General features: G+C 34.0%; 1 protein-coding gene across 2 annotated transcripts; it reads left to right on the top strand.

Annotated features, from left to right (window-relative positions):
• Positions 1-2763: 2763 nt before the first annotated feature.
• LOC134856946 (mu-type opioid receptor-like) lies at positions 2764-107340 on the top strand. 2 transcript variants are annotated; one of them, XM_063873240.1, is made up of 7 exons: positions 2764-2826; positions 86777-87113; positions 91515-91602; positions 92308-92495; positions 99040-99289; positions 105801-106026; positions 106691-107340. In XM_063873240.1, exons 2-7 carry the CDS (start codon positions 86940-86942, stop codon positions 107238-107240), a joined length of 1476 nt encoding a protein of 491 aa, XP_063729310.1. In that variant the 5' UTR covers positions 2764-2826; positions 86777-86939; the 3' UTR covers positions 107241-107340. The 2 variants fall into 2 exon arrangements, with proteins under 2 accessions (XP_063729310.1, XP_063729311.1); XM_063873241.1 differs by lacking the exons at positions 2764-2826; positions 86777-87113 and adding an exon at positions 90997-91163.
• Positions 107341-109045: the final 1705 nt, after the last annotated feature.

The following is a 109045-nucleotide window of genomic DNA, read 5'->3' as shown; positions in this document are numbered from 1 at the left end:
TAATGACAAAAATGGATTGTAATCGATTTTATACAAAAAATATAGCAGATACATTAAAAATATAGCAGATAAATCATGAAATTGATGAAGTTTGATACAAAAATGTAGATTAAAAATGAATTGCAATCGATTCTAAATCGATTTAAATGCTTTGTTTTCTCTTTTTTTGGTTTCATTTTCCTACGGATTTTAGAAACAAAAAAATGATTTGAATCAATTTTTATTGATTTTTTTTTGTATAACTTTTTCTTACAGATTTTATTCAGACTAGGTTTTTTAGGCTATCAAAAAATAGAGAAATAGTGGAAAAATGTTGCAGAATTCTTTTTAATTGAGTTTTCGTTTCGATTTTTAGCTTGCTTGAAAATAAGCCATGAGAATAACTAATAAATGTTTTTTTTGCAACATAAATCAATTTTGAAATTTTGAGTTTTTTAGTAATATATTATTTGCTTAACAAAATTGAGACCAGAATATTGATAGTGAAATTGATGTTTGGAAAAATTTTGCATAATTTTACTTCTCATTACCGCGGGAAACCTTATTTTTGCTGCACAATTTGAAAGGGAATCTCTTAACTGCAAAAGTTTTCGGTAAAAAATCTTTAATGACAATCTCTCTCTATCTCTCTCTCTCTCTCTCTCTCTCTTTCGCTCTCTGTAGCTCTGATGGAGACTTTCTTGAGTATTCAAATTTGCTCAAGCTTCAAAACAAAAGGAGGAGTAGGAATTAGTTTAAATAGCATTTGTTGAAATTGTGATTATTTGTACTACACTGCGATGGTCTATTTATGCAAAAAAAAATGATTTTCATTTCTAAAGAGAAATCAATTTTATATTTTCTAATTCAGTTTACATATTTAAATAGGCTATCGTAAAGCAATTTTATTTCAATATTTTTATAATCGATTATAAAATCTTATTTCGCCAAAAATTGTTCACACGATATGAAAAAATAAATTAATTGTATCATATGGGTTTTTGAATTTTTTGCCAACAACAAAATCTTCAAAAATGAGAAGTCTTGCCAAAATATGCCTCATCTGATCACAAAGTTTTATCAGGAAACTGAAGTTTCAAATAGATCCTTTTAAATTAGTTGGAAAATTCCCGTGATAGATGAAAAACAATTTTTCCGATTAAAACATGAAACTGAAGCAATGGGTTGAAACTTTTCGGCTTGAAGAAATTGAAATTGTATATCAAGAAACAGTTCTTATGGAGAAAAAACAAAGAAAAAAAACAAGTTTTAAATTTGAGTTAATTAAAAAAAGTCAGACTGTTTTCTCTTTTTTTTCTGATAAAGAGCAACTTCTACGAAAAGGTTTATATAAGAGCAATTCAGATGCAAGGTCGAAGACAAAATGGGCTAACAAATGGCTTGTAATCGATCATGATTGATTTTTTGTGCAAATCACTTCTACTGGGATAAAAATATCCAATTATAATTATCCTTATTGATTATAATTGTAACGAAAACTAGATGAATTAAAATTTGATTACTAGTGATTAAAATGTATTCTAATTAATTATAATGTAATTCAAAAAAAGAGATTTTAATCAATAATTATTGAATAAAAGCAATTTTTTCTCAATTTTGGACTGTATTAAACTCATAATATAATCAATTATTAACGCTTGAAACTGGATGCGGGTACGCTTTTAGACATTTGATAGAGATGGCCAGATTTGTCTTTAATACTCAAGGGCGGATTTAGGAAATTCTCGTGGGGGGAGGCGGATTTTAAAAAAAATTTCGAAAATATTGTCGACCGTTTTTTTGTTTTGTTCGACAAAATTGATTTTCCGAGCTCTCCCAACGCACTCCAAAGACCCTGCTCTCGCCAAATCTACTGCACGACAGGCAAAATTTTGAAAAAACGGTTGGAAAATAATTTTGATTAAAAAAAACGGTTTTTTTTTCCACGCGCGCTCTCCTTTCAAAATTAGTATATTTTGGCGCCGAAGGGGCTTTTAGAAACAATTTTAGGGTACGACCAGAAATGGATATCTCAAAATAGTTCAAGGGATCTTTTGGGTCGGCAGGGTGTCGAATCCCTTAAGAAAAAACGTCAAACCTCCCCCCCCCCCAAAAAAAAAATCCTCCCCTGTTAGTACTGTTTTTTTGTGAGGACCCAACAACCTTGATTGTACCTCACGGTATAAAATTTTAATTTAAAGTTTGTATGAGATAAATGTTTTATAATTGTGTAAACTTTTTTTTATAGTTTAATTTTTTCTCCCTATAAAATGTCTAATATATCTTTGGCTCAGCTATTTATATCAAATTAGATCAAAAAAAACAAATGATTATCTATGGAACTGAAATTGATACCCGATGATTATAGTTCTGAATCTTCTTGAAAATTATTTCCCATTTACCTGTTATTCACCCTTCAAATCAAAACTTTCTGTTTATTTTCATTGTTAGCTTGCTTACTACTTATTTACCCTAAAAGGGCTAAAATCGACTCATGCGGAGAGTTCGCCATTATCAATAAAGTGATTAATTACTTAAACCTACGTCAGCCTCGAAAACCATTGATGAAAATGCTCTTTGTGCTGTCAGTCAATAACGCTCCGGATTTTGTGGATTGCATTTCTAAACATAAAAACGCGATCGAAGCTCCTGGAGTAAAAATCGAGATCGAAGCTCCTGGAAGAGCCTTTAAAGCTATCTGATTTACAATGACAGCGGACAATTTAGCCCGGGGACATTTGATATGAAAGAGTGATTTGATATCATTCAATTCAACTTCAGACTGCCATGGCAGACAATAAATCAGACACCCATGTAGCTCCTCAGATCACTATCTGTCATTTAGCGGTAAGTGAGATCCATATCTGTTCACTACTTTTCACTCCACTACACAATTATTTCATTTTAATTAAGATATATTGCGCCATGGATCGATCCATGGCTTCCAGCGTAATACACTGTCAAAAAATCAATCGACGCTGAAATGATACATAAACCCATGACGTAATGAGCTTATCTAAATTGGACACCTATGGTGATTGGCATTTGCTGGTCTGAATGCTTTTTTGCGGAGTTGACCATAATAAGCTTTCATGGCTGCTCGTATTATAGTGAAGCCGCGAATCCTTTTTTACGAAGGTATTCTGTTTTTAGATAAAATATATTAAGGGAAATTTAAAAAAGCTTTCAATCCATACGACAGTATAAAGTAAAAATTGATGTTGAGACTAGAAACGCATTTGGTACATATGGTCCGCGCCTCTTCAGAATTTGCAAGCATTTCTTAGTTTGACTAAATCGCCGCCTAATCTTGGCGCTATTAGAAAAACAAGAAACAGCTCCCATTAATTGTTCCTAATTGACAACTACAAAACCACCGATAACTAAGAAAAAACGTTAGTGAACTACTTTTAATTAAGAGTGACTGAGACTCTGTATCCTAATTAGTCAGGTTAGCTTATTTTTCATCAAAAGGTCAAAATTATTTTTATTATGAACAATTGTCACAATCCAAACAAGTTTTACATCCTTTTTCAGCTCTTTTGGTTATATCGCACGACTGACAAATCATGTCATTAAGTAACCTATTTTGGTTTGACTCCAGGGCATCATTATTTTTCAGATGCATCAAAACATGTTATTTAAAAAATTTCAATCATTGGTTTGAACAAAAGGGCATCCCCCATTTTATATTCGCCATTAATTTCTTCAAAATTCAGAACAAAAATAACTGGAACGCTATCAATCAATTTTATGCTTGACAAAACTTTGTGATTATTTGCATGAGATTATCATCAATTTCGGGAGGGGGGAAAAGATGGCCGCAAAGCTTCAATATTTGTTTTTCTAGCCAACATAACGGTATCATAGAGAAAGGAAACTGATTTTAACAAATACTTAATGAAGATGGACTTATTTTTGGGGTGTATCAATTAGCATAAAGCTCGACTAGCATAAAAATTTTAAATTTGAAATTCGTATCGATTAGCAGAAAAATCTAAACACAAATTCATTTATAGTAAAAATTATCGTTACACATAGAAACATATATGTCAATCAGTTTGTCATACAATTTGCGCGTCGATCAGTGTTCGGTTCAAGCCATGCCATTTCAGGTCGGGGTGTGGCTGCATCACAATTTATGTGAGATATGAAATTTATTTGCTCTTTGATTGGTTAGTTCTCAGTTGCTCAAATTTCTAATTCTCAGAATTGCATCCCTCAATTTAAACGGATTATTTTTGTTTGTATTTCTGAGAAATATTGCTATAAAATTTATGCTAGTCGAGCTTTCTGCTAGTCGAGCCGTCACCTCATTTTCATCTTATTGCTGTGTTTTCAAGTTAGTATTTCGTCACTATAGGCTCAAAGAGATGAATCAAATGATAATAGCAAATATGGGTTGCTAATCCACCCACATTCAGGGGCGGATCTAGGATTTTCTCGAGGGGGGGGGCGGATTTTCAAAAAAAATTCGAAAATTTTGACTTTTTTTTTTTGAATTTTTTTAGGTCGACCAAATAGATTTTTTGAGCTCTCCCAAAGCACTAATTTGGCCCTATTTTGGCACTAAGTCAAAAAAGCCGTTTTTGGGCACTTTTTGAAAAATTTTGACAAAAAAATCGCGTTTTTTTGGCGCGCGCTCCCCCTCAAGGTTAGTATATATTGGCGCCGAAGGCGCCTTTAGAAAAATTTTAGGGTCGGTCGGCCAAAAATGGATTTCTGAAAAAGTATCAAAGGGGGGACCCTTTGGGTCGGCAGGGGGTCGAATCCCTGAAGGGAAGGCGTCCGCCCCCCCCCCCTAAATCCGCCCCTGCCCACATTGATCTTTCTTTTTTGACATAAACAAAACAAAAAATATTTTAGAAAAAAACGGATGCTTCGTTGATGGAAGTTAATTTTTTAACTTTTCTTTTATCCTTATTTTGCCATTTTGTAGAGATGGGGAGATGTTCCAAACTGATATTTAAATGAAATAGCAAAAGCATTGTGAAAGCTTAAAAAGGAACATTGTAAAACGACCGAAATAAGCAAGTTTCACAGTGTCGCAGGAAGAACGTAAAAAACAATTCGTATACTGTATATAGGAAGATCGTCTAATTAAGTGAACAGATTCGAAATTAAGAAACATCTTCAGATCGATTCATTGAGAAATCGGTAACCAGGGTAGTAGTATATGTGTGGGGGAGAGTGGGGAGGGGGGGGGGGGGGGGGGGTGGTTGGTGACCCCCATAACCTATCGGATTGCTGTAGAGAATCTTAAAACATGGTAAGGCCGGGCGCCAAAAATTTTTCCTTACCATCTGAAACCTTACCATCTTAATACATAGGAAACCTCTTCCCTATCTTAATACATAGGGAAATCTATTCCCTATCTTAATACATAGGTTAGTGACCGGATGCTCTATTCCCTATCTTAATACATGGGGGTCACCAACCACACCCCCCCCCACTCTCCCTCACACATATACTACTCAGGGTTCATGTGCCAGAAACTCAAGAGTGGTGCGACCCCCTCACCAACCAAAGGGTCTTTTGATATTCTTCTATGATATCCATTTTCGGCCGACCAACCCTAGAATTTTTCTAAAGGCGTCTTTGGCGCCACTATAAAGTAACTTTAAAGGGGAGAACGCAATTTGTTGGTCATAATTTTCCAAAAAGTGCCCAAAAACGGCTTTACTGACCGGTTTTTTTTTTCTGAAAATTTACAAAATATTTTCCAGAAAATCTACAAAATTGGTTCTTTTTTACTTTTCTAGGAGCGCTCGCGGGAAAATCGTTTTGGCCGAACTAAAAAGTTTCCCCGAACTTTTTCATTTTTGTTTAATTGCGACCCCTCCCCTCTAGAAAAAATCATGTCACGTCGAGTTAGCAATATTTAAAATGGTCATCAATGAGTGCAAATCCAGTGCTGTAAATGGATAGGTTTGGCCCCTAAAATGTATGACGCGTGAACTAAAGAGTGAAATGAGTGGCAACAGAAATGGCACCAAAACTATTACAAAAACTGAAATAGACACCAAAAGCTAGAAAAAAAACTAATTACCAACTAATTTTTTTCCCCAAAATAGCAATACAACATCAAGGATAGAAGCTATGCTTTGATTGTTGATTATTGTTCCTACTTTTGAATAAAGTGACGAAATATGGATCTTTTCGGTTTTAACCTCACCCCTAAATAAAAACTGTGAAATTTATTTTTTTTTCCAAACTGGGATCGACATTCTTACAAAACACAAAGTTGATATCTAGAGCCTTCAATAAACTCAGAAAACATCAAAAGACGGCAACTCAGAGCGCATTTGGACTGATGTTTGTGAAAGTTATTTGAAGAAAAAGACAAAAAAACAGGGAAAAGGACCTATTTGAGGCTAAGTTAGATGATTGTGCTTCGTTTAGTCGTGCGCCATATTGATTATTTAATCTAAGCCAGCATTTCTTGGTAATACTGATCCAATTTTACAACAAATGTTGATTTCGACTTTTTATCAATTATGGGGGGCATAACCGAAAAGACCAGGGGTAGATTTAGGGGTGGGGGGGAGGCAACGGACGCTCCTCTCAGGGATTCGAATCCCTGCCGATCCAAAGAGTCCCCCATTTGTACTATTTTGAGATATAAGTTTTTTCGAAATACCTTGAAATATTTGTTCTCGGGTGGTCTTTTTTCTCCCGACAAACTTAACTACCAGATTCTTTAAATAGAATTTTTAACAAGCAATACTTGACGAATTTTTAAAATATCACTCAAAAAAAATTGTTATCCTCAGCTCAATTGTGAAACAAAATTTTCACCTGTGATCATTTTTCGCAAAATTTTGGGGGTTTAACGGTTGAACATTTGGGATAGTTAGGCGATTCAATCTGTATTAGAAATCGTTCCAAAATGGAATGAGGAACGCTTTTTGATCAATTTAAAAATTTGCTGTGTGCAATATGGCGCACAGAAAAAATTGGCAAAAAAAAATTCAATTAATTTGGAGTTCAGACAATTCAGCTATTTTTTTTTCAAAATACTAGAGAAGAAAAAGTCGGAATTGGAGTTACTTCTCAGTGTAAGGTCGCCGCTGGGCGCGCTATTCACGCATGGCAGCTTCGCGGCTATAACCGGCTCTTAATTTCAGTTAGAGTCCTACACACTGTTGGCATGCTCGCAACATATTGGCGCGACTGTGGCGCTCAGTGTTATTGGTTGAATTATCTCTGGCTGAACTCTCTGCATCTTTTGCTGGAATTGTCTGAATTTTGTATCGGCTGAATTGTCTTTGGCAAAAATGTCCGGCCGCGATGCAAAACATTCCGAATATATGAAAAATTTTGGTTTGTGTTTGAAACCGAACGCAAGTGGCAGAGACCTTGGTTTACTCGAAGCACCAAAGGTTGGACGGTCTTGCATTTACAATGCATAAAATACGACCTGAATTGTATTGAAGCTGTCTTTCACAAATGGTATAAAGAAAGTAACAAACATTTAAGTTTTGGCAAAAATTTTCAAAGATGATAACTCTCATAGTTTGAGTTTTTAATTATTCATGGATTGATCTAGGCATACATAAACATGCCATACAAAATAAGGAGGCGTTATTTTAAATTACTCCCTAGAAGTGCAACGCAGTCGGAACATTCAGTGCTTGCCAGTAGCCTAGTTTATGTTCCAATTATATCCTGATCGCCAATTTGATCCGACATAATTAGGCAATTTTCAATAGACGCAGAGTGATCATTGATGAGATAGTTTTTGAAACTAATTTCGGATTGAAAGTGCTATAATGTGATCTCTTTTTAGATCGATTAGTTTGCCAGAAAATTACCTTGCGATCAGCTTCGATTTTTTAGTTTCCAGGTTTCCTCCTATTTTAATTGAATGAGTTTTTCATCTGAAAGGGTTTTTCATTTTGATAATCATAACCATCCTAAAAAATTGCTTCCAGTATAGGTCCACAATAATCGAAAAATTTTTTAAAAGAGATAATCAACTTAAAAGGACCTTGTCTGGGAGATCGTAATTAGATAAAGTAGGTCTCAGAAGTCACTGAAAGTAACATGGATGTTGATGTAGTACGACCGGTATTTTTAAAAATATCGAGTTGAAGAAATTGTTTTGTGACTAATTTCTTTGCTCCTTTTTGATAATTATGTGAATAAAATTTAACAGTCAAAGCTGAGAAATTTTAAAAACGCAATTTTTTTCACATCCGCATTTTTGCAGTTTTGCACATCCGCATGTTTGACATGTAGATATATTTACATCTGAATAATCAAAAGAATTTTTCGGTGTTTTATGTCTGCTAATCATTTCAATTCTGGCTGCAAACTTGTTATAATGGGTGTGTAGGCCTAGAGCGAGAAACAGATAGTGTTCCAGGTCTAGATTGTCTTTGATGTTCTTTTCCCCTTCCCTTGAGACGATCACCGTCTCGTATTTTTTCTGAGAAGAGGAACTACTCGGAAGAGGAACTACTCGGTGTGCAGAAGAAACTAGGATTTAGCATGGTCCTTGTAAGAAGATGTCAGGCTGAAGTTATAGGTTTTGTTTTTCCAGAAATTGAATCAAAGACTACTTGCAAAACTTACTGACATTTTTTTCGAAGTCTCGCTTTTCATTGTTTATTTCATTGATTTCTAAATAAAAACTATTGTTTGAGTGTTAGTTAATTATCAAAAAAGGAAGAACAAAAATTTTAATGTTTGATAAAAATTTTTGCAACAGCAGTTTTGAAGTTTACAATCAAATTTTCGGTTGTGTAAATGTTCTGCCAAATACAATTTCTGCTTGTTGTGCACAATTTAAATTTTCAGCTCATGTATCCCTTTCAAAAAGACACCTATCCACCCACATACAAATGCCCAGCGTCGACCAGACTAATTTTATTGACTATTGATTGTCATTGACTCCCCGCCGTTGATTATATCATGCCATCGCGTCTCTGAGAAGCATGTAATTCCATTAAAATCAATACCGTCACAATTATTCAAATGGTCCAAATGTTTTTTTCTAGTAGCTCGCGTTTATTTCTACTGTGCTTTAACCAGAGATGGAAAAATAAAGAGCTCTTTTGACCTTGAGACACTGTTCTAATGGACTTTGTTGAATTTTTTAAGAACTTGAATAAGTTTTTTCTAAGAAGTAAAAATATTAGCTTTAATTGTTCAAACTACTGAAAATGGGAAGCTGGGTCTTCGGGATTGTTTGAGTTTTTTTTTCTGTTTTCCATAAAAATTTAGGTACCAAAAACAATCATCTGAGTGAGTAATATATCATTTTAAAGACTTTTCAGCCATGGTTTAGCCAGATGAAAATCTTCTAAAAAGTTATCCCAAAATGTGTTAAGAAAACTCGATTTGAATAATTAGTCTAAATCTCATTTTGAGTGAGCAAAAAAAACGAGTAAAGCAAACCTGTAAATTTTATAATAACAAAAGTTCAGTTAAGTAAGAAAAATAATTAGTTTTACACCAGAAAAACTAAATTTGAAGGCTTTAGTTAACGGTTCTAAGGCTTTAGTTAAAGGCTTTAGTCTACCAGTTCTTTTACTCCTCTCATCTCACCAGGTGCAGGAAACTACACAAATGAAAAACATGAAGTTTCTAATGAATGTGGTCGAAGCATTCAGTGCTAATTGCACAACAACAGGCTACCGCTAATGACAAAAATGGATTGTAATCGATTTTATACAAAAAATATAGCAGATACATTAAAAATATAGCAGATAAATCATAAAATTGATGAAGTTTGATACAAAAATGTAGATTAAAAATGAATTGCAATCGATTCTAAATCGATTTAAATGCTTTGTTTTTTCTTTTTTTGGTTTCATGTTCCTACGGATTTTAGAAACAAAAAAATGATTTGAATCAATTTTTATTGATTCTTTTTTGTATAACTTTTTCTTACAGATTTTATTCAGACTAGGTTTTTTAGGCTATCAAAAAATAGAGAAATAGTGGAAAAATGTTGCAGAATTCTTTTTAATTGAGTTTTCGTTTCGATTTTTAGCTTGCTTGAAAATAAGCCATGAGAATAACTAATAAATGTTTTTTTGCAACATAAATCAATTTTGAAATTTTGAGTTTTTTAGTAATATATTATTTGCTTAATATTGATAGACCAGAATATTGATAGTGAAATTGATGTCTGGAAAATTTTGCATAATTTTACTTCTCATTACCGCGGGAAACCTTATTTTTGCTGCACAATTTGAAAGGGAATCTCTTAACTGCAAAAGTTTTCGGTAAAAAATCTTTAATGACAATCTCTCTCTATCTCTCTCTCTCTCTCTTTCGCTCTCTGTAGCTCTGATGGAGACTTTCTTGAGTATTCAAATTTGCTCAAGCTTCGAAACAAAAGGAGGAGTAGGAATTAGTTTAAATAGCATTTGTTGAAATTGTGATTATTTGTACTACACTGCGATGGTCTATTTATGCAAAAAAAAAATGATTTTCATTTCTAAAGAGAAATCAATTTTATATTTTCTAATTCAGTTTACATATTTAAATAGGCTATCGTAAAGCAATTTTATTTCAATATTTTTATAATCGATTATAAAATCTTATTTCGCCAAAAATTGTTCACACGATATGAAAAAATAAATTAATTGTATCATATGGGTTTTTGAATTTTTTGCCAACAACAAAATCTTCAAAAATGAGAAGTCTTGCCAAAATATGTCTCATCTGATCACAAAGTTTTATCAGGAAACTGAAGTTTCAAAGAGATCCTTTTAAATTAGTTGGAAAATTCCCGCGATAGATGAAAAACAATTTTTTTGATTAAAACATGAAACTGAAGCAATGGGTTGAAACTTTTCGGCTTGAAGAAATTGAAATTGCATATCAAGAAACAGTTCTTATGGAGAAAAAACAAAAAAAAAAACAAGTTTTAAATTTGAGTTAATTAAAAAAAGTCAGACTGTTTTCTCTTTTTTTTCTGATAAAGAGCAACCTCTACGAAAAGGTTTATATATGAGCAATTCAGATGCAAGGTCGAAGACAAAATGGGCTAACAAATGGCTTATAATCGATCATGATTGATTTTTTGTGCAAATCACTTCTACTGGGATAAAAATATCCAATTATAATTATCCGTATTGATTATAATTGTAACGAAAAGTAGATGAATTAAAATTTGATTACTAGTGATTAAAATGTATTCTAATTAATTATAATGTAATTCAAAAAAAGAGATTTTAATCAATAATTATTGAATAAAAGCGATTTTTTCTCAATTTTGGACTGTATTAAACTCATAATATAATCAATTATTAACGCTTGAAACTAGATGCGGGTACGCTTTTAGACATTTGATAGAGATGGCCAGATTTGTCTTTAATACTCAAGGGCGGATTTAGGAAATTCTCGTGGGGGGAGGCGGATTTTAAAAAAATTTCGAAAATATTGTCAATCGTTTTTTTGTTTTGTTCGACAAAATTGATTTTCCGAGCTCTCCCAAAGCACTCCAAAGACCCTGCTCTCGCCAAATCTACTGCACGACAGGCAAAATTTTGAAAAAACGGTTGGAAAATAATTTTGATAAAAAAAACGGTTTTTTTTTCCACGCGCGCTCTCCTTTCAAAATTAGTATATTTTGGCGCCGAAGGGGCTTTTAGAAACAATTTTAGGGTCCGACCAGAAATGGATATCTCAAAATAGTTCAAGGGATCTTTTGGGTCGGCAGGGTGTCGAATCCCTTAAGAAAAAACGTCCAACCTCCCCCCCCCCCAAAAAAAAAAAATCCTCCCCTGTTAGTACTGTTTTTTTTGTGAGGACCCAACAACCTTGATTGTACCTCACGGTATAAAATTTTAATTTAAAGTTTGTATGAGATAAATGTTTTATAATTGTGTAAACTTTTTTTTATAGTTTAATTTTTTCTCCCTATAAAATGTCAAATATATCTTTGGCTCAGCTATTTATATCAAATTAGATCAAAAAAAACAAATGATTATCTATGGAACTGAAATTGATACCCGATGATTATAGTTCTGAATCTTCTTGAAAATTATTTCCCATTTACCTGTTATTCACCCTTCAAATCAAAACTTTCTGTTTATTTTCATTGTTAGCTTGCTTACTACTTATTTACCCTAAAAGGGCTAAAATCGACTCATGCGGAGAGTTCGCCATTATCAATAAACTGATTAATTACTTAAACCTACGTCAGCCTCGAAAACCATTGATGAAAATGCTCTTTGTGCTGTCAGTCAATAACGCTCCGGATTTTGTGGATTGCATTTCTAAACATAAAAACGCGATCGAAGCTCCTGGAGTAAAAATCGAGATCGAAGCTCCTGGAAGAGCCTTTAAAGCTATCTGATTTACAATGACAGCGGACAATTTAGCCCGGGGACATTTGATATGAAAGAGTGATTTGATATCATTCAATTCAACTTCAGACTGCCATGGCAGACAATAAATCAGACACCCATGTAGCTCCTCAGATCACTATCTGTCATTTAGGGGTAAGTGAGATCCATATCTGTTCACTACTTTTCACTCCACTACACAATTATTTCATTTTAATTAAGATATATTGCGCCATGGATCGATCCATGGCTTCCAGCGTAATACACTGTCAAAAAATCAATCGACGCTGAAATGATACATAAACCCATGACGTAATGAGCTTATCTAAATTGGACACCTATGGTGATTGGCATTTGCCGGCCTGAATGCTTTTTTGCGGAGTTGACCATAATAAGCTTTTATGGCTGCTCGTATTAGAGTGAAGTCGCGAATGCTTTTTTACGAAGGTATTTTGTTTTTAGATAAAATACATTAAAGGAAATTTAAAGCTTTCAATCCATACGACAGTATAAAGTAAAAATTGATGTTGAGACTAGAAACGCATTTGGTACATATGGTCCGCGCCTCTTCAGAATTTGCAAGCATTTCTTAGTTTGACTAAATCGCCGCCTAATCTTGGCGCTATTAGAAAAACAAGAAACAGCTCCCATTAATTGTTCCGAATTGACAACTACAAAACCACCGATAACTAAGAAAAAACGTTATTGAACTACTTTTAATTAAGAGTGACTGAGACTCTGTATCCTAATTAGTCAGGTTAGCTTATTTTTCATCAAAAGGTCAAAATTATTTTTATTATGAACAATTGTCACAATCCAAACAAGTTTTACATCCTTTTTCAGCTCTTTTGGTTATATCGCATGACTGACAAATCATGTCATTAAGTAACCTATTTTGGTTTGACTCCAGGGCATCATTATTTTTCAGATGCATCAAAACATGTTATTTAAAATATTTCAATCATTGGTTTGAACAAAAGGGCATCCCCGATTTTATATTCGCCATTAATTTCTTCAAAATTCAGAACAAAAATAACTGGAACGCTATCAATCAATTTTATGCTTGACAAAACTTTGTGATTATTTGCATGAGATTATCATCAATTTCGGGAGGGGGGAAACGATGGCCGCAAAGCTTCAATATTTGTTTTTCTAGCCAACATAACGGTATCATAGAGAAAGGAAACTGATTTTAACAAATATCAACTAGCATAAAGCTCGACTAGCATAAAAGTTTTAAATTTGAAATTCGTATCGATTAGCAGAAAAATCTAAACACAAATTCATTTATAGTAAAAATTATCGTTACACATAGAAACATATATGTCAATCAGTTTGTCATACAATTTGCGCGTCGATCAGTGTTCGGTTCAAGCCATGCCATTTCAGGTCGGGGTGTGGCTGCATCACAATTTATGTGAGATATGAAATTTATTTGCTCTTTGATTGGTTAGTTCTCAGTTGCTCAAATTTCTAATTCTCAGAATTGCATCCCTCAATTTAAACGGATTATTTTTGTTTGTATTTCTGAGAAATATTGCTATAAAATTTATGCTAGTCGAGCTTTCTGCTAGTCGAGCCGTCACCTCATTTTCATCTTATTGCTGTGTTTTCAAGTTAGTATTTCGTCACTATAGGCTCAAAGAGAGGAATCAAATGATAATAGCAAATATGGGTTGCTTCCATCCACATTGATCTTTCTTTTTTGACATAAACAATTTGGAACGATTTTCTGGGAACGCGAAGAGTCATGGATCGATCCCTCGAGGGAAAAATTTTTGAGAATTGGGCTGAATAGAAAAAGCCATCCCGAGCATATATTTTCCTTACTTTCTTGAAATGTCGGAACAATATCTCAATTGTAATAGAATAACATAGTACGGATATTTGAAAATAGAGTTGTTTTTTAATGCGAGTTGTTTTTATTGTGAGTTGTCTTTTGTTACGAGTTGTCGTATTACGGAAACCTTAAAAAACTCAGCTGTCGGTTACCGAGTTTGAACTAGCTTCTAGTGGAACAAAAGAAGAAACCTTCAAAAATTTCAAAACAAGAGTATCAAATCTTACATTTATTAACGCATCGTTTGGAGAAGTTTTTGTTCGTCAATTTTATTGCGTATTATGTCTTGATTTCTCGACTCGCCGCCTTGATTACTCGATAAGAACACAGGATATTTTGCGAGGATTGTTTTTTTCAAATTTTTCAAAACTAGCTTTCGATGCATCATAACTTTTTTGAAATCGTAGGAGTTGAAATATGTATTTCTGAATTTTTCGGGGTATCAATATTTTTTGAACGGTATTTAAAAGTCAAACTTTCTGTCATTTTTTTAAGAAGTTATATAATAAGAATACCTTACATTGGCTTTCAAAGGCACCCTACCCCGAGGATGATAAAACCACGAATTTGTGATTTTTCATGTTCTTCTAGGTCAAAAATAATTGCCCACAAAGCCAGTTTAAGTTTTTCAGTTAATTCAGAAGTGCGATATAACTTTATCATCCTTTCTGCTAGCAATAAAACATTGAAAAGACACGCATTATGACCCTTTTTGCATCCAAATGACGTATTGTGATATTATTACCATGTTTTGTTCGAACCCCTAGCACTTACTACAGCAGCACGCCTAGCACTACCTACTACTGGTCTTAGTCGCAGTAGCCTTCTAATCATGAGGAGGTGGAAGACAATAGTAAAGCTCCTACTGTGATTGAAGCTCACACAGAACTTTAAAGCTATATAACGCCCCCCTTCAGGGATTCTACCCCCTCACCAACCAAGGGCGACTAAAGGCGACTTTAGCGCCACTATATACTTATTGTGAAAGGGAGCGCGCGCCGAAAAAACTAAACTTTTCGGTCGAAATTTTCCAAAAGTGGCAAAAAACGGCTTTCCAAAATTTACCAGTGGCAAAGAATCTTTGGTCAAAATAGGGTCTTATAGTGTTCTGCAGGTGCTTGGAAAATCAATTTGTTCGACCTAAAAAACAGGTCGACAAAATTTTCGAAAAAATTTTGAAAATCCGCCCCCCTCCCTCGAGAAAATCCTAGATCCGCCCCTGATCATAACTGCTCATATCACGCTGCAAAACCCTGAAAAATCTAACCTCCTTGTAAGGTATCTCAGATTAGGTGCATCTTTGGAAGAGAAGTTTATACATGTGGGCTTATGCTAAATTTTCTGAGTTTAGGTGAAAACTTATGAAGACAAAACTTGCTTAAATATTTAGCAGAATTGATATTGTGTAATTTATTTTGCGAAATTCGGGCCCGAAATTTTACCCCAAAAATGGGTCATTTTGGCTTTTCTTAGTTATTCAAAAATTACGCCGAAAATTCCCAGTCCATCACAGACACAATTATATCAAAGTGATTCCTCTACGTAGCCCAACAATCTTTAAGAAGGGTATACTCTCCAAAATATTGTATAAGTAAAAACGACCTCTATAGGCAAAAGAGGTCGTTTTTACTATATAAAAATACCAACTTTTTATTTAAAAACAATTTTTAAACAATTTGCAATTTTTTTGGAGATTATACCCTTCTTAAAGTTTGTTGGGCTACATAAGGGGCTCACTTTGATATAATTTTGTCTGTGATGGACTGGGAATTTTCGGCGTAATTTTTGAATAACTAAGAAAAGCCAAAATGACCCATTTTTGGGGTAAAATTTCGGGCCCAAATTTCGCAAAATAATTTCACCGTATTAATTCTGCTAAAATTTTAAGCAAGTTTTGTCTTCATAAGTTTTCACCTAAACTCAACCCAATTTGAGAAAAACGGGTTTTAAATTTCAAGTTTACCGCGTTTTGTCCGGTTAATTTAAATCAGCACTGTAGTCAAGTACAGAGTAATAAATTTTCACCAACTAATATAATTTTTATCAGAAACCAATCGGTAAAAAACAACAAGACTGCTTAGGTTTACTTCTTTTTCATCCTCCACTCGCTATGTAAAGTACAAAGAAAGGATTATAGGTGTCTTGTTTTTTAAAAGGACTAAATTCGAAGAAATTGCAAATAGTTTTTTTTGGTGTAGTTTTCTTAATCAGTCGTTTATTCGACTTGTTGAATAAGCGTTTTTAACGGATTTCGTTTTTTTTTACTTGTTGAATAGGCTTGCGCTACGCATTAATGGCAAAAATTGATTGTTTCAAAATGACCAAATTACAAGCCCTCATAATTTTAGTTGAAATCAATCGCAGGTAAATTTGTAGCTGAAGTTTTAGTTCAAGGCATATATATCTTTTGTATGTTGCTAGTAAATTAGCTTTAAAAGTTTGACAGTTGAATTTTTCTGGAGAAAACACCATCCTGGATATTTTGTCATTTTTTTTCCAAAAATTGAAAGACTAACTTCATAGGCGGAATGGGACTAACAAAAATCTCTCCATAGGAGATAACAAAATAAGAAAACTTAATGTGAACGACTCTCAGAACGATCTTTGATTTTTCAGCATGATCAAGTTTCGCTATACCAATCGGAAAAATCCATTCTTCTTATGCCAAATTTTTCCAAAATTTTCTAGCAACTAGAGGTCATACTCTTTACTTTTATAGTTATCTAAATTTCCCAATAGCGTTTTGATTTTGAGTCAAGATACACTCATGTAATTTTTCGAATTTTTGAAGAAGGGACGAAATTTTTTGTGCTCTGGATGATCACTTCTCCAGAATATTTTGACTTATATTTATTTTAATTTTTCTTTAAAAGTATCAGTTTGGTCATTAAGGAAACTTCGATTTGCAGAAAATTTTTTGTTATCTAACGCTTAGCCTTATCCGGATCCCAATGTAGTCTAAAATGATAAGCAAACCAGGTTACCCAAGTTTTGAGTTACTAGAAGCTGATTTTATCATTTTGTACACAACACGATGAAAAAAGTCATTTTTTCACCGCAAAAGTAACTTAAGTAACTCTTTCAGTTATTAGTTGAGTAAATCTCTAAAAATTTGTCTGAAGGATTAAAATTTGAAAAAGAAATGTCTCTTTGAGTTATATGAAGTTTGATTTTCTCAATTAAAATTTGAACTGTCGTTGTAATATTGTTTTTGAAAAAAGTATTTTAAGCCATTTTTTTGAACTTTACGCTTGGAATTTTTTTCTCATAAAAAATTTGCATTTTTTTTGTACTGACCACGCTACCAAAAATGACTAAAAGTGACTGGAAAGAGATATAGCGGAAAGTGGGATTTTTAAAATTGATTTCAGGTACTTCAAATTATAAACTCGTACGAGTTAAGTGCGGTTTCATATTAAAGATTTATAGGATGAAATTGAATTTTCAAAAAACCAAAAAAAATGCTCAAAAAAATTTGATCGTTTTTTTTACCAAACTAAATTTCAATCTTGAACATTCGGAAAAAATGCCCAACTATTTTCTTGTGTAATTACCTTTTTTAAAATGATTATCTAAATGAACTCCTTCCACCTCAGGGAAAGCTTGTAGGAGGTCAAATATGGAATGCTCGGTCGTGATTCGAATTCTAAAAACAATCATAACAAAATATCTCAATGTTGAGAAAAAACTTTTGTTTTTCAGGCTAAATTAGATAAAAATCGATCGGAGTTTTATTGAAGACTGACCTCCTACAAACTTTAATACAATTTCAACGTCATATTAGTTTTTAATTATAACTTATTTGTGCATAAGTCAATCATTCTTCATTTTGTTGGAAATTTTTGGCCGTAACAGGGAATTTGGAAAAAACAGATAGAAAAAAGATTTTTTTCTTAATAAAAGTTTTCTTAATTTTTCTTTTCAATCAGTGTGGTTGTCTTTTGCACAACAGCCGGCTGTTTATGTCATCGATAGAAAAATTCATTTCTGAAAAGCTTTTTCCTAATGGGCTAAAAGATTAAAGATTTGAAACAAAACTTTTGTTATACATGTATACATATGCTAGCCATCAGACTCGAGAAAAACACTTCACCATGACGGTTGCACACGTGAAATCAAATAAAAATTGTACTTGGCACCTTCAACCAACTGTAAAAGAAAGATTTTTTTTACCGGGAAGAAATCGAAGTATCTCAATGTAATCAACACTTGTTATGCTATTCTTGTTGTTATGCTGTCTACATTCTTTATGCGTCTGCTGATTGACTTATTGTTTTCAGGGAATTAGATGATGCTTTCGTGCATTGAGTACACTTCGCCGAACTTTGAATCGATATTACTTTCCAGTTGAGAGCAAGGTTGTTACGCAAAGATAAGCAAATGAGCAGTTGGTTCAATTTCTTATTGATTTCTCCGAACTCTTCTTTCCGACCATAATTTTTGTTGTTCCGACTTTCGAAGAAAGTGACGAAATATTTGTGCTCGGGTGCTTTTTTTTTCTCCATATCAATTTCGACTTTTTAACAAGCAGTTGAGATTTTTTATATCAACCAAAAGGATGTGTTGCACAAATTTAAAAAGATATTTAACCTGTAATCGTTTTTAATAAATTTATGGGAGGGGGATTAAAGATAATTAAAGCGCGATATATTTCGTGCTGTTGACGCGTAAAGTAGAGTTTTACTCCGTTTTGTTTTATGCGAAATGAATAACTTCGCACCCTATATAGCGTGCGCGATGTGTGTGTGTGTGGGGGGAGGAGTGCTATATAATAACCATACGTCGCGACATGCATGATACCATAGTACCCATACGTTGCAAGCTTCCATGGTGACATATAAATTATCAACAGCCCTAGTAAAAGTATCAATATTGTCTAATTTGAAGTCCCCCATACTTTAAAAAATGTGGAATCATACGTCGCGTCATGCATGGAAAATGTGTTATTTTAACATAAAAATACGTCGGCAATTTTTCATGGCTTCCATTTTGGTCAACCCGGGATGGCTTTTAAAAACAACAAAATAACACACTCCATAGACGGCAAAGGGCAGTCAGAGAATTCAAGGCGTCGCCCTGATACGAGCAGCTTTTTCCTTTTTCTAACTAAGAAGCTTGAGCCAAAATATCACATTTTGTAATGTTTTCAGACATTTTCAAGAAGTTTGAACCTGATAACGTAACCTATGAAAGTGATCAAAGATATCAAAGGCTATGAAAAGTATCAAAAACCAGTTAGTTGTTTTTAATTTTCAAGACAATCTAGACCATAATAGAGCTCATGTCCTCCATCATCTAAGGTGAAGGCAACCTTTATTAAAGCACATGCTCGTAAGGACAAAAAAGCAGGTCTTGGAATTGGATGGAATTTCTGTCTTGTTTTGCACTGAACTCATTGAGATTTTTCAGACGGTTATTCAGAGAGTAGAAGTTTGACATAAGATCAAAACACAGCCTAGTGCAAATATTTAGTTGTTTTTTTTCTTCGGAACGACAATTGGAACGACAATTCAATTAAATGCAACTTTTAAAAACTGGAAAAACAAATCAAACAAACACAGCTTTACTTAAGTAATTTCCGGGGCCGAGATCCGCGACTCATGTCCGCACTTTGAAAGTCCTGTAGCGTCAAAAACAAGACTCATGACCAGATTCATGGCCAGTTTTAAGCATCGTGATGGTCAGATTTAAGTCGCGAAGTCTGGGCATAAAGTTGGGTTTAAATCCTGGTTAAAAAGTCAAAAAATTATGAAAATCAAAAAACACAGACACGAACATCTACTCAAATCGCGTTTTTGCCGCAAAAAGCTGATGTATCAAATTAAGGCCGCAACGTAAGTCGAGAACGTCCAATTTTAGATTCACAAAAGTTTGATTATGGAGTCGCGAAATTTCCGAAAAAAGTTGCAGCAATGTAGTGTCGGAGCTACTTTAAAAATTTGGACAGAATTTTATACATGATCTGACACAAAAATCCGAGAAAGCTACTAAACATTTTTTTTGTCAAAAAGATATTTTCCTTGTTTCTGAAAAAAAATTCTGCAAAACAGCTTTTTATTCAATTAAATTGTTAAAGCAGAATAACCTTAAAAAGCTAAGCTAAAATAAATCAAGGTAAGAAGAATACATAATAAAAATGTATTAAAGTTGTCCGATAAAACATGAACAATGAATAGCTACAGGTTCACTCAGAAGGAGCGTACTCAGTCATTGTCAGACAGTACCAGACAATTATCTAAACTAAAAATAAATGAACAATCATAACACCTCCCGCACTTCTGAAAGTTTTGAATCACAAGTTATAAATCAAATAAATATACATATCTGTTCCTCAGGTGACTGGGCAAAAGGGAAAAATTAAAATCACAATAATATAGTTGGGTGTAGTAAGCAACAAAAATTAGAAATTAGAAATTGTAATTGGAAATAAAAGTTGGAAATTTAGAATGAATTGAAATAATCTAATTAAAATAGAGCATGATTAAGTGAATTAGAGTAATTTCCATGTATGTTGTAAACTCAGATGGTTCAAGATATAAAATTATTACAAATTAGCAGATTAAAAAGTTTGAAAAAATTTCTTTTGGTTCGGATTGATCCGAGGAGTTGGATCGAGGAAAAATTCCGAGGTTAAGAATGACTGAAATAACCTTGATACACAAAATAATGAAATTAAATCTAGCATTCAGAAGTTTAAAAGTTTGAAGTAAAATTTTTGCGCAAAAATTTTCAACTGAGCCATCAACCTCATTTTTGTTGATTAACTCGTCAACTTGGGTCAAGAGCTGGCTTTCACTGATGGCTTCAATGACAAACTCATTTACACCGTCTTGTCTTGGCTCAAACGCTATAAAGAGTTCTTTCAATTCCGAAATTGAGCGCATCAATGTATTGATTGTTAGACCCGAAGAATTGTTTGTGTTTTCAATCTAGACTGCGGTTTCTGGAACAATGGCATACTATTATGTACTTTAAATCGAGGAATCCTATATGGTTTTGATTGTATCTGCCACTAGGATTTTTTGCTGAAGTTTTGGTACGTTTGAAAGCTTTCTGTTTTGCTTGAGTTCAAGAAGATCTGATTACAGATGGTTTTTGGAGGTCCGATTTTCTACGTGGAGGAGTAGTTATAAAATAGGCACCAGGATTATCACTATCCAGTTTGCATACCGGGAAGCTACAATTATCACAACTCAGTTGTCTCTGGTCAAATCGATCGTACTCGGCAGTGCATTATCCTGAATAGCATCCGGCGGAGTTGTAACCACTTTAAATCCTCGTCTAAAATCGGTGTCTGAAATCTTAGAGGTCACTGGTCCAGAATATGGGACTGAAGCTGGTACCATTGAGACTAGACAGTAAGAAATTGGATGTTGTTGCCCGGGCACCTAGTCGTCACCTATTTATATTAAGTCTAGAATAAAATCAGGATCAGAAAATCTATCCAAATTAGCAATTTCATTTTTTTGATTTTTGTATAATTCCAGATTTGAGATCAAGCGCTCTCTACTAACGTCGCTACATGCGAAACCGCTTATTGTCTCTTCCCAATCCTTCAATTACGACGGATTGAATGGTGAGTAGAAGAATTCGTATTCTTTTAAATAACCTGTTGGAGAAGTCTGTGTAATTCGTTTAAGTTGAAATCTAGACCTCACTTTGGTAATTTCCTTCTTCTTGGATTGGGTCGATTTCCTCACTAATCTAGAGGCATCCGAACCTGATGCAGATGTTGAAGTGTTCATAGCTTTTTCCGTTTGCGCTCTAGGTCACATTCTTCTCCTCTGAAGTGGATAGGCACCTGCTGCGACACTTCTGACAAAACACGGAGAAGTAATATTTACCTTGAAATTCATTGCTTTTTCTCCGTCGGAACTCCAGATGGCGATGTGATACTTTCTTAAAATTTTTCCGTTCAAAGTTGTATTGGTGAACTATGAAGTTGTAACTATTTTGTCTCAACAAATTTCTCATTTTTTTCATCCAATTTTTCTGGGAATGTACTTCAATCGATAGTCGGTCAGGTCATGGTGTTTAGGCGAGTCTTTTCTCAGCTGACAAAATGAAAGTATCTGACTCAATTCCTTTCTCTGAAGGGTTTTTATTCTCATTCTCAATTAGTGAGTCTAAGCATCCGTCCTCCACTCAAACGTCTATCGTCCGCTGCCCGATCATTCGCTCTGCTGTCTGATTTTTTATTTGCCCAAAAAAAGGTTTTGGGTTTTTATCAACAAGGTTTTTCGCGAAAAATATTCAATTTTTGGTTGTTAGTGTTTGATTTTGGGAGAGCAATTGGTTTTTCATTGTATCCTGCGTCTAGTTTTCCAAATAGTTTTTAATAACGCGTCTTTTAACGAGGGATTTGAATTCCTGGAAGATAATTTGAGCAGCTTTTTTCAACTGTGCGAACTAGTTTTCCGATCAAAGTATTGGAACGATGGTTCCCAACTGAAAGAGAATGATGTTATTGGGATTGGAGTTGCAGAATATTGTAAAATTTTGGCCAGGAAAGCTTGAAGCGTGATTCATTTTGGTGTTCTTGGAATGCCGTGTAGTTGAAAGCATTTTTGGAGAAAATGAATAATGGGTTTCGCCGAGGTGCTGGATCTGTTTTTCGCTGGAAGAAAATTTGAAAATCTGTATGTACAGAGAAGAATGTAATTTTGGGTGTCCCAATTAATATCCAACGGGCCGGCAAAATCTAAATAAGTTTTCATTTGAACTGTTTTTTGAATTCGGGAAGGCTTTTAATATGTAGAAAGAATTAGGGGTTATAAAAATTTAGGGATTTTAAAGCAATTTTTCGTTATGTTATCAAAACAAGCGGTTAATATGGGGTGAACACACATATTCTCATAAAATTTTACTCCGAACTGGCCAGGTTGTGTTTCGTGTGACAGTTTCATCACTGCTCCTCTAACTGCAAATAGAGCTCCAAGTTTGTTTTCCATATAAATAAAAATCCATTGAATGTCTAGAAGTCACTATAAAATTGATACCACTTTTGCTCAAATTCCTTGAATGCAAAAGCTTATTCTCCTTCAATGCTTTAACTAGTGGCTTGAGTAAATTATCATCCTCTGTAAAAAGGACGAGAAATTAATTTCCGGTAGTTTCAAATATTCCGTTAATTTCAAAGATTCTCTAGATTTACGTGCCAAGGTGAGATGTTTCGTTTCGGGATTTTCAATATTATAGGAACCATGAATGTCCTAGGGTAGGGGACAATTTACAGTTTGACTTTTTACATTTATGTTTTGTACAAAATAAATATCCGTTGGAATTTTTAAAATTTTGGGTTCAATGAAAAAAATGAAAAAATTTATTTGATGAGGTAGTTTTTCGAAGATCAGTATTAGAAGACTCCAGGGAAACGCAATTCAGGAAACACCAATCTGAATGGGCAACGTATGAATCGCAAACTTGACAAGCGATACTAGTAACTTGTATCACTGAGCTAATAAGTTTTTTGCGAAAAATTGCGTTAAGTGGCCAATAGGATTATTGCTATTTACATTATTGTTTTGTACATCCGAAGAAAAAGAAATTTCAATTTTCGCTTTCTAATTTTTCCGACACTAATTTATTGACAAAATGTGAGTTTAGATTTTTCAATTACAATTTTTAAATTTAACTCGACGGAGTCCATCTCTTTCCCCGCTAGATGTTGAAAAGTAAAAACTAACGAAATTATTCTTTCAACTCAACGTGATATCTTACTGTGATATGTTTTTCCCCATTAACCAATTGTGATGGCAGTATGGCTTTGTAAATTATTATAACCCCAAAATCTAAACCATAAAGGTGATTCTTGTAAAGTTTGACTGCCCCTACTACTCATAGAATTCAACCTTGTTAGTTGAATATTTGGCTCCGTGTGTATTTAGGAATCTACGTGCGAACCGACCGTTTTCCAATAACTCCCATGGAGTTGCTCTACGGATGCGCCTAAACCGCTATGCGAGGCACCTATTTTTACTCTTGATTTGACATCGAAGTGGGTGTTTTCTGTCAATTGGCACTTTAATTTTTGATTTTTTAGTTTGATGCCAATTGTACCACCTAAACGTTGATTTTTTTTAAAAAAAGGGCTGTGAAGGATTTTCGTACGTAATAACATAAGGAACAAAAACTGTATATTGCTTAAATTATTCGATGCATAATCTCAGTTCTTTTAAAATTCTAAGATAAGAATGGGGAGGCTTTTTATCGCTCAAATTTTATCCTACAATAAAGAAAAACAATTTGTTGTTATTTTGAAATCTTTTTTTTTTTGAAATTGGCTTTTTATGGAATTGGTTTTTCCACCAAATGACTGCAAACATCTGATTGACGAGAATGATTCAGACGCGATTAACTGTGTCTTTGTATTTTTTAAGAGTTTCTTTGGAACCAATTCAAAATTGTCTGGATAAAAAGTTGTTAAATAGATTGAACCGGGAACCGGTAATTGAGTCCAAGACTTGCTGAAACTCGTTCGGAGTTTCACCTAGTGCATTAAATCCAAGTAAAATCTATATTTTCGATTATATCTCCCCCGACTAAAAGAAAATTGCATTATTGGTTGGTTGGGTCATGTAGCGCATTTTGACTGTACATCTTGTTCAAATCCAATTTGTAAAACCTAACTTCTGCTTTTCAGATCTCCACAATTTCAGGCGCCACGTTGCTTACCAACTCATGTATGTTTGTAACTTGGAGTTGGTTTATGTAAGTTTGCTTTTTTCAAGTTTTGAGTCAAGGGCTTATTCGAGCGATGTGTATTTTTTCAGCTTGTGATAATAAGACGGATGAAATGATCTTCGCAGCATCCCAGTTTCTTGATATGTTCTCCGGATATTAGTCCTGAAAGGTCTAATTAAACTGCTGGAAATAAATGAAGCAGTACTTGTCTCAAATTCAACTGTAATGGTCTTAAAGGGCTGCGGAAATGGGAAGTTTTTTCGGTATTCCGTTTTCCCAATCTTTCCAAAAAGTTTTCGAAGTTTCCCGCAAGATTTCTTGCGTCTTGGTTCACTTTTTCTTAATTTTTTCAGACGCGATTGACTTAAATTTAGAATTTGAGATTTCGGATTTGAAATGAGTGAATGCCTTCTGTGCCACTTTTATGCCCAATTTTGGTAGATTGTCTTTCCCAAGGAAATTAGTTTTTGGTTCTCCTGCAATGAAGTATGGCGTAATTTTGTGTGAAAATCCGTTGGATTTGATTGGTATTTCTACTTTTCGATGGTTGGTCTTTAAAACCGCAATATACGCCTTTAGTAGCTTGGTCTACTGAAATATTCTTGATATAAGGGCTTCTAAATTTCACTTCGTGGCTTACATTTTTTATAAAAAAAACTAACAAGGCTAGCTGAATCGACTTGAACATTCATATGTACAAGGTTCTCCTTTCCCACGCCCATCTTTAGACAGTTTTTCAGTTCTTTTCACGCGAAAAAAAATTACTTTGCCAATAAAAAGTGAATAGTCGTCGTTTTTGCTACGGCTAGCTTTTGTCCATGCGTTAATCACATCACAATTTGCCTTCGGATTTTCAACGGAAAAACTTTTGGAGATTGCTGAATTGGAGAATGCACACTGCTTTTCACAGAAAAAAAATAGCGGCAACAATAACATTTTTTCTTCTGAATTTACAGTTCTTCCTTAAATGACCCTTATAACTAAAAGATGTACAATGTTCGACCTATGCTATTCAAACTGCCGAATGTTTTTTTGAAAACTTTCTCACCGCTTTTCATGCATGAGTTCTGTCGTTCAAGGTGGATGGTAGTTTCTCTTCCTTGTTGGGATTCCGATTGAAGTTCAATAGCTGTTTTTGAGGTTTCGTGATATTTGTCATTTTGAGGTAGTCAGAACATCCCTTCTTGTCTACTAAGGCTAGGTTAGTTGCATCAGTGGTGCGAGCGTCTCGGTTAACAACCTTCTTTGGATATCATAGTTTCTCATGTTGTTGATGAAGATGTTGCAAATCCATTCTTTGCTCCACTGGATATACCAAGCTTCTATGTCATTTCTCTAAGGTCTTCCTAGAGCTGTTCAAGAACTTACCGATCTTGTTGTCTCCTATTTAGGAACTTGTGTCGGTCGAAATTGATGTTTTTCTTTTAATGATTGATAAAGTTAAATCAACTCAAACTCCCAACTCACTCCGATTTCACTCCCATCTCAGTGATGTTTGTTTTTCTGATGAACTTTGAAATAAGATCAACTCAAAACTCCCAAATCGCTTCCAAGTTATCTAAAATAATGCCGCCCTTTAAATCAGCTTTCCATAAATTGGACTCTTCTCCAGTAAAGCTGCTCACTATCATTTGAAAATTTTCTCTTTTCATCTCAAATAATACCGACCAATAATTCAGCCGTCCATCAAACTGCCCGATTTCCAATAAACGCTCTTGACTGTGATTTGAAATCAACCTCGTCTCATTACTGCCGAAATGATTGAAAATCACTCTCAACCCACTAATCCCAATTATTGATTTTTATTGGGCGAAGCGTTGCGCACTGTGTTTCTCATTCCACCAATCCCAAATAGTTATTTTATTCGGTGGTGTGATCCCAAAAAACGTTTGCTGGGAAATTGCTCACAAAAGGGCACATCTATCGATTTAGTGAAAAAATGAAATAGAAATCGTTCGTAGATTCCGCTGACTATTGCCAACTCCTCGCTTTTGGTTACCACACTCGTTAAATAATAACTCTGGCTCTAGTTTTTTTAAATTTTAATTGTTCATACGCAAATACTGGTTCAAGTCAGTTCGAATAACAAAATTACAGAATCCCCTATCATTCGCGGATTCCGCTTACAAATCTGCAGTTTCCACTTACTTCTGCGGAATTAAGTAAAATTTTGCGGAGACCACATGCAATTGCGGAATCAAGATCAACTAGCTATATTCGTTTTTTTCTGAATCCGAGAGAAAACAATTGTGCTGACAGCATTTACGTTATGCATTTACGTTATGCATCGAATTTACGTTATGTGCTGACAGCGTTTGTGCATCGAATCCGCGGAAATTTCATTAGTGGAATTCATTTACATTTTGAAACTTGGATAAAGAGTTGTTTCCGGGTTCCACTGACCTACAGACACCAAATGGGTTGGCTATCTAGTTAAGCCTCGTACTTTCAAGAAGATAAAAAAAGATCGACCTGCATGAAATCAAACACGTAAAATTTACAAATTTGAAAGAAATCTGTGTCATAATTAGTCATGAAGGTTGCGAAAACCGCGCGAGTGTCGCCCTGTGTCGAATCGTAGTAAAAGTTGGGACAGAACTTTTTCAGTCGCAAAAATAGGACAAAAAGCCAGCAATGGTCGCGCCTCTACATGTAGGATCGAACAATTTCCTTGCTCGCACCGATTGCAGCGTCTCAGCACTGGTCGCATAAGTCAAGAAGGACATTGATTGCCAAAGTCTGGAGCTGGGCAAGTCTCGTCGCAAAAACACTCAAAAAATCAATTGCAAAATTTTGGACTTAAAACGCGCATCTAGATCCGTTTGGAAATTTGCAATAATAAAAAAATGCAGTTTAATTGCTGACTGAACTTCTATAGCCAATGAAAAATGGTCTCAAAGATCAATCAAGAAACAGTTATAGAAATTGTATAAACTATAGATTTCAAATTGTGTAATCATATTCGGGTTTAAAATTGTATGTTTGATCAATACAATGAATATAATTTGTTTCCTAACTTGAGTGTTTTAGACTTGAGTGTTTCAGACTTGAGATAAAATAAAGTGTTACATCGGGCGTAGTTTCTAAGCGTTTATTGTTTGGGGCGCGCTCTCCCTTAAAATAACTTTTTTTTTGGCGCCAAAGGCGCCTTTAAAAAATTTTTGTTTTGAGGTTGGTGGGTCGAAAATGGATGACGTAAAATTATGGAAAAGTTTGGGACACTTTGGAAAATTTTGGCAACCAGAATTTAGGGGGGGGGGGAGGCAGTTGTAGAAATTGCTCCTAATTAAAACGACTCCAAGCAAAAATTTTCCTCACTACCTTTCAATGTCAAAACAATTAGCAGGCTTCAATAAAACTTGAAATTAGTAATTTGCAGCCGTTGCTATGCGTTATTAGACATTTTGAATAAATTATTCTTAATTGGCAAGATTGGTTTTTTTTTGAAACCCATAGTTTTACGAAGATTAATCTTGTTTTGTTTTTATTTCATCTCAATTCAAAGCAGTTTGAACAAGTGATTGTTTTTGTTCCGACTTTCAAAGAAAGTGACAGTAAATTTGAGCGTGATTTCTTTTTTTCTCCAGGCAAAAATCAATTTTTTAACAAGCAGTTTTCGACATAATTTCTTTTGTCATTTGAAAGGTGTTGTTGTCCTGAGCTCAAAATTAAAAAGATATATTTCACCTGAGATTATTTTCGTGGGGGATTAAATGCTGCAGAATTTTTATGGGGATGAAAGATTGCCAATGTGGCCGATTGGGGGCAATTAACGCGCGATATATTTCATGTTATTATCAACTAGGCGGAGATTTAATCGGTGTTAGAAATCGTTTCACATGAGATTGAGACTTCTCTTTGGTCTATTTAGTACTTTGCTTCATGCAAAATTTATCACTTTGTACTATACATAGCGTGGACGGGGATATTTTTCAAAAAAATATACCTTTAAAAAGGTGTTTGAATTTTTTTCAGTTTTTTTTTTGAAAATTTTATCAAATAATTTCTTTAAATGTTTTTTTAAAAATAATTTAGGTTTCTCTTTCTTTTTTTAAAATGTTTTCTAATAATGTCAATTAAAAAGTTTTAACATTTTAAATTGCGTTTTTTGGCAACATTGTTATGTTTTTTGCAAAAAAAATTAATTTGGGCTGAAAAAGAAACAATTCATCTCGTATCAGGGCAAAACCCTAATTGATCCGATTGCTTTTTGAGATCTATGGAGCAGTGTGCGCTTCAACAAAAAGTATGAGTTTTAAAGAAAATGAGATTTTTTTTTTATTTTTAAAATCATCTTCCCACACGCATATAAAGTACAAAAGGACAGAATTCCCTCCTAATAGCATAGCAATGAGGTCAAATAGCTTGCTTCATGTTTTTGCGTCAAAAAGCCTGCAACAGAGCAGTTATATCAAATAGCCGGTAAAAGGGGTAAAACCTCCGCTGACGCCTTTATAGCGCGAAATTTATCGCACGTTCATTGGCACAAATTAGCCATATTTTAATTATTTAAACCCTAATGTCTTTGCAAAAAACAATCACAAGTGAATATCTCTTTAAAGTTGAGCTCATGCCAACTACACCTTTCGTTTTGGCTAATATAAAAAAGTTTCGTCAATATTCCTGGATAACTTCGTCAAAACTTGTCTGGAGAAAAAAAAACCTACCCGAGCACAATTATTCCGTCACTTTCTTCGAATGTTGGAACAAAAAAACGGTTCTGGAGATTTGAAGGTTTCCATTTTTGCTTTAGGACAATTGTTTTGCTAGAGCTCTCTAGTTTTCTATTAACGTGGTGTCTCAACGCCGAATTAGTCCAACTCAGAAATTATTGGGGCAACGTGAATATTTTGGGGCAACGTGAAATATTTTGAAATGATGTCTACATAGACGCAATTTTTCCACTTTTTACATAGAGTTACACGAAGTGAGGATGATTAACAAAAACTACGAAAAAACTTTTGTCAAAACTTTTTGCTTCATCAAACAGACTGGCACGTTGCATGGAAGCATGAATTATCTGGGCTGCGCTCTGATAAATAAAGTCTAGCCTTAACTTTTTATCGGAACAGAAAGTCGTTTTTTTTTCATGTCTTCTCGAGTTTCACATCAAGTCTTCTGCGAGAACGATAATGATTGAAGATATTTTTCATCTAAAATGTTCAAAAGAACATCCAACGTTGACTTTATCTGTTTTTTTCTTAACTATATATATATATATATATATATATATATATATATATATATATATATATATAAATATATGTATCTATATAAATATATATACATATTGTAGATTCAATAACGAACTCAGCGTTGTCTTGAATGAAAAGTTATTTACCCGACAAATTTGATCGACAATTTATGGCCAGTGAAAAATAGTAATAGCAGCCTTTACACTTCAGAATCTTTAAAATAACAAGACTGCTCGTATCAAGGCGAAACCCTGAATGTTCCGACTGCCTTTTCAGGTTTATTGAGCAGTAAAAAAATTAAATGTAATAAATTAAAATTAAATTTTTTTTCAAAAATTTGAAATTTTTTAAATAAAAAATATCCCCCCACACGCCATATAAAGTACAAAATGATAGATTTTGCTACTTGTAACAAATCAATTATGGCAAATAAGCTTCTTTCAACCATTTTGGAACGATTTCTTGAGACGGATTATATCTCCGCTTACGCATTAATAGCGCGAAATATATCGCTTGTTAATTGTCCCAAATTGGCCAAAATGGCCAAAATGGCAATCTTTAAACCCTCATAACTTTACGAAAAATGATCACAGGTGAAGTATCTTTTCAAATTTAAGCTCAGGATAACAATACCTTTTGAATGATATAAAAAAATTCAGTCAAAAATGGCTAGTTAAAAAGTCGAAATTTGTCTGAAGAAAAAAAAACCCACCCCGAGCACAAATATTCCGTTACTTTCGTATCGAAAGTCGGAACAATAAAGGCGCATTCTCCTGCAGAGGAAGTAAAACTGGAATGCACTTCAAACTTGTGCCATTTTCCAATCACTCTCAAATTTTGGCGTTTCTTTGATGCTTTGTGAAAGTAATTATGACAAGCATCACATCCAGTGGCTGAAAGAAATTGAAATTTTTATTACCAGCGACTGGAAAACAGTTCAGTTTGGACAACACATGGTGATAATTCCTTACAGAATTGTCCTGATGGGATAACTGCATCGACAAAAAAGAAGGGATCGTGTCAACTATATGCTCCCCTATAGTATCTTGTAACGAATTGGCCCCCCTAAAAGGGAAAAATTGAACTGTTAAGCATATCCCAATTTTGTACCTTACCTCCCCCCCCCCCTGCACGAAGTAGCTCCCCCCCCCCCCTGCAAAAGGGGAGCTCATAGTTAACAAGATCCAAATAAAGACATGTTCAGGCCCGCCTTCGGATTTTGCAGTCTACGTTTTACAAATTTTGTTCAACGGTTTTTCTTTCCTCACAAATCGGATTTTTCTCCTGATCTAGTTACCAATATCTACTGAGACATTTTCATGTTTGAAGATGCGCACATGTCAGAAAGATCGTTGTTTGTCAAGTAAAACCGAATGTTGAAGCTTTCTAGACTGTTGAAGTTCCAGCAGTAACAGTTGGTAAGTGTCTTCTCTATTAGTCCTTTCAAACAATTTTCTATTTTTTTTTCATGAATATGCAATACTGCCTCTAAAAGCAAAACTTACTTGGAATATATTGAGGAAAAATTTGCGATAGGTGGCGCTTAATCGGAAAAATCACTAGACGGTTTTTGATTTAAATTACTTGTCATTCCGAGTGTGAAAAAGAACAAATAAATAAACAAATTATTATGCCTGGCAGATAACTTTCTTCTTGATTATTATACCAAGTGCGCGGCACACTCCAAAAACTTCAAAGCTTTCCTTGGAACCTAAAAGTGGCGGTCAATTTTATACAATAAATAAAGTCTGACGTTTATCCCAGCTATTATTGAGTAGATCCCGTCTCAGTTTCGAATGAAATTTAGGATTTATTATCCCCGAGTTATAAATTAAGTTAAGATTGTTTAGATTGATAATTTTTTTATTTGTAAATCTTGGCCAAAATCTGCAGCCATTGCGATTTTGATTTATTTGAGACTGCTTGCTGATTCAATTTTTGACTTCAATTTCAACTCAACATTTTGGTAAATTTTAAATTTTATCTTTATCGTGAAAAAAGTTTTCTGTATTAATTGACTCATTCAACTAAAAAATAAGATCATATGGTTGTTTGGCATTTTGCAAGAAAGATTCCGACACATTCATTGCAGAAAATCTCAGGAAAAAAATAAAATGATTACTCGTATCAGGGCAAAACCCAAACCACAGATTGTTCCGACTGTCCTTTTATAGCTCTCGAAGAATTTTTGGTAAATCAAAGGAAAAACTATGACTTTTAGGTGTATCGCACTAATAAACTAATTAGCTTGCCTTAATTCGATTTTGTGCGGGATATTTCGCCATGTGTAAAATATAAAATGAGCTTTTCAGACAGAATTGTGGCAGGATACTATAATAGTGTAGAGCAAACCCGGCCGGGCCTATGCAGCTCAAGGGATTGATCCCCCGAAGGAGCGAATAGTTTTGTGAAATTGGTCTGACTAAAAAAAACCGCGAGCATATATATTCCTCACTTTTTTCAAAAGTTGGAACGAAAAAAACTTTAGTAGAGATTTGAAAGTTGCCGCCGAGTTGGCTGTGGGACAATTGTTTTGGTCGAGTTCATTAGTTTTCTATTAACGCGTAGTCTCAGCGCCGAATTAATCCAATTCTAGAGTTCTATGAAGAGAGAAGATCTTTAAAAAAAAATCCGTAAAAATTTATTGCTTCATCAAAGAGATAGGCATTTCAAAAGGAAGCATGAGTTTTCTGGGCTGCACCATGATAAGTAAGATCTTGTCTTAACTTCCAAAGGAACAAAAAGTCGTGTTTTTTTTATCTCCTCGAGTTTTCTGGCATCAGATCTTTTGCTACATGATTGAAGAGATTTTTTATCTGAAATGTTCAAAAAAAACATCCAATGTTGACATTAAAAAAAGTGTTCGACTTTGTTTGACCGATTTCAAGTATGTTTCAACTTCCTTGACCAGCGTGGTACATTTGATTATTCAATTCTAGTCCAGCCCGGTCCAGTTGTTGATTGCTGGCTCAGATCACTGAAAACGGCCACTTGAAGATTAAACTTCTGGAACTGTCGATAAATAAAAAATCCGTAAGTTGATGATTTTGGCAACATTGAGTTTTCATTCGGAAATGCCTCAAGTTTACAGTTTTTTTTTAAAATTGAGAACTGAGTCAATTTTAAACCTAATTCACTTCCTTTATCCCCAGCGAGACATTTTGGACAAAAAATATGAAGTTTTTTAAAGTTGTTTATAGGAGGCAATTTAATTTTAAAGAAATGCGTAACAACCGTTGAGTTGTTCGTCGCGAGTTTTATTGCACCGTAGAATAAAAAGCTACTTTCAGTTCCCCACATATATTTTTTGAAAATATGAGGATGGGGAGTTAAAATTTGATTTTGAAAAACTGTTTTAGCGTTGTCGTAATACAATAAAACATCGCATGTTGAACAAACTAACTATTGTGATCCGGTTAGTTCTTCATGCTTTACTTCGTAACATCAGGCTGAGAGACACAACAAAACTAATCGTATCAGGGCAAAACCTTGAGGATTTGGGCTGCCTTTTTATAGGTCGTGGATAGTTTTCGGTTGAAAAAATTGACAAATTATGAGTTTCAGGCAGATAAAATCTGCTTAAAATTATTAATATTTGAGTCGTATATAGATTTAATACGACCAAATTACGTAAAAAATGAAAATGTTTGCAAAGTTTTGCTTACAGCTGATTATGCCCTTTAGAAACACTTGGCTGAGAGTTTCTACAATGACATCCCATTACATGATAATGCTGGAAATCCAACAAGACTGCTCATAAATTAGGATGAAGATTTGATTGTTCCGACTGCCTTTTAAGGGCAATTAAGGTGTGGTTAGTTAAAAACTGTAACACAGTAGAAATAAAAGATTTCTTTATCCAAGCTAAGCCACGTACGACCATAAAAGTATTTCGTAACCATAAACTATGACAAACTGAGTTGACTCAATCTTTTTTGGATTGATTAAATCCGCAGCTTACGCGTGCTAAAAAAAACATATCGCGCATTAATTATTGTAAACTGGTCAAAATATCCATTTTCAAACTCCATAAATTTACGAAAAACAATCACAGTTGATATTTTAAAGTTCTATTTCGGAAGTATATTTCGGAGTATATTTCGGAAGTTATAAAAATTTACCGCTTAAGTGTTTTGTTAAACAGTCGATAATTGACTGAATAAAAAACCATCACTGGCATAAACTTTCTGTCGGAACAATAATCATGACAAAAAACTATATACTTAAAATTTATACAAAAATCTTTCATCCTTTTTATCACATCCCGCAGCCCGTAGATCAACATTGAACTATCATTCTCAGATAGGAATGAAGAGTTGCTAAAGGAGATACACTTTAGATTGTTATTTGGATTCCGAAAAAAACTTCTGCTCTAACAGGAGCAGTGGGAAATTATTGTTCCGACTTTCGATACGAAAGTAACGGAATATTTGTGCTCGGGGTGGGTTTTTTTTCTTCAGACAAATTTCGACTTTTTAACTAGCCATTTTTGACGGACTTTTTAAATATCACTCGAAAAGTATTGTTGTCCTGAGCTTAAATTTTAAAAGATATTTCACCTGTGATCATTTTCCGTAAGGTTATGGGGGTTTAAAGATTGCCATTTTGGCCAATTTAGGACAATTAACGTGCGATGTATTTCGCGCTATTAACGCGTAAGCGGAGAATTAATCCGTCTTAGAAATTGTTCCAAATTGGTTTAACGAAGCTTATTTGCCATAATTGATATGTTACAAGTAGCGAAATCTATCCTTTTGTACTTTATATGCCAAACAAAAATCAAACAACCGGTTCCGCGAATAAGGCTCTGACTTAAGGTCCACGCTTGATTGACAATTTATAAAGTTTTAGGGCAAAAATGTATTTGCTATAAAAAGGCATTAAAACGATATCATTTTTTTCGTTCTCGCGCAATATCTGCTACCTTTTTCCGACCAATTTACAAATTGAAGGGAAAAACAATGGCATCGAGTGGTTTTTTTCTTAACTTTGATTACCTTAAAAATTTTATAGGGGGTCAAATGAGGTATCCTTTAGATTGTTTTATCAGTACGAGAAACATTGGTTTAAAATGTTTCGATTTCAGATTAAAATAGACATTTTGAACAAACTCTGTCCTCCAATTCATATCAACTTAAAATTTTATCGTTATTTTTGCTATGATATCCATTAAATTTAGCACTTTTCACCATATTTAATCGCCCCTTGAAAAAAATAACAGAAAATTGGAACGGAAAATGATTTTTTTCTTCATTTTTGAACTTTTGTTTCTCAAATCAGTGCGGTCGACAAATTCGATTTTAATTGAGCATCAATCGGCTATACTTGTTTTTCATCCTTGTTTGGTTCACTTACAGTAAATTGGTCATCTAATTGTGAATGATTTAAAATCGGAGGAAGTTTATTTATCAACTTCGAATGGATCTTTCAATCCTTTTTTAATGCTCAATTTAGTCGAGACAATGGGTTTTTATATATCTAAGAAAAATGGCTTTCTTTGTACAGTTTATACAACTCTCCGTTTATGTTTTTTTTTGGTTTTTTTCTTCAGATTCAAATTTTGAGATTTTGATATTTCTATTGATTCGATTTTATTATTGGATTCGATCCTTTTTTGAATTATATATGTTAGAGAAAGGTGACATATCTGTAGATCTGAAAATTATCGAATAATCTTCGAATCGGATACTGAATAGCAAAGAAAAAAGTCAAGGAATTGTTTGAAGCAGTTCTAGTATCAAACAATCAAGATGTAAAAATTAATCAATACCTACTAGATTCAACAGGACTGCCCGTATCAGGACGAGGCCTTAAATTTTCTGACGTCTCTTTAACATCTTTGAAACAGTTGTTGAAAACATCAATTGAAAAAAAAGATAGATAAAGTTTTCTTAAAAACGGAAAAAAAATTGGATTTCTTTTCGCAAAATTCTCTTTTCACATTGTGCCAAGTACAGAATGTGGATGTTGGCGCTAAATAACATAACAAACACAGCGAATACTTTTCCTCAATTCATTTTGGAACTATAGGCGAATAGATTGTATAGCCCCTCAAGCGTTACCCGCACTCAGTAAAAAGAGAAAAAATTGATTATATTACAATTATAATTGTACTTTTATCAAAATTAAAATTAGTTATAAGCGCTAAATTTAGATGTTTAAGTGATTTATAAAACGTTATATTGATAATGTTTTTTGTGACTTTATAAAAAAATATAATCAATTAGATTTGATTATAATTTTTCCTAAAATCTCTTATGATCCCGTATAATCTACTATATACCTTATAACCATTTAAAATCTATTAAATAGATTAAAATCTTTTTTTTTTGTCAAATATCTCTAAAAGTGAGATTGCCTGTCAAGTTTTGCTTCATCTGTACACGGAGTTTTACCAAAAAGCAAAAGTTTCATAGAGATCTCTTAATTTTGGTTGAAAGAATCCCGCCGTAGGTGAAATATATCTCTTCTATTAAAATCATGAATCTGAAAAAGCGTGCTGATATTTTGGTGGTCAAAAAAACTTAATTTTTGCATCATGAAACAACTATGATCAAGAAGAAATGAAAAAATAGCGTTATGAATTTGATTTGATTTGAAAACTGTTAAAAAATTTTCCCATTTTTCTCATAAGGCAAAGTCTACGAAAAATATAAAATATAACCAATTCAGGTGGAAGGTCGAAGACAAAATGGGCAAACAAAAGGGATTATAAACAAGTATAATGGCTTTTTCTGCAAAATACGTAAGTTAGAAATTTGGACAGAAATAATCGATTATAATCGATTGTAATGTATTATAAATGATTATATTTGTTTTCAAAAAGAGATTATAATCAATTATTAATTGATTAAAATCAATTTTTTCTCAATTTTTTTTAAGTCTGGCACTAAAATCAAATTATAATCGATACGCTTGAAACTGAATGCGGGTAGTGACAAAAATAATCACCATCGTTTCAGAATAGTTGAAATGACAATCGTCAAACCCAGAAAACTTTTCGAAAACAATCACAAGTACAATATGTTTTTAAATTGACCTCAAGGATAGGTTTTTAAAATTGAGCCTGGTAATCACATGCTCTGAGAAACAATGCACCTCCATTTATTCTTTATTTTGTACACTAGGGAGGACGTCAAAAGGCAATGAGCCTGTAAAAGATGCCCCTAATGCATCGTAAAGTTAGTAGTTGTGTGGTGTACGCATTAGGTGTACAAAAGGTGTAAAAAATTTATTCAAAAAATAATCTTCATCACCCGAGCGGTAATTTTTGATTCTACTCCTTTTCAAAAACTACACGAATAGCTTAATTTTTGTCTACAATTTACAGTTATCTAAAATGATTTAAACTTTTATCTATTCTCTTTCGTTTAATATCAAAATTTTAATTATGAAAATGTTTTCAATATTGATTTAATTTTCTAATTTTTCTTAATCCTGTGCTAGTTGCTCTTAATCTTTTGAATTTCAACTTGTCTTAACTCAAAACAAATTTGTCTGATTTAGTAAAATTCTCTCCGACAACGGCCTTCGTTTTTTTGCGAGAAGTGGGCCTACAGTGACAAAGTAGTCGTTCAAAGAATCAAGCCTCAAATCATTGTCGGTAAACCAAATTGATCCATGTAGATCTTTGGCTGGTTGAACAATTGGTTTTAAAATTTTCTTCTATGTGGCCCTTTTTAGATTGATTTTGCTGTTCTTCTAAATTTCCAAAAGCCTAGTTTTCACTGTTACCTATATTTTTCCTACGCAGTATTGCTTTATATTGGCCTGAAATTCTCTTAGAATATTTTTTTTTGCTTGCTATGTTTTTTACAGTGTTTTTACTCATTTTTTACTGTGTTTTTTTTGTGTATGTTTTGTTTTTCGTTGACTCTGATATCAAACGCTGCGTTAATTTTTTTATGCAGGCGTATTCGTGGAAATTCTGGAGATTTCTAAATCATATTGATTATTCTGATAAGTTCAGTTAAGAAAAATTGATAATATGATTTTTTTCTCATATGTTCAAAACTGTACAAGATCTAAATTTGTTTCAAAAAACTAACTTAATTTAAATCCATGCTAGTGTGACATTCCATTTCTAAAAAATATTAATTGGGTATAATAAAAAAGTGGAAAATGTTTCTTGCATTGGATTTAAAATTTCCTAAATCGCAAAACTGTGCGATCTGTAGAAAAAGTTCGGTTCTTATTTTAAAAAACTAACCAGTCAAATTTGGAAGCAAAAATTGCATCCCCTGAGAGTATTGTGACTGCACTTCTCTAAAGGGTTTGGAACGTCAAGTCTTGGGACGCTTTTCAAATTTTGATTTTCCTGAAATTTAAAAAAATCATTAAAAAAACATTATATATCAGAAACTAAAAGAGTTTGAGCAGTCTCTTCTGGAGTACAGACTTGCAATCCCTGAGAGTACGTGACAGTGTTCATGAACACCACGATTAAGCTTCGATCAATTACTCTTCGAAATCAAGACAAGTTTCTTGAAAAATCAATTAAAATATCATATCTCGGAAACTACAAGAAATTGAGCAGTCATGTTTGGAGTCAAAATTTGAGAGTACTTTGACCGCATCTATTTTTTCTGCATCTATCTATACGGTTGGAAATTTCAAATTTTGTGACGCTTTCAAATCTAAGTTCTCGGAAAAATTTTCAAATCATCATAAGAAAACGTCATTTTTCGGATACTAAAGCAATTGACCAGCCACAATTGGAGGCTAAATTTGCCACCGTTGCTAGTTTATTGACAGCAATCATCTACAAAGTTGAAAATTCAAATTTGCTAAATTTTTCAAAACGAAGTAAAGTGAACATTTTCGAAAAAAATCATGAAAAATGCCATATCTTGGAAAGAAAACATTTGATTAGTCTTATCTGGACTCGCAGCGCCTGAGAGCAACTCAATAACGGATTGGGAATTTCAACTTTTGTGAAAATTTTCAATCTTAGTTGTCTAATTTTTTTTTTGTAAATACCAAAAAAAAACTTTCTTCTCGAAAACTAAAATGGTTTGAGCAGTCACGTTTGGAGGCATGATTTGCAGCCCCTAAGAGTACCCAGACAGCACCAACCTACTGGATTGAGACTTTCAGAGAATGAAAATCTTTTCTAGATCTAAGTTTTCGAAGCATTGCAATTTGAGTCAGCCATGAATAACCCATAAGTTATAGGTCGAGTAGTTTCGATTGTACACTGCAGGAGCGATAACGTCGCTTATTTAAGAAAATTATAAGATTTATTGGACCAAGTAGTAAAGACACGTGGTTAAGCTATGTTATGCTATGTTAGGTACCTCGTCCAAAAAATCATCTAAACAGTATTTTTGATGCTTTCATCGGCAAAGCGGGCTTTAAACGGCCTTAAAGTTTTCTAACGTTTCATAACCAATATGTCAGATTTTTGACAGTAGCACCTTGATCATAGAATTTCCACTTGATAATAGGCAAAACAGGACTTTTGGAAGAGTATTCCCGCATCCAAGTTTAGGCGTAAATAATCGATTATAACGGATTATTATGATGATTTTTTGACAATTATAATCGATTATAATTACCAAAATTAGGTCTTTAAGGGATTTATAATTGATTATAATCGTGATATTTTCCAAGAGATTATTATCTCTTATAATCGATTATAATTGATTAAAATTGATTATAGTTCTTACTAAAAACCCTTAAAATAAATTATAATCGATTATAATCGATTATAATCTCTTATTTTGCCGAAATTTGCTTATATTCGAATATCTTATGGGTTATTTTTTTGTGTCAATAAAAAATCTCTAAAAGAGAGATCTCTTGAACACTTTGGCTCATCTGAACACAAAGTTATACCGCGAAACAATAGTTTCAGAGAGATCCTTTCATATGAGTGGAAAGGTTCTCGCGGTAGATGAAAAATAAATTTTCCGAATCAATCATGAAACTAAATCAATTTGCTGATGTTTTGGTGTTTAAAAAAGCTTAAAATATGCATCACAAAACAATTCTAATGGGGAAGAAAAGAAAAAAAAACTTATAAATTTGAATTAATTGGAAAACTTTAAAAACATTTTTCTCATTTTTCATAGGAACCAACGTACACAAAAAGCATAAAATATAAGCAACTTAGATGCAACTTCGAAGACAAAAATGGACAAACAAAAGGGATTATAATCAATTATAATGGATTTTTGCGCAAAACTAGTAAACCAGAAATTTGAATAAAAATAATGGATTATAATCAATTATAATCGATTATAACTGTGTCGAAAAATAGACGAATAAATAATCGATTATAATCGATTATAATGGATTAAAATTAATTATAATTTGAATTTAAAAAGAGAGATTATAATCGATTATTAATTGATTAAAATTGATTGTTTCTCAATTTTAGTGAGACTGGTACTAAAATCGTAATATAATCGATTATTAACGCTTGAAACTGGATGCGGGTTCATCTGAATCACAGTCAAGCAAGATCGTTTTTTGAACGAAAATAGTTCATAGGTTTATTGCAAGAAACAAAAATTGCGGAGAGGTTTGCTCCCAGTTTAGTGACAAACGGTTATCTTTTATGTTTTTTGTGCATTTGAACAAGTTTGAGAAACAAGTTCAGCGTGTGGCTCAAAACCCAATCGTATGTTTTCAAACCAAGCAGATTATCTACTGTACTTACTAGATTCGATGTGCTTTTTTACTCCAAAACTATTCTTCCGTATTTGTACAGCCACATACTCAGAACAGTAGAGACATTAAAGATTGACGTAACTAGTTGCTTCCGTACGCTCTTAATAATTACAGGTTGAGCGACGCAGCGTACTCGTTCCCCTACTGCACAAAAATTACTCAAACAAAAATTAGTGTAGTTTAGGGCTGGTTCGATCAACGATTCAAGCATGACCTTCAGTTCGTAAATCACACTTCAGGTCACATTTTACTATAGTTGGACAGTTGTGCGGAATAGACTTTAAAAATTGAATCACTATACCGGTTTTAAGCTGTTTGGAACTGTACTGGCTTGAAACAGTTGTTTAAAAAGTACGAAATTCTTCATTAATGATAAATATGTTTTTCAGGTACTAAAATTTTTTTGATTGACTTGAATTGACATGTTTAAAGTCTTTAAAGTATTTTAGTATTTCCCATATTGACAAGAAACAGATTGGAATTGATTTTATACAGATGATGTAGCAGAGACATTTAAAATCGATTTAAATCAGTTTAAACTTAATTTAATTTGATACAAAAAGGTAGCCTAAGAATCAGTTTCAATACTTTTTGTCAACGTTTTTTGTTTTCATTTCCTTACGTATTTGAGCAACAACAAACATCAATTTAAATTGATTAAATTCCCTTCGAACGACTTTTTTGTGTATCTAATGAATGTGGTCGGAACATTCAGTGCTACTTGCACAACAACAGGCTACCCGCACTGACAAAAATGGATTGTAATTGATTTTAAACAAATAATATAGCAGCTACCTCAAAAAAACCATTAAATTTGATACAAAAATGTAGATTAAAAATGAATTTCAATCCATTCTAAATCGATTGAAAATATTTGTGGTCTTTTTTTATTTCATTTTTGTACAGACTTTGTACAGTAATAAAAAAATTGATTTGAATCAATTTTTATTGAATTTTTTGTACAACCCTTCTTTACAAATTTTATACAGATTATATTCAGTTTTTCTAAACTTTCAAACAACAGAAAATTAGAGGAAGATTTTTTTTAACATATGCTTTTCAACTGACTTTTTGTTTTGATGATTAGCCTGAAAAGAAGCTATAAGGATTAATAATGTGTCTTTTTCCTGAGCCAAAATTTTTTTTAACGATATTTTTAATTATATGCTATTTGCCTAACATAATTGAGCCTCGAGCTTTTATAAATAATATGAAATTTGAAAAAAAAACTTTTGCATAGTTGTACTTTGTTTTGCACATTTTGAAAGGGAATCCCTTTAACTCAAAATTTTGCAGTAAACAACTCTCCACGAGTGATTCTTCCTCTCTGTAGAATTTCTTGATTTTTTCTTGAGTAAAAAATAGTTCATGCTCCGAAACAAAAAAAATAGTTATATCATATTAGTTTTGACGAGATTTTGATGATTTTTACTATCTTGAAAAAAAATTTAATTCGATTTAAATCCATTTTTAGTGCAATAAAACTGATTTTTTCTTATTGTCAAAATCCATTTAATCCAATATAAATCGATGTAAATATCCAAATGGATTATCGTAAATCGTGCATTACCTGTATAAAAATTGATTTAAATTTATTCAATCTCAAGTTTGTCAGTGATGGTTGGTTTACAGTACTTTCAAAAACTCAAAATATGGCTTGTTTGATGTCATTTGATTAAATGATTATAAACTACACAATTCTTCGTGTGGGCCATTTTAAGGCCAAAATTATCAATAAGTGGCATCATCAAAATCTTACTTTGAATGTCTACTGACTCAACTTCAGCGTTTTTCACGGCTAATTATGAGGTCAGTTACAGTGTTGATTTAAGCTAACCGGATGAAACTAACAAGATTGGAAAATTTAAACGCGTTTTTCTGAAAATGGGGCAAAATTAGACAGAAAGTAAAAAGTACAAAATAGCTTACATTTTCACTAGGATGATTATGGTGCAATTAGTTTTTCGAAACTCGCAACGTAAATTTTACCTCAAAATAACATCATTTTGGGTTTTTATAGTTCATCAAGATTTATGCTGAAACAACTAAAATAAATGATGAGAAATTGATCTTGAAAAAGCCTCTTACACAGCCCAAAACATCTCTAAAAAGCTTTCTTTACTCTAAGTTTCTCATCGATTATTTTGGTAGTTCCAGCGTAATTTTTGATTAATTGCCAGAAAACAAAATGTTTTTTTTTCGGATAAAATTGCGATTCCGAGTGAATGGCACAATAACGTTTTTTGTTTTTTTCATTTCTTGTTTAATCGTAACCCAATTTGAGAAAACGACTAATGTTTCAGTTTTTGTTCGTTTTGTCCGGATAATTAAAATCAGCATTGTATGATATTAAGAGCGGTATCTGCAATCCTTTTTTCTTTTCTTATGATGTCTTGAATAAAAAATTGATAAATTTTTGTTGGATCTGTTTTTAATTGAAGATACGAAGTAAAAAGTTAAACGGGTCACTTTAAACTGGTTGTTTCTGTGATTATCTTGCTGTAGTTGACTTTAGAGACGTTTGAATGTTTTTTCTTGGCCGGGTTACGGTAGTTGAGATTGACATATAGCGTTCTGGATCGTCTGATATTTTTTTCTTTCTTTTTAAATATAAGTATTAACTTTTTTTTAGTTCAAGGTGAAATAGTTTTCCGCCAACAAAAATGAACAGGAAGAGGTACAAACAATGATGTTTTTCCCAAAAAATACCATCTTCACTAGTGAACAAAATTGAACTCAAGCTTAGGTTTTCAACTTAAGAAATACTTGGTATAAGGATGTTTTTGAAGGAAATTTTTTACAGAGACCAAATTAAATTACCACAGCTACCACTCTAAATATTATCAAGATATGGGTCTCAGACCTACTGGTTTATTCTGAGCCTGAAAATGCCACCTGCCTTACGTTTTTTTTATCCCGTCAAGTTGAATGAATTAACTGAGATAAGTAAAGTTCTAGCCTTGATTCAATTTATCGCTGAGGAAATTTTATCCCAAAAACATTTGTTTTACATACTTCAGTCGAGGTCCCATGTGAACAATCTCCCCCCTTGATAAATATACCAAGCGAACAATCTCCCCCTAAAATCAAATGGCAAATTCAAGCCGTACGGCTTGCATGTACTATGCATGAAATTGATTAAGTGTGGGAATCAATCAATAATTAATTCATTGCCGATTCAAAAGCTGGTTGGCAATGCCAATGGCAAAAGCTAGTTGTTTTCGAACTTGGCATTTTTGGTAAGTTTTGAAAGCACATTTCGACAATTTCAAATAGTTCCACGTTGATTATTGTATCCATATTTACTGAAAATTTGTTTAATTTTAAGGCAACTTTTTTCAAATTTAAAACGAAAAATATAAACATGACAATCCAGTCGGAAGATTTAGAAAACTATATCTCCATCCATCTCGATTAGTGCGACACGGCGAGGAAACTAAATTGAAAGCGTCTCTTTGATCAATTATCTGAAAGTCTTAACAAAAATAAATAATATGTGTGTCTGCGCCACAAAGGTTTCGCTTGTACACTTCAAAAACACTTACTTTGCATATTTGTAAAAATCGTGTTTCTACGTATAGCAAAAAATTCGCTGACGCTTCAAACGGCTACGAAATCCAATAGAGCTTTTGGACTCAATTACTCTGGATTTTGAAACAACTTGGTAAAAAGAATGTAGAGTTAAGGAATTTGACATGATTACTGACTTCATAATTAGCCGTGGATTTCATTTAAAAAAATTTCAAAAAAGTATTTAAATGATGCTTTTATCAATAACTCTGGCCTTCAAACGACGCAAAGAACCCAGCTAACAGTTCATAAGGAAACTCCAGGTTTGCAAAAAGCACCGCTTTGGATCATGTAGATATCACATCACTGTTAAGTTAATGACAAAACACGGTTTTTGGCAGGCTACATGTCAATAGAGTTCAGCAAAGGTTGTTTCAGGAATCGAAAAAGTTCAACGTTATAAAAAAACTGAAATGTCCCATTTTAGTGCCAAACTTGAAGCTTTTTTCCGCCAGTCAGTAAAAAATCTAAAATTGGGCCATATCAGCTGCCCGTCCTTTTTACCTATATTTGCTTTACTTAATTGCGTTTGTATTTCAAACATATTCTGCAGTTTCCTCGCAGCAGCAATACTTTGAGAATCGGAGAGATATTAGCGGACTGAATCAACCCATCGGTATCGTAAAATTTCAATGTTCGTGTTTTGAGCAATTTTTTTAATAAACTTTAGAGCCAAAAACGGTTCGACTTGAAATGTAGTGCCATTTATGGCTGGTTCGATCAACATCCAAACAAGATCATGTATCCAAGATTACGGTTTGAGCCGGCCTGATACTTCGAGGAGTTGCTACAGGAAAAGACATTGTTGCTTTTGGTGATCACCAAATAAGATAATGGTCTTGAGCTGCTCCAAGAAGCGTAAAAACATTTGGCTTGGGACCTTTGAGTCCAGACTTGCTTGTTTTGACTATTCCGAGCTAGCTGCCAGCGAAATAGTGGGAGAAAAAATTGTGTTTTGAGTGAAAGCAAAACATCTGAAAGCTTTGAAGGTTACAGAAGCGCACTCTAATTGTTTCTATGACATTCAATTGATAGCGGTCATTCAAAATAAACACAAGGATTTTTCATTCTTCATAAAAAAAATGAAAATTCAATTTATAAATCTTTTCAAACTTAGTGTCGTTTTTAGTGCATCATGAGATTTTAGAGCTATACCATCGTGTAGAATATTAGTGATTAAGGCATGATCGACAATATTTGTCGTCAAAAAACGGAAAGTGGATAACAAGCAAAAGTTAAAAAAAAATTCAATAATGTTTTGCCCGATAATTTATTAATATGCACAATATAATAACACTCAATCGCGTTACTCACTCGAAATACGACTGAATCTCAAAAGAGTCACCCCAATTTTTTTCGACGCTGGGACACTTTTTCTAAAACTTTTTAATGTCATTCGAATCACGACTGGACGTTTTTTAACACTCGACCCATTCCGATAATTTTTTGTTGTATCTGGTCTTGCGTGGAAAAAAATAGAAAACTAAAACACATCCGAATGATTGGAACAACAACAAATGGTCGGGACAATAACATAAGTTGTAAGCTGCAACAGATGCAAGGCAATAGAACTGTTAAAAATCACTCAGGATGTGACTGAAACAGTTTTGTCGAAACTACAAAACCATTAAGCAAAATGATTATTAAGTCAATCGCATTAGACCCTCTTTTTGCAAAACATCTGGAAATTCATTCAATTTAAAAAAAATGCGCTCCTTTTTTGAAATATTTTTTTTTGTACAAAACTCTTAATTAAAGTTACAATTAAAAACATTTTCATCCGGAAGAAAAACTTAAATCGACAGTTTTGATCATTCGAGACCATCGTTCATGTTTTTGATAAGCTCGGCCTAACTGAGTTTCATTTCAACCCCAAATGATGCCAAAATTTTAAGTATAAAATTGAGTTTACAAAAAAAGATAGATTGCTTTAAGTTTTAGCAATATTTAGCTTGAAGAAAGAGAGACATACCTGAGGCAACCGACTCATTTGAACTATAATATAAACATTTAAAATGATTGCATGTCGGTCGAAGCATTGTCAAAACTACTTTTTTGTTTGAACGAACGCATTTGATACGAATTTTATCGAACTTTTTTTTCAGACCACCACCAGTCGAACATTTTGTGCTCAGACAACGTGGAGTTTGATCATAAGGAAAACTTTTAAATTGATGCCTCGGTCAGCGGTGGATGTAGAATTGTCTCGAGGGGGGGGGGGGGGGGGCGGTTTTTTCATTGAATTGGTTTTCCGAGCTCTCCCGGCCCACTAAAAAGACCTTAATTGCCACAGGCAATAATGAAAAAAAAAACAAAGAAGCGTTTTTAGGCATTTGTTTGAAAATTTTCGACCAAAAACTTGCCTGTTTCGGCGTTCGCTTCCCTTTCAAAATTGGCTAATATTGGCGCCAAAGATTGTTTAAAATTTTTTTGGATGACCCTATGATATTACGGCTACAATTTATTAAGTTTATGTTTATGTAAGGCTGGTAAAGTCCTTGAATGTCTGGCACCGGTCTCTTTTCTAATCACTGTTCTTTCTACGTCTGGACACGCCTGAAATAATAAGTGCAGTTTGTCTTACATGTCTATAACATTCATGTCTATAACATTCATGTCGACCTTTATCAAAATCAAAACTTTCTACTTTGTTTTTTTTACTTTAACATGGCGCAGCCAGCAGACACAAGGGGGGAAGAACGCTTTGAATAGTGATTCCTCTGGGAATCTAGAACGCCTGAACTGCCAATCTACTGGGAAAAAGGAGCAAAAATTTCCATTGGGGAATGATAGCGAAATATGATATTGATCCGGCCAATTTCTATTTCGATGCTACGTTAACAACAGCCCAAATATCCGCGTTGGCAACGGATGTGAACAGAAATAAGCGGACGGAGTCCCAAAAGAAAATTAAGTCGATCAATTTTTTATGCATCGGAGATGAGGCGCAACGGATTTTTAAAGCGAGGCAGTCAGGAATGGATATCAAAGCGTAAAGATATCCCAGAGTTTTGGACAATATGGAATGCGTAATAAAACGAGAATGCAACGTAACGCACGGAAGACGGCTGTCTTATGGACGCATACAGCGGGAGGACGATTTGTTTGAGTAGTTCCACGCGGAATTCAGCGCGTTAGTGGGGCACCGCAATTTCACGAACGCGGCAGAGAACGTTAGAGACGTATTCATTATGGTTATGAGGTAATCGGATTTTGCCAACGGGAGTTATCTCGGTCGACAAAAACGCCAGAAGAAATATACAGGATTGCTTTACCCTATGAACGAGGGATAGGGCTTACAAGTCATACGCGGGGACGCCAGCGGCATCAGCGCCACAAATTAACGTCAAGCAAGATCCAGAGGGGAACATTCAATGAGGAACTGGATATTTTCGAAACCGAGGGCGCGGCGGAAGCGAAAACGGACCGGGGGCCAAACTACCAAAAGTGCTACAATTGCGACGCTCCTAATTTTACGTAGGAACATATCATGTCATTCCGTGAGACTCGCCGGGTAACTAACCATTGGAGAGGAAGAGGACGCATTTGGATGGTGCAGGAAGATCAGGAACACAATCAGAGCAACCAGTGTATGGCAAATAGAAAAAAAGATTAACCGGTCGGCTGGGCGAACCAGAAGGCTCAAGGGGAATACGACTCGTCCACTGAATCGAGCGAATACGTGGTAATGGCATTTAAACGTCAGCAGTGAGTAACCGAATTCAAATTCGCAATGCTAGGGTCCTGGCCAATGTGTGCTGTAAGAGTATGTGGTTGTGGATTGACAGTGGGTCCCCAGTTACTATCTCTAGCCTGCCAGAGATAAAAACGAGCCATTGGTAAAACGAACATCCCTTTAATCCCAGGAAGGGACGAATTGTTGGATTATAATAACAACCAAATCCACATCCTTGGAAAAGCCAAAGTAACCATCGAACTAAACGGGTGGGTCACTCAACAGAAAACCTCTGTCATTGCAGGAAATCACCAATCAATCCGGGGACGCGATCTGATATTTTAGTGCGTTTGAAACTGGTCCAGAGTGATCGAGTGATGACAGTGACAGAGGAAAGCACAAATACTGAGGAGTAGCAAGTGCTGGACGAATGGGAATCATATTTCTGTAAGTTTTTCTCAAAGTTTTTATATATAGAATCGGGCGTATTGGAAATGCCAAGGTACGGTAACATTTCATTGACATCCTAAAACCAGTGCAACAAAAAGGGCAAAAAGCGCCCATTAGTCTGCAAGATGAAGTAGATGGAGAAAAATGCGTCTAATCCAGGATAGATTTGTTGTAAAACTCAAAAATTGTTCAGATAAACATTTTGTGACCCCAGTCGTAACAACTGTGAAAAAAGATAAGAGTAAAAAATTGGCTTTAGAATCAAGACAGAAAAAAAGCAGGTACACAAGAACAAGTACGAAATGCCTATTATACACATAATAATGGACGGAATAAGCCACATAATCGCTGAAAGAAAACACAAGGCAGTCTTTTTTTAAACGCTCCATTTTATGTACGCGTAGCACTAGAAACGAAACAAGCGAACACTGCAATATGTCAATTGTGGGGGAAAAGTCTATTGTAGCTATCGCTTCAAGAATGGTTCTTACGGAATAACCGCAATTCCCACTGAATTTCAAAAAGTATTAGATGCCATCATAAAGGAATTCCCGAAGACACACACATTTACAGATGACATATTAATCGGTTCAAAAGGAGCCAAGATCGAATATATTGCAATAGTAGAAAAATAACTTAAAAAATTCGACATAGCAAACGCGTTGTTGAAGTTACGAAAAAGCAAACTCGCAAAAACGAGTTGCCAATGGTTGGGTAAACATATAAGTAATGACAGATTTACGCCATTTATTCGAAAAACAAAAGCAATAGATGAAAAAAATTGCAACGGACGTGAAAAAAGCTATAATCGCTGATGGCCTCACTACACAGCTTATATAAACTCAACCAAATCTTGCGGAAATAAGCGAACACCTAAAACTACTTTTGAGCCAAAATAAAAAATTCATTTGGACAAAAGCGTGCGAATCAGCTTTGATTCTCTTAAGCGACTGGTGGCTAATATAACCGAACTCAAACAATTTGACATACACCGGTAAACGCGTATTGTGTGCGATGCAAATCAAGATTGAATTTGCGAGGTGCACAGAACAGCATAGGCAAGAGTGATGACAACCAATCTCGTTCGTATCAATATATTTAAGTTCAGAAGACAGCGAAAATTCAACGGATGAGCTCGAATTAAAAGACAATGTATGGGCTACACAACATTATAGAAACTACATTTACGGACGCTATTTTACATTCATTTCGCATCACAAAGCATTACTACTTATATACATCACCTAAAGGGAATAAAACATTTTCCACCAGGCTAACTTGTTGGTACGACAGATGATTACCTTATGGTTTTAAGTAGAACTCCGCAAAGATTCAAAAATGGCAATGCTAGATTTCTTACCGAGATACCCTTCATCGGTGCGCACCACACAAGTCACGATGACTCTACATTTACAGTTGCTAAGGTCAGTATGACAAAGAAAGCCTCAAATCCGCCATCGTAAAAAATAAGAAATACAAAAAATTGAAGGTATGAAAGGTCGCGGAGTGATACGTGCCAACACCAAACGACGGAGGGTGAGAAACAGGCAATTAAGATTCAGCCAACAGCAACGCAAGATTCAGTGAAAATGCAAAAAAAATTAGGTAAGCTAAGCCAACCGGCCGAGGGCCTAAAGTCATGCGAGCGAAAGTCAGCCAATGGCAGAAGAAAATTTTGCTTATCGCATAAAGTATGCACAAGCGGAAAACTGCAAAACGTACTTAGTTCTCAGGATTTGCAAGCAAGTCGCTCACTCTCTTCTTGATATCCCAAACAATTAATTCAGTTCAATCTAGAAAACATGGCCGAAAATTTTTCAGCAATTACACTAGATAGCCGGATAACAGCACGGCAATAGTGAACACGTCAACCCAATCAGAAAACGTCAACCTGAATGCGCTTCTAAATAACTTGTCAACCCAGTCCCAATCATTGACTCCAGTAGCTGTGATTCCGATATGAAAGTGATTTCTCATTAGAAATTGCCCCAGCAGATTACATCATTCAAGAAAAAGAAAACAATAATCTATTTCCATGAAAATTCCCTGGCCTCTCATACCCACTCATCAATACGGAAACATGTGCACCAAAGCAACCGAACGAAGTAGTCGAATTGTATTTTTAGAGGCCTGTTAAATTTAAAAAAAAGAAAAAAAATACGCCCTTGTAGTCGTCGATGTATTTTATCACTGGCCGTCATGCTACATCTGTTTTAGCAATAATTCCAAAAAGGTCTTAATTTTCGGGAAAAGGTTATAGCCATAAGCAAGGACCGGGCCTCTGGGTTTTCTTCTAATCAGATTAAAAAATTCTGAAAAAAAAGAAAACATCGAATTATTAAAATTACCGGTTCGAGACCATCGGGCCACTTATATGGCCAAAAGAACCATCCGTTCCTTTAATTAAGTGATGACATACCTGAAGGAGAGGACTGAACAACGGTTCAAACTTTTTATATTAAGGGCACTAAGCGCACTAAGTTTTACCCCGCATCGTAAAACGAACTTCACTCCATTCGAAACTTACCGTGGGAGAGAAGCGAATACGGTGTTGCAAAATCTAACAAAAATCCAAGATTGAAAAACCTCAATTGGAATAATGTAGTAGGCCAAAAACTGTCCTCTTTAGACGAAAAACGCGGAGGAGCGAACGAGGGCCCCTTCAGGATGGAGGACTGGTATAAGAGAAGCGACCTAACATTTGCAACACAAAACCGCCGCAGCCCTAAAACGCTGGACGAGCAGGAACTCGTTGAGAGGGACATTGAGCTAATGCGACATGAAGACAAGAAGAAGCGTTGTTGCGTTCAGATTTGAGCCAGAATAGGAAAGCGCAGGAATTGTGGGACCGTCAACAAGCATAACGAGGACAGAAACGGACGATGATCCCGACGGATTACCAATTGGGGCGGCTAAGTCAACGGTTCAAAGCGAGACAAGAACACGAGCAGAACGAGCAGCTGGGGCGACTAATAGCTCATCGGAGACACAGAAGAAGCGGCAAACTGCAGAATCAAGCAACCAACGACGAGTCCAAGGACACGGCGGATGAATCGAGCACACCGACGGCGCAAGCGGGAAGCAAACCGGAAAGCCAACGGCTGCGGAAGACGATGAAACAGCGACGGGAAACGATCCACGCTTGAGTAAAGAAACCACCAAAAAGACTTCAGAAGTACGTACAGGCGACGATACGCCACCACGAAGATCGACACGAGCACGGAAAGCCGTCACAAAGCTGGGTGGGGTAATTATCAGGCGAACCCAAGGAGATGAGGAAACCAAACAATAATGAGAAAGGACCAAAACCAGGGAAAGGGTAGCCTGAGTAAAAAGCCAATAAAATTCAACACAAAATTGAAAGCACCCAAAAACTAAATCTATAAAATATACATACATATGTACAGCGACCTAAAAGTTGCTATTTGAGCTCTGGAAAATTTAAACAGATTGTTTAAATTTTTATGGGTGACCGTATGATATGGGGTTACAGTGTTTCGAGTTTTTTTTAAAGTTGGTTAAGTCCTTGATGTCCCACCACCGGTCTCTCTTCTGCTCTTTTTACGTCTGGACACGCCTGAAATAGTATGTGCAGTTTGCCTTACATTTCTTCAAGATTCAGTCAACCCTTATCATAGTTTACCTTCTAATCTTTCTACTTTGTTTTTCTACTTCAACAGTGCCATTAAATCAAATCACACTTTTTTGCTGGATTTGATTGAACATTTTTTAGCTGGATTTATATTTCTAAGTGACTATGTCACCTAATTAAGAGCTTGACAATTAATGGTTGTTGAGTCGATCAGAAAATGGAATTTTTACAAAATGATTATGTCTATCAAAATCAGTTGCTTTGTTGTTTCGAACATCAATGATGCCAGTGGCCAAAATATTTTTCATCGAAAAGAAAAACTCAGGATTTTACCATTTATTTGAATGCATGATATTGTGACAAGAAAGAGGCGACCTTTTGAGCCATCAAAAAATGGTTCACGTATAATTTTTGTAATCTACTAAGTGGCTTGTTTGCAATCAGCTCTAAATGGGAACGAGCCATATCTAATCAGTTCATACCTTTTTCAGAGTAGGAAACGAAACTCCCCTCAATTTGTTATAAGCTGGTCTTGGATGACTTAAGTTTAATTTATCTTTCCTCATTTGGATTTATCCTTTTCTCATTTGCTATTTTCCGCTTTTCGGCTTAGTGAACTGTGACATTGGACTCCTCCTATTTTCAATTAAGGAATAAAAAAAACTATCAGGAGTAGACGGTTGCTTTGCAAATAGCACAGATTGTTGAGATCACAAATCTCATGTCACAAAAAGTTTCTGATTTATTCACCTCTCGTTTTTTCGAAATGAGATGACAAATCCATAAATTATATTATGCCTTTGCAACATGCTAATCAACATTCATTATTTTTCGAAGAAAATGAAGAGTGTTCCTGTCAGAGCGAAGCCGTGATTGTTCCGACGGTTATGAAAGAAGAATATTTGAATAATTGGCGCCAATATATACTAATTTTCAGTGGGGAGCGCGAAAAAACGAAAATTATTGGTCAAAACGTCTTTGTTTTTTCAAACAATTGCTTGTGGCGCAGAAAATTTGAAAAGGTTTTTTTTTAATGCTTTGGGAACGCTCGGAAAATCAATTTGGTCGACTCCTAAAAAAAGGTCGACAAAATTTTTCATTTTTTTGAAAATCCGCCCCCTTCGAGAAAATCCTAGATCCGCCTATCCAGTGCACAGTTTGGTCTCGCAATGTCCTCTCGAGAAAATCCTAGCTCCGCACCTGGATGAAATTGATTGACAAACAGATGAAAATCAACCAATATGATTTTCTGAGCTCTCCAAAGTCATAATACGTTTCCCCATAGTGACTTGGGAGAGCTCAGAAAATCAATTTGGTCGAATTTCATCTTTTTGTCAATCAATTTCATCCAGGTGCGGTGGTAGGATTTTCGCGAGGGGAAATTACGAGACCAAACTGTACACTGGATAGGCGCACAATTTTGTGTCTGTATGTTCCTGGATTACATAGACGAACCTTTAAACTTGTTCCAAAATGTAATGGATTCCACCAACAAAATTTGCGTCGATTCCGCGTACAAATACCTGTAAAGTAATTTTTGTCGACATATTTGTTGTGCCGCGGATTCGACAACAAGCGAACATAGCTAACTGTTCTGCATTCCGCAATTGTATGTGGATTCCACAAAATGTAAGTGGATTTCGCAAATGTAGGTGGAATCCGCAAAATTTGTAAGCGGAGTCCGCAAATGAAAGCGGATTCCGCAAACTGTAAGTAGATTCAGAATTTTGTTAATTGCTGAAATGCATATGAACAATTAAAAGCTAGAGCTGCAATTTCTATCTATAGCAATGCGAAATTTAAAGGCAAGGACTCAACCATTGTCAGCGGAATCCACGAACAAATCTCAAAATATTTGTTAACAAAGTCGGTGGATGTCACCTTTTAGTATTTTGAAAACAGAATACGGAACAAATTCAATATTTGGAGTCATCGTGTTGTGAGTGTATGAAAGTACAACACACATCATATCACAAAATTAGGCCAGTATTTGGGATTGCGTCAATCCCAAATAGTGATTTTGGAAGCAAAACGACGATTTAATTCCATCTTTGTAGTCATTGGGTTGAGAGTGGAAACACAACACACACCCCATCGCCGAATTAGTTCAGTATTTGGGTTTCCATCAATCCCAAGTACTGATTATCCAGTAGATTCTGTTTCTAGTGAATTGATAGCGAAGTTGAGATCAAAGACGACACGATTTGAGATCGTGATTGGGTTGAAAGGAACTGAGACCAAACGTTTGGTATTTCAACTGGTTGTTGATGAGTGTAGTAATTGATAATAATTTTTCTGGTGACCCACTTTTAAGTAAAAGATATAATTTTAAACGCTATACTACAAATCTACCATGTAAACGGAATCCGTAAACAAAATTTGGATTCGACTTACAGTTTGTGGATTCCACTTACAATTTGCGGATTCCGCTAACAGTTGCGGAATCAGCGCAGCTCAATTTAATCAGACAAATGTCTCTTTTTTTTAAGTGGATTCCACAAACTGTTCTGGATTCCGCAAATACTGTTGCGGATTCCGCAAAATTGCCTGTTTTTGGAGCAATTTTGAGCGGTACAGTGTTTTAGCTATTTGTTTGTGGAATCCAAAACAGCAAAGAAGATCAAAGAAAAGTAGCAAAGTTGCGGATTCCGCGACAAATCTGAATTTGGCCTGTTGCGGAATCCGCTTACAATGCACAGAATGCACAGTTTGGCCTGGCAATGGGTGGCGGATTTTCAAAAAAATTTCAAAATTTTTGTCGATCTTTTTTAAGGTTGACCGTCGACCTGAAAAAATTTGACAACATTTTCGAAATTATTTTGAAAATCCGTTCCCCACTCGAGATAATCCTAGATCCTGGATGAAATTGATTGACAAAAAGATAAAACTTTCAAAAACTGAAGAAAAAACATTCTGATTGCCCTTAGCACAAGGTGATGTTTCGCGTATATGAAATGGCATGTGTCAGTTGCTTGTGTCAATTGCTTGTGTCAATTCAATTAGAAATGTTTTCTGAGCCGGATGAATTTGCCACTTGCGCGTTTATATCGCAAATCAACTCGCAAATTTTACATCCCCATAACTGTTCGAAAAATGATCTTAGGTTGTAGGTAACATACCTTTTTAAGTTGAATGTCAATATTTTTTAGATGATATATGGATTGTGGTCAAAGTGGATTGTTAAAAAATGAAAAAAGTCTGAAGAAAAACCACAACGAGCACAAATATCAGTCACTTTATTTTTCCATATGATATCTTTCTAGCTCCCTGAGTGCGTTTTTGTGGCCGTCAAAACCGGCAAAAAGTTAACGCTTCAGCTTTCTTTCACTCTTTGGCGAGTAGTAGTCAGAACAATACAACCGAAAGATTTTTTATGTCCTTTCTCTTTTCGTATATTCCAACCTGCTTTGAACTCTTAAGTGGCAGTCCTGGAATTGAGTTTTTTGGTGTAGTCGTAGACTACATTAAGCAGTATCAAGACTTTCGTTTCAAGGGAACACCCTGAATGTTCCTTTCGCCTGCCGCTGGATAAATAAACGACAACGTTTTCACAAAAAGGGTTATGTTTTCCATATAATATGGAATAATTTGTAAGTCAAGTTCATTTTCGCAGTGTACTTTGATGAGTCAAATACCAAGTAAAGGATCTCCTCACTCTCAACCTAGTTTAGGAGGGAGAGAAAATATTTGGTTAAATAAGCAAAGATATGCTTTTTTCCTACTTTCATAATGAAAGCAGCGGAATATTTGTGCTCGGGGCGAGTATTTTTTTGTTCTGACAAATTTCGACTTTCTAACTGGCCATTTTTGACAAAATTTTTAATTTATCATTCAAAAAGTATTGTTTTCTTGAGCTTAAATTTGAAAAGATAATTCACTTGTGATAACTTTTTGTAAGTTATGGGGGTTTAAATAATGCCGTTTTGGCCAATTTGGGGCAAATAACGCGCGATATATTCCGCGCTATTATCGTGTAAGCGGAGATTTAATCCGTCTTAGAAATTGTTCCAAATTGATTGAGGAAGCTTATTTGCCATAATGGATTTGTTAATAGTAATAGTAGCGAAATCTATCACTTTGTACTTTATATAGCGTGTGGTATGATGATTTTTACAAAAAGAGTCAAATTTTAATTTCTTTTCATTTTTATTTATTCCTTTTAATTTTTTCATGTTATTACTGCTCAATAGACTTAAAAGAAAATCGGAACAATCAGGGCTTCGCTCTGACTCAAGCAATCTTATTGTTAATCAAAAATCGATAATTTGCGCAAAATAATCGAAAAGCCTTTGGAAAAAACCAGTCTGTCAGCAATCACGATGAATTTATATGAATAAACACTAACTGTTTTGAAGCTCAACATTTATTACAAATACGAAGTTTAAAGTTGCTTTTGCCGAACTGTGGATGATTTATGCAAATTTATTGTTCCGACGATCGTAACGAAAGTAACGGAATATTTGTGCTCGGGGTGGGTTTTTTTAGACAAATTTCAATTTTTCAACTAGCAATTTACGACGGAATTTCTTTATATAATTCAAAAGATATTGTTGATCATAAATTTGAAAATATATTTCACCTGTGATCAATTTTTTTAAAGACGTTGATTGTAAAGATGGTAATTTTGGTAAATTTGGAACAATAAAGGCGCGATATATTTCGCGCTATTAACGCGTAACCAATACTTAATCCGTTTTGTCCGTTTTAAAAAACCTTCAAAGTTGGTTGAAGGAAGCTTAATTGCAATAAGTGATTTGTTACCAGGAGTGATATCTATCAGTTCGTAATTTATATGGCGTGTGGGGTGATTATTTCCACAAAAAATCTCAAATTTGAAAAGGATTTTTTTTTCTTTTTTTTTTACATTTAATTTTTTCAAGTTTATACTGCTCCATAGACCTTAAACGGCAGTCAGAACTGACTCGAGCAGTCTTGTTTAATTCTGAGTACCACTAAATTTTAGTACTTATTATTTGACTTTGGGAGTTCACAACTTATATTTTATCTATTCAAAACCAGTTAAGCGCAGTTGGAACAATCTAGAAAAATGACCTGAAGTGGTTTAAAAAAATGATTTTAAAAAAGCAACAAGACTGCTCGTGTCAGGGTGAAGTCCTCAATGTTCCGACTGCCTCCTAAGGTCTCTGGAGCAGTAATGAAATTTAAAAAATCAATATATCTTTTTTAAATAAATTGAAACCAAAACGGAATTGACGAAACTGTTAAGAATAGTGAGCCTTAAAAGCATTTGCCAGTTAATTTATTTACATGAGAGGAAATCACCATGGATCAGCCAGGAGTGGACCAGTGCTTTTCACCATCACATTCCTAAAAGACTTTTGTTAAAATTCTGCTACACCATTTTTTATTAGCCCGTAGAAAAATCAAGGAAGAGTTTGACTGATACAACACTGAAGGAAGTGTATTTTGATTCTGCGTTGTGCTTGATTTTTTTAGTGAAAAATTAACAGATAAAAAATACTGTGGTCAAAAAGCGCTCTCTTCAAAATCAGCTCTAAATTAGAATTGGCTCCTTTTTAATGCTCGCAAAAAAAACAAATTAGGCTGTTTTTTACCAGTCAATTTTTATATATTTTTCCAGAAAAGTGCTGTTTTTTAATATTTCTCAATTTATGTTACTTTTTGATTTTTTGATGCTTAACCACGAAGCGTCAAAAGTTGGCGTCAAAAGTTTCTGCCATAGTGGGCTTACTGTTCTGATTGAAATTTGGGGCACTTGCAGTATAGAAAATTATTTTTGTTTTTGGAAGTTTTAAGTAAAATTTTATGGTTGGTCGTGCAACCTTTTCTAACCGTTTTTTTCCTAGTTTGACGAAAAAATATTTAAGCAGCTCTGATGCAGTTTACCATACATTCCTCAATCCAAATTTTGATGACTTGCTCCTTTTCCCTTTATGATATTGTATGGCAAGCATTTTCTCGAAGGAAGTTGTACGAATAGCAACTATGCATAAAATACAAAGTTGACCTTTTTGTTTTTTATTTTTAATGCTAATAACTTTGTGTTTGTTTGCTCTCCGCACTGGAGCTCCATGGATAATAATCAATCATACTGTCATTCATAGTCAGTTTCTATAAAATTACAAAAAATAAAATATTATAATCCATCAAAAATGGATTGTAATCCATTATTTTTATAACAATATAATCGATTATAATCGGTTATAATCCATGAAAAATGGATTGTAATTCTGAGATTTTTTATGCCAATATAATCCCTTATAATCGGTTATAATCAATTACAATAGATTTTTTTGTGAGGTTAGTCATGAAATTTACAATTTTTTCTAAGCTATTGCATTTCCTGTTTAGTGCAGTTGCTACGTATTAGATTTCATAAAACGTTACATTTCACTTTTCAATTTTTATAATTTTTGTCTTAAGTACCCCGTTTACCCCCTTCCTGTTTATCCCCCCCCCCCCTTCCCCTCCCTCACTTCCCTGCCAGTTTACCACAACCGCCATTCGCCCCCCTTTATGGGAGGTTATTTATTGGTAGACTTTGGGGGAGGAGGTTTATGATATACACCCCCACAGTTTAACAGTTTACATCTCCTCAATTTACCCTCCATTTTATTTACTGGTGGAGGGGTTTGTGCAAATGCGGATGGGGGTAAAGTGGGGGGAGGGGGTTAATTCGAGTAGGTTTAGATGGCGAGTAGGCCATGAGTAAAGCAGAAATGTTTGCAAAAAAAGAATAGATTATAATCCGATACAATCGATCATAATGGATTTTTGTTTGATTATAATCCATTAAAACGGATTTTAATGAATTGTGTTTTTACGATAATAATCGATTGTAATGACAATATAATCAATTTCGTCGTCTAAATTTGCACCAATAATGGACTATAATGACAACATTTTGGACAACAATTTTCCATTATAATCAATTATTATCCATGGAACTCTGGTGCGGGTCACACAGTAACCCCGGATAGTAAATACTCTTGCATTAGAACGACATTTAAATCTCATAGAAAAACTACTCTATGAGATATATCATAAGCAAGAACTAATCTGCTTTTAATCATATTTAAGTTATGAATGTGTATGCCTAGCATTTTTGGTGTATGGCGGTCAACCGGGATGATTTAAACACGGTCAGGCTGCATCTATTTTCTGTTTGCTATTTACATAAACAAATTGCATGCGGGAAAACAGTGAGACAAACTTTAGCCAAATAAAAACTAAACCTGATCCGATATCAACACTTTTTTAAATAAAAACAACATATATTTGATATTCTGCAACAGTTAATCACCAGCCCTCCTAGAACATACAGTTTTACAGCAGTGTCTTAGTAGTATAGATAAATAACATTTAAAAAATGCATCGACAAACTTTAGGATAATACTCGAGACACGAGTGTCGAGATGCGAACAATTATCGAGAAAACGTTCGAGACAATTTTGTAACAATACGGAGTGTTGAGATGCGAGCCATTTTCGAGATGAAATATAAGCTCTTGCTTATCTAACATAAATCATATGAGAAAAAAAACACTAAAAACATCCGCATTTTAAAAAAGTTTCATGCCAACACAAACGGTTTTATTTTTTATTTTATTTGTGTGATTGATTAATTAAGAATTAAAACATAATGATTTCCAGCTTTTTTTAAGTACAGCATAGAAACATAATAAATATGTGTTATGATATGCAAAGAAAGCAGGAAAACTTATTGAGCACATGTGTTTTATCCAACTCTCCAAGTGCTCAAAACTGAAAAATCAACGTGTTCGGCACATTTTTTTGCAGTGTTCGCTGCAGCCAACATTTCTAATAAAAATTGTCACAAACAAAACAGAAATCCCATTTTTGATAGAAAGTTATTAAACTCAAAATAAAGAAAAAAGAAAAAAGAAATTCCTTAATCTCAAAGTGAAGAAAAAAAAGAAAAAAGAAAGCCCATTTTAGAAAGAAATTCCTTAAGCACAAAGTGAAGACAAGACTGCTCGTATCAGGGCGATGATTTTCATATAAAATTTCCAATTTTTTTTAAAAAAATTCTTTTTGTCTTACTTAATTTAATTTTTCAATGTTATCAGTGCTCCACGAACCTTAAAAGGCAGTCCAAACCTTCAGGGCTTAGCCCTGATACGAGCAGACTTATTACATTTAGTTTTTTCTTAATTTTATTGCTCCATAGACCTCAAAAGGCAGTCGGAACATTTAAGGCTTCGCCCAGATACGAGCAGTCTTGTTATCTTTTATAAACCAAATGATCATTTCCAGATCTTCATATTTGAACAAAAAACTCTTAGCAAATACATCATTTGATTTTGAGCTCGATTAAAAATTGATTATAATCTATTTTTCCACAAATCAATAAAACCCATTTCAATCAAATATAATCAATTATAATGGATTAGTAATTTTTTTTTCTAATATTAGTTTGAAATTTTCAACTCTACTCAGTGCACTCTTCTTACAAACTGGCAGTTGCATTTGATTTACCCCACTTTTTATTAGAAAATTACAAAATTGAGACTTACTTTTGGTCAGGAAGTTTTTGTTTTGTTCTCAACTAATTCCCTTCCCGATTTTTCTCTATTTCTCTATGTGATTTTTTTTCTATTTTCTATCCTCCTTTTCCTACATCCCATGTTGATCCCTCTTTTATGCAAACCCCCATTGGGTCTGGTTAGGATGAAAGTAGCGCTCAGCCATTTTGATCCCCACAGTTTGCCAACCACCTGATTTTACACCCCCCCCCCCCTTACGTCCCTGTTGGGGGGGGGGGGGGGGGGGTTTGGTTGAAGGATATGTGTGCGTTGAAAGGGTTTTAGAATAATGTTTAGTGGCTAGGGAGATAATAGGATGAGTGTGGGTGGGGGGGGGGGGTTTGGGGGAGGTTGTGTGGAATGGGGCGTGCTGGTGTGGAATAGAGTGTGGTGGGGGAGGGCGAGGGCGGGTGTGGAGGGATGATGTGCATGTTAAAGGATAAAAATCAGGAAAACAAAAGTAATGAAAATCGATTATATGGGTTAAATTTTTTGCCGATATAATCCACTATAATCAAATTTTTTCTACGAAATTCTATTCTAGTGCGGGTAACACCTTCGAAATATTTCATTTTTTTGCGAATTTGTTGGAACAATTAGCTTACCTTCCTTGGTTTCCTTCCTATCTATTAACAAATTATTAACCGTATTTTACCTGCACTAGAAAAATTCAGTTAAAGGCATATGCAAGTTTTGCACCATCTAACGACTCCCCCCTTTTGTATCAGGGTAGTGAATATCAAAAATTTAAAAGATCCGCTTACCTTAAATACCTCTCTTTCAAACGCGATCTATGAATTTCTGCCATGTAGCTGGTGTAGTAAACTTAAATTTTACTGCACAGCGTTTGTAGCAAAGCGAAGAATTTTTTCAATTTATTTTGTTTTTGTAGAAAAAAATTAGATCCGGCAAGCAACGAAAAATATTTCTCTTCAAATTTTTCATTAAATCTGCTTAAGTGATGAGAAAATGCGACAAACTACTGGCATGATTTTTATCCCAATTTTTTTAAGACACAAAAAAATTAAGTTTAGGAGAAAAAAGAGCCACACTTTACTTTGTACTAACTTTCCTGACAAATGTTCAATGTTTGTGCTTGGCCAATTGTTATCCAGTAAACTTGATTTTTTTGCGCAGTGCTTGTAACAAATCGGAATTTGAAAACTTTTTTTAAACGCTTTTGTTTAATGCTTTTGTTTATCCGGCAAGCAACTGCAAAATTATATGCTTCATTAAGAAAAATCTGTTCGAGTTGCGAAAGCAATAAACTACTAGCATGAGTTTAGGTTTTTTGGAAAATCCCAGTTTAACTGTTTTAAATTTTTGGAAAAAAAACTCGTGAGTATGCTCCGACTTTCGAAGAAAATGACAAATGCTTATGCTTGGTTTTGAGATAGACTTGAATTTTTAAATCATTTTTTTTTTGGTAAAATTTTTTCAAACTATACAAAAATTTTGACTATTTGAGCTCAAACTAGACTTTTATTTCAGTTGCGCTTTTCTTTGGGAGTTTATGATGTTAATATATTTTAAATGTTGCAAATTTGGCTAGCTTATGAAAACTAAGTAGCGCTAATTGCCAGTTTTTTAACTCGTAAATTACCGTGCAAATTGAAAATTGTGAGAATATAAACCAGCCGAAACTATGTCAAACTGTTGCATCAATTTAATGTAACAGCTCCGTGATTTTAAAAAAGGTCTCTACTTCGCAACATCATATTATTCAATAGCAACATCAAATCATTTAAATTGATTTGAAGAAATTGAATTGTTCCAAACCAGTTTTTACTACATGAATAAATTATTAATTTGTCGTTTGTAATTTGAGTTGTGATTTTTTTTGTAAATTTTTGCCTTACAAAAAAAGCCTTGCAAAAGGCAAATGTTAAATGTCTTAATAACATTCGAATTTCTGAGGATTTTCTCTCTTGATGCGAGCAGTGTTGTTGTTTTTTGTATGTTTGAAGATTAATCAAAAACTATTAATAAAAAAAACGCTTACAAGACTGCTCGTATCAGAGCGAAGCGCTGAAGGTTCGGACTGATTTTTTTAGTTCCGACAGTAATCATTAAACAAAAAAGAAAGTACAAAGTGATAGATTTCTCATCCATTAACAAAGTTTCATTCACATGTTTTATTTGGTTTTTCGAATATATATGTGTGACTTCACATGACTATGTTCTGACTTTTAAAGAACGTGACGAAAGCTTCTGCCAGTTTTTCAGACAGAAATTTTTTTTTATAAGTATTTTTTAATAAATTTTTCCCAAACTATCTGAAATACTGCTATTTTGACGTCAAACCAAAAAATTATTTTAGTTAGGATTTTTTTGGGGATGTTATGATGTTATTAAGTAATAGAGGTTGCAAATTTGGCCAATTTCATGAAAAAAATTTTGCACTTATATCCAATTTGCTTTCGGTAGTTTTGTGAAAAGGAGAAATCAAAAGTGTGTGAATAGACCAGCCAGACTACATTGCAGTCGCAGAAGAGCAGCGTGAAAAAATGAGCCGATAATAAGTCACGGAGGATAAAAACCAGTCAAACTTACGTCAATTGATTGAAAAAATGGTTACTGAAGTTTGAATGAAATTGCAACAGCTCCATATTTTTGACTGGTCTCTAGTTCCGTTGAATTTTATATCAACATCAAATCAACCAATATTGATTTCATGAAACTAAATTGATCTAGACACTTTTTCACTAGATGAAAAATTTATTGCTTTGTACTTTTTAGTTTGAATTGTCTTTTTTTCGTAGTTCGTAGTTTTTTTAATTCAAAAAATCCATTTTAAACACCCTAAATTTAATAGGAATTTTCAATATTTTCTTTTGATACGAACAGTGTTGTTTTTGTATATATTTGAAGAGTAAAGCTATTAGTCAAAAACTGATGGTAACGAGACTGCTCGTATAAAAGCAAAATCCTAAGTTTTCTGACTGCATTTCAACTCCAATTTCTCTAGAGTTGTTTCAATTCAAATAATTGTTGAAAATTTCAAAACAAATGTTGAATCTAACGAACTTAGAACTTTTCAATTTATCGTTTTTTGCTGATACACTGTCAACATTAAATTAACAGTGTTAAAGTTTCGGGACCAAGTGAATTTTGACCGCACTATCTTATGATTGCAGTCCTATGAATACTAACTGAGCAATTTCGTACACTCTGAGAGTCATATACTGATCTCTATCAACTAGAAACTTGAGATTACTAGAGACAACTTAAGTAGAGTATGCTTCTATGCTCTAAAACACCTACTTAAGTTGTGTATCATTTTACCCTCACCTTCTAGCGTTATACTGGGCGCATAACCTGTCAAAACTTTAAAGCGTAGAACTGATGAACTTAGCTGATTATTTTGTTGATAGTCTGTCATTATTAAACTAACAAGGTTAATCATTTGGTTTCTAGTGAGTTGCGACCCCACTATCTTATGATTGCAACTCTAAGCTCATACTAAATTACCTACCTGGTCCACACTGAGAGCTCTATACTGATCTCTCTTAACTAGAAACTAGAGATATCTGTCAATCTCTTAGTTTTCTTGACTGATCACAACTTACTTCAAGTAGAGTATGCTTCTAAGCTTTTTAAAAAATGAGAAAAAAAATCAAAAACTTTTGAAAAGTTTTTTTTTAAGTCAACTCTCCACACGTTGTGTTAAGTACAAAATGATATAATTTGCATTTAGCAAAGCATTGAATAGACCAAAGAGCATGCCTCTATCCATTTAAACCATAGCCTCTATCCATTTAAAAGAGCATCTTCAATCCATAATTTTATAATGAACCCATAATTTTATTAAAAAACGATCAAAGGTGAAATAGGTGAAAAACTGAGCTCAGGATAACATTAGTTTTTAATATTGTCAAAAGTTAGTAGCTAGAAACCGAAATTTTGCTGGAGAAAAAAAATCACACGAGCACAAATATTCCGTCATTTTCTTCGAATTTAGTTGGAACAAAAGTTGATGCTATTATACATCCATGGCAGGGTAAGCGAAGATAATGCCAAGCAAAGAAGTCAAAATTTAATTAAATTTTTCACTTTTATGTGATTGATTCAAATGAGCTGCAATCCCAGATTTGCTGCAGTAAGCAGCTCGTAGAGAGTTGCTAGATATTAAAATTTTTGTTGTATCACCGAAAAATTGCTCATAGGAATAGTTTAAAATGGAAAACGGAAGTCTCATTTTTTTTAATTTCAGCTAGGTTATTTTCACATAATCATTGCTTCAAAAATTTGAACTGGGAAACAAATTTGGGGAAAAAAAATCCTAGCCAGTTTTTTGTCAAATTTTCAAGTTCCGCAGTGATGGTTGGCTACATTTATTTTGCTCGCTTTTTCAAAAAATTAGAAATTTTAATACTCTGAAGTTTCGTTTGTTCTTCTGCCCATACAGCTAATAAATGATAGCAGGAGAATCTTACCCAATCCAATCTACTCTATACCATTTCACCCGATGCCATTCTACCCTACACACCAATCTACCCTATTCCAATCTACTCTTCGCCTAATTTAAGACGGAATGATAACAGGAAAATATTGATCGCTGCAGTCGCGCCGACGTGTTGCGAGCTTGCCAACAGAGGGTAGGACTCTAAACGAAAATTAGTGCCGGATCTATCTCCGCGAATACAGGATAGATAAGTATTGGGTAGAATAGCTTATTGGGTAGATTGTCGTGGAACCTAATAACTACAACGCATCACATAAAATCAGTGTGTTTGGGAACTCATGGGGCCAATTAGTTTAGGTGACCATTAGGTTGACTTTTGGGACCAATTAAATTGGACCAAATGTCTTTCATCTAACACTATCTGAAAGATATTGATGCCCTGAACTCAGATTTAATAAAGACATCCGAGTGCTGAGCATAACGATTCCCTTGAGGTGCGAATGGTTCAATTAGATAATCGATCTGAAAAAAAAGAGGTGATTATCACAAATAAGCAACGTTAATTACTCAAGAGAATTTGATGAGAAACTTTTCTTACTAGTGCCTGATTCGCTCAAAATTAGTTCAAATAACGTTCAAATGAATGAGAAATATTTAGAGTTGTTAACAGTGGCGTGCGCAGAACCTTTCCTAGGTTTCGAAAATTTTGCTGGCCTTTGCAGGGTTTCGGAAAATTTTGCGCTCGCTCTCCACTCAAAATTAGTCATACTGGCGCCAAAGGCGCCGTCGGAGAAGTTTTTAAGGTTGTTCAGCGATAAATGGATGTCATAAAGTTATACCAAAGGGGGTCCCTTTGGAAAAATTTGGCAAACAGAATTGAAGAGGGGTCGCCCCTATGTCAATTGAAGGGGAAGGGAAGCGGTCCCATACCCCCTAAGCACGCTACTGGTTGTTAAATAATTTCAAGTTTTGCTATTTTTTGAATACGCGTATGTTATTTTAGCAGAGGCAAATGAAAGCTCCACTAAAAAACAAAAACTTGAAAAATTGCCTGTCTGCTGTCACGTTAATTTAACTATACAAATGTCTTATCATTTGTTTGTGGATTCCACAAACTGTTCTGGATTCCGCAAATACAGTTGCGGATTCCGCAAATACAGTTGCGGATCTCGCAAATTCGCATATTTTTGGAGCGATTTTGAGCGCGGTACAATCATTTAGGTATTTGTTTGTGGAATCCAAAACAGCATAGAAGAAAACCCTCCCCCGCCCGCCTCGAGAAAATCCTAGATCCGGCCAGATTCAAACTGTTTTCAAGTTGTTTTAAACATGTCTCAAGTACATATTGAGCTATAACGAGAATGGGAGGGTGGAGATTTGGAGATTGCTCAATTGGTCCGTTATCTCCGTCTTTGCTGAAGGAGCGGGGATCAATTAATTTAAAAGTGTTAACTTGATAGTATGGTTTAATGATGCAATCGATAAGTGAGTGTTACAGATAATTATGTATCCTATTTATACCAGCAGAATACTGTCTGCTTATACCACTTAGTTCATGCATACATTATGGTAATTTTGACAGAAATGTGCTGAAAAAGTAATTATTTCACTTTTTACATTCTTTCGATTTGCTTTCTGTCAGTCTTCCCGATTATAAAGCTACCTCTCCGGAATTAAATTCAAGTCTTTCCAAAAAGGGATTGAAGAGTTCGCTTAATTTTCTATCGATTTAATCAAAATAGTGGGCGTATTAATGGGCCCATCAAATACTTGTATTAATGAGCCCATCAAATACTTCACCTCATCAAATACTTAAGAAGTGTTTTCTTGTTAAGTTGACCCAAAATAGGTTAGCCCAAAAAACGATCTCAATTGAAATAACTCGGAATTCACTGGGCCAATTGTATTCTTCCGACTTTCGAAGGCTGGTTTTTTTTCCATACAAGTTTCGACTTCTTAACTAGCTATTTTGAATAGAAAAATTATACCGCCTGTCTTTGCTGTACAAAATATTTGCAAGTATAGTTTTTTTTCTCATTTTTTAAGATAAGTTATAGATAATTTTGAGAACTAATGAGAAAACTGACTGATTTTATTGTTAATTTTTTTAACGGGTTACCGAAATTTGCAACAAAAAAAGACATTGTTCAATAAGAAATTATACACTGCGTACAACCAAAAAATGTGAAAAAATAAATGTAAAAGAATTTTATGGAGTGAAAGAAGCAGTAAATTTTAGTTCATTGAAGACATACCGTTTTCATCAGGAAACGTGTATCTTGTTATGCTGGATATATGTTCGAATTATCATGGAATTTTGTTGTATTCCGACTTTTGGAGAAAATGATGGAGTATTTGAGCCAATTTTATTTTGTCAATCAAAAAACACTGTTGTCCTGAACTCAATTTTAAAAAATTCTTCACTTGCGAAAATGTTTCTTATAGTTATGTGGGTGTAAAGAGTCCCAACTTGGCATTTAGGTTTTTTCTCCAGATAAATTTTAACTTTTAAACCAACCATTTTTGACGAACTTTTTGTATCATCTGATAGAGATATTGTTGTCTTGAGCTCAAAATTACAAAGATATTTCATCTGCATCATTTTTCGTAAAGTTATTGGGGTTTAAATTTATGTTTCGTGCAATTAGCGCGCGATATGCTTCGTGCTATTAACGCGCAAGCCGAGATTCAATCCGCCGTAGAAATCGTTCCTAATTGAATTGAGCCATGCTATTTGGTCTATCGATTTATTTGTTGTGTTCCAAATAAATCGATTAGTGCTGTAAATAGTGGGTGGGGGATGATTTATAAAAAAAAATATCGTTTGCTCTGATACAGTTTTTGTTTATTTTAGTCGGAATACTCATGCTAGGTATGATTTAATTTTCTTCACATCAACTTTTTGAATAACTTATTTGTCGGGGCTCTTTAAAAAGGTCTAAAGCTTTTTTCGCAAAGTTATGAGGCTTCGAACAAACTGCATTTTACTACAACTAACGCCCTATATTTTGTTCTTTTATTGGTTAAGCCCGAAAAAATTGCACTCCACAATTACACACTGGAATATATCACGATACTTAATCTTATAAAAAAAATTCCAAACCAAAATTATCATTTTGTTCTTATTATAGCTGGCGGAGGAACAATTTTGAAGAATTTTAACCTTTTTTTTTCGACCATTGAAAATGGGGAGGAACTTTGTATTCGGGTGTGTTTTAGCTTTTTTCTTTTTTGTTTTTCACGCAAAATCAGGTATCAAAAATTTTGATTGGAATGAGTTTAGTGGTATATCACAACAAAGCCCTTGGAGTCGTGATTCGATCCATTTTTTAAAAAAATCCTAAACTTTTTTCTAGTGTCGAGAAAAACCGAATTAAAGTTTCTGATTTTTCGACTTAATTCGTAAAAATAAAGCGAGCGAGCAGGCTAACAACAGCTGAATTATGCCTTATTCAAGACCTTGAAACCTAACTTTGAGCAAGTAAACTAGTTTTTGGAGTTTTTTAGTTTCGTTTTGGGAATCAAAATTTTCAAAAAATAAAGTTTTTTGCAAAAATTTTGAAAAAAAAAATCGTTTGTCAAAATTTTTCTAATCATTTTTCTACAAAAATTTCCGTACAATTTGTTTATTTTACTATGATTTTCTAAAATCCCTTAATGTTTTTTAACTTCACACATGTTTTTTTATCTCACCAAGCAGAGAAAATTATACTAATTTAAAAAAAGTTCTAAACCGTTATTTTCTTAAGACTATGGTTGGAACATTCTATGCTACTTCCAGAGTAACCGGCTATCCTTTTTACTTTTATTTGAAATTTTTCTCTTTTTTCTAACTGGCATTTTCAAATGAGCCTACAGTACATCGGCTTGATACGACCAACTTTGTGTGAATATTTTCCCATAGGACTGTCTATCATATTTCTCCATACATTTTACATGTTGAAAAACGATATGAAAAATAGTATAGAAAAATAATTAAAGCTCAAAAAAACAATTCTTCAACCTGTTACTCTTTTCTATACTTTTCGCTTACTATGCTTTCCCACGAAAATACTAAAAATCCAAAAGGCCATACTCAACAAAACAACAACAAAAATAGGACATATATATATAATTTTGTTAGACCGTTGGTTTGAGCAAATGACTCAGCGCTTTTTTGGAATTTTCTAGGAGGGATTTAAGTTTTTCCAGTGGCGGCATTTTAGGTAATTTTTTTTGTTCATTTTCAATAGGTAAATACTTTACATAAAGTTTCTGCAAAGGCAAAAGATTTTCTGGCTTATGAAAACCCCAGTAACTTATAGCCACTTCTCATCGACAAAATTTAACAGGGCTACAGCTAATCCTTTTTTAGTTATAGGATTAGCTGTAGATGAGATTTAGTTTTTGTCGGCTGAACTTCCGCTAAGTTTTTGAAGGCTCAATCTAATTTAAGTCCTGTTTTTTTGTTTCCTTTTTATGGAGGAGGGGGGGGGGGGGGTACGGAGGACGGAGGTTTGTTTTTAAGTCCGCTCTGACTCCGGTAAATTTTGTCGAAAAAAAACGGGAGAGTGAAACACCGTGATGGTGTCAAAACAGTGACCAAATAAATTTCAAACTGCCCAACAATTTTTATTCCAATTTTTTTTCGAATTATTCATAAACTGGCTCCTTATAACAAATGTTTTTTTTTCGTAGATATTTTATCAAATTACACTAGACACAATCGAGACTCAAGAAGCTTCTTATTATATGATATTTACAAATAGCAAGTCCAATTAGGTATTAAATCTTAAAGGGTTGACGTAGATTTGTTTTTACCAGAGCTCAGGCCAACGATTTCTTGAATTTTTCAAACAAGGCTATTTTATAAATTAAAATTCAAGCTTTGAATCAGAGCTCACAGTAACGCGCAGCCGAGCGGATACCAGGCAAAGTATGATCAATAGATGCGTGTAACCACCCAATGTCTTCTGATCTATTTAATCACTTCTGTGTTTCAAAGGGGTTTTTGAGGCCAATTTTTCGCCTGCAAAAATGCTTTCCGATTCCCAACCGTTCATGGCCTATGACGTTCCAAGATCATATTTGAAACAAAATATGAACTTTTGCTAGCAAACCAATATACTTTGAGGCTAGAAAAAGCTTGTAGAACTGTTTTTTTTAGCTCTGGTTGTCAAACTGTGAATCTATAATATGAAAAAGTTAAAAGCGCAGTTATATTGCTATACTTGATCCAAAGCCTTGTTTTTTTGGTTGTCCGCTTGTTTATTAAACTTTTTGTAAGATTAAAATCAAAACAACATATGAATCTTTTGTTAGTTTATAGATATTTTTTTTTCAGTTATTTAAAACGGTTTTCAGTCATACTATTTGTACCCCGAAGAAAAAAACAGGTGATTTTTAGAGGTGAATAATTTCGCAAACATCTTTTCTCTATTCGGTTATTAGCTATTTGAAGTCAACCGAGAAAAGTTATCACAAAAGTCAAATTTTGAACAGACGTCAAGAAGCAAAAAATTTTCAAAATTATATATTCATCATGCATTTTTATGATAAAGAAAACATCAAAATTTACAAGGCAAATTAATGAAAAATTGATTTTCTAGAACAATTTTCCAATCCTAACTGCCCTTACCCAGAGGAGTTTCTGTACATTGTCTGGAATTCTTTTTTTTCTTAATTAAATTGGTTCTTAGATCTAAAATTTGTTATTTCATTTTTCTGACGAAGAATTTAAAAAACTCAAATCTAAAATTTAGTTCTGATGTAGAAATTTTGAGATCTAATTAAATTTGAAAAACAACAACTCAAATCTAAAATTCCTGAAGAATCAAAAATCTCAAATCTAAAATCTAAGATCTGAAAAACCCTTTGTTAAATTATAATATATATTTAGATTAGTTAGCGAAGAAAAAATTTTCGATTAATTATACAAATAATTTTTTGAGAGAGAAAACAGCTTCAACCATTTTAAAATTTTACAAAGATTGAAAATTGGTCAAAAGATGTAAAAAACTGACGTATCAAATTGATTTTTCAGATCTAAATTAAACAAGAAAAACAAAAAATCAGGTCTGATATTAATCCAATCTTGAATTATCCAAGCGTTACTTTAGACTTTTACAAGCTATTTCAGATCTGAAGTTTAGATCTTGAAGAGACTATGTCAGATGTGATTTAGAGTATTTACAGAGTATGGGTCTGTAAAAATTATGATGCAAACTTTTTTTTACAATTGATTTCCACATTACACTTTTTTTCAAACTTTTTTCTAATTCATTGGATCGGCTATGAAAAAAACTGCGGGTTGTAACTACAAAATCCATGATAGTCAACGGGGAAAAAGACCAAACAAATATCCTCGATGGGTTTTTTCATACATTTTGGCCATCAGTTTTTGTTGAAGCTTTTTGATTGGCCTGAAAAAAATTGATGTCTTTTTCCTTGTTAGTTTTGTTAAAAAGTGATTTTTCAAAATTTTCCGAATGTTTTCTTTAAATTTCAATTTGGACAATTTGGAATAATAATTGAGCGGGTATTATCAATTTGAGCTGCAACGAAGATTAGATAGAAACCGTTGTAAGAAACAATCGAGTTTTTCTGAAGTGGACCAAAAATTATGTTTTACAGCGTTTTTGACACAAAAATTTATAATAAAAAATATGCGGCAAGAGTTTATTTTAGCTGAACAAACTTGGATAGCGTTCAGTACAACAATGGTGTACAAAAAAGTGTAATCTTTTTAGACTCTTGGTTTGAGCAGGCGACTAAGCGCTTATTTGGCACTTTTTGTGCTGACATCGAGGCTTAGGTTTTTTCAGAGGCAGCTTTTAAGTGGCTGTTTTTGTTCAGTTTCAATAGGTAAGCCACACATAAAACTTCTGAAACCCCAGTAATTTATAAACTCTTCTGATTGCCAAAACTTTATAGTGCTACAGCTTAATCCTTTTATAGTTCTCAGCGGAACTTCTGTACATTGTCCGGTTTTTTTCTACCTGAAAATAATTCTTAGATCTGAAACTGCTATTACACATTTGATAAGATTTTGAAAAACTCATTTCTAAAATTTAGATTTGAAATAGAAATTTCGAGATCTAGTTAAACTTGGAAAACAACAAATCAGATCATAAATTAGATCTGAAAAACCCTTTGTTAAACTATTTTAAATACAAATTGAGAAACCTGTTGAGTTTTTCTTTTTTTTGCTGTTTCTACTATACACAATTGTATTTGGGTTAGTCAGCAATGAAAAAGATTTCGGTTAATTACATAAACATTTGTTTTGCAAAAAAAATTGTCATCAACCATTTTCAATTCAAAAATTCAATTGAAAAATTGTCAGAAGATATATCCAACTGACATAAAAATTTCTCATGCTTTGGGAAATATATTTCAACAATCTCGGATTAGACTCGGGCTGAAATACTTGCTAGTAGCTAGCAGAAGTTATAAAACATAAAAGTACCTAAAATAGCAAAGTTTGTGTTAGAATCGTTTTTGCTTCCGATCTGAAATAAACAAAAAAAAATTAGATCTAGAATAACCCAGTCCTGAGCTATCCAAGCATTACTTTAGACTTTCACAGCCAATTTATGATCTGAAACTTAGATCTGGAACAGACTATGTCAGATCCGATTTGGAATATTTACAATGTGAGTGAAATAATAATGACTCAGACTTTTTTGCCATTGATTTCAACACTACACTTTTTTCAAACTTTTTTCTAATTTATTGGTCCGGCTAAGAAAAAAAAACTGCTGGTTGTAACTAAAAAATCCGTGATAGTCGACAAGGAAAAAGACCAAATAAGTATGCTCGCATGATTTTTCCAAATATTTTGGCCATCAGTTTTTGTGGAAGCTTTATTATTGGCCTGAAACAATTGATGTCTAAAGCTAAAAATTAAAGAGACATTTTACTCGTTAGCTTTCGTTAAAAGTGATTTTTCTAAAAAAAGGTGTTTTTTTTTAATTTTCAATTTGGACAATTTGAAGTAATAATTGAGCGCTTATTATCAATTTGGGCTGCAACGAACATTAAAGGGAATCTGTTGTAATTAACAGTTAAGTTTTTCTTAAATGAGCTAAAATTTATGGCTTAAAGCACTTTGGACACAAAATTTCATTAAAAATTTAGCGCCAAAGAAAATCATTTTTAGCTGAAAAAACTTGGATATCGTTCAATAAAACAATACTGTACAAAAATGCCAAATCTTGTTAGACTCTTGTTTTGAGCAGGAGACTATGCGCTTTTTTGCACTTTTTGTGCTGACATTGAGGTTTAATTTTTTCAGTGGCATCCTTTTAGATAGCTTTTTTTAATTCATTTTCATTGGGAAAGCCACACATAAAGCTTCTGCAAAAAAAAACTTTTTTTTCTGGCATATGAAAATCCCAGCAATTTATTGCCTCTTTTGATCGCTAAAAATTTTATAGTGCTACAGCTTAATCTTTTTATAGTTAAGCTGGATGTGCAATGGAAAAGATCCAGAAACGGTTTATTATCTTTCTTCAATTTAATTTTTGTCGGCTGAACTTCCGCTAAGTCTTTGAAGGCTCAATTTAATTTATTTCCTGTTCTTTTTTGTTTCCTTTTTTTGGAGAGGAGTGGTCGGGTAGGGAGGTCTATTTTTAAGTCCGCTCTGACTCCGGCAAAATTCGCCGCAAAAACGGCAGAGTGAAATACGGTGGAAGTATCATCACAGTTTTTCAGAAAATTTACGTGACCAATAGTTTTGAAGCTGTTCAATAAATTTTTTCCACTTTTTTTTTCAAATTATTCAAAAGCTGGCTTCATACAAAATTTTTCGTTTTTCAGTAGATATTTTCTAAATTAATATTAAAAATTATCAATCCAATATCTTATCATCATTGTGAAGCTTACAAACAGCAAATCCAAATACCTTTTATTTTTTAAAGACTGGCGTAGGTTAGGTTTTTCAGAACTCAAGCCAATGGTTCCTTGAAAATTTCAAATGAGGCTATTTTATAATAAATCAAAGTTCAAAAAGACATTACAACTAACAATTACGCACCGCCGAGCGGATACCAGGCGAAGTATGATCAATAGAAGTGGATGACCACCCAAAATTTTTGATCTATTCAAGGGAGTGTTTCAAAGGAGGTTTTGAGGCCCAGTTTTGTCATTAAAACTGACTTCCGATCTTGAACCGTTTTTGGTCTATGACGTTTCATGATCTTTTTTAATTATGATTTTTTTAATATTTGCCAACAAATCGATATACTTTGGGGCTAGTGGACTTTTATAGAGCTACTTTTTTTTTAGCTCTGAATGTTAAACAGTGAATCTACAATTGGAAGAGGCTAAAGGCGCAGTTATGATGTTATTTTGTTCTAAATTATTGTTTACTTTGGTCGTCAAACCTTCTTCGGTTTTATAATAACGGATTGTTTTGAAAGAGTTAGATCGAAACAATGTATGCATCTTTTGTTATTTTCATAAAGATGTTTTTTTTTTCAGTTAATTTAAAACGGTTTTCATCAGACTATTTGTACCCTGAAGAAGAAAACAGGTGAGTTCTAGAGGTGAAATAATTTCCCAAAGATCTTTTCATTATTCAATTATTACCTATTTTGAAGACAATCGAGATAAAGTTATCTTCAATCTAATCACTTGTGAACAGTCGCCATCAAGCAGAGAAATTTCAAAGTTAAGTTTTCATGAAGCATTTTTTATGATTCAAAAATTACAATAAAACTTACCAGGCACATTTATGAAAAATTGATTTTCCTTAACAATTTCTACACCTCGACTGTCAGCACCCAGCGGATTTTCATCAGAATATATGAAACTCTATATTGATTCTTTTTGATTCTTAGATCTGAATTTAGTTTTTGAGATTTTGATGAAAAATTTTACAATTCAGATCTAATTTTAGATCTAAAAAAATAGTTTTCAGATCAAAATAAACTTGAAAAACGCAAAATCAGATCTGAAATTATATCTGAAAAACTATTTATTAAGTTATAATATATACAATTTAAGAAACCAACTGAGTTCTTTCTTCTTTGCTCTTTCCTAATTCTTAATTTTCATTTAAATCAATTAGCGGTAAAAAACTTTCGAATATATATACAAACTTTTGTTTTGCAAACAAAACCGCTTTTCAACCGTTTTAAAATGTTTTTAAAAAGTTTTTCAGATCTGAAATAACAAAGAAAAATTAAATCTCAGATCTGAAATAAACCAGTCTTAAATATCCAAGCGTTATTTTAATCTTTTAAAACCTAATTCAGATATGAAAACCGAATCTGGAACAGATTATTTCAGATCTGATTCAGCATATTTACAATGTATGGGTGTGAAAAAACTCAAATTTTTTGCCATTTGTTTCAAAATCAGAATGCTTCCAACATTTTTTCAACTTAGTGTTACGACTAAGAAAAAAATACTGTTTTTAACTTTGAAATTTTTGATAGAAGACGAAAAAAAGACCAAACATGTATGCTTGGGTGATTTTTTTCCAGACAATTTGGCCATCACTTTTTCTGGAAACTTTTTGATTGGCCTGAAAAAATTTATGCCTGAAGCTCAAAAATAAAGACACTTTTCCCACGTTAGTTTTTGTCAAAAGGTGTTTTTTCAAACTTTTGCGTTGGGGTTTTTAAATTTTCAGTTTGGACAATATGGGATAACTACCGAGCGCTAGTGATCAGTTTGGACTGCAGTGAACATTGAATAGGTTCTGTTGAAAAAAAAAACAATTGTGTTTTTTATGCATTGCCAAAAATTAATGTTTAAGAGCACTTTTGAAACGAAGGGTTCAACCCAAAAAACTAAGCGCCTGAAAAACTTTATTCTTAGTTGAACAAGCTTGGATATCGTTCAATAAATTTTTGTTCATTGCTTAAGTTACAAAAAAAGTTAAGACACTGCGATTTTCTTTTATTGATTGAAGCCTAAAATGAACAAATTCAATAAAAATTATTGGAAACCTTAACAAACAATCAAACTATCACTCTTATAGAACGTATGGAACTCAGAAATTAAGGACTTTTTTTAATAAAATTGAAAAACAAGTTAAATTTTCAGACGCAGTTAAACAAAGATTCATTTTAAAAAGTAATGATCACAAAACGGAACAAGGATAGCCCGTTACTGTGCAAGTAGCACAGAATGTTCCGACCAGTCCTAAAAAAATACAACAAAATTATTTTTCCAATTAGTGTCATTTTTTTTGGATTAGTGCGAAAAAAAAGAGCTTAAGACTTTTTGTCAGTCATTGCAAAATATGCAATTTGAAAAAAAAATTTGGAAAGACAAAAAACAAGAAAAACAAAAACAACAAGAAAAACACTATACTCTAAAAGGAATCCAAAGATTCAAGTTTTTTATTCCTAAGATTAAGCTTAATATCATCAGAGTAAAACTAAATTTCCAAGGCTTAAACTAAGCATGAATAAGCTAATGTAAGCCTGGTCACTCGCTCAAATTTAGACTAAAAATCAAAAACTACAAACCGGCTTTTCTGGACACCGGGAAAACTTTTTGAAATTTTTGATGTCGTTCAAATTACGACTGAAACAGTTTTAATATAATAAAGCACTCAGCCCAGCCTCAATACTTCTTATGGTAGCTGATTTTGCGTGGAAAACAAAAAACCTGCTCGTTTGCTTTATTCGTTCGAATAAAGACATAAAGTCAAATTTTTCAAACCGGTTTTTCTTGACTCTGGGGAAATTTTTGAAATTTTTCAAGTGTGGTTCGAATCACGACTGAAAGGGCGTTAATATGATATCTAACTCAACCTAGTTCGATTATCATTTGTGATACCTGATTTTACATGAAAAAAAAACTTAAAACACACTCGAATACAAAGTTCCCCATTTTCAATAGTCGGAACAATAAGCAATAAAACAATATGTGATATAAAGTTCGAATATGTTTTCTGAACAAAGTTCAAATCATTATTAGAGCCAAATCGAAAAAAAATGGTTATAATGGATTATATTGGCAACAAAGTTAAACCATATAATCAATTTTCATGACCCATCTATCCATGAAAATGGATTCTTACGGGATTTTAATCTATTAGTTTCAATATTCAAAAATCCATTATATTGTTTTTATTTTACAAAATAGTCGATTTTTTGTTCATAAAGTCCACGGAAAAAGGGGCTTAACATGGGAGTGGAGACAAGGAAGGATTAAATTGGATTACATTAATTTTTCAAAAAAAACTAGAGTATAATCAAATTTTCATCAATTAGAATCCTTTATTTTTAGAGCATATTATAATTGATTTTTATCCATGAAAGTTCATTGTGAGATAAGATTTATTGATATGTTAAAGTGGCCTAGAAGAAATTAAATTTGAATTTTGTTCTGCCATAAATTTGATAAACTATCCGATTGCATATAGTTTTGTTTGCGGTTTGTTTGCGCTATGTGTTTGGTTATAAAGTTGACCGAAACTTTGACCAAAACCCTTACCTGTACAAACTATATTCTGAAAGGCATCATGAAAAATGTATCCATCTAGGGCAATTGGCATTATGTAAGAGTTCAATTGCATATCTTGAAAACAGTTCTTGCCAAAATTGAGTTTTGTATCGTTTTCTAGCCACGCAAAAGTGTTGTGCTGTGATCTGAAACGTTGAAAAAACAAAGTATCGACACTAGTGTACATGTGCTGGTTTTAATGAACTATTATTTGTTGGTTAGCTATATTTAAATTGTGAACTTTTGGATTTATTTTGATAAATTTGGGTTTAACCTAAGAAAAAACGAATTGGCAAGCAAACGTACTTTGCTAAAAGCTGCTCATTTTTGATATTTCAGTTGTAACACTCAATCAATACAATTTCTAATTCTCGCCTCGATCTAAAACTCAACATCCTAACTTGTCCGGTCTTCACGTCCACATTATGAACTAGCATATAACGTGCGCCCATTTTTTGCTTCAGTTTTAACTCTACTTTGACCGTTTTTCGCCTTGACGAGGTTTTGAACTGATTGAACCCTGTAGAAAATTATTTTGGCAAACGAGTTAAGCGTCAGATTCAATCATCTTGTTTCTCAAACACCGAATAATTAGGCAGTTGTGACCATTAGTTGATTCACCATCTGGGTGCGAATATCTGTTTTATCTGAATTTTCATCGTTTGTTTTTCCGACTGATTCATTCAAATGAAAGTTTAAAAAAACTTAAACGAATCAGCCATCCGCATGGTTTCATTGTGCGGCACCGAATAGATTAGTTTCGCTTTCAATAGTTTGCTTACTATAAATACTAAAACAAGAAAACACTTTCCGAAAAATGAACTCATTTTTATCTCTCAAGGTCTTTGATGAAGATGATCTAGTCCTTCTTGAGACAGCGTGCAAGGGTCATCAATTATTACTCTGCTGGACGAGACTATCGACAGCCAACCTCCGCTAATCTTGTAAATGGCAATTTCAAAAGCATATTGCTTCGATCGCTGGGCGTAGAAAACGAGCTGTCAATAACAGATCCCTCAATTCTTAAGACTGCAAGTCCGGCAAAGGCACACAGGGTTAATGATCTGCTTATGCCCGCACCGGAGTTTTATGGATAAAATTGGATTATAATGGAAAAATTTTGTTCAAAATGTTGTCATTATAATCCATTATTGTGGCAAATTTAGACCATGTAATCGATTGGCCATTAAATTTGATTATTTTTAAAATAAAAAAATGTATTATAATCTATTATGATCGATCATAATCCATTCTTTCCCCAGTAAAATCGATTATTTTGTCAAGAAAATCCATTATAATCCATTTTATTTCAGTAATTAGGCTATTCTTTTTCTAGTTTTGGGTCTTATGCACTAAACGGTCCAAAATTAGTATTTTTTCATAGAACTAAAAATTTATGTGGTTGAATCTGATTGACTAATTCAACAACGCTTCAATTAAAACGCTTCAATTAAAACTTCAAGCAGATGAAATTGCTAGCCGAAATTACCAAAACCTAAGAACTTTTGTTCTGCACCGAACTTTTCTTGTCTGAGCAAAGTTTTGCAATTGACGTGAAAATGATTTTATTATGTGACCAAGTTGTACATTTTCTTTAATTTCGGCTAAATTTTTATCTGCTGGAAACGTTGACTGAAACGCTTGAACGTGTTGCTTGAGTTTGAATGGGCCAATCAGATTTGACCGCATAACTTTTAGCTCAAGCTATAGAAACATTGATTTTGGGCCGTTTAGTGCATAAGACCCCTAGTTTTAATTATTTCTGGAAGAAAAAAAGCTAATTTAAAGATGTAAAGTTTCAAAATTTCCCTAAAATTATGCATATATAAAACAAGACTGCTCGTATCAGGGCGAAGCCCTGAATGTTCCGACTGCCTTTTAATGTTTTATGGAGCAGTAATAACATTAAAAACTTAAATGTAATAAAATTTGAAAAAAAATGTTATTTTTTATGAAAATCATCCCCCCACGCGCCATTTAAAGTACAAAAAGATAGATTTAGCTTCTTGTAACTAATCAATTATGGCAAATAAGCTTCTTTGAACCAAGTTGGAACAATTTTAAGACGAATTAACTCTCCGCTTACGCGTTATTAGCGCGAAATATATCGCGCGTTAATTGTCCCAAATTGGCCAAAATGGCAATCTTTAAACCCCCATAACTTTACGAAAAATGATCACAGGTGAAATATCTTTTCAAATTTGAGCTCAGGACAACAATACCTTTTGAATGATACAAAAAAAATCCGTCAAAAATGGCTAGTTAAAAAGTCGAAATTTGTCTGAAGAAAAAAAAAACCCACCCCGAGCACAAATATTCCGTCACTTTCGTATCGAAAGTCGGAACAACAAGACTGCTCGTATCAGGGCGAAACCCTGAATGTTCCGACTGCCCATTAAGGTTTATAGAGCAGTAATATCATTAAAAAATTAAAAGTAATAAATTAAAATGAAACTTTTTTTTTCAAAAATTTGAAACTTTTTTAATGAAAATCATCCCCCCACACGCCATATAAAGTACAAAAGGATAGATTTCGCTCCTTGTAACAAACCAATTGTGGCAAAAAAGCTTCTTTTAACCAATTTAGAACGATTTCTAAGACGGATTAACTCTCCGCTTACGCGTTAATAGCGCGAAATATATCGCGCGTTAATTGTCCCAAATTGGCCAAAATGACAATCTTTAAACCCTCATAACTTTACAAAAAATAATCACAGGTGAAATATCTTTTCAAATTTGAGCTCAGGACAAAATTAACTTTCGAATGATATTTAAAAAATCCGTCAAAAATGGCTAGTTAAAAAGTCGAAATTTGTCTGAAGAAAAAAAAACCCACCCCGAGCACAAATATTCCGTTACTTTCGTATCGAAAGTCGGAACAACAACGCTAATAAAGTTAAAAACTACATTCAACTTCATTTCATCTTCAAGTTTTCCCATTGAAGATTGCTCCCAATGAACACTTCTCCCATTTCTCTTCTATACGTTAAGAGAACCAGTGACTTCAGTGGGCATCGGGTAGGAGAACCAGTGACCTTGAGAGAAACAAAATTTTGCTATTTTAAATTCAAAATGGTTGCGCTCCATGATGAAAGTTTTGCCGAAATGTTTTCACATATGCACAAATTTCATAAAAGAGAGACCTTTCCATGATTTTTCATCAAAAATTGGTGTTTTAAAAACAAATTCAACGGAAAACATTATTTTTTGCTCCAAGTTTCTTGAATAGACAAAACTTGAATATAGCATTTTATTCTCATATGTTTTATATTCTGATACTTTTGGAAACGACAAGTGAGTCGGTGTGACTTTGATAACCAATTCAGCAGTGTTCAAATTCCAGCTAACTCTTGGTTACCAACTATTTTTATTGCCCTCTTTATGATTCTAGGTTGATTTGATAGCCAATTTGTGTTTTTTTTTTGGGTAGTTGACTTGTTTATTGTCAGGATTCATCGTTGTTGTAACCCAAAAGTTCTTGTTTTCTTTTTTTATTTATAACATTCCCACACCGGAGATTCATGGATAAAATTGATTTATGGTTGAAAAATGCTCTCTGAAATGATGTCATCATAATGCATTATTGTTGCAAGAAAGTTGGCTCAGGAAATCAATTATATTGTTATCATATATGATTTTTTCCAAAAAAAACCCAGTCCATCAAAACCCATTATAACGAATAACAACCCATAGAAAAACCATTGCAATCGATTATAATGGTTATATCTTCTATATGTTTTTTCAATAATATTCTATTCGAGTTTGTAACTCTTGTTCTATCCCCCAACCCGTCTCTGCTCCGTTCTCGATCGCCCTGTGAAGAGAAAGGGGGGATGGTACACGTACACGTGTGCGGGGGAATGGAACGTGGGGGAAGGAAATGTTTGGTGGAGGTGTCATTATAATGGGGGTGCAAAAGTGGTGGGGTGGGGGTGCAAACGTGGGAGAAAGGGTGGAGTGATTAAACGGGTGATGTAAACGGGGGCGGGGTGTTGTAAATGGATGAGGGGATATAAGCGATAAGATTTAAAAGGTGGTGTCATTACCTGGAGGGACGACAAGAGTACGGAAGTTTCAGAATAATGTACGAAAAAAAATGATTCTAGTCCGTTATAATTGATTAAAATCGACTACAATGGACTATTTTGATTTGAGAAAAAGTAATTTTTTGATCCGTTTTTAATCAAACATAATACATTTTTTTTGAAAAAATTTATAGAAGCTGACAACGAAATTTCAATATAATCAATTATTATACAAGAAACTCCAGTGCAGGTTGTAATTGGTCAATTTCACGCAGAATTTCATCCATGAAACATATTTCTCTAGCTGGTTAATCAGATATAATCTGATTAATCTCCTACTTAAACTTCAAAACAAAGTATCATGAGCTGTAAGTCAGGGTCTCACATAAAAATACCCGTTACTTTTTGCTTAAAAATGCAAGCCACTATGCTTTCTAGTAAATTTTGCGCAGACAAACCAAATAATCTTCAAGTTGATTCAAGTTACGCTCGTCGAGAATAGCACCAAGGCTCAAACCGTCTTCCTTAGAAAGGGGACATTGAGTTTTTGAGTCTTCTGTAGTTTTTAGAAAAAAAAAACTTTTTCATGTTTACAACGTACTTTTACCAATTTCAGCAAAAATGTGCTTCCCAGGGTTCCAACTTTGGAAAATTTTGACAAGATCATGCGAGATCTTGCCAAGTTAACCTGCAAGATCAAGCAAGATATCCAAGACTCATGCAAGATATTGGCAAGATTGCCTTGTTTTTTTGAAGCCTCAATATGATTTTGGTGAGATCTACCAAGATCGTAGGTTTTTGCTCTGAAAACAGAGATGCAATAGAAGTGGCAACTGTCATCAAAACTAATTGTGTACTAGCTAAAATTGATGGTCTCGAGCTCAGCTTATGTGGAGATGTGGTAGTCAGGAAGAAATTCAGGTTTGTTTGGACGAAGACGTTAAATGCTTCCCCTCCCACGCTTACTACCCTTTTGAGCTATAGAGTCCAAAACTGAAAGCAAAACAAACAAGGCTTCAAAACAAACAATTTATTAGATAATCAAACATACGTGGGGCCTAGGAAATTAGACGATAAGCAAATTAGACGGATGCTACAAAAACGAAACTAGACGGAGTATATTTTGCAGATATGGTATTTTAGACGTTACTGCTATGAAAAGTAAAAGGCCAACAAAATTTTTCTTAACAGTCAAGTTTCACAAATACAGAAAGAACATAAAAAGACAATACCTATCAAAACAATTAATTTCAATGAACATAAAATGTTAAATCCGAGTACTACAGGAGAGTTTTGATATGAAAAAATTATGCATAATTGACATGTAAAATTTTTTGGCCACCGAAAGTCAACTGTTTTCGGAAACATTTTTTTTTCTCTAGCAATTTGTCTGCAAATTTTAATATCTTTTAATTTCGTCTGTTTTCTCACAATTGCAGTTTTGCAAAAACCTCTAAGTTCCTCTTAAGTGCCTCCGTCTAAATTGCTTATCGTCTAATTTCTCAACCCCCATCCCACACATCAAGAGGGCAGAAGCGCAATCTGAGTAGTTACTGAGAAAATTAAATAGCTTAAGCAATGATGTGATGTACAATTTTGGATCCTTGTTTTGATCTAGAATTTTAACTGGCATCATCTGAGAACTACCACAGGTATCATTTGAGAGCTTTGAATACCAAGCAGTTTTACTGACTTTAACACATCTAATGCTTTCATTAGCACCTAATTGTTCTTTTTTTAGAGACTTACAACTATAATTTTATTTTAATTTTAAAATTTATCTAAAAATTTAAACGTCAAAAAATCAAAATATTAAGAGCGGTCAAATTTAAATTGTTAGCTAACTCAAAGTCAACAACCCGGGTTGCCCTCCATACACCGAAAAAGCTTATCATATAATTCCATACAACAGAAACCATTATCATACAAACCCATACATCAAGTGTATGGAGAAAATGCTTGTCATGCAATTTTCATACATTTTCGAAAAACAATAGAAAAAAAATTAAACCATTTCTGCGGCTTTTTGAGACTGGTGACAAAACACTGATTTAATTTTTTTTGGAAAAAATTTTTTCCGTACAATTTCCATATATGGAAATAATATGACTGGAATTTTTTGATGGCGACACAAAATTTTGATGGCGTCACAAAATTTTTGATGGCGACACATTGAAGTAATTTTGAATTTTTGCCCCATTTTTTTCGGTTTTTTTTTCAACTGCAAATTGAATTTTGTACGCAAACAAACATTTTCCGAAAATTTTTCTTTGCATGCAAAATTCAATTTTTTGTGAGCATAACGTAGTCCTGGATACGATAATATTGGCTTTTTTTCTTTTCACTTACAAATTTTTTTTAAAAAAAGGCTGAAAATTGCAATTTCTTTTGTATGATGTGTTTATGTATGCCTTGATCAATGTCTGATAATTTGAAAATCCAAAAAACTAAAAATAATCATCACTGAAAAATTTTGCCAAAAATTAAATTTTGTTACTTCTGTTATATCATTTGTGAAAGACAACAGGAAGACAAATCCGGTCGTTTTTTATGCATAGTAAATGTAAGACCGTCCAACTTTTGGTGCTTTGAGTAACCAAGGTCCTTGTCACTTGTGTTCGGTTGCAAGCACAACCCAAAATTTTTCAGAAAATAAATTTTACGAACAAAAAACAAGTTGTTTGTTTATGGAGAAAACACCTATCATACAGTTTCCTTTTATGGAAAAATGCTTATAATAGAGTTTTCATACAATTTTCTGTACACATGGAATTGTATAAAATTGTATGAACAGAAATTTCCCATTTATGAGAATTGTATGACAAGCATTTTTGGTCAACCTGGGAAGTTTCCATGATTTTCATTTGCTTAACTTTTCATTCTTTAGTATCATACATAATATACTTTTAATTACCAAAAAAATAAAGTTGAAAAGTTAAAATGAGTTAAAAGCTAATTCGACATAAATATCCTAATATGAATTCTTTTTAAGGTTGATCGCGGATCATGCTGAAAATTTTTTTGCTTTTCTGCTCTCGAGTTTCTTAATAATAGAGTCTTTGATAATCTGTGCGTCTCTGACAGTTTTTTTAAGAAAAAAACACGTTTGACACAAATAGAGCAATTTTTTCGAAAATTATATGCAACTTAAACTACATGAAGCATTACTGTCAAGAGAACTGGCTAAAACTCAACGCAAAATGCATTTTATAATATTGTTTCAGGACAAAACAAGAGGTAGTAAACTACTGAAAAGGTAGCAAAAAGAAGCGAATCAGTACTCAAAACTCGTCTCGGCACGCTTAAATTTACTGGACCAAATTTTGTAGCAAATTTGAGGACCGTTACCTTCAGTCTGACCTTGAAAAGTAGAGCTACCTATTTTGGCCTGAAAAAAAAAACCATTTCGTTAGGTTTCAATCAATGAGATTGTGTGAGTTTGACAAGCAATTCAACAATTTCTGACCTTCAGCGAACTCGTAGTTTGTAGCAATCTTTTTTGTTCTCAGAAGATTAGATAGCCTATTTGTTTTTTTTGAGAAGCTGCTTTCCTGTCGGTGTTTTTGCAACAATTGTCGGTGTTTTTGCCCAGAACACGATAAGTTGCATATGAGTGTTTCCAACTGAACAGTTAACTCCATCTCGACAAAAACTATGAAGAAGCATTACTCCAGTTTTGATTGTGATATTTATTTTTTCGGTTCATCGAGTGCTTCGTTTTTACTTTTTATGAACTTTGTAATTATTCGTATTCGTTTCAAATTTTTAGTCATTTTTTTAGACATTGATGATTTTTAAAAAATGAGTTCATGCTTCTATTCCACCAGGTTTCAAAATTCTTGTCCACCTGGCAGCCAATAAAAAGATTGAAGGAATGTGGGTTTGGTGACATGAACTTTTCAGATCCAAAACCAGCAAATCCATTTTTTGCAAACTGTACACAACTAGGTTTTGTAATGGTTAATCTATCTATGTAAGCTTAAGTTTTTTTAATGCTTTCGTGCCTTTAATATTATGTACCCAATTTCTGGGGAATAATTTTTCTGTAATTTACATTGAATGGTTTTGCTAAGAATCTGCTAGCGTCTAGCAGAAACTTAAAAGTATTAAAGTACCTAATAAAGCCAATTTACGTCAGAAGAAATCTTTTTTTTTTGAAATCTGAAATAACCAACAAAAGCGGAACTTTAGATCGAAAGTTTAGATCTGAAATAGATTTTTGTCACTTCAAAATACGAGCAACAACCAAAACAAAAACAATCATAGCCGGTTACTGTTTAATTAGCACAGAATGCTCGTCAAAAAAATTGCTAAGAAAAAACAAAAAAGTGACAATTGTTTTCAAGTTTTTTAGCAGAATTTTTTTGCGTGGAACTTTTTTTTGCTGTCCCATGATTATTTGTGGTACTTGTTTTGCGTAAAAAACAAAAAAATGAACAAAAAAAGAAGAAGAAATAAAACACACCCGAATACAAAGCTCCTACCCATTTTCAGTGGTCGGAACAATTAACTCAGATTGGAAATTAGGTCGAAGTTAACGGTGTATGAACTAGCCCAGGTATCAACTAGCGAAAATTACGTTAGTGGTATATAATATTTAAGTAATCGTTTTGAAAGTCATGCAAATTGCTTTCATATGATGTAAATTTTTGGCTGGTTTATACACTCTGCGTGTTTTTGGTTGGTTGATACTTCGGCTGATTTGTTAACACTCAAATTAACCCATTCATAAAATATTCAAACGTTATGTGAACTTTTTTTCAAATCTGAAATAGAGTATTTACAAGGTACGGGTAGGAGAGTGCGTTCAAAAAGCCGAACTAAAAATGGAGAATGTATAGACAATGGTTTGGTTAATGAGATTGTTATAGCTTCCGAAAATTTTTTACTCAATTGTCCTAAGACTTTTTCAATCAACGGGAAAGAGGCAAAAGAATTGGAGAATGAACAACGAAATAACGTTCAACAATGAGATTGACAGCTTAAGTGTATTTCAAATTGAACTCGAACTGTCTAAAATGTATCAATAGCTTTTTTATGTTGTTTTGGTAACCCTTGTCACCAAGCAAGTTTTTGATGCAATGCTTGATGGGGTGAAGGACTAACATAAAAAACACAAAATGCTTTTTCAAAAGATTTCGAGTTAAATAATAAGTTATTAATGAGAACTCTTGATTTAATACGAAAAACTTGACAAAAGCAAGATCTCCCTTTTATTTTTGAAAAAAGTAATGTTATGTTTCTTCATCGCAATTTTCAGCCAGTGTTAAATTAGGTTTTTCTTCGCTGTGGTGAGCCGGTTCAACCCGGTTTAGTTGATATGGTGGAAGATCTTCGCGTTTTTTTAAAGTTTTCAAAAACATTTTCGATTAGATCAATGTTTCCTTTTTTGTCACTTCGTGTTGTTTCAGCTATCACCAAAATGGATTTGCTCACTAGATTAAATTCCCGACATACCGAAACTTGAATTGGCAAAACAGGCTTGATCAAAGTTAGAAGAAGCAAAAAAGAACTTCATCTTCTGCGACGCACGAAACCACCCGAGGACAAAAAGAGGAACGCCGCACGTGAACAATGCTGAAAAGTGAAGTATGGCGCCAATTTGAGGTGCTGATCAATTTTACAACAGTCGAACAAATTGACGTGCCCTCCTCTCTTCGTTCCAAATTAGCTCATTCTGTCAATTACACGCAACCCCTACCGCTCATTTTGAACAACGACAGACCCCAAATGGCCGCTGGAATTCTGGTAATTAATTACGCTAAAATCGAATGAAAGAATGAAATTAAAATAATCGCGAATCTTGACTCAAAAAGGCTTCACGATATTCTTTTTTATTGTGTTAGAAAATTAGTCAGATGATTAACTGAGCTCTAATTTATCCTATCTTTCAAAGTATGAAAGAGGAAAGATATAGACCCTTTTATAAATTTATTTTATCCTGTGGTGCAATTAAGCATGCCATTTGGCTAATTGAGAGCTTTTTTTTCGTACAATAAACAATTTTTTTCTCCGCGTATTTGTCGTTTTCCCTTCATTTGGTTGAGAATGAAATTTTGGCACATGATAGATAAAACTAATTGGAGTGAGCTAGCCGCAATAAAAATTCAGAAATGTGGCGTAAAATTAAGGCGTAAAACAGTGAGTAACTAATTTCAGAGGTGTTCTTGCTGTGGAAACATCACCCTAAACACAAAACAGATATCATAATACAATGGGCTTTTATACCAGAAAATTGGGCGAATTCAGAGAGATATAACTACTCATTATGTACCTGGATCGGAGCAGTAAATTTCCTAAAGATTGACTGAAACCGTTCTTCTGATCTCTTTTTTTGATCATCCGCGCAAAACTATACCTAAAAATTTAACTGTTTTTGACGACGAAATGCTGTTTTTGACGACGAAACACTGTTTTTGACGACCAACCAAGTAACTTCAATTCTTCTGTCTGCCATTTTCCCGTTGGGTAAATTGTAAATCTAGCTCATTAGCTTCACATAAAACAAATTGAGCATTTTAATGTTTGGGAGGATGTTTCACAGCAAGAATACATCCGACGCTAGTTATGAATTACTTGGTAATTTAAGCCATCAAAACAAGGTTTTTCTTTTATGTAGGGAAAAAGACAAAAACGTGAAAAAAAAGTTATTGTTCCGACTTTTGTAACGAAAGTAACGGAATATTTGTGCTCGGGGTGGGTTTTTTTCTTCAGACAAATTTCGACTTTTTAACTGGCCATTTTAACGGAGTTTTTAATCAATCAAAACGTATTGTTGTCGTGAGCTTAAATTTGAAAACATATTTTACTTGTGATCATTTTTCGTAAAGTTATGGGGGTTTAAAGATTGCCATTTTGGCCAATTTGGGACAATTAACGCGCGATATATTTCGCGCTTTTAACGCATAAGCGGAGAATCAATCCGTCTTAGAAATCGTTCCAATTTGGTTGAAAGAAGCATATTTGCCATAATTGGTTTTTTATAGAGCAAACATCATTGCAATTTTTATGTCCCCTGACTATATATCGAAATCGAAGTACGTTTCAGGGAAATCGAAGTACGACTGAGACAAAAAAAATTGTTTCGATGTGCTGCAGTGTTCTCGAATTTTTCCGCTAGAAAATTTGCCGCAAAAGCAAATACGAAATAACAGTTGTAAAATTTATGCTTGTAATTTCACCTCGCAGTAATAAACTATGAGATTAACCAAAGTTTTGAGTCAATGAAGAAATAAAAACTTAAATAACGCTTTTTTGCACATTTGGGTCTTTTCTACAATATGGGTAAAAAAAACCAGCCAAACTAAATTTAACATAATGACTCAAATTCAAAACATAAAAAAATTGGTCGCCTGCTATGCAAGTACAGTCATGATACATGAAAATTGAACTTTTTTTTCAAATGATAAAATCACCAAACTGTTTTAAACATTTGTGCCGCTTTCTCAATATCTACTCAAAATTCACAGTTGAACTTTGGACTTCATATAGATGAAACTGTTTGTTAGATCATACCCGAGTAAAAACCTGTAAAAAAGCGTTGCAAACGTCGATTGCAATACTTAAGAAAACTTTTTGAGAGGTGTTCTGAGTGTCACAAAAAAAAATTTTTGAGCAGTTTAATCAATTTCAAACTTTGGATTTGAAAATTTTTATTGGAAAACTAAGGATCTAGGCCCTCATTTAGACTTTCCGTTGCTTGAAATTTATTACACAAAAACTCAGCTACGGAATAAAAATTAAATCAGATTTTTCAATTTATAAAAAAGTTTGCTGAAATTTTATCAGATTTTGTCTAAGAGCCTAACCAAATTCAAATTCGTTTCAATGTAAAAGTAAATCTGGATGAGGACGTAGCTCAAAACCTTAAAAGCCCAAAATTTCAAACGGTTTTCAACTTAATGGACATAGGGCATCCCAAAAAATATATATTAACAAAATTTTATTGAACTTCTATGTCCCGTGACTGCAACAAGAAAACCACCAACCAGATTGATAAAAACGTATTGACTGCTTTGTTCAAAATGTGTTTTTTTTTGCGCGTGGTATGATGACGTACGAACTAGACATAAGCGTTGAACAAAAGTAAGTTAGGCATCTACAATTATATATTTTTTTTTGCATATTTTCAGACAAATACCGATTTCCTAAATGGTCATTTTGACGGAACTTTGGCCATCTGAATACAATTATACAATACAATACAATAATACAATACGATTAGCCTGTGGGGAGTCGAGATAAAAAACAGAAAAAATCAATATTTAAAAAGTTCAATAATTTTATCCAGGGCGGATCTAGGATTTTCTCGAGGGGGGGACAAAAATTTCGAAAATTTTGTCGACCGTTTTTTAGGTCGACCGAATTGATTTTTTGAGAGCTCTCCCTAAGCACGGTTTAGACCCTGTTTTGGCCGTTTTCAGACATTTTTTGGAAAATTTCGACCAAAAAAGCGCTCCCCCCTCAAAATTAGAATATATTGGCGCCAAAGGCGCCTTTACGAAAACTTTAGAGTCGGTCGGCCAAAAATGGATTTCTTAAAAAGTACCAAAGGGGGGACCTTTTGGGTCGGCAGGTGGTCGAATCCCTGAAAATTTTAAATAAGATATCTATCAGAGAAGTTTTCAGGATGTAGCGTTAAACTTAGAGGCGATGAAAATTGCGTTTTTATCTAGTTTTGTAGCAGTGAAATGTAACTTAGCAATGTCGACCTCATAATCGAAGTTTTGTAAAATGTGACCAATTAGCTTAGCGTGACCCAATTATAATTTCCTGCCTATCCCATGTAACTAAAATTTAATAAGGAAAAGTTGATTATCGGCCCACTACGATCCACGTGAGTTTTTTCATTCGTACCTCAGTGAGTGCAGTGAAGCGAAGCAGGCATTCAACTTAAGCAAATTTCCGCTATTCATGTAATACCATGTCCTACTCTTTTAATGGCATTGTGCAAGCTAATCGTTAAGAATTCCACCCCCCCCCCCCCCCCCCCCCTAGAAAGTTTACCTACGCGTACTTTCTCCTTAATTTCGATACTTTTACTGATTGAAAGAAGATCATTCAGTAGTAAAGACTTATGAATATAGAGTTGACCACCATAGAAGATTATGCGCATGTATACACACGAAAAAGGACAAATCAAAAGTCGCACATATTTTTTTCCCAAAACATCAAAGAACGATTCTGGTTCTGAATTTCTTGAGTTTTGCAGCTTTTGGGGAAAAGCTTTTTTAGGCAGAAGGCTCAGAATGAGAGGTTTTATGCTACGCAACCAAATTTACGTACAATAAACCGTAATTAAGATGAAGTTTTCAATTTATTTATCCACGGATTTAACCGTACTAAACCACCTGAATCGCGGGCTTATTGAAAGGGGTCATTTGATATGAAATTTAAGTACAATAGGTGATTTGTCAAAAATTGGTCTTTCGTTTTTAGTTTTCAGCCATTAATGTTAAATATACCAGCAGACCTGCTGATTTGTTTAGATTATTTATATCTTAAAAAGTTAATAAAAAAGAAGAAATTTTGGTGATTCCAATTCGCTGTTTCCTTTTTTCAACCCTTCTGCGTCTGGCCAATTAGAATAAGCTTTTACTTAATAAATTTCATTCGAGTTTTCCCTTCGAAGTAAAGTAAATTACTGTCTCTTTTCCTTGCGTTTGCTGTCTTTTTTTTTCAGCCTCAGTTGAAAAGAAGACATATTTTTTGCTGTCTGTTAAATTTAAAATTTTTACTTATTTCAGTCAATCCTTCCTGACTGAAACTCAAAGTTTACAACAGCTTGTTAACATCAAGGTACGGTACAAATTATGTGCAACAAGAAGATTTCTTTTTCTAATTCAAAGTGCGATCTTACGATTCGCAGAGGGTCGCCGGAATAAAAAAAAAACGAAACATTGAGATCATATTTTTGGCTCGACAGATTTGGTTTTCAGTGCCACCTCACGCGTTGCGTTTTTGACTCGTGACTTGTAGAAAAAACTTAACATTGATCGTATTTTTGGCTTAGATGATATAAGTCACTATTTTTGTTTCCAACTATGGCGTTATTGTTTGTTGAGTTTTCAAGTATAAAAAATTAAACATCAATGTGACTTTTAGGTTTTTCTTGTTTTGGTTTCCGTTTTGACCTTTTTCATAATTTAGATTCCTGTGTCCGAAATGGCTGACTTGATGAGAACCGGTTTGAACGAATCAAATCACGTTGACGGTAACAGTTCAGACGGTCTAATAGGTGAGTTCTCTTAGTTTCTCTAAGTAGGATTTGCCTTAGTAAGAGGAGGCCCTATTGCGACAAAAAAATTTGCGCTCCTGGCCAATTGAAAAAAAATGCGGTTATTGAGAATTTTTCTGACTTCTCAAATTAGCATAATTTGTTCCAAATGCGCCCTTAGAAAACTGGTTGGCCTAGTATTAATTGGCCAAAAGCAAGCGTCGTAAAAACAGCCAAGGGCGGCGAAGTTGTCGAAAAATTGAGGGAGGGGGAAAAAGACGGCCGTCACCCTACATTCCCTCTCATCAACTCCCCCCTCCCCCCCCCCCCCCCTATATCCTCCTCTAACCGAACTATAAGCATATCTTACCTGGAAAACGATTTAAAAAAATTTTCTGATCGCTCAATCTAAATATGCTAGTAGTGCAAAATTGAACCAGAACAGATGAAGGGTTCTGTGTGAAGATTTGAACCACACAGTTGCAATTTTAGCGCGCCTTCAAGCCTAAAATATTTGGGGTATCTTGGAAAAACGTTAGGGTTGGTCGACCAAAGATGGATGTCTTAAAATGCTTTTATAGAGGTAAGGACTGGCCCTGTGAAAAATTGGCAGTCAAAATTGAGGGAACGGAGCAGTAAAGAAAACAATTGTTTTTAAAAAACGAATATTTTGGACATTCTTGATTTAATTTTTTGAAGTGCAGTCGATTATTTTTGCCCGTTTAGACTCAGTGGGGGACCTTGGGGCTCTGTTTGCCCTGTACAGTGAGGAGATGGGGGTGATAGAGAATGTGCAGTCTGTCATCAACCCCCTCCTCGCCCTGTTCAGCATGCTCATCAACCTCTACATCGCCAGACTAGTCGTCCGTGACAACAGCCTCCACAAATTCACTTACATCATGGTCGCTTATCAGGTTCATTGTTTTTTTTGCAATCATTTTCTTGTATTGTTCCCATTTACGCCCTGGGGCCTTGGGTCTGGATATGACACCCCTTCTAGTCATATATCTGGCAGAGTTGCTCGTCCTTCTCTGTATTCTGCAACTGACCTGAATGTCTAAAAAGTCAACCATTCCTCCTCCCCCCTTAACTTACCAGTTATTTTTAAACTTATTTGCGACGTGTAAGAAATGTATATCAATGCACATAACTTTCGGAACTGTTGAAAAGTTTTTTATCTCCGGTACTGTTGCACTGGCTTCTTAACGTGTACTGAAGTTTTCTATTAAATTAAAATCCTATATCTATAGAGTATTGGTTCAATTGTAAGCTCCAGAAGTGCGTTTTTCAAGTCATTTTTTAAGCTTAATTCTATTGTTTTGCACGTTCAGTCGGGTAATTTTCCTGTTAAAAGTTTTCAAACAATTCTCACTCCACGCGATACAAAGTAACTCAAACAAACCCGCAATGACAAAAATGGAAATGACACCCCTTCTAGTCATATATCTGGCAGAGTTGCTCGTCCTTCTCTGCATTCTGCAACTGACCTGAATGTCTAAAAAGTCAACCAGTCATCCTTCCCCTTCCCTTATCAGTAAACTTTTTATTTATTTTCGATGTGTAAGAAATGTATATCAATGCACATAAGTTTCGGAACTGTTGAAAATTTTTTATTTCCGGTACTGTTGCACTTGCTCCTTACCGTGTACTGAAGTTTTTTATAAAATTAAATTCCTATATCTATAGAGTATTGGTTCAATGTTAAGCTCCAGAAGTGCGTTTTTCAGTCATTTTTTAAGCTTTACTCTTTTGTTTTGCACATTCAGTCGGGTAATTTTCTCCTTGAAAATTTTCATACAATTTTTATTCCACGCGATACAAAGCAACTCAAACAAACCCGCATGGACAAAAATGGATAAAAATCGATTATATAAATAAAAGTTTACAGATTATTTTAAGTATAGAATCGATTTATCTACAACAATTTTGCGAACAATAATCGTTTCTATACAGATGGAATCTATTTTTTTTAAACTAATAATAAATGGATTTTAGTAAAAAAACAATCGATTCGTCTATTCTATAAAAACTGTGTATAAAAACTCTGTAGATAATCTGTATATAATCTGTATATAATCTGTATATAATCTGTATATAATCTGTATACAATCTGTATAAAAATGATTAATTTGCCTGAAAACCATAAGGGTCGTAACAATTTCAGTTTTGGTCATTCATTATTTAAATTAATGATTTTTTCACAAATTTAACAAAAATTTTGTTATCAGGAAAACTTTTCTCAATATAACATTGAGCTGAACTCACTTGAGGAAAACTGTTCACCGCAAATTTCAAGGCTGAAGAGATTCATCAAAGATTTTGCAATCTAAGGGTTCCCGTGGTAATAAAAAAAAATTTGTGCAAAAATTCGTCAACTGCCACTTAAACGTCTTAACTTTCTCAGCCCAATTTTGCTAGAAAAAAAAACAAAACTAAAAAATTAGAAAACTTAACATAGAGCAATTAGTTTTTGCAGCAACCCATTCCGAACGAAATTGATTCAAATGCGTTTTCAAATCAAACGTCAGAGAGAAAATTTCATTGAAAAGCCTGCATTATAGTTTAATTTCAAAACAATCATATCATCTGATTGGCGGTAGTGCTGAGAAAATCAGTATATAATTTGTATATAGTCTGAATAAAATATGTATATAATCTGTATATAGTCTGTATATAATCTGTATAAAATCGGTATATAATCTGTAGCTAATGTGTAGATAATGTGTAGATAATATCTAAATAATCTGTATACAATATGTATACAGTATAGAGGAAATTTTATACAGAAAAAACAGTGTTAGAAGGTTTTGGTACTGATTGTTTAATGAAGATATACAGCATGAACGTTTTGCAAAATAAAATGCATTATAATCGATTATTAAAACTACATAATCGAAGTTTCACTGTATAAAATTACAACAAATCTAAAATCTGCATATTTTTCTGTAGATAATCGATTTTTATCCGTTTTTGTCACTGAGGGAAGCTTGCAGAGGGTCACGTGCAGTATCATGTAAAAAGATATGAGTCTCAACATAAGAATTCCAGAAAACTCTCATAGTTGTGACAAAAACTGATCGGAATGTTCTTTTCGGCTGTTCCGTCTAAACGTATCGAAAAGCAGATGCAATTTAGTCCTCTTTCACAGGACGCAACTTTTTCCCGTTGTTTCGATATGTAGATGATCCAGTAATGTAATCTAAAATAATTTTACAATCTTTGGGTCAATATTTCAATCGTAAAAAAGGAAAAGTTAAATTATCAAACTGAGCGAAGTATCATTATTTTTTTAGGATCAAGATATTTTTAATAATGATAACAGTGGGCACAAAATTCTGGTCAATTTTCACAGAAATCGGTTTTTAATTTTTTAAAATTAACAACTACGCCGACAAAATCCGTCTCAAATTAGAGTAAGCTTAACGTCTGAAAAAAATACGCAATTTGGAGGTATTTTTAAATCAAAGTATTTTCAAAGCGAAAGTGTTATAGTTTTAAAGTTGGAGGGAAGAAGCAGGCTGAATCACTTGATACAGATCAGGTCAAGGAGTTCGGAGTTTTTGTTTATTTATAGAATTTTAAATTGATTGCAAAAGAGGAGCCCAATGTTTTTAAACCTTTTAAAAATTACTTTCAAGATGAGAAAAATTTAAGAGATGAATTCAAAATAAGCTACTTTGTCGTGCACTTAACTATAACTAAATTTTTGCTACAAATTACTGAAACGTTTGTACTTTTCTTTTAAACATTCTATGCACCACTTTTCATCTTTTTTTTAAGATAACTGCCGCTAATATTAGCTTTGTAAAAGCATTTTCTCTAATCTTTCCACGCTAAGGCAACAACATTTTGTCGCCACAGTATGGCTTGATTTTTGTGCGGTACAAAATAGCTCAAAATTAAAAAAAAATCATTGTTCCATATAAAAGAAGTTTTGTTTTTCTCAACTGTTTAAACTGCCAAATATTGAAAACTAACAACAACTAAAAACATCTGAAACATCAAATCAAACAGATATGAAATTAACTGATAGTTTATTTATTTCTCTAACGTTTTGATAAGAGTTTCACTCTGCAAAAAATAAGGAATAATACGTTGCCTTACTTTTCATTCGAATGATGAGCTGCGCATTCTAGGTAGCATCATTAAATTGATTAAACATTCTTTCACGCTTTTTGATACGATTTGATTCATGAAATCTAAATGGCTAATTTTAGGTAAACTTTTAAATTCGTCTTTTACGTCTTTTTGAATCACTTTTGACTATACTATTTAGCAAGACTGCAGGCGAAATATTGACGTTTCCCATTTATCTTCAATATATCTAATCTTGCAATTTGGATAACAAAATTTGCGGGCTGCGGGTTTAAAAATTTTTGCATCCATTGAAAAATCCCAAGTTTGCCAAAACAGAAACTTCAAACCGCTTCAGCTGTTAAAAAGATATATAGGAGGCAGAGGCGGATTTAGGGGGGGGGGGGGGCAGACGCCCCTTCTTCAGGGATTTGACCCCCTGCCGACCCAAAGGGTCCCCCCTTTGATACTTTTTCAGAAATCCATTTTTGGCCGACCGACCCTAAAATTTTTCTAAAGGCGCCTTCGGCGCCAATATATGCTATTTTTGAGGGGGAGCGCGCGCCAAAAAAACGCATTTTTTTTGTCAAAATTTTTCAAAAAGTGCCCAAAAAACGGCTTTTTTGACTGTTTTTTCAAAAATGTGCCTGCGGCGCAGAAAATTTAGCCAAAATAGGGGCAAAACAGTGCTTTGGGAGAGCCCGAAAAATAAAAATCAATTTGGTCGACCTAAAAAAAAAAAAAAGGTCGTCAAAATTTTGGAAAATTTTTTGAAAATCCGCCCCCCCTCGAGAAAATCCTATCCTAGATCCAAATCCGCCCCTGATAGGAGGTGAAATATGTTTTCAGATTTGAGGTTGTTTTACTTTATTCCACTTCTTAGCAAGCTGATTTATAAATCAGAGAGCATAGCCCTGACAGTAAGGGGCGGATTTAGGGGGAGGGCAAGGGCAGACGCTCCTTCATCAGGGATTCGACCCCCTGCCGACCCAAAGGGTCTTTAGTCTTTGGTACTTTTAAGAAATCCAATTTTGGCCAACCGACCCTAAAATTTTTCTAAGGGCGACTTTGGCGCCAATATATACTATTTTTTGAGGGGAGCGCGCGCCAAAAAAAAACGCGATTTTTTTGTCAAAGTTTTCCAAAAAAGTGCCCAAAAATGAAAATTTGGCCAAAACAGAGTCTTTTTAGTGCTTTAGGAGAGCTCGGAAAATCAATTTGATCGACCTAAAAAAAACTTGTCAAAATTTTCGAAAATTTTTGATAATCCACTCCCCCCCCCCCTCGAGAAAATCCTAGATCCACCCCTGCTGACAGTGGTTGATATTATAGCACTATTGAGCGCACTTTTTTAAGCCAGTTTCTATCAATTTAGCATTCAATAAAATAATTTTTTCTCCTGGAACTGATATAGAACTTTTGCATTTCGAGAGAATCTACAAAAAACTGATGCTTTCAATCAAACTGGCTCATTTAAAAATCCACTCAAAACAGTTAAAAATGTTGCATTCATTTTTCGAGTGCTCCAAAACTTTATAAAGACCCTATTTTGACCAAAAATTAGCGCTGCAGTCAAATTTTGAAGAAAAAAAAACAGGTCAAATTGCAGTTTTTGGGCTCTTTTTGGAAAATGTTGACCAACAATTGCGTTTTTTTCGGCGCGCGCTCCGATCAACATTAGCATGCACTGGCGCCAAAGGCTCCTTTAAAACTGTTTTAGTTAGTCGACCTAAAATTATACAATAAACTAAAACTAAACTTAATACCTTTTGGTTTTTGAGGGGGTCGAATCCTAACTTGGGACTACCAACGTGAGATAAATTTCGTTCTAATAACGCGTAAGCGGCTTTTTAATCCGGCTCAGAAAAATGAGGCAAACTGGTAGGAACTGTTATAATGTTGCTAGACACTAGTAACACCAGTAAACAGCGTGTGAAAGTATTTTTCACGAAAAAAAAACTCGAAAAGAATTTTTTTTAAAAATTCATCTTTTTACATTTTTTACTATACTGAAAATAACGTTTTTTTTTTAAATTAAAACTTAGCGAACAGTCAGACCATTCAGAATTTTTTCACCAGACGAGCAGTCTTGCTGTTCTGACCATTGAAAATGCGCAGAATCTTTGTATTCAGATGTGTTTTCGTTTTTTTTCGTTCTTTTCATTTTTTTTTTGTTTTTCGCGCAAAATCAGGTATTAAAAATAATCAAGTGTCAAGTAATTTATCGTATAAAAGCTCTTCTAGATGTTATTCGAATGATTTTTAAAAATTCCCACAAATTTTTCTTAGTTTAGAGCACAACCCTTTTGAATTTTTTTTCGCCTTTTTTCGAGTAAAGAGATCGAGTAACGTTTGTTGCGCATGAAAATTAGAAACTTAGGCTGAAAACCTTAATTTTTTCAGTTTTTGAAGCAAAACTAGTTTTGGAAGCTTCATTTAGCTCTTTTCTGGCAACAAAAAATTTCAGTACACAAAATTGAAAAAAAAAAACGTTTTGACCATGAGATTCGTTGATGCCCAATTTGCTTAATTATTTCGCGTTTATGTAGCTGTATTGTCACACGACGAACAAAAAAGACAACTTAAAGAAAAAAAGAAGAAAAGCGGGACATAATATGCTCTTTTCACCGCAACAGGCTATCCTTGTTATTTTATCTTGATTGTTGTATCTTTACTGAGTCGATATTTTGATTGTGACCGTGTCAGATTGTTTTTGCCCTATACCTCTTTATGATGACAAATGAAACTAAATTTTTTAATACGAAATTAGATTTATGTTATTTACAATTGCAAAATCAGTATTTGGGGCATAAAAAAATATTAATTTTATCTAAAATAGGGCCAAACGGGATTAACAACTTTTAAGAATATCCGTTAAAAAATATCCCATTATAAAAACAAAAAACGTTAAATTGTTGTACGTACGAACAGGGGCGGATCTAGGATTTTCTCGAGGGGGGGGGGGGGGCGGATTTTCAAAAAAAACTTCGAAAATTTTGATGACATTTTTTTATTCCTTATAGGAGTAACTGATTTTCCGAGCTCTCCTAAAGCACTAAAAAGACGCTGTTTTGGCTAATTTTTTCTGCGCTGCAGGCAAATTTTTGAAAAAACCGCTCCCCCTCAAAGTTAGTATATATTGGCGCCAAAGGCGCCTTTAGAAAAAATTTAGGGTCAGTGGGTCAAAAAAAGATTTCTTAAAAAGTACGAAAGGGCGGACCCTTTGGGTCGGCAGGGGGTCGAATCCCAGAGGGAGGAGAAGGCGTCCCCCCTAAATCCGCCCCTGCGTACGAGGGATAGGTTGTATAAAAGAAAATATCGGTACAATAAAGGCCATTCGTAAAGTACATCATAATAAACATTTAGTTTTATTTTGTTTTTCAGGCCATCCTTGATAGTGTGTTTGTGTGTCCACTCAAGATCTACCTGGAACTGAACCAGAAGCTGCTCAAGATCCACTCTCAAGACGTCGTCTGCACCCTCACCGCCCTCTACAATGGCATCACCATCACCACTACAGCCCCTGTCCTTCTCTTCCTCTGCATAGAGAGGTTCCTCCTCGTAGTCCATCCTGTCAACGGCAAGATCTGGCTCGACAACTGGGGCACAAAACTATTCTTCGCCCTTAACATGGGTCAGTCCGTGTTCTAATAAAAGATCCTTTAAATATTCCTTTTCCCTCCAAAAACGCCGACATTTACCCAAACATCATCATCCCATACATGCTTTACAACACACAATTATGATAAACTGACAAAAAAATCTAGTATCATAAATGAACTGAACAGTGACTATCAAATACGGGCGAGATTTTTGCTCTGGGTTTCGACTCCCAGTCAACGCATAGGATTCGATTCATGAAAAAGTACCATTTGACGACATTCATTATACTATGAGTTGCGCCAAAATGCATTAAACTTACGGAGGGGACCCGCTCCGAAAAACGCCTTTTTTCAAACAGGAGAGCTCTAAACATCATTTAGACCTTTTTCTTCAAATGGGTTTGTAAAGGGCTCCGAATATTATTTTTCTTGACTCGAAAATAATGACACATGGATTTTTAATGACACATGGACTCCCTGACACATAAAAATAATGACACATGGACTCCCTGACATAATACTAGATCTGCTCGACATAAGAAAATGTCGACAATTTTTTTGAATTGTTTTTGAAAATCCGCCCCTTCGAGAAAAGCCTAGATCCACCCCTGCACAAAACGATTTTAAAATCTACTGTTGAAACTTTGAGCCTAAAAAGATTACAGAAAAAGTTTTATCGTAAATTTTCAATATGAACTGAAAAAAATTAAACCTAATTACAGAAGAGTTGTTTTTTAATCGCTGGATTATAAACTGTTAAATTTCAGAATTTTTCAAAATATAATTCGACTGAAAAAAAACATTTTAATTTTTCAAAGTAACATTCGGGCGGATTTAGAGGGATGAGGGGGCTGGACGCTTCTTTCTCTCGTTAAATCGACCACCTCGCCAACCAAAGCCAAATTGTCTTTTAGTATAATTTGATGACATCCTTTTTTGCCCGGCCAACTCTAAATTATACTAAATTTGAAGGGAAGGGCAGAAATTTCATTCGGCACAGAAATTTTTAAATTTTTATCAATATATGGTATTTACAGTGTTCTGGGAGACCAAAAAATTGATTTGGTCGACATAAGAAAAGGTCGACAAATTTTTTGATTTTTTTTGAAAATCCGCCCCTTCGAAAAAATCTTAGATTCACCCCAAACGATTTTAAAATCTAATTGAACTATCTTTTTTCTATAAACTAATTTTAAAACTTCAAATTCGTTAGCAGCTGTTTTTTACGATAAGTTTTCGGGTAAATCAGTTAGAAATGGAAACTGAAGTTGAAGTTGTAAGACGAAATTTACATTTGAAAAAACGAAAATCTACTTTTAATTCTTATTTAAATTGGCTAAAAAAAACTATCCTAAAAGTGACTTTATTAGTTTGGTATTCAACGCTGGTTCACTAAATTTTCTAAGTTTTTCTTTAGTTTTATTTTAAAAACAAAATTTATGATTTTCTAAGCACAACATATATAATGTCGTCCGGTCGGAGGACCAGGTTAATTAGGTTTTTTTGCGGAATAACCAGATTCAAATTCCGGTAAACAAAAACAAAGTTGGTTTTTTCCTTTTGCGTATATCGTTAAAATTTTTTATTTTTTCAATTTCTTGGGTACTCTGCAGTATTCACTTGGGTTACTCATTTGATACATTTGATCATTTAAAGTAAAAATTTCTTGTTGCTCAGAACGATCTTACTGACCATTTTTTTTGACAATTCGTAGTAGATAATCATTAAATCGTATTAGAGGAAATAACATGGTTATTTAGCTATACAAACGCAAGCAAGCCCAGTTTGTGGTATGCACTAAAGTGAGCACTCAGGAAGCCATTTTGTTTTGATCCTGGGTTGTCGAAAAATTATCGAAAAACAGCACAAACATCGACAAATCATCAATTACTAATGGCATGCAAAACTAAAATTTTATATTAGATGATGCACATTTTGTCGAGCTGTTTTAAATGATACTCAACTATTATTCTCTCACAAGATCGAGTTGTGTGATGTTGGAAATTTAGGCGTAACATTTTAGAAATCCTTTTTTGTAAAAAAAAAGCTCCTAATGAGAACAATTTTGCATCGAATTTGGCCCACCCACAGTCTTATCGCTACGCCCCATTGCTCTTAATTTTTAATGGCACTGTTTTGAGGCCACATTAATTGATTCAAACTAGATGAAAAACAAGATAAATAAAGTTTCTTGAGTATGTAGTAGATGCTACTCGTGTGGCATATGTATAGATGCAAGTGGGGGAATGAAGTTTCTAAATGGTTTGCTGCAATTTCGATCATTAAAAATTGTCTAAATTTGTGGAAAATTGATGTTAGCTAAAAGCCTGATATTTCTAGGCTCGCTTTGCCTAATTTCTTTTTCATGTTTCCTGGCAAGTCAGTTCGCTACACAGATTGGAAGCATTCATGCTCTGCTATTCGAGCCAACATAGATATTTTTTATTTTTTATTGATCATGAATTTTAACTATTTTACAAGAAACATTATACCCCTAATATTTATTGCGCTATATAGAAGGCATGCAGTGATATAGTTTTGTTAGAAGCTGCAAGTTTTTTGAGTAGCGCAACAAAATTTGAGAAGGGTATAATTTTCTCAGCTTTGTATAAACATACTTATTTTGGTTTGATAGCCAAGAAATGTCAACTTTACTACACAAAACACCAATGTGTTGAAATATAAACTTTTTTAAAAAACTTTTGCGTCCAATTTAGGAGATTTTACATTTCTTAATATTTGTTGGGCTACACAAGAAGCTTGATCGATATAGTATTGTTTGTAAATTAACAAATAGGTTTGGAGTAATATTTGCTTGACTAAACAAAGCCAAAAATGATCGTTTTTGGGGTAAAATTTTGGGCAAAAGTTTTGCAAAACAAATTGCACCGTATTCATTTTGTTAAAGTTTTAATCAAGGTTGGTGCTCATCATATTTTGTCTAAAATAAAACCAATTTGAGAAAAACGCTTTTAACTTTCAAGTTTTTTTTTCAATTTGTCCCGATAATTAAATGAGCACTGTTTAATGCCGCTCACTCATTGATAGTGTAAAATATATCGCGTGTTAATTTTCCCAAGTTGGCTAAATTGGCAATCTATAAACCCCATAATTTTACGAAAAATGATCACAGGTGAAATGTCTTTATATTTTTGAGGCCAGGACAAACAATTATTTTTGAAGGATATAAAAGTTTAGTCAAACATAGCTAGTTCTCCAATTAATGGAAAAATTTGTCTGATATTTGGTTGGGGAGAAGAAAATTCACGTGGTCGATGCGGGAGTGGGAGGGAAAAGTTTACACGTGCCAAATAAGTGCCTCGGATCAAGTTAACATCCTTGGATCAAGTTAACAAAATGGTTTGGGGGATATTAACTTGGTCCAGTGCCTCTTCTACCTGGGCGAACAAAAATTTTGATCGAGCTATGTGAATTGTTATATTGATCGAGCTATGTGAACACTCCTCCGACCCATACTTCGGTCCATACATAAATTGGTCAGCTCAGCCCGGAAAGATTGTCTGATTTCTTTTCAACCACCAGCTCTCTACTCGCTGGTAAATAAGTCAACCAAATCTATTTCTTTTGTTTTCATCCATTCAAACGTACCGATTAAATTGAGTTCAATATTTTTGAGTTGTTTTTCAATATCAATCGATTTGAAACGGTAAATTAATTTAAAAAATTCCAATTTCCAGTTTCCCTCTTTCAATTCTGAGGAAAAATAGAATTGGCGTTAATTGATTCTTTTTAAAGTTTTAACAATGGTTCTTTTGACGTCAAATACTCACTGTTTTCCCTTTTTTGAGTGCCGCATTCAAAAATAATGGCTTTTTTATCAAGCAAAAAAAAGATATGGATTTAAGTAATTACTGTATAATAGATATTTATTTCACGAACTTTTCTCCTTGGCAAACTTGTCTACCAATGATCGAACTCATCAAAAGCTTTGACGTGTAGTACATAAACAAACACAACCAAAACTTTATATACTCTTTTTGGGATTAAAGTATAAAGATTATCTGTACAAGAATTTATTTAACGCAAAAATTGACCTTCAACGTTTAATTTTGAGCTCTGTTTTATAAAACAGAACACGTTAGTTTTGTTTTCGGACATTTTTTTTTTAACTTTCTAAAAAATGTATTTAGCAATTTAATCAGCAATTGATCAGACGAATCAGTTAAACTCGGAGGCGGATCAATAAGCAGAATGGTCTAAGAGCAGAATCGGTCCAAGAGCAGAGTATTACACGTATTAGTATTATCAATTTTACCAAACAAACGAATTGATTATGCATGAAAAGTGTAATAAGGTCAAAAATTCTAAATCTCATTTAGAAAATTAACTTGATGAAATAACTAAAGTAACGTATAATTAATCCGTGTCCTTGGTAGCATTGATTGATTCTAATTATTGTTTGATCGATTAGCCCGTATAAATTATTTTTTGTCTCTTTTTCTGCTCTTAGACCTTTCCTGCTCTTAGACCAATCTGCTCATTGACTGACCACCGTTAAACTCAGATGCACTCTTCTCTGTGTTTTATTTTTTTTGCCATATATAGTTTTTAATGTAAATATCGTGGGAAAAAGTCTGAATAAATGGCAATAATTTTTACGGCTCAAGTCAATTGATTTTGAAGCTGTTTTTGTTATCGTTTTTTGAAGAATCAAAACATATTTTAGTCTCATATAGCTTTTATAGAATTTTTATTGCTTTATCTGAAAAACAACATAGCAGCACGCCAAAAAATAACAAATTTTTTTACTCAGTGTGATTTTTTCTCGGCCTAAACTTGATTTTTAACGAACAAATTTTAACTATAGTTTTTATGCTGCCTGGGAAATTTTTACGTCCTGCTTTGAAAATTCATATAACATCTCATTTGTGATCACTTTTTTGTAATAAGGATTGAAAAATGTCATTTCGTGCTCTATTACCTAAAACAGAAACTTTAGTTTTGTTTTCGGACATTTTTTGTGTTCCTTTCTCAAAATAAATTCAGCAATTTAATCAGCTATTGATCGGAAGAATCAGTTAAACTTGGAGGCAGATCAATAAGCAGAAAGGTCTAAGAGCAGAATGGGTCCAAGAGCAAGTATTAAAAGTATTAGAATTGTCAAGAAACGAATAGATTATGCATGAAAAATGTAATTAGATCAAAATTTTTCAAAGTTCAGTTAGAAAAAAAACATGATGAAAGTAATAAGGTAATTTTTAATTAGTCTGTGTCCTTGGTAGTATTGATCAATTCTTATAATTGTTTGAACGATTTAGCCCGTATAAATTATTTTTGCTTTTTTTTGCTCTAAGACCCTTCCTGCTATTAGACCAATCTGCTCATTGACTGGCCACCGTTAAACTCAGATGCACTCTGTATTTCAGTTTTCATTACCATATATATAAATGGCAATAATTTTTACAGCTCAGATCAATCGATTTCAAAGCCGTTTTTTATCTTCGTTTTCAAACAATCAAAATATAGTTTAGCCTTATGTAGTTTAAGTTTTTAGATGGTTAATCTGAAAAACAACATAGCATCATGCCAAAAAAATGACGAACTATTTTTACTCAGTGTGATTTTCTCTCCGTCTTAATTCGACTTTTAACGACCAATTTTTCACATAGCTTTTATACTGCCTGAGAAAATTTTTACATCTTTGTTTGCAAATCCAAATATATTTTTTTTGTAATAAGGCTTAAAAAATATCAGTTTGCTAATTTGATACAATTAAGGCGCGGGCGGGCGGCCGCTTCTCTTTGATCTCCACTTGTTTCTAAATTGTTTTCTAAATTTCCCCCCTTTCGTACATTATTGAGAAACCCATTTTGCTTGATCAATATCAAAATTTTTCTAAAGGTTCTTTGGACAACAGTAAACTGTTTTTAAGCTGGATCGCGCATCGAAACCAAGGAATTTTAGGCTCAAAATTAAAACAATGCTCAAAAACGTCTATTTTGCCAGTTTTTATCATAAATTCGCTTATTAGCAACATAAAGTCATTATAGGGTAAAGTTGTGGGGGATATCGGAAAATCAAACTGACAACCTAGAAAAAGTTGACAGTTTTTCAAAGTACTCGCAAACGAACTGGAGATTTGTACCAGTAGCGTGCCGAGGGGGGGGGGGAGGAGGGAGCAGGGGAAAATAGCAACCGCCCCTCCCCCCGCCCCCTCAATTTGGGTTGCCAAATTTTACTAATGAGTACCCCCTTTGGTATAATTTTATAGCATCCACTTTTCGCTAAAAAACCTCAAAATTTTTTAAAGGCGCCTTGAGCGCCAATATGACTAGTTTCGAGGGGGGGAGCGCTCGCCAAAAAAAGCGCAATTTTTTGGTCAAATTTTTCCACCAAAAAAGTGCCTACAAATGCTTGTTCTTGCCTGTTTTGTAAAAAATTTGACTGCAGTGCAAATTTTTTTTCTCAAAATAGGGTCCTTGTATAGGGTCCTTGTACTAGGGTTTTTGAGCTGGGAGAGCTCGGAAAATCAATTGGTCAACCTATCAATTTGGTAGTAAACAATTTGAATTATAACTCCAGGCACATCTGGGATCTATACAGTATGGTTGATTGCGGGCTCCTACTCGGAGGGACAAGAGTGCATCATGACATTCCGACTGGTGAGTGTGACAGTGACTGGTCTCATGTTCTTCCTCATCTTCTACTGCATCCCCCTACTATTCATGACTACACTCTACCCTACCATTGCATTCAGACTCATGAACTCACCCAGCCAGAGAAACTACAACGCCAACAAACGTATCAGGTATTCTAACTTACCAAGTTACTCGCTGGCCAAGATAAACAATGTCCGATCAAACGGAACAAAGCCAAACTAAGTCATGGAAAATTGATCAATGTCCAGTAAAGTCGCAATAAGTGAATAAAATCAAAATCTAACGAAGTCGAAAACAAACATGTTTCGACTCAAAAACTTGGAAGCTAATCTTGTTTAAAAGTGTCTGTCGAACCATGTGTAAAACACGTCAGCCCTGGTCAGTTCGTGATTTGAGACACTTACTCATGGATTTATTAGCTCACAGGAACCCGACGACTTTACCCCTTGCCATCCAGATTTTGATACTTTTATAAGATATCCAACATTGGCTGACCATTAAAAAAAATTTAGGGCGCTTATTCTTCTCACTTACTCATTGCTTACTGTATCAAACTAATTAACCAACCAAACAGGTTTATAACATTAATTTTAGGTTTTTTGGTTTAAACGCCTGAAACTTTTTCTGGCCACTATTAACTTCGAAAAAAAGTGATATAAAATTTTTCATGGAAACATTCATTGTCCGTTTCCAATGAAATTTTTGGAGATGTAAGGCGTGACTTTAATATCAACTTCAATTTCCTAAGCTTTAACTGGAGTTTTTAAATGGCAAAAAAAACCTTTTTTTTTCTTAGAATCATATTTATTTCAGCAAGCTCCTTGGAGTCTCGACGATCACTTTTGCCGTCCTGTGGGCTCCTCTTATGTGGAACTCAGTTTGGATCATTGCTCATGAGTCCTCCTGGGTCTCACTCATGACTCATGTTCCCATTCTATTCTACATCTACGGCTTCTCAATCGTGTTCATCAGTCTGTACTCTGCTGTCAACCCATGTATATATATTATGCTAACCAGACCCATCCGAGAGCCCATTGTGTCCAGGGTGTCGAGGGGTAAAGAGGAACTGAAACAGCTTCCCTTGCTCCGCAAATCCCCCTCGAACAGCAACACTAACCATCCAGAGAGACAAGCTCCAGTCGACATTCCGGGCAACACCAACATCAACGACAATATGAACAGCAAAAGCAATAACAACAACAATACTTTGAACATAACTGCTGACAAGAATGATGTCACATGCTGCAATGATAAAAACAAGTTGAGTCCTAAATTAGTCTCAACGAACAAAACCGACAACCGAAACCAACTTTCGCCGATGAGAAGTGGTGGTGAAAATGAGAAGAGCGTATCGTTTGCTTGAACTCGGACTGGGTTGTAACTGCAGTCAAAATACTATTATTCCAATTTTTCAAAGCTGCATATTATAATTGATAAATCTAAGCTAGCGAATATAGCGGTAATTATGCTTTCATCATAGATATTTATGAATACTTCATGTTGTTTTAGTTTATTTTTTTTTGCATATATACACAAAAACTATATAGACAAAAACCATAAAACCATTTATTCACGACGTAAAGCAGCACACGGTTAAAGTTCAGCTCTTCAGCAAAACTCCCAGTTATAAATCCCCGAGTGAAGCTTTACATTGTTTCTCTGACGAGTTTTGCTACATATCTTTCCCATCCAAACAAAGGACGATCTACGCTCTTCCTCGAATCATCAGCCTCTGGATTGAACTCAGCATAGTCTTCAAATAGCTACAAGAAAAAAAAACTTTTTTTTTCTTCAAATTAGTGTAATTTTTCTTGCGTGATGTGATCAAAGGATCTGACGTAAAACTATCATTTAGGCACAGGGCTGGATCTAGGATATTCTGAAAATTTTTACGACGCCTTTTACGACCAAATTCAGTTTCCGAGCACTCCTATAGCACTGTAATGACCGCAGGCAAATTTTTGAAAAAACAGGAAAGGTGTTTTAGGCAATTTTGGAAATTTTTGACTCAGAAACCACGTTTTTTTGGGGCGTCTTTTCGAGGCGTCCCCTCAAAAATAGAATACATTGGAGCCAAAGGCGTCTCCAGAAAACTGTAGGATCGGTTGGCCAAAAATGGTTTTCATAAAAATACCAAAGGGCAGACCATTTGGGTCGGCAGGGTGTCGAACCCCTGAGGGCGTGTCTTGGGGGAAGGGGGAGGAGGCGTCCGCCACCCCTTTGACCCCCCTGCTAATACCGCCCCTTTTAATCATATTCGAGATACGTAGATTATGTGCAAACAAGATAACAGTTTTTGAAGAAAAAAATGAATAATAAAACAAAAAAACTACAAAAAAAATGTAATTTCTTTTTCAAATTTTTATGCACAAATTTTGTTTATTTTTTGAGTTTTTTTATTCACAAATTGGCATTAATAGTTTTCAAACACTATTTTTCTTCGAGTAAATATAAAAATAAGCATAAATGAGCTACTGTAACCGGCCTAAGCTAAGCATGCATAAGCGTGCTCGCTCGCTTTACTCGCTCGAAATGAGACAAAAAATCAAAAAATTTGCGCCGGTTTTTCTCGGCACTGGGAGAAATTTTTGAGACGAATCACGGTTGAAAAGGCTTTATAATGATACATCACTCAACTCTCATATGATTATTTGAAGTAGCTCATTTTGCGTGGAAAAAAGTAAAGCACATCCAAACACAAAATTCCTTCCTTTTTTTAAATAGTCGAAAGACTAAAGATGTCTGGTGGCTGTGCAAGTGGCACAGCACGTTCTGATCATACTCTTAACTAACACATAAAACGCTTTTCATATTATTTTTCTTCATTTTGTGTTGTTTTTTTGCGATTCGTAAGATAAAAAGATCGTGCGAAAACCCAAAATTTAGTGCATATTCGACAGTCAGAGCAAAAAAAGCAAAATCAGGCAAGGGTTCATTCAGAGATGACAAAAAACAAAAAAAAAATCAGTTTTGCAATGTTTTTTATTCCAAAGATGGCGCTAAAAAAAATTTAAAAACTACTCTTACTGGAGCTCAATTGAAATTCTAGGGCTTATTTTTCTACAATAAGCCTGCTCGCTTGCTTTACTCGCTCCAAATTAGACTAAAGCTTGAACATTTCAAACCGGTTTTTCTCGACACAGACAACTCTGTGAAATTTTTGCCGAG

Source organism: Symsagittifera roscoffensis, chromosome 1, assembly GCF_963678635.1.
Source record: "Symsagittifera roscoffensis chromosome 1, txSymRosc1.1, whole genome shotgun sequence".
NCBI lineage: Eukaryota > Metazoa > Xenacoelomorpha > Acoela > Convolutidae > Symsagittifera > Symsagittifera roscoffensis.
The sequence above is the reverse complement of the archived record's forward strand: the minus strand, read 5'-3'. Positions and strand labels throughout refer to the sequence as shown.

Bases quoted from the DNA above. Each gene is read 5' to 3' on its own strand.
- LOC134856946 (XM_063873240.1), top strand. From the start codon at position 86,940: ATGCTGAAAAGTGAAGTATGGCGCCAATTTGAGGTGCTGATCAATTTT. The intron at 87,114-91,514 runs GTAATTAATTAC...TTCATAATTTAG, and splicing joins AAATGGCCGCTGGAATTCTG to ATTCCTGTGTCCGAAATGGC. The intron at 91,603-92,307 runs GTGAGTTCTCTT...TTGCCCGTTTAG, and splicing joins CAGTTCAGACGGTCTAATAG to ACTCAGTGGGGGACCTTGGG.